This window comes from Chelonia mydas, chromosome 1 (genome assembly GCF_015237465.2).
Source record: "Chelonia mydas isolate rCheMyd1 chromosome 1, rCheMyd1.pri.v2, whole genome shotgun sequence".
Lineage (NCBI taxonomy): Eukaryota > Metazoa > Chordata > Testudines > Cheloniidae > Chelonia > Chelonia mydas.
Window position 1 is genome coordinate 165668367 of NC_057849.1, and position 121896 is coordinate 165790262.

The 121896-nt window shown below is 41.9% G+C and overlaps 1 protein-coding gene across 2 annotated transcripts; it reads left to right on the forward strand.

The window, feature by feature from the left end:
* Positions 1–37640: 37640 nt before the first annotated feature.
* Positions 37641–119740, forward strand: CYYR1 (cysteine and tyrosine rich 1). 2 transcript variants are annotated; one of them, XM_007070723.4, is made up of 4 exons: positions 37641–40212; positions 44451–44553; positions 110316–110473; positions 114403–119740. In XM_007070723.4, exons 1-4 carry the CDS (start codon positions 40143–40145, stop codon positions 114534–114536), a joined length of 465 nt encoding a protein of 154 aa, XP_007070785.1. In that variant the 5' UTR covers positions 37641–40142; the 3' UTR covers positions 114537–119740. The 2 variants fall into 2 exon arrangements, with proteins under 2 accessions (XP_007070785.1, XP_037761512.1); XM_037905584.2 differs by lacking the exons at positions 110316–110473; positions 114403–119740 and adding an exon at positions 57271–57585.
* Positions 119741–121896: the final 2156 nt, after the last annotated feature.

The window sequence follows — 121896 nt, forward strand, 5'->3', positions numbered from 1 at the left end:
TTTAGCAGAATTTCTAAATTCCTTACCTGGAATAAACCCTTTAAAGGATAATGCAGATGCGCTGCAAATGGCAAGATTTTGTTACATATACCCAAGCTTCATTTTTTGATTCCAAACCTCCCATTTTTGTGTCTCTCTCTCCCTTTCTAAGCACAGATACTGTAAGTAACGTACCGATTCTTGATGTTTGAACCGCAAACCATGTTTTGATGATTTCAACACGGGGGTGGCTTTTTGTGTTAGATGATTTGTTTATTTAGCTCTCTCGATAATAAAATACGTAAATCATCCAGCTCAGCACATTTGGGTTTGCAGTCATCAGTGCAAGAGAAGAGAAGGAATTTAGTGTAGCCATGGTAATTAGCATAAGTTAGGTTGTTTTTGTTTTGTAACCCTAACTTCAGTTCCTTTTATGACTATCTACCTTTTTATTGCTGGTTTCAAAACCAGCAGAGGACATCAAAGGCTTTTTTTTTTTAAACAAGAAGAGTCTTTGGAAAGTGCCACAGTGGAAAAACTTGTTTCAAAAGAATCCTCTATTGAAATAGCATCTGAAAAAGAAGAATCACTCAGCAGTTGGAGCCTTCAGAAGGGGATGGGAGGATTAGTTTATTTCTACACCATTTCACTTCTTAACCTTTCTGCTTTTTCCTTTTCTCATTCAACAAAGAGGAAAGAGGGAGATAGAAGAGGGCAGTGAACGAAGATTAGTAACATGTTTATTTTATAGATCTTAAACCAGATAGCAGAAGAGAGGTATTGAGGGAAGAGAGCACAAAGTAGGCTATTTTGGGCTACTAATTTTTAAGAATTTAGTATTGCCAACTCTCACAATTTTATTGTGAGTTACATGATATTTAGTGTTTTTTTTAAAGCCCCAGCTTCTGGAGTCATGTGACTACATAGGATTCTCATCTTTTATTTTGTAGAAAACAAAAATTTTTAGCCCTCATAGCTGCAGAGAAAAGTTGAAATTATGAATCCTAAAAGTTGAAAACCAGCAGGTAAATATAAAGAATTCTAAACTTATTATTTTTTTAAAAAAACACATGATTGTTTGGAGCTTTAGACATGATTTTTGAATATGTAGGGTTGGCAATACTGAGAACTCTTTAATTTTGAATCCTAGCGTGTGACCCTTGGTTTTGACTTCAGTGGCACTGTCTACATGAATAAAGACTGCAGGATTAGACCATCACTGATTTCATTGATGGTATGATATGGCCCTTTTAATTTAAATGTAGGATTGGTAGTGGTTTGGTTTGTTTGTTATTTCCTGTTTCCGTTATAGACAATGTAATAGTTAAAAATCTCCTAAAGGCCAGATTCTGCCTAGTCCCTGTGTGGACTTGCAAGTGGATAGTAGAATGCTTATTGTTCTATAGGAGTGTTCGCTCATGGTTACGGAGCCTTCTCCCCCTGGTCCCTCCAACCTTCCCTTATCCAAGTTTGAGTCCCTGCTTGTATTCCCTCTTCCCTTGGCCTCAATCTCCTCCACCCAGCACCCCTCAGGCTTGGCTCTATGCCCCCTGCATTACTGTCAGGTACCTTCCTTCTCCTCTTTCCTGTCCGGTCATGGTCACCAGCAGCAGAAGCACTGAAAACAGAGGAGAGACAGTCTCCCTGTACTCAGTTCTTGTGCCCAGTGTCACAGGGGTCCTGGCTGCTGAGAAGACCCATTGCAGGGAAAGTCTTGCACAGCCCCTGCAGACCTACACTAAGTATACCCAGTGCAGATGGATTCTTCAGAGACTTAGCTAGTGCTAGTGGTACAGTTTACTCACTATCATTTGCACAAGACTACCAACAAGCACAGGGTATGCCTGCTGTATGATTCCAGAGCACCCTGTCATCATTACTATCCCAAGATGAAGAATTAAAGAACATTAGAATGGCATTTTATCACCATGAACTTATGTCCTATTTGTCAAAAGGTTATTTAGCTTATTTTATATCTTTATCTGCTTTTGATGCTCTAAACACTAGACATTACAAAAGAAAGACAATGAAACCAACTCCAGAATACTTAATATAAATGTAATGTGTGTGTGTGTGTGTGTGTTTTCTATTGAGTGTTGTTCAATCTTATCTCATTATGGCTATAGATAAAGCTTGTCTCAGGCATAGGCCAGATGATTCCAGCATTCCGTGTGTGTGTGTGTGTGTGTGTATACATTTTTTTTTAAAGTTGTGCAGAATGTACAAGAAACTGCATTTTGTTAGCTGATCTTGTCTGATTCCAAATTTGATTGCAGGGGGTATGCACTCGCAGTGGATTTAAGTTGTTTTAATATGACATTGCAATTATTGTGATTACTGAGTTTTGTAACGGATGACCAGAGCTTGAGATAAGTAATTCCAATATCTGTTTTTCTTTTAAAATCTAAATAGATCCAGTATATTATTTAGCAAAGAATCAAAACATTTCACAAAAATTCAGCCCTATGTTTACCCGTGTCACCACGAACACTGACTCAGCTAACATTTAGCACAACAGTTCCATCCTTTAAACTGTCAAAATTGATGAAATTACATGCCACCAACAAACCTATGATTACTCACATGTGACAAGCTGAATGTCTTCATGACATTTGGTGGCAGACAACGATATTCATACAGTAACGCATGATGATACCACCATTATTGTGATATAGTTGACTGCACTGAGCACTTAAGCATCACAGGCTAGAATCAAGGGCACACAGAGTACCATACAGCAAGGTCAATTGTGAATAGCACCTTTCCATAGAGGTCTGAATGTCACACATTGTTCCATAGGGATATTAGGATTTAGATCAGCGGTTATCCTAGGTTTTCATCCTGAACATTGTATTTCAAAAAGGTCCAGAAGCCAAAAACAATACTTTGAGCAGATTCTCTGTCCTGCCCCTTTTGCACCACTGACATAGTTCAACAGATGCAGAAACCATCTTGCTCAGGATTTCTTCAGCATCTGAATTCCCTAACTGGTACAGAGCCAGCGCGGGCAGCACATACAAGTGGTACAGGCAGGGGTGAAAGTCACTTAAAAGTCTTACCGGTTCGGGGGCCTGGCTCTGGGCCTATGGAAGGCGTGGGGCCTCGGGTTTAAGGGGCGGGGCCTCAGGCATGAGGGGCGGGGCTGGGGTCAGCCTCCCCCAGCCAGCCCTTCAGCGCTGCCCAGCCCGCAACGCCCGGGGCTTTGGCAGCAATTTAAAGGGCCTGGGGCTCTCGTTGCTGCTGCAGTAGTGGTGGCAGCGGCCGAGAGCCCTGGGCCCTTTTAAATTGCCGGGCCCCTGGGCAGCTGCCACTTTTGCTCCCCCTCTTGGCAGCCCTTGGTGGAGCAAAAGGGGCAGCAACATTAAAGCGCTGCCATGGCAGCGCTTTAACATCAGCTGTGTATGGGCCCGTACCCATGGCCACTTCTTACCGTTACGCCGTACCAGCCCGTACCGACCCACTTTCACCTCTGGGTACAGGTGCATGTCAGGGGAGAGGACATGGCTGGAGCATGCTACACTCAGACTGTCCCCAGCTGGCATATGGTCTATAGGGGAATGTTGCCAGGTAGCACAATTTAGGGGAGGCCCCAGGCTGCTCTGACCTGCACCAGCTTAGAGAATTAGGGAGCTGTAACTAGTTGTTAGTTCTCAGCTTCTCTTCTCCCTTGCCCGAGCTATCCTGGATGACTGTGTGAAGAAGAGGAAGGAAGCCATCCTTTATTAGGAGCTCTTCTAGACTCAGCAGAGCTAATCAAGCTCCTACCCTGCTCTCCTTGGGGTTCCCAGAGTTTGAAAGGGAAGCAGGCAATGGAGTAGCCAGAACTGCCCTCCTCGCGCTCACGTGATGTAGCCGATGGCCATCAAGCAGTGGCTGAGTAGCTGCAGCAAGGGACAGCAGCTGTTCTGAGCACTCCCAGTTCCCATTTGAAGTCAAATGGGCTCAGCATGGGTGCAGCAGTCTGCCCACACAGTTCTCAGGGCAGGATCAGAGACAAAGGCCTGGTCTACACTGACGCTGTAAGTCGATCTCAGTTACACTAGTTTAGTTACGTAAGTAACTTAATTTAAGTCAACAGACAGCGGGGTCCACACTACGTTATGTCGACGGGAGACACTCTCCCCTCACCATAGCTTCTGCCTCTCGTTGAGGTGGATTACAGATGTCAATGGGAGAGCGCTCTCCCATCAACTTAGTGCGTCTTCACCAGACCCACTAAATCGACACCGCTGCGTCAATCGCAGCAGTGCCGATTTAGCCATATAGTGTAGGCCAGGGTTAGTTTCCTACTCCAACTAGGTTTCTCTTATTTAAAAAATGAAATGGTGTCTTTTAGAATTAAGATCCAACCTAGAGACTCGAGAAAATGTTGCCGTTTTCTTAATACAAGGAATAAAAGCTGTGCAAGCAGATATTTTTGCTAATGAAATGAATCATAAAATTCAGATTGTGGGTTTTGTCAGAGGCTGTGAGAAAGGATGGTCCTTTATAAATTTCTCAGTAATTGGATTACGGACATTTTGGACCAAGAAAATAGTTTTGTTTCTAGACTGGCTTTACACAAGATTAATAGGCCAAAGGAGTATGGAAAATAATTAATCTAGAATTATGCTTCCAACGTACAATTCCTGTAGTTTGAAAAATGAAATGTTCAGATTCGCATGCTCAAGAAGATTTAATACAATGAATTCACAATCTTTTTTTTCTCTCCACATTACAGCTCTGTACTTCAGCTGTTTAAAAAGGAAATATATACCTGACATTCATCTCAAACTATTAAAAATGGATTATAAATTATTATATCCAGCAAGATTTAAGGTTTCACATTTTAATCAGACTTTCATTTTTGTTAAAGAAGGGAATCCATTGCAATTTGCTAAATATCAAGGGATTTGGGATAGTAAGTAGGCAAGTAAGCTTCAGGCTCTTCATCTGTCTTCTTATGGTAATTTAATTTTATTATGGCTTGATTTATATTCCAGGACAGAATTTGATTATCCCAATATATGACTTTTAAAAAAAAAATTAGAAATATCCATAGACCCCCCAAACCTGCAATGGGGTCTGCTAGGGTGGACCTGTGCACCCTTGCAGAGTCCCATTAAGATCAGTAGGATTCCATATGGGCACAAGTTAGTGAATGCCATTGCAGGAACATGGTCCGAATGGTTTCATTTTAATGTACAATTCTATGTAATAAGACCTTCTAGAAATGCAAATGCTATAATGTAGAGAGATTTTAGGCTTTTATAACAAACCAACGTGTATTTTTATATGAACGGCATCGGCACAGAAAGGGAAGTTAGCTGCTAAGTAAACTTCTTTGGTAGAGTGGAGCCCAACTTTGTGATTACCTCATCCCTCGCTCCCTCCCAGACCTTACTTAGAAAGGTATACAGGAAAGCTTCGGGAAGTTGATCACTCTCCCTACTCTAATTCTATTTGTCAGGTTGATGTGGCACAGGTTAAGTCTGTTTACATGGCCTAAGCTGGAGTAGATTTTGCAAAAACCACACCAGACAAGTGTAGGCGTGATTCACATTCATGTCCCTTTTTATTGAACCTAAAAGTATATGGGGAGTGTTTTGATTAAGTGGTTTCAGCGTAGAGAGCATATTTGGAGCTCTGGGTTCTATTTCTAGTTCTGCTGTTGGCTTGCTTATGCCCTTGGGTAAATCACTTTTTGTGCCTCCCTTTCCACATTTTCTGGTTGGAGATATTAATACCTACCTCACAGGGGTGTTGTGAGATCCTTGCGTAGAAGGTTCTATAGAAGTGGAAACTATTATTATGTTCCATTGGCCTGTCTCTAGTTTGCTTTATTATTTAAATGCTATAAGTTGCCATCTGTTCATTGTGATCTAATAACCATTTGTTGTGGCTCATTTTCTTAGTATGAGTGGATGTAATTATTATATTTTTTTAATTTGTTTACCTGCATTTTGTTGTTACTTTGATTTATGTGACTAATTAATAGAGACAGAGGAGGAGACAATGCATATTTCTGCCCTGGTCCTCTCCTTCACTCCTCCTGACCCCCAGATTCATGGGCCTGTAGACAACCCTCCATTTGTCCACAAGTCGGGGGGGGAGGGGCAGGGAGAGGGTGCAAGCTTGTGAGACAACTGGACCTCCCTCCTGCCTGGGTGATTCATGTTTATAGGGGATCTTTTTGTATGTGGATCCTAAAGGGAAGATTAAGTACTGCGTCAAAATAATTGTACTCATATTTTAGTTTGTAGCTACCACCACCTGCTACTCAGTTTCTCCCATGAGCATCTTCATGGATGGGAACAGCTCCTCATGGAAATTCAATGAGCTTCTCCCTTCACACCCAACGCCTGCCTCTTGCACCCCTGCATCCATAATAAATTCATGCCACATCACTCAGTTCCAGCCAGTGAAAGCAGGGCACCTGCTTTGCGCATACATTTAATGCCAGCTGTGCCCCCCCCAAACACTCACACCAGCCTTTGGCTCTCAGATGCGGCTGCTGATGCAGGTCATGGAGTCCTTGCAGGTGCAGCTCTGGGACCCTACCCCTCTTTCCTTCTGGGATCCCAGAGCAGGAGGTGAGGGAAAGATAGAGCTGCTCAGGAGTTTTCAGATGGTGGGGGGAAGAGGGAAGGAGCTGCTGGGCCAATACATTATTCACAGGAGGGAGAAAGGAGAAAGGAATACAGAGTCCAGAAGCTCAGAGCAGAATCTGCTCCTGCCTCCCACTCCCCTCCCATGAATAATGGGTCAGCCTAGCAGCTTCTTTCCTCTTCTACCTAACAAGGTATATCCATAGTTATGAATTTCTTGGGTTTGTAATGCTTGTTTGGAGGATAATTACACCATCTCTGTAATGTTCTTACCTTTTCAGTTACTGATTTATACTTACAACCTTTACTTCATCTTAACATAACTTTTGTCTGAGAATGACAAGGAGATATAACAATTGCTAATAACTTACCTTAATTACAACCTTTTTTCCCCCCCAAAAGTAGTTCATGCACAAGATTTGAAAGCATTTTAACTGTAGGGAAAGTCAGAAGAGTCTTAATTTCATTACGGAGACTATTTGGGAGCGAAAAAAGACCCAACCAAAGATGCTAAATATCGTAACGGAGCTATTCTTAAATTAATTTTAAATTATAAATCAATTAACTGATTTATTTATAAATTCTCAGAAAATGCATTGTAGGTTTAAGGGGTCAGTTATGGTCATTTGAGGGAGGATATGCCGTATTCTTCGTACGTAACAAAAAAGTGGAATCCGGTTTTAGATGCAAAACTCAACTCAACCTTAACTATGGGCTGCAATTGGCATCTTTATCATTTACTTCTGTATTCATTGAGGGAAGGACCCTGCCTATTCCTTTTGTAGGCTCTGTGTGTGTGTGTGTGTGTGTGTGTGGTGGGGGCGGGGGGGCAGAATGAGAGAAGATCCTCTTTCTTTCCCCCTGTGCCCTTGCTACTCCCCTGGGATAGTACAGTACCCCAAAAGAAGTGAGGAGAGCTAGGGAGGAGCAAAGCATAGGTGGAGCTATGGATCTGCCCTCCCATGTGCTGTCCAGCCGAGCTAAGCAGCCATAGGGAGGAAATTAAAATGATGTAGCAGACGGGGCAGCTCTGGGAAGCATTTTGCCTCTCAGAAATAGAATGCATCCGTTGCTCCCCCTGGAGCAGTGCAGCTTCATGCCACCATCAGTGTCAGGCTGCGCCTAACACACAGCGTAGTTTTCAATGATAAAATCCTGTTGTAAGCACTTTAATGAACTGTCACAATTTATAGGAGCAACTTGCATGGACTCCATTGGAATGTGGTGTGTGTGCAATGTTCTCATTTTACTTATATATTTTTCTTATGGTAATTTTGGCTATAATGTTTATAGCTGCATTGCTTTCCCCATCACATGCTCAATCAGATGGCACTGAGCTATTCATCCAGCTGAGACTAGCAAATGGCTGCCTTTACAGTTTTAAGATCCTCATAATGCAAGACCGCCCAACAGTGTGCTATTGATCCTTTTCATTGCCCTTGGCAATGAATGTTTATCTGAGGCATTGCCTGTTGCCTAGACGGCTAATCTATTGTCATCTCATAGTCCCACACTGCACCTCCATGGTTTTCAGTTTAAACCATTTTACACTAATTCAGTTCCTGAAAGGGTTAATAGATAAAGTTAGAAAACGTTGAGCCATTTAAATGACAAAGTGTACCACAAAACACATTAAAGAGAGATACCTCTTCCCCAGGAGGAAGGAAAGGAAGACGTTACCATAAAACTGTGTCTAGCCCTTTGAACGGCTAATACTCTGAGGCCATGTCTACACTAGTGAGCTTACAGTGGCACAGCTGTACCAATGCAGCTGTAAGATCGCTCGTGTAGTTGCTCTATGCTGATGGGAGAAAGCTCTCCCACCAACATAATAAAACCACCTCCAGGAGCGGCGGTACCTATGTCTGCAGGAGAAGCAATCCTGCTGACATAGCACTGTCTACACTGGTGCTTCTGTCAGTGTAACTTATGGTACTTGGTGGGTGTTTTATCACATCCCTGAGTGACATACGTTATACTGACAAAAGTGGTAGTGTAGACAAGCCCTTATAATGAGACATTATTTGTAGAATCACACATTTTCGGTAGGTGATTTTTCCTGTCTGTGGCTTTCTTGTAACTGTTGAAAGTTTTTCATTAGGGAACACTTTTTTGTTATTTTGGTTAGAAAAACATTTTGTTATGTGGATTCATACATACTGCATAACAAATATTAATTCCATGCAAAAAAATTAAAGCTCTAAAGAACATGATCAGGTTCTGTGTGTTTACTTGCTTTGAAAAATGAGAATTTCCCCAAAACACACAAATGCTTTGGTTGCATTATCACCCCATAACTAGAATAATTAGTAAAATATTTGGAGGGGAGGGAGAGTATTCTAACTGTAATTGTCCTAGAGATCATCTGGAACCAGACTATGAGATATAGCCTCTTTCTCTGTGCATTGTTCCAACCACTCAGATCAGGTTTCAGAGTAACAGCCGTCTTAGTCTGTATTCGCAAAAAGAAAAGGAGTACTTGTGGCACCTTAGAGACTAACCAATTTATTTGAGCATAAGCTTTTGTGAGCTACAGCTCACTTCATCGGATGCATACTGTGGAAAGCGTAGAAGATCTTTTTATACACACAAAGCATGAAAAAATACCTCCCCCCACCCCACTCTCCTGCTGGTGATAGCTTATCTAAAGTGATCACTGTCCTTACAATGTGTATGATAATCAAGGTGGGCCATTTCCAGCACAAATCCAGGGTTTAACAAGAACATCTCGGGGGGGGGGGCGGGGGTTAGGAAAAAACAAGGGGAAATAGGTTACCTTGCATAATGACTTAGCCACTCCCAGTCTCTATTCAAGCCTATGTTAATTTTATCCAATTTGCAAATGAATTCCAATTCAGCAGTCTCTCGCTGGAGTCTGGATTTGAAGTTTTTTTGTTGTAATATCGCAACTTTCATGTCTGTAATCGCGTGACCAGAGAGATTGAAGTGTTCTCCGACTGGTTTATGAATGTTATAATTCTTGACATCTGATTTGTGTCCATTTATTCTTTTACGTAGAGACTGTCCAGTTTGACCAATGTACATGGCAGAGGGGCATTGCTGGCACATGATGGCATATATCACATTGGTGGATGTGCAGGAGAACAAGCCTCTGACAGTGTGGCTGATGAACAACGCTTCCTCAGCTCTCGTCCCCTAACGCCCCTACTCTACTTGCGCTATATTGATGACATCTTCATCATCTGGACCCATGGAAAAGAAGCCCTTGAGGAATTCCACCATGTTTTCAACAATTTCCATCCCACCATCAACCTCAGCCTGGTCCAGTACACACAAGAGATCCACTTCCTGGACACTACAGTGCTAATAAACGATGGTCACATAAACACCACCCTATACCGGAAACCTACTGACCGCTATTCCTACCTACATGCCTCCAGCTTTCACCCCGACCACACCACACGATCCATTGGTCACAGGATCAAGCCACGCTCTGCGATACAACCGCATTTGCTACAACCCCTCAGACAAACACCTACAAGATCTCTATCAAGCATTCTTACAACTACAATACCCACCTGCGGAAGTGAAGAAACAGATTGATAGAGCCAGAAGAGTTCTCAGAAGTCACCTACTACAGGACAGGCCTAACAAAGAAAATAACAGAACGCCACTAGCCGTCACCTTCAGCCCCCAACTAAAACCCCTCCAACGCATTATTAAGGATCTACAACCTATCCTGAAGGATGACCCAACACTCTCACAAATCTTGGGAGACAGGCCAGTCCTTGCCTACAGACAGCCCCCCAACCTGAAGCAAATACTCACCAGCAACCACATACCACACAACAGAACCACTAACCCGGGGACCTATCCTTGCAACAAAGCCCGTTTCCAACTGTGCCCACATATCTATTCAAGGGACACCATCACAGGGCCTAATAACATCAGCCACACTATCAGAGGCTTGTTCATCTGCACATCCACCAATGTGATATATGCCATCATGTGCCAGCAATGCCCCTCTGCCATGTACATTGGTCAAACTGGACAGTCTCTACGTAAAAGAATAAATGGACACAAATCAGATGTCAAGAATTATAACATTCATAAACCAGTTGGAGAGCACTTCAATCTCTCTGGTCACGCGATTACAGACATGAAAGTTGCGATATTACAACAAAAAAACTTCAAATCCAGACTCCAGCGAGAGACTGCTGAATTGGAATTCATTTGCAAATTGGATACAATTAACTTAGGCTTGAATAGAGACTGGGAGTGGCTAAGTCATTATGCAAGGTAACCTATTTCCCCTTGTTTTTTCCTAACTCCCCTCCTCCCCCAGACGTTCTTGTTAAACCCTGGATTTGTGCTGGAAATGGCCCACCTTGATTATCATACACATTGTAAGGAGAGTGGTCACTTTAGACAAGCTATTACCAGCAGGAGAGTGAGGTGGAGGGAGGTATTTTTTCATGCTTTGTGTGTATAAAAAGATCTTCTACACTTTCCACAGTATGCATCCGATGAAGTGAGCTGTAGCTCACAAAAGCTTATGCTCAAATAAATTGGTTAGTCTCTAAGATGCCACAAGTACTCCTTTTCTTTTCACTCAGATCAGTTGAGCTTCTCCAGATTTGAACTGTGGGATATTGGCTTCAGGGCTTTCTAGTGGAGTGTCCCTGGTTCAGGAACTTGCTCTTTCTGTCAGTTGACCAAGGCCTACATCTGCTGACCTTCAGGTACAGTGCAAGGCTTATCTGTTTACCCAATAACTTTACTGAGTTTGAGTTAATGTGAGGTGATTAAGTTTTCATTAGGGACTGACAGCAGAATGTGTAGTGATTGCTGCTTACTAGAGTCAACCTCATATTTTTATTATTTTGTAAAGGAGTCCAGCGCCCGTTGTGACAAATCTCTATTCAATAATCATATAAGTAATTAACTGATCATAGCAATACTAAATGTTCCATAAAGTTTACTGCTGTATGGATAATCACAGTCGTGTTCTCTTTCTAATCATTATAGGATGACTCAGTGTTCTGCATTTCATACTCTTTGGCACAGGGAAGAGATTTCAGTCTCGCTAGAAGTAGAATTCTTGTCGTTTCTTAGTATTATTATCTTCTGTATTCTCCCACAATGAAACATGCCAATAATGTGGCTGTTATAAAAGCAATTGTGTGATAAAACAATTTACTTCACTTCACCATCAAAATTACATGCCCCGGGGGGACGTATCAGGCAGCTCAAGTGATCACATTAAACCCTCAGGGACAGATTCTCAGCTGGAGTAAACTGTCATAGCTCTGTTGAATGGCAATTTATATCAGCTGAAGAGCTGCCCCTCAAACTTTAGAAAAATTCCAAGGAAAACAAGTGAAATGAAATCCTCCTCTCTATCTCTCCAACCATTCCAGAACTCTTAACACCTTCCCCAGTGCTGGGTTGTACAATGTGTCTTGGCTCTATCTGAACACAGAATGGATATCCATGTCACCATGAAAGGCTGGAATTGAAAGACTTTCAGAATAATTTGGGAGCCAAACGTTGTGCAGGAAATATCTCCAAAGACCTGTTTGCCGGGGTTTATCATTTCTGTTCCAGTAGTGCAGAGGGGATCCAACTGAGACCAGGCCTCATGGTGCTGGGCACAGTACAGACACATTCAGAAATAGTCTCTGCTCTAAATAGACAAGAAAGACATAGGATTGGGAAAAGAAAGTAGTATTGTCCCCATTGTACAGATGGTGAACCAAGGCACACAGGGATTCAGAGACATGCCCAAAGGCACTCAGAATCTGTAGTAGAGCCAGGTGTTCAATTCAGAACTCCTGAGTCCCACGCCAGTGCCATAACCTCCAGCCCATCCTTCCTCCCTAAATACAATATAGATTTAGTAGCTCTCACTGTTGAGCAAGTCTGCTGGCTTCAGTATTTCATGGCTTCAACAGTGGCAAAAGAATACAGTATCAATCCCAATAAACTAAGTTTTGCTATTTTTCAAACAGAATGTCAATTTATGAAAGGAACAGGTTTAGTAATGTTTGGGATGACTTTTGAATTAAACTAGGCTGCTCAGGGTTGCTGGAACAATTTGTATAGCAGGGGTGCTGAGAGCCATTGAACCAAAATGTAAACCCTGTATATAACGGAAACCACTTCAAGACAGGGGGTGCAACAACACCCTTAGTTCCTGCACCAATGAGGCTGCTTGTTCAGTACAGTTGAATGAAGTAGAAACATTATGGTCGATAGCCTAATTAAGATAGATACAAGGATTTGCTTGTCCTGTAAAGTCAGCATAAGTGAGAGAATTTTCTTACATTCCAGTCTGTGATCTATAAAATACAAAAAATAACTGTCAAGAACAGGATAGCAGCATGTTGTCAGAATTGGACTGACTGTTTAAAATCAAATTTAAGATCGGCTATTTGATAGCAATTTTAAAATAAGCATAGTACAATCTTTGAGATTAACAGAAATAAATGAGGAAAAAGCTGAAAAAGCCTTTTCTTTGTAGACATTAGAAATGCATTTCTAATCTTCCTAGGTTCTGCAGATAAGCTGGAACAGACTTACCAGTATTTAGCAGCGTGCGTTCTCATTGCTTTCCAGCCAATCAAATAAAATGCACTAGAACTCGATTAGTAACATTATCTAGTTATTGCTTTGTCATTATCAGTTAGTGCTTTGCATTATCCAGTCACTGCTCAAAGAACAAACTTCCTTGAGATACTGAAAGAAGAGTCTAGAAGTTCCCCTTTGTCAAGGGACTTGATCCTGCATTCCTTGTGCACTCAAAACTCCTATTGGCATAAAAAAAGTGCAGGACTGGACCCAAGGTGCTGTATAAATTACACATAATCCTGTCACTCTTATTAATATGAGTAATCTTATTCATTTGTGTGGGACTATTCACAAGAGCAACGGTTGTAGGATTGTGGCTTAGCACAATACTGGTGTTCCTTCCCATACCCTTAAATTGCTTGCTCAATGAACAGTCCTATGTGGGTCTATTAAAATAACTAACTCTGGGAATAAAGAAAACAGCTGTTAATGGAGAAGTTCATGGTAAGAAGAATCAAACATCAAGAAGAAAAGTATCACATTTTTCTACTGTGGAAAATCCTCATTTCAAAGCCCAGAAAATAGAGCTTATAGCTTGACAGCAGTATAAAATGCACATTCCCATTGCTTTCTGCTATTGTCAACTACTAAAACTGATTTTTATAATTACCCTTCTGATAATAGTTGTTTTGCCAAGGGACAATAAAACACTATAGTCTTTTGAAAATATACTGATATCCTTAACAAACAAACAAAAAGCAAGTCTACATGATGCATCTTCATTGCGATTACAAAAGTAACATTTTCACTGAAACTAAAGAATCTACGTGTCTAACCTGCGTTAGATAATCTTGGAAATATCCATGAACAGTTCAAACTCTGAGATTTTAGAAAACTTCAAATAAAAGTATATCATTTTTTGAGGAGTTGCCTCATCAAAAATATAAAGCCAAGAATATTTTATGATGGCATTTCCCAGAATATTCATTGCTAATAGTAGGTGGGTAAATAACAAAAATGAGTATGACAGCAACAGTCTACAATTTAGGAAACCACACTTGTATTCACATCCCTCCATTACCTCAGGCATAGTCTTTAACTGGGACTGGTTTCTACTACTGTTACTCACATTGGATAGTGCCTACTCCAGGAGCAGTAACATGAATCAATCAATGAGCTTGCTTGAGGAGTGAGGGTGGCACAATTGGGACCTTATTTATTTAAAAAAACAAACTATAAACAGCCATCTCAAATTTGAGCAGTTGTATATAATGTAAAATTATTTTTGATAAGATTACAAGTTTGATTTGACAAAGATAATAGTGTGGCTACAACAGACTTCTATAAGGCACTTGACTTCGTACTGCATGATGCTTTGATTAAGAAACTGGAATAATACAAAATCAACATTGCTCACATTAAATGGTTAAACTGACAAACTGACAGGCCTCAAAACAAATATAAATGGGGAATCATCGAGTGGGACTCTCAGAGATCTGTTCTTGACCCTACGCTATTAAACATTTTTATCAATGATCTGGAAGAAAACCTAAAATCATTACTGATACAGTTTGCATATGGCACACAGCTTGGGGGAGTGATAAATCATAAAGAGGACAGGTCACTGATACAGAGTGATTTGGATATTCTGGGCACAAGCAAACAAAATGCATTTCAATATGACCAATATGAAGTCATATCTAGGAACAAAGAATGCAGGCCATATGTACAGCAAAAATGACTCTGTTCTGGAAAGCAGTGTCTCTGAAAAAGTCTTTGGAGTGATGGTTGATAATCAGCTGAACATGTGCTCCCAGTGTGATGTTGTGGTCAAAAGGACTAAAGCAATTCTCGGATGTAGGATTATATGGAATATAGAGTAGAAATAGAGAGGTTATACGATTTCTGTATTTTCACTGATGTGATGGATGCTGGAATAGTGTGCCCAGTTCTGGGTCCAAAGATTTTAAAGGGTTGAAAATTAGAGAGGGTTCAGAGAAGAACCATGATAATGATCAGAGGACTGGGATGAGAAATTTGGGGAGCTCAATCTATTTAGTTTATCAGTGAGTTTAAAGTGAGTCTAGACCACAATCTATAAGTATCTACATGGGGGACAAAAATTTGATAATAGAGGGCTGTTCAGTTTAAAGATAATGATTAAATGTAATTCAATGGCGGGAAGTTGAAGGTAGACAAATTCAGATTAGAAATAAGGTGCACATTTTTGACAGCGAGGGTAATTAACCACTGTAACAATTTACCAAGGACTGTGGTGGATTATCCATCACTGGGAAATTTAAAATCAAGATTAGATCTTTTTCTTAAAGACATGGTCTATTACAAACAGAAATTAATTCAGTAAAATCCATTGCCCTGTGCTGTACAGGAGACGAGACTAGATGATCGTAAAGGTGTCTTCTGGCTTTAAAATCTAAAAACAAATATGGAGCATTGCATGGGATTAGATGATGCTAGTTAGGCACAGTCCAGAGTCAGGGACACTGTGGAGTTGCATTGGCTCCTGGGGAGCTCTCACAAGCATTCTCCATGGCCCTGCCCAACCAACTGGGGTGCTTGCCTGCTACTATCCCGTCCCTCCCACATATCCAGGCCCACAATGCAGGCCAGTGAAAATGAGGGCAGAGCACTGGCTCTGCATTCTCTTCACCCATTGGGGGTATTCACCGTGTGCCCCTGGGGGCATTTGAGATGGTTCAGTGTAGGCACTCCCCTGAGCACAAGGACTGCATTGGTCCTTACACCGGGGACTGAGCAGGGCCTAGCTGAAAAGACTCATTGTGCCTTCCTGCAAGTTTGTGCCTGGTCCTTAAAATGGGTGCAATCTGCTCAACAATGAGTTGATTTCAATACACTGCAAGACCTACTCTTATAATTATTATTATATCTACCCACCAGCACACCTAGCAGCACAGCCCTTCATTCCACCCTCTCCCCAAAAGCTGAGCCTCCCAGCATATCTGGAAGGTGACTAAATTGATATCTAGTGAACCCAGAGAAGAAGCACCGCTAAGGGACCTGCAGAAAGACACTTCCCACCCACCATCTGCTCCCTCCTGTTTGTTGAGGGAGCTCTAGTTTGAGCCCTTTTGTTGATTTTGGGAGGGTGGGGGGAAGAGAGATGATCTCTCAGTTAATCTGCACCCAAGCCGTTTAGGATTTCAATGGTTTAAAACAGCACCTTACTCTCTGTCTGTAAACTCACAAGCAACCGGTGCAGATCACAGAGCACCAGTGTTACATGCTGTTTGTAAGAAGATTGTCAGTGAGTCAAGATATAGCCGTATGTAGCTTGCACCACTGTAGTCTAGTCTCAAGGTGACAAAAGCATGGATACGTATAGCAAGGTCAGTATCTCAGTGAAACAGTCATACCTTACCAAGTACAGTTGGGGAAAATACAGCCTGAGTCATCATTACCTATGTATCCAGCAGCAGCCTCAGACCTAATAAACCTCCTAATTTGCTAACATGTCACAAGTGGCAGCTGCTCTTGCTCAATCAGTGGTGCTGATATAAACTCACCAAATCTTCTAGTTGCTTCTCCCAGTCTACCAACATTATTTCAATCTTATTTGGATTGCGTCTCAGTCAGCTAGCTCTTATGCAAGCCGCAGTCTCCAGCAGAAGCTGAGTCATTCATTCCACTGCACCATTAGGCTCAGACTGATAGCAACATAGGCCTGAGTGTACTCTGCATAATGAAAACACTGCAGTCCTCCCGACTGACTTTCCTAGCAGCCTCCTGTATGCACTGAGCAGGAGGAAGGGAAATGGTATTAATAGGCACTGGAATGGCAGTAGGGCTCTGTTTCTACCAAGGCACACAACCTATAACACAACTATACCAGCCACTGACTTGGCCACATCTAACATATACGGCAGGGAGTGGCATCTTCATAGTGGTTGTAAAATCATTATTCATCTTCTTACATGTAAAATAAAGACTGGCTGTTGACACTGGCTACGTTTTCAACCACACCTGTGCTCCTGCTAGAGTAGACTCTATCTATCCAGGTGTCTACATTGCACCCATCACCATAGAATTTGACCACATGTGGTAATATGTATTCCATAAATTGATGGTAAGCACAAGTTTTAGCTTTCCCTTTTATTCAACTTCTGTGAACCAGCAGCCATAGGGAGTGGACTGTGGCATAATAATCACCTAGCCCCAAATCAGGAGTGAAACACACAACATGTAATGTTTGTGCAGCAAAAGCTGATGATAAGCCTTCTGTCCTTCTGCTTACCCCTTTGTCAAAGCAAGTATATGCTTCTACAGTCAACATCTTCTTAAAGTGCAATGAAATCCTAAAGCTCTCATTAGTGAAAATCCCTCCTAAGGTCTCTCCGGTCTTTTATCCCGTATGGGTCATTATAATTGGTCTCTCTAGAAGTACCAGAAGTTCTGCGGCTGACTGATTGTTCATGCCCAAATTTGTAATTTCTCTTTCAAGAGAATCATTTAAATTAAAATACAGGAAACATAGGGCACAATGAAAATATAAGCTGTCTGCATTTCCTACCTGTATTTGGGAAGCTGCCTGCTGAAGACTGAGGACAGGTATCAGAATGCAGATTTTGACATTTTAAAATTTCGCCATCCCTAAATTAGAAGAGTGTCAAGAATTGCTAAGCCATGTATTTAGTGTCAAATTTTGGTGCAGATGAGAGGATGCAGAGAGTCCTTCTCCTTCCTCCCTGCTCCCCCCAGAGGATGACCCATAGTGTAGATACCCAAACCCCTGAACACGCACCCAGAAGGAGAGGGAAGTTGCTAGCATGGCCAGCATTACCCATCGCCCCAGAAGGGGTGTGTTCCTGACCTTTGCACAACTCTATTATTATTTGTATTACAGTAGCACCTTGAGACTCCAACTGAGGTCAGAGGGCCCACTGTACTAGGTAGTAGGACCAACACGCAAAGCCATTTTCAGTAGACAACAAGAAATTTTACAGGCACTACAAAACCCAGGAGTACTACGTACTCTTGAGTGCCATCTACAAGCTGACCTTATCTATTAATTATTAACATATCTGCAGACATCTCTCTTCTCTAGAACAGTGGTTCTCAAAGCCGGTCAGTCGCTTGTTCAGGGAAAGCCCCAGGTGGGCTGGACCGGTTTGTTTACCTGCCGCGTCCACAGGTTCGGCCGATTGCAGCTCCCACTGGCTGCTGTTCGCCGCTCCAGGCCAATGGGGGCTGCGGGAAGCGGTGCTGAACCTGCGGATGCGGCAGGTAAACAAACTGGTCCGGTCCGCTAGGGGCTTTCCCTGAACAAGTGGCAGACCAGCTTTGAGAACCACTGCTCTAGAATACACCTATAACATCTCTGAGTGGGATTTTAGTTAAACTAGCTGTACGAATACATAGTCAGAAATAGTCCTGGCCCTGAAGAGCTTATGATCTAAATAGACGAGATTGACAGTTGTTGGGAGAAAAGAAGTAGTGTCTTCATTTGACAGGTGACGAAATGAGATGCAGAAATTAAGTGATTTGTCCATGGTCACACAAGAAGACTGTGGCAGACCCAGAATCTGAGCCCTTAATCCCTATGTCTCAATCCAGTGACTTAACCACAGGACTTTCCACCCCCCACCCCCCACTGTTCCTCAGAAGTTCCTGTTAACTGCTGGAAATGGCCCACCTTGATTATCACTACAAAAGGTTTTCTCCCCCCCCCGCCCCCCCGGCTGGTAATAGCTCATCTTAAGTGATCACTCTCCTTACAGTGTGTATGGTAACACCCATTGTTTCATGTTCTGTGTGTATATAAATCTCCTCACTTTATTTTCCACTGAATGCATCCAATGAAGTGAGCTGTAGCTCACGAAAGCTTATGCTCAAATAAATTGGTTAGTCTCTAAGGTGCCACAAGTACTTCTTTTCTTTCTCCTATCTAAAGAGCAGCACTAAAAGAAACACATTTTCTCAAGTTGTAAAGCTATCTGTAAGTCAGTGCACCTCCCCCAAACCTTCACACTAGCTCTGGCTCTAAGAACCAGAACGGAGCTCTTATGGTGGAAACAAAACTGTACTATATATTGAAGGGAAAGCTGTGTTTCTTTTCTCATTCAGCCTCACACACATTAAACAACTAGAATAGCATGAAACTATTTATGGGCAAACTACTTGACAGTGGTTATTGGACTGTAGTTGAGTTCACTACACCTGCAAACAGAAGGTCTGTATAGAAATATAAAAAACACTGATTTGTGATTAGTAAAAGCTCTGTTAAATCTTACGCAGATTACCAAAGTACTTGAAAGGTGACCTGCAAAGGATTTTTTTAAAATTTAGACTTGTACTCTGTTTTGCTTCTTTCTGGTGTGTAATGAAGGCCTGAGAAGTTTGTGTTTTGTTTTTGTTTTTTGGGGGGGGGGGGGAGGTTGTTGGCTTTTAAAATTCAACCTGCCTTTTTCCTTAGGCTGTGCCTTCACTAGGATAAAAGGTGTGTTTTAACTTGTGTTAGCTAACGCACGGTAATTAACACAAGATAAAATCCTAGCGAAGACAAGACAGTTTGTAGTTTTTCCACACAAGTTACCGGGTCAAGCTAAAGTCTATGGGAGAGTCAAGAATTTACTTCGACCCACTAACTCAAGTGAACTCTATAGTCTGTCTTGTTTTTGCTACTTAAGAAGATACTTTTTTTTTCCCCAGTGAAGATGAATCCAGAAATAGCACGAGTGTAAATTCTGGTCTTCCTTGTTTTTGATGAAGTAACTCTGCAAGACATAAGAGGTGTTTGTTTTGTGTTCTTAATTGAATAGGTCACTGTATTGAAACTTTAACAGAAGCTTGCTTGAACATACAGATTGTTAGGCACCAAAGTTAATAGGCGTTAACACACTCAAAAAAAAAAAAAAGTTTTAAACAGTGTGATTAAAAATCCTTTCCTCTCTTAATAGCTCATCTTAAATTGTCTTGCCTCTTGTGAAGTCATGTTTCAGAGTAACAGCCGTGTTAGTCTGTATTCGCAAAAAGAAAAGGAGTACTTGTGGCACCTTAGAGACTAACCAATTTATTTGAGCATGAGCTTTCGTGAGCTACAGCTCACTTCATCGGATGCATACTGTGGAAATTGCAGAATATCATTATTATATACACAGACACCATGAAACAATACCTCCTCCCACCCCACTCTCCTGCTGGTATTGTTTCATGGTGTCTGTGTATATAATAATGATATTCTGCAATTTCCACAGTATGCATCCGATGAAGTGAGCTGTAGCTCACGAAAGCTCATGCTCAAATAAATTGGTTAGTCTCTAAGGTGCCACAAGTACTCCTTTTCTTTTTGTGAAGTCATGGCTGCATTAGTTCTCTAGCTGACACAGAGTCTTAAAGCTTCTGACAGAGGCCTGAATTTCTAATGTAAAAACAAACAGGAGAACCATTTCAGGCCACCTTAATGCAACATAAAGAGAGAGAGAGGAAAAAAAGGACAGCACAAGCCCAGTTTTTTTCCCTTGCTTTTTCAGTCACCTTGAATATGAACAAGGAAGCTTTCCCCTGGTTTAGAGCCAATGAAAAAAGCTTTGGTGGTGCTTTGTCTAACAGCGCTACTCTAAATATATAGCTTTAACTTGCTTTTTTTTAAAAGTGCTACGTTGTCTGTAGCAACATGTTGCTTTTGGTTGTCTTATCCAAGTGACACCATATTTATTACTGTAGCATGGAGGAAGTTTTCCAGGTCAGAACTGATATTGCTGTAATCTGAGCAACTATTAAACCACAAAGGAGTCAATTAAATAAACATTTCCCTATTGTTTTGTGCTGAATTTTTATGGCATTACTTGGGAAAGAGGTGTAAGGAAGAAAATGCCTTGTGGTGATTCATCACTCTTCCTTCTTTCCTTCTGCTTCTGATGCGTCCTACTGCAAGTAGCTGCTGTTGTGTTATGGATGCATTCTCTATACAATTTCTACATTCAGTATTTGCTTGCGGAGATCTAGACTGTATTTCCATATTTTCCACAACAATGTGGAGGATGGAGACTGTTTTCAGACGTACATGCCTCGCTCTGTTGCACAAAACGTGTATATTCATTAGAGAAGAAAGTCTACAAAAAAAAAGAGGAGGCAGCCTTATACCTCAGATGCAAATCAAAGGAAATGAATTATTCTACATTAATTATACTCCTATTCAAGAGTGTGGCATCTCCATGGAAACCTCACTGCCATATGGCAGACACATAGTATTAAAAGAAACCAAATATCCTATCAAAATATTATTATTTGTATCTTTAAAGAAATGTTGAAGGACACAGGAAGGTAAATGTTAAGATGCACAGCAGGGAAATGAGAGACACAGCTATCTTTTTACCAATCAGGCCAAATTCGAGGTCCTTACTTAGTTTTTATTCAGTCCTTACTCATGGAAAATTTCCAGTGAAGTCAATGGGAGTTTACACAAAGTAAGGCCTGAGTAAAACCTCCTGGGTTCAATCTGTACCATGATCAGTGGAACTGGAGTCAGAGGGCCCATGTTCCCTGGAAGGGCCTGTTATGGATGGGACACCATGGGAATGGGTGGAGTTAGGCTAGAAACAACTCAGCCACATGGACAGAGCAGTGCACTGGGTTTAAAAAAGTTGTATTTGTTCAAATTAATCTGCATTCAGCTTCACTCTTTGCTAATGAAGCATGGTGGCAGGGTCTGAGCTGTGAGTTCTCTGAGCTGCAGCAGCCAGTAGCGTGAGACATGGAACTAAGTCTGAAGGCCCCTGGAACCCTGGATTTTGCAAACCTAGCCCAGCGATGGACCCGGTGGAAGGAGGAGTTTGAGCTGTACACAGACCTGGCCATGCAGGAGGATGACAATAGCAGGAACATAAAACTGTTGTTTTACCTTTTGGGGAAACAAGGCAGAGAGATTTGCACTACTTTGAAGCTCACCACTGTCTCATGCCTCATAGCAATCTTAGGAGCCCTGGTGACATATTGCTCCCCAAAGCAGAACAAAACTGTGGAGCAACATAAGTTTTTCACTAGAGACCAATCTGAAGGGAAGGGGATGGACCTATATGTCGCTGCTACATGCAATTTTGGGGACTTGATAGACTTCCTGATTCGGGACAGGATAGTCTGCAGCACTTGGGATCATCACTTGTGGGGGAACAGCTGTTCCAGGAAGGTGACCTCACATTAGACAAATGTTCTGACATGGGATGTTCAGTAGAAACGTCAAGAGAGAGGATGAAAGCTCTTGTCAGCACAACACCCACAGAAGTGCATGCAGTGGGACAACAGCAAAGGAGAGCAGGATGGCCAGGATTCCGTACCCATAGTGAGATGCATTTACTGTGGGAGACTGTATGAATGTGTAAAGGAGAAATGTCCCACACTAGGTCAACACTGCAAGGAATGTGGTGAGTTGAACTACTTTAGCAGTGTGTGTAAAAACCAGGGAAGGCCCCAGAAAAATTTAGTCAGACTTGTACAAGAAGGGGATGGCACATCAGACAGCAGTGATGACTTCATGAACCTCCCCTTTAGTCCAAGAGCATTCTGGGTTCAGGCTTTGGGACAATAAAACAATCAGTGACAATACCAACCTCCATGCATGCAACAATGTTAATAGAGAAACACTCTCTGTGGTTTCAGCTGTATGGTAGGGCCTCATGCACTGTGATTCCTCAGGATCATTTGGACTCTTACACACCCATTACAAAGATCAGGGGCACTCTAATAATGTACAGTTAGAGCATTATGTAGCCGATAGGAAAATGTGAGTAACCCGAAAAATAACAGACAGTACCAAATAAAGTATGTGGTGGTGGATAGTAAGCACCACACAGACCCCTATTGGGGAATAGAGGCATGCAAGCCAGGGGTCTGATGAGGGTGCAACATCAGAATTGCATATCTGCAGTGCAAGAAGCAAAAAGGACAGTCCCATGGACAATGAAGAAAGTTTTAAAGGCAGATGGGAATGTTTTCAAAGGTGACAGGTGTCTCGAAGGAAAGCTGTGACTGGAAACTAGACAGTGGAACCTGTGTGCTTGTCTAACCTGTTCTTCTTTGTGATAAAAACCTGTCAGGAATGGTCTCGTTATTACTTAGTCCTGCCTTGAGTGCCAGGGACTGGACTAGGTGACCTATTGAGTTCACTTCTACTCCAGTCTTCTAAGATTCTAGGAAAAATTCTTGGAAAGATTCTAGGAAAATTCCAGCAGCACTAAATAATTCAGTATGCAAGGAGCTCAAAAGTCTGAAGAGCAGCTGAATCATAGCACCTATGGAGGCCAGTACAGCCTGGGTATGCAGCATGGTGGTGATAAAGAAGCCTAAACCAGAGCCATTAAACCAGGCATTGAAAAAAATGCCACTATCCACTGCTCACAACTGATGATATCTTGTCAGAATTTTCCAAAACCAGAATCTTTATGGTCTGAAACATGAGGAATGGGTTTTGGCATATAAGCATGGAGAAAGAGTCCAGAAAGCTGACACCTTACCAATATATTTTGGTCACTACTTATGACTGTGCATGCCAATGGTCATAAGCCCAGCACCAGAGGTGTTCCAGAGAAAACTCACCAACTGCTGGAGGGACTGCCTGAAGTGAAAATAACTGCAGATGTTATCCTCGCTATAGGTGAAGAGAGTAATGATACAGAAACTCAACAAGACAATGACAGAAAATTACTAGCTGTTCTATAGCAATGCAGGGACCAGAACATAAAATGTGATTCAAACTGTGTGAGGTGATATGCATTACACAGCTACTCTCAACAGAGGGGCTGAAAGTAGATCCTAGCAAGATGAAGGAGTCAGAGACATGCCAGAGCCAGTGGATGTGAAAGGAGTAGAGCATGTCATTGGATTGATCAATTTTCTGTCCAAGTTCTGTCCACACCTGGCTGCAGTAGCCAGAACCCATGTGTCAGCTCATAAGGCAGGATGTTAAGTGGGACTGGGCAGGTCCCCAACAGCAAGCATTTGACATGCTGAAACAAATCATAATGGATGTCCCTGGCCTGAAGTGCTGCCATCCAGGAAAGGCACTGACACTCCAGTGTGATGCATTGGAGAATGAATTAGGTGAAGCTCTTTTACAGGAGCAGCCAGTCACTTATGCCAGCAGAGGCCTGTCAGAGACTAAATAGGGGTGCCCTCCCCAAAATAGAAGAAGAGCTTCTGTCTGTGGTATTTGGAGTGGAGCGTGTGACGGACTTTTCCGGGCTACAACCTGGAACTGGGGTACCGCTGAGCCCTCTGGCATACCAACCACACTGTGAGGCTGTGACAAGCTATAGGCTACTTCCTGCCATGCACTCACACAAACATCTACACAGGCAGGGATACCATACAGCTGCAGTTACATGAATGCTTCTCCTCAGCCACTCATGAACTAACAATAGAGAAACTCCAGCCAGCTTCCCCCACAGCTCCACAGCCTAGGTCCCCAGGGCTATACCATCTTGCCCTGGTCAAAAGCCTGACCAGTATAAGTTTATTACCCAGTCCACTCCTCCCTCAATGTGGAGAGGACAATGCACCAGTTTTTGTTCATGAGCATATTCCTCAAGCATTTCTAGCAAAACACATGGTTTTAGGTAAAAAATTTAAAACAGATTTATTAACTACAGAAAGATAGATTTTAGATTATAAGTAAAAGTGTACAGATCAAAGTAGATTATTATAAGAAATAAAACAAAAATGCAATCTACATTCTCTAAACTGGACAGGATTTGAATCAAGCAGTGTCTCACCCTATTAGATAGTACAAGCAGTCCACCAATCTTCCATACACAGGCAGAGCTACCTTCTTTCCCACTTGGGACCCCCTTCCCCAGTTCAGTCTTTGTTCCTTGGGTGTTTTCAGGTGCTGTGTTCTAGGAGGAGTGAGACCAAGCGATGATGTCACTTCCTCTCTTATAGCTTCTTCCAGCTTGCTGTAAAGATCTTTGCTCGTGATGTGGGGGTCCGCCCACCCGGTTAAGCATCCTGTATTGCCTACTGTGCTCCCTTTGGGAAGCATCCATTATAAACAATTCCTGAGATAGTCCCTAGGCATGTGGGTTCCATTTAATGGGGGCCATTAGCACTGTTCTTCTTCTTCTGTATAACTTCTTCATTGTTATACCTGAAAGGCTAGTTTTTGGTGTTTCCAACTTCACAACATATTTCAGTAACACACACATAGCAAAACTTCATAACTTCACATATAATTATAGCACATACAATCCAACAGGATATTAATGTTCAACAGATCAAGACTTTTAGAATGATGCCTCATAAGACATACTTTGTACAAAATATATCATAATTATATGACAGTGGTGAATATGGGGGTGCCAGGGTTTTGCTTTGGGGTGTCACAGAGTGATTCATCAATATACCTATGGCCTACCAGTAATAGTGCAATCAGACCACAAAGCCTCAGAGACAATCATGGCAAAGCCCCATCTTAGTGCTCCAAAGAGATCTGCAGCACATGTTGATGCATCTCCAGAGTACTAGGTAGAGATCAGACATTGTTCAGGATGATTACTGGTGTTTGCTGACACCCTGAGCAGGGCATATATATACCCGGCATCGGTGATTTTGGGGAAGGTGATCAATGCAATATATTAATGGATTTAATGTCCTATCTCCCAGTCCGATGGAAATCAAAGAGGCTAGAGAAAAAGACATCCACCTACAGGCAGTCGAGAGAGTGATACTGGTAAGGTGGCCAGAAGACAAAAGCCACTGGTAGGGGCAGAACGATATTTGCAAATTAAGGATGAGCTGATTGTTCAGGATGGAATCATATTTTGAGGACAGTGAGCTGTTGTCCCTGCCTCATTACATACGGATGTTATGCAAAAAATACATGCCTCAGACTTGGGCATTGACCAGTGTCTTACATGGGCTCAAGAATGTGTTTAATGGCCAGGAATGAATACACAATTCCTTTCCTTGATAGGAAGGTGTGACAGCTGATAGTCATGTAATAACCACCTGCAGAAAAAGACTCTGTTAGCACATGAGCTGCACACTCAAACATGGAAAAGGTGGTTGTGGACTTATTTATATTAAAAAAAAAATCAGTACTTGATTAGAGTGGACTACTACTCAAATTTCTGGGAGGTTGATGCCCTGCCTGATACAAGAAGTAAGATAGTGATTGGCAAACTGTAGACCCATTTTGCGAGATATGGCATTCCAGACACTGTATTCACCTTTGAGTATTTGATGTTCCTTAATTTTCTTCTAATAGTTTTTTTTATGTAGTTTATACAAGTAGATGAGAAAGCCCGGCCTTATTCAACTGAGACATTTCTTGATGAATGTACAAGCTCCAGAACCTTAAAATTCCATTTCATCTGCAGGCATGGAGCTTCTCAATGTTCATTGGAATTCACCCTGCAGAAAGGACCATCTCTGCAAGACAGGTGAAATTTTAAGACTCTGGGAGAACTCCCTGCTTAGTCTGTGGGTGTTATTAGTCTGAAATCTATATTGAATAAGGTGTAGGAGGCTGGAGTGTTGTATTATCATTTCACTGCTCTGTGGGATTTTTTAGTATTATTATTAATAACAGTTAGTTTAGGGGGAACCTTCCTTTGCTTTTATCTTTCAAAATCTTTCATAGTTGGGTAGCAAGTATCCCTGTATCTTTCACCCAAGGTAATGAAAATGCTCCATCTGGGTAAATACATATTTATTCATTCTTAATAAACCAAAATGACTCCCACTGGAGATATTAGTTTACCAGCTAAGCATGTAACTGAGCTTTTTTTAAAGCATATTCTGTATCCAGCAGACCAGAATGGCAATGTAGTTTTTCTATGTAAACATATGTCATTTATTCAACTCACACCTCCCCCCACCCATCTCAGAATTGTACCTTCAATTCAGGTAAGTACATGCCATGCCACATGTGATAAATTTCACAGCTGTGTGAAGATTGCATTTATCATGCATCTTTGAGTGTTTCACCTGCTGTCTGCCCACTAATGCATCTCTCCTGGGACTTCTAATATTCCAAAGCCCTGGGAAACTTCACATGCCCAATTTATTTGTTTGGTATGAAAACAACAACAGAAAAACACTAAAACAGAGAACTATTTCCTCCCAACATTGGTCTGAAGTATCAAATGGACAGTTCTCATCCTGCATCAGTGACTGGTTTAAGATCCAGTATCTCACCAGTCAGAGCTAGAAATGGGAGTTCTATACCATTGGAAAGGAGAGATTCCAAGTTGTCTACTGGGATGCACAGACCCTGTTTTTTAGGCCCTTATTCTGCAAAACATTTAAGCACCTGCTTAAGTCTATCCCTGTTCTCCAAAGTATTTAAATATGTGCTTAAAGTTAGTGCATGTGCTTAAGTGCTTTTGCTGAATTAGGGCCTATGTTCTCTATGGTCCCAAAATATATGAACTTCAAAATCTTATTCTTTGTACACAATCTATTGTAAGTAATTTCTAGAGGCTTTGAAAATGTCTTAGTTATAATACTCCTCTCTGAGTCCTGTACAGTTGGTAAAGGTTTCTGACATTAGGCTAAGAAATAGAAAAACTACCCATTAACTATTAAATCTCTAAAACATTCCTAAGATAGTTTTGTGTTCTGTAAAATGTCTGGCATCTACATTATACACAATGCAGTGGTGCAGGATAAGGCACAGATCCTGCAAAAGACTCTTGTATCTGTTTAACTTTACACACTTAGTAATTTCGCTGTCATTAAAATGAAACGTGTGCATAAGTATTTGCAGAACTGAGGCCTCTGGCCCCACTTCAGGAAAACATTTAAACATGAGCTTAAATCAAATTCTAGTCAAGAAGGCATATGTTAAAGTTTAACTTCAGACATGTAGTTAAGACCCATTGGTTTTAAGCGTGCACTTGAACACTTCTCTGAATCAGGGCCTATAATAGCACTACTTGTAATGATCTCAAAACTCACTTGAGGCTTTGCTGCTCAATAGTTTTGAAAAAGTTTGGCCAGCTCTTCTTTATACTGAACCACACTATCATGTATCCTCTGTAAATAAATAGTTTTGCATGTGTGTGTATATAACGTACATAGCTCTGATCTTGTAATGTGGAGCGTGCAGCAGGGGTGCTGGAACAATCTGTATAGTTTAGGCACATATATATAGTGAGGGTGCTGAGAGCCATCGAACAAAACTATAAACCATGTATACGATGGAAACTACTTCAAGCCTGGGGGTGCGTCAGCGCCCACAGAACCCCTAGTTCCAGCACCTATGGCATGCAGATAGACTGCTACACATATGGAACCACACTGAAATCAGCAGTCTTCCTGAAGGTTCCAGGTCAGTGTCTATGTGTGTGAATAATATGTATGTGAGTATAAATAATATTGCATGTTATTCAATAGACCATAATAGTTTCTTCTCAGCCGGGTTACAGTCCTGTTAAATAAAACATGTGCAGTATTACAACAAGCCATATAACTTTGACATGTAATATTTCTACAGACGTAAGAATTAAAAAAAAAAAAACAATAAAGACATGAAAAAGTTACAGTACTAAGGTCCAAACACAGCAAAGCTCTGAGGCACGTGCTTAACTTTAAGCCTGTGAGTAGTTCCACTGACATTAAAGCTAATGGGACAGTTGCTGATTTTCAAACATTAATAATTAGGCTGTTTTCAGCTTCTTGATTTTACTCCAAAAAGGTGTCATTTTAGTACAAGTTGATAAATGTCCAAATTTGTCATATATGGAAATGCCTGTACATACAAATTGCAAACATATTCATGATTTCCACCTGCACCGGGTGAATATCACAGCGAATATTCAGAGGTTCTCTGCCTGGAGACCTCTTACCTGGATAGATAACTCGGAGACTACATACCTTGCCTTTACTCTTTATAATCCAGAAGTTCAAGCCTGTACTGCCTCTAGTCATTACATTCCAGGAGTTCAAGCCTTCCCGGTTCTTACTCATCCTCCTGACTTTAAGCCTTTGCATTGCTTTTTACAATTCTACAGCTATCCATGTGCAAACAGCAATTAGGTTGGTGTGAGTTAGAGATCTCTAGCTAGCAGTAGCTCTGGGAGCAGCCTGGCAAAATTTTATCTGCTCACTCACTGCGGGTGAGCAATTATTTTTGACAGGCAAGTAAAATAGCATTTTCACTTTTGCATATTATCATCTATTGTCCTGGCAAAAGGTGGGGACATTTTTATGACCATTTTGCAAAGCTGTTTGGAAAGTATAGAATATAGGCAGAGGCATTCCTAAAAACAGGATGGATTTTTTGAATGATAAATAAGGAGCATGAATACCTGGTCTCAGTGTAATTTGTTTCTTTTTTTGCACAATAGGGGAGGATGGCGATAAAGGACGAACTCCAGCTGTAAACAGCCTTTCAAAATCTAAAGCCATTAAAACCTGTATAATGGCCATCAGTCTGGCAAATGACTAGAAGTTCTTAATGTCACTATTTCTGTATGTTTAGGCACATTCTATCCTTGTAAGGTGGATGCCTGCCATGAAACATGCATTCACCAGCACACTCCATATGTACAGACTGCTTTTTATGTTGTTATAATGATGGTGCAAACAACAAGAAATACTTACGAACGACTTTCCCGTTACTGCGTACTGTTCTTGCTGAGGAGACCAAGATCTCTCTTCTCCGTAGTCAGCCATGATGTTTCCTGCTACAGTGCCAATTTGCCAAAGTGCCTTTCATCACTGCCAAAAATCCTGTTTTTCTGCTGTCTTGCTGGTGTCTCTAAAAATGTTTGTGTGTTTAAAATTATTACTTATTATATCTCAAATATGAGTTATAACATATATTTTCTCTTGTATAGCAGCTTTCTTCTATGGCTCTCAAAGCATTTTGCAAACATCTTCTATTAAGCACCTTGGAGAGTTTGATACTATTTGCACTCTTTAATTTACAGGCCAGGACACCAAGTGTACAGAGGTCAGGTAGCTCACAAAGGAAATCCTTGGCAGAGCTGAGAATAGCCCTCGTTTCTGCTGACTGAGTCCTCTGTCCCAATTATTTTTGTCACTTGTCACCATGGCTTCCAAAAAGTGATGAGGGTTTGATACCATGGCACAATCACTTTCTCAATTTGTGGATTTATACCTAAGCTCTGCTGTAGTTTGTACCTTCGTAAGCAATATACAAATATTATCGTCATGAGCCAGATCCTCAGCAGATGCAAATTGGTATAGCTCTATTGACTTCAGTGGAGCTACACCGATTTACATCAGCTGAGGATCTGGCCCTGCCTCCCACCCTTAAGTAGAACTATTCAAATGTTCATATATTTATTAACCTTTTTGGCTCTGAAAGCAAAAGTGAGGATTGGCTACCTAACAAGAATATTTGCTTTGATCAGGGGTATATAGAGGAAGAGGTCACCCTTCATAGTATTTAGTATTATAGGTAGAGATAGTGTTTAACAAGAATTATTGTCACTATGAAGATAAAATATTTCCTTTTTAAAAAGGAGAGTGGTTGTGGACTTGTACATGACACTTTGCTGTACCAATCTGTTCATGGCATATTTTGAAACAAAATAAATATTCTAGTAATTAGCTATTTGTCAAGCATGTATTAACATCAGTATCACACCGTGAACATGATTGAAAATTCAACTCTCTCTTAAAAGTACCTTGGGTATCTTCTGTTCTGAGCATAGAGAAGACTGTGGAATCTAATAATTTGGTAGCAATCGTAGACAAATCCTGATTCTTTAATGGTGACAGTTCTACTGAATATTTAGTAATGGTATTTTAAAAATCTGGATAGGTGATAGGAAATCATTGGGATTATTGGTGTTTATTATTGTTTTTAATATGGTTTTTTCCACTAGTAAACTAGCTGGTTCTTTCTGTCAGTGGAACATTACACTTTTAGGTTTATACAGCTATAAATAAGGGACTTTTGGAGATAATCTTAAGAGGAAAAAGCTGATAAAATGACTTTTTTTGGCTTCAGTCTTCCATCTGGCTCCATTGAAGAAGTCTACCTTTTAATCAACTGATTAGATTACCTTTGATCATCATAAGAAGTTAAGCATAACTGCAAAGAGTTTATCACAGGAATGTATGACAAGAAGGAGATTATTAGTGCGGTACAGAAGGTTAATAGTTTTACCAGACAGGAACACCAGATACAACAAAGGAAACCAATAAGGATATGTTCACTCTGTGTTGTGACTTTTACAAACAGCAGGCCAAATTCTACTCAGTTACAGCTACCTAAATCAGAGTAACTATTGATTTAACTGGAATTACTATGGATTTATATTCATGTAATTGCAAGCAACATTTGGCCAGCTCTCACAAGTTTAGATCAATTATATGACAACATTGACAGTGAAGACAGAAAAAGGGAAAATTTCTAGTACTTACCATTTGTGGCATACAAATAGGCTGGACACCAAAGTAGGGCAAAGATTTTCACTGGAGCTAGATTTTCAAGATATCCACTCCATTGGCCAGAAATCGCAAACCGCAGCCCCTGGGGGCTGCAGGCAGCTGGGCAAATGTAAACAAATGGTCTGGAATACAAAAGAAAAAGTGCCAGGCTGCATTATTTTTTCTGCATAGCCCTGCTCCTGTCTCAGGGAGTCCTAGGGGCTGTGGCAACCAGGTTTCTCCCCTGGTAGCACAGCTTAGATGGAGCTTTGGAGCTACCAAGGAGTCAGGGATGGAGAAAGCCTGCCAGGGCCCAGACACAATGTGGCAGCACAGAGTCTCTGCATGGATTGCCCTGGCCATCCCAAAGTATCCACTAGGCTTGGGGGCAGCCCTGTGGTCTTTTCTGTGGATGCCAGACTCCAATCCCCTGATGGAATAACATGGCAGGGGTGCTGGGGGGGAATCTTCCTTAGGTAATCTTGCAGAGGAGGGGCTTTGATGTGGGAGGGAATGATCTTGGCCTTACACAGAAGCATTAGGTAGGGTCTGGTATACTGAAATTCCACTGTGATGGATTTGTGTTGATGTGCCAAGCGTGGAGAACCAGCACAAGAGAACTGCAAATCCAGAAGAGACCTCTGCATAACTCTGCTCTGCTGTATTTCAGAGATGGTAGAAGTGACCATATTGGGAGTATGTTTAGTGAGTATCTATGATGGAAACCCACAGGGGACAAAACCAATGTAGGAGGGATTATCAGGCTGAGTCCATTACTTTCAACTGTATACCCAACAATACACAACTGCAAATCAGCTATGTGGATGACATGGGCATGAACTATTGTATTGGTGCTGAGGTTTCCTTCCTTGATCACTTTGTGTCAGAGCAAAAGCTTGTAAATCTGAGCAAGGCTTGAATAACAGGACCGGGCCTGTATTTTGCATACAGTCCTATTTATCATTTGGAAAAATAGATTTATGTGGGGTTTTTTTACAAGGAGTTTGTTTTAAACGGTAACAGTATCCTAGTTCTTGTCAATTGTTCTACACTTCTATGGCTGATATTGAGGGGAAAATGTGTGGGTATTTTGCACATACCAGGCTTTGATTTAATGTGACTGTACTGAAGCCCTTTAGAATTTGCAAAGTTGCAATCAGGGACCCGAAGCATACCCTAGCATGGGGCTCCACCTTGTCCCTGCCCCAGGTTGGTGTGTGGAGCCGCTTTGTTGTGTAAGGATGTGAGGTGTGGAGATAGAGGCCAAAAGAATTTAGAAGGTCAGAGCTCTGTAGTGCAGACTGCAGTTAACAGCAGACTCCAGTTTCTGTGTTATGTAATGATTGAGTATTGTTAACTACAAATCTCATTACTTTAATACAATTAACAAATTTTTTTTTCGGGGGGGAGGCGTGTAATGGCAGGGATCATAAACATGATTTGTCTGCTGGGCTTCGGGTCACCATTGCTACTTTTTTGGGTGGACCAAGGCCTCCCACTCCTGGACCAGTGCAGCCTGTTTCAATGCAGGCTGGAATCCATCCTGGAAGAGGAAGGACTAAGCCTTCTTCCACCAGAGCAAAGGACTTGGTGTGGGTGGGAGCCCCTTCTGATACCACCCCAACAGACCCATGACAACCATGAGAGTGGCAAAAAATGTATAAAAACTGAGATTTGTGATATCACATAGCTGCAGGGTTTGGAGCACTAAGGCCCTGTGAACTTGCAGCTGTTCTAAACTGCTCTCCATTGTTTGGTTGAAAACATATATAAGATTTTGAACAAGTGTATTCACTGCTGAATACATGTATATGGCATAACATATATGTGTATTCATCTCATCAGTGATGCACAAATTCCAAAGAACAGTGCATAATTAATAGACTGCTCTTTGTTCACTTGTGGTGAAATATTTTCAGAGATGGACTAAATTAGCAAAGAATAGGACTGGATAGTCAATTTTTTGCAAAGCCCAAATTCTCTGAATGCTGTAATTGCCAAAAACGAATTAGCTCCAATTATGGTCAGACACTGCGCCAGCAGTCTTCAGATTGTACAGTTTCCTTGCTGGATTAAGCAGGAAAAGTGACTTTTGGCTGTCTTCACTGTACAATTCATAAAAAAAATAAATTCCAGTAGAATCACTTTAACATGGTGCCAAAATACAGACTCCCTTCATTATACCAGAATCACCGAGAGCTAAGTAACCAAAACAGTTACAATAGGACTTAATGCACTGGAAAATATACTATACTTCAGGTGGGAGAAAACCATAATGCTATACCAGACAGCTGCCTTGTATACCTTCATGCATCGTTTCCCTCACTGACATTTTTTGGCCAACTGAAATTTTTGTCTGTCCCCACAATATGTTTTTAACTCTCCAACTCAACATTGCATTGTGGGTGCACTGCTCAGAATGATGCATCTGAAATGAAAAAGAACATTTTAGATTGAGCAGAGTGTTGAAATTTGTTGAAATAACAGTTGGCTGCCCTCAAGTGGGTATTCATCTTCTGCTTGTGAACAGCTCCTTAACTTTCGGCTTCTGGCATGTCTCCAAGTTTTTCTTTGCTTTCTTTAAACATTATAGAGGCTGACAATTCCTACAAAGATTATAGCATATTGTATATTTGTAAACAATTAACTTTGTTTGAAAAGGAGATAACTGGACTTCCATGAAACACACTTCCTACCGTATCACACTAAAACCCGATATTACACTTTCTCTACAAAGATTCTAGAAATGCAGGGCCAAACCCTTGGGACTGGCTCTCTTTCTCCTGGTTCAGCACAGAGAGCGCAAAAGTGGCTTTAAGTCACATTTATGTCTACTTGACATTGGGCCCACGGCTTCAGAGCTAGAGGGTTTTGATTTGTTTGTTTGTCTGTCTGTCTGTTAGTTAAAAAGTCTGGATCAATATGTGATGTTCCTTACTGGAGTCCAGACAATTTAGCCATCCCTAATTACAGTGTACATGTTAAGGGAAAGAGTTAAATCAATGTGGAACCTTAACCATTTAATGGCCAAAGTTATCAACCTTAATTTTGCATTATGAAGGTTTTGATGCGGGGGAGGGGTTGTAAGGGAAATATAGCAATGTTAATGCCTATGTCCAAGATCCCTGTGGCTAGTGAATTAGCCCCAGATGTTGTTACCATTTGCTAAGCTTCACTAAGCACTGCTAATTAGTTTGGGTTTATTAAATAAATGTTTCATTAAGGAAAGCAATAAAAACATGAATGCCTGTATTTTTAAATGGTGATTATCAAGGCTGAATGGAATTCAGCCTTTTTCCAGATGCATTCTGTTGGCACAGGTTTATAAATGGACATTTGGTGCTTTAACAGAAAGAATATAGCCTTTTTGAGGAACACCTCACCCTTATTAGAAACAATGCCAGAGGAATTCTATTGTCTATTCTTCCTATAGGTAAATGCTTGGTATGAACAGCAAAATATGTCTGATGAGCAGACAATAAGAAAAACACCCCTCCTCCTTTGGTGCTTTGAGCTTTTGTGCATATTAGGCTGTCTGAGGATTTCTCTAGGTTTTCCATAAATTACAGAAATGAAACCGCTCAGCCAGTTAGGTTCAATAAAAGGGCACAAGGCACATCCAGGACTCATAAGAACATTATATTTGTTACATAACACTCTCTTATGATGTTAATATTCAGCAACAACTAGGGATGTAACAAAGGTGTTATTCTCAGGAGTTCTGGTAATAGACTGTGGTCTGTGTTTCCTGGGTCCAGTCATATGACAATGTCAGGGGTATGAAAGGTACATTACTCCTGTCTTGTGATAGGGTTATAGCCACTGACTTCAGTAGCTAACGTTAAAAAGGAGTGCTGAGCACATTCAGCAGCACTCTTTTAGGGTGATTTATGGAATTGCACTGACAAACTTCATTCCCCGTCCAGTCTTTCTCAGCCTGAGAGACCTTGAAGGAGGCAGCAAGAAGGTTTGTAAAGTAGTAAAAATTGAGAGCTTCCAGTGTAGACACAGAGGACTTTTGTGATGGAAGAAACTAAACACCTACTTCCTGTGTCATAACAATTAATATTTTGATAACTACATAAAACTAGCCCGTTGGAGCCTAAGATCCTTATAATTGGAGTTGAGTAGCCATGACAAAATGTTGTTACTTTAAGAAAAGGATACAGAACAATACAGAAAATATTATCATGCCGTATACATCTTATATATTATGTTCAGGATTCACCTTATGTCAAAAAAGATATATCAGAAATAGACAATATCAAAATAATGGCAGTGAAACTGATTAGAAGCATGAAAGACTAGAGTAGAAAGGAGATAAGTAAAAGTTTATACAATGAATGTATAAGAACTTCTACACTGATCCAGCTAACATGGAAGTCAATTGGAAGACTCTCTTAGTGTGTGTTTGGATCCTGCTCCAAATCAGATGCTCCTATGTGTCCTTTCATGATAAGGGAATGGGGAGACACCAAATGTAAAACTCATAAAAGGAAATACTTTACTGCAAAAAGTATAATTTATCAAATAGACTCCCTGCCAATAGATATTGAAGAAAAGAACTTAGTAGGATACTGTCTAATCCTTTTTTGTAAGAGTAATATCTGTAGTTCCACTACTGACTAAGTAAATACGTATAAGGGGTATCAACCCTCATGTTTCAGGGCACAAGCCAGCCACCCACTAACTGCCTGGGTTTAGGATGAAGCATCCCCTAGGGGCATGTTACTGTGTAATTATCCATTATGGGAGTTTTACAGGTTCTGCTGAATCATCTTGTACAATACTGACCACTTGCAGAGACTGTCCTCATAACCTTTTGTACTGCCTTTTGCTGCCTTTTGTACTCTACCTAAGGTAATTACTATTTCTAAACTGCTGATTCAGCTACAGAGAGTGATACCTGATTAAAGTGAGTTTCAAGACATTAACACAGTGGGAGAGGGAATGTCTCTTCAGAATATCCCTGACGGCTAGCACTAGGGGACTTGTCCTCTTTACAAAATTTCCCCAATCCTGAAATGGTTTTCAAGATCATTTATTGAAAACCACTTCAGGTAACATGATTTTGCTGTCAGGGGATGCTGTCTGCGATTGGGGAAAACTTCTGGAAATGTTTGTTAACAAGCATCTTCATGACTATGAGCCTAATGCTAATCTTGTTTAGGTTATATTTAGGAATTTAGGTTATTCACACTGGTGAATTAATGCATGGACCCACGGGGCCCATGCCCAGGGATCCTGGCCAATTTGGGGACCACCAGCGCCGGAACTGTGCCTCTACCCCCTGTTCCTCCTCTTCCCCCTGCCCCCCGAGGCCGTGTCCCCTGGCTAGGCCAGAAGCCAGGTCATGGTAAGAGCCACCCAGGGAGCATTTCAGTTAGGGTATACTGAAGAGTGATTTAGCACAAGCAGCAATGAGATTAAAGGGAATCAGGAAAGGAGTCAAAAGAAAAAACCTGAGAAGAAGAAAATAAATGCCAGTGAAAGTATTTTGACATTATTGGTGTAGATGCAGATTAATTTAAAAATAACTCTAGAAGAATCAGCAGATTCTCCAGTTTTTTATGTATGAGATCTGAATCTCATCAGTCTGATAGCATAGATAGCAAATGTGAAAGCAATGTATCTGTTGATAAAACTAAATGATTTATTTAATGGATAAAAGATAAACTATCAGATTATTGAGGCATAAATGTTGGCCAGGAGGCCAAATTCAGACATAGTAAACAGGTGCAACCCTACTGAATTTGATGAAGTTGCACCCACTTGGTCTGTAAATCACTATAATTTAAATCACCGTTCAGCTGTTTCCAGCCTTTAACTCAAGTGAGATGCTGCATGGTAATCAAGAACATAAAGGAAAAGAGGGTTGTTTTAATGGTTAATTTCTAACATAAATAAAACACATGCTAATAAATGAATGGTAGACAAAGCCACAGGTTTGCAAAGTGTTTTTGTCGGTGTGTGGGTTGTGTGTTTATTTGCCTTGGGGTGTTAACGTTTTGTGTTTTTTTGAGGAGGGGAAGTAACATATTCCCAAAAAGTCCTTAGATCCCTCTCTCCTCCCCAAGTCCTCCCTCTCCTAGCCACCAATAGATGCATGTACAACAGGCCTTTTATGAACGAAAACACCTGTGGATTGTTCTCATTTTTGTGTGTGCATTCTTTAATATTTCAAAGTGCATTTCTTAGCATATAACTCATTACAAAGACAGATTGGTGGGTGGTTGTTGTTTCTTTGAGATCATAGGCTAAATATTTTGGCCTCCGGGCCCTATCCCCATTAATTCTTGAACAAGGTTAACTGAAATATTTATATATGGTTGTAGGATTCATACTTGACAAATACTTTGAAGATATTGTTTCCAGCTTACATTGTAGAACAATTTTCTTATTCAATATCAACAGCAATTTTTTAAATATCATCTACAATAGGTAAAACCATGCTATAATTTTCCTCAGGTAATATAGTTTTTTAGTTTCTCTTAATATAAATAGGTCCACAAACTGTGTAATAAGTACACAGGCCTGTAATCATGTTTGAAAAGTATTTTAGATGTAGTGAAAAAACATTACAGTGGACATTGTTTTATATTCACTTTTCCATATGTTGATTCTGTCCATGTGGCTGCAAGCAAAATAGGCAGTCTAGTTCCAGTATATCCAGAAAAATCAGATGTGAATACTATGTCTGATTTAAAAAAAATAAATAAAAAGCAGGTACAAATACAACCATTGTCCAAACCCCTACAGTAGAATGCGCACAAGCCATTCACCACTCAAAGGTCTGATCCTGCTTCTACTGACATCAATGGGAGCAGGACTGGTGCCAAAAATTAAACTATGGCTTTTATGGTAGATGATCATAGAATCGTAGGTCTGGAAGGGACTTCAAGAGGTCATTTAGTCCAGTCCCTTGTGTTCATGGAAGGACTTAGTATTATTTAGACCAGAGGTTCACAAACCGTGGTCCGCAAGCTCCATTCAGGTAGTCTACAGATAGTTCCTTCTAAGATACGCGCCTGGGCAGCTGCACATGACAGAATGGAGGGCCACCCACCTAATTAGCAGAGCCATGCAGGCCTGTTGCAACAGTGTTACACTGTTAGCTCATATTTAGCTTGTGATCCACTATGACCCTCAGATCCCTTTCTGCAGTACTCCTTCCTGTGCAGTCATTTCCCATTTTGTATGTGTGCAACTGATTATTTCTTCCTAAGGGGAGTACTTTGCATTGATCCTGATTGAATTTCATCCTATTTACTTCAGACCATTTCTGGACCAGTTTGTCCAGATCATTTTGAATTTTAATCATATCCTCCAAAGCATTTGTAACCCCTCCCAATTTGGTATTGGCTGCAAACTTTATCACTGTACTCTCTATGCCATTATCTAAACAAACAAACAAAAAACAACAACTAACCACAAATTAGGTAATTACATGCCACAGTTGGCTTTGGTTTATCATAGGTATAGCAACAATGTCAGTCAGGAGGGAGGTCTGTATTTGCAAATGCCAAAGGCAACTTCTAAAATCCTCCAGGTAACTCCTGCTTTTCTAAGCTAGTCTGACCTAAAGCCAGAGCAGGGAGGTAAGCAACAAATAACAGGTCAGACACCAGAATACATATCTGATAACAGGCTGCTCCTATATGTTCTAAACAATTAAGTACAGCTGTTTGAGTGTGCATAGAGTAAAAGGGATGGATGGATGTTTTTCTTGTACTTGCTCCATTCAGCAGGTACAAAACAATTAACAAAAAGATATACACACCAGCACCCATCAGTTGTAGGTGCTGGGATTTACAGGATCTACATTTAGTAATTTGTTAGGTTTCAAAAATTGTCCTCAAAATTGATCCAAAGCATCCAGCTTCTGCTGCATGTAGTGAGAGTCTGGGGATAAACTGTTTGGACTTCCTTCAAGTGACAGGTGCATCTGCCGTCATGTAAGGTGTGTGATTTCTATCAAGTCACAGCCTAGCACACTGCTACGTTGGGGTTGTGCTGCGTATTCCATCTAATGTATAACGACTGCTTTCAGAGCGCCCGCTATGAACCCCCCCTTCCCCCCAAGCTATTGTGGCACCAGCTGAACAATTATATGAAAAGCAGCCCAGGACGAAAGGCTCACAGTCATCCAGATGTCTCCCCCCACACCTAGTGAGAGAAAGGGATGCTTCAGCGGAATGCAACCAGCTGGGCTGTTGTGTGCTCTCCGCGGCTCCCCGCCGCCCGTGCAGACACATCAGCAACTACAGCTGCTTGGTATATCGTGCCCGTGCCGTAACTTCGCAGGGCGCTTTGCGAAGCTCGGCTCCTAAAACCATCGGCTCGCTTCTGTGTGTGAACGCCCCCCCCCACTCACAGCCAGGGCGCACGGGCAGACACGCTGCCTCTGTACACACGTCAGTGCCACCCACCGAGCCGAAACGTGAGCCCCGGCCAGGCCCGAGAGGCAGCAGCAAGACGAAGGGGGCGTGAGAGGCCCGGCCGGCGGCGGCAGCGCTCCGCAGTGCAGGGCAGCGCCCCGCTGATGGGCGGGCGCACGCGGCAGCTCAGGCCCCCAGCCCCGGCTGCGCCCTTTGCTTTCCCGCGGGGCCCATCTCTGCCCCGCAGCGGAGGAGGCGCAGTCCCGCTGTCCGTCCGCAGCCCGCTTGCATGGACACGCCGGAGCGGGGCGGCCAAGGAGACTTGCTTCCCAAGCTGGTGCTGCTCTTTGTCCTCGCAGGTCAGTGGGGAAGGCGCGGGGCGGAGGTGCCGCTTGTCGGTGGCTGGGGGGCGGCTGCAGGGGTGCCAGGGAGCCCGGGGCGGGGGCTGGGTGAGCGAGGCAGAGCGGTTCGGAGAAGCGGGCAGGCCAGGGCTGCACCGCGTCCATGCTGCAGCAGCTGTTCTGCTCTCCCCCTGCCCACGTGCCAGGGCTTGCCAGCCTCCGGCAAAAGCCCGCGGAACGCCGCGGTGGCGGGCCACGGGCGAGTTCCCGGCGCCTGGGGCGCTTCAGCGGGATTCCCCTCTTGCAAGTTGGCGCGTGTCCGGCCCCGGCCCCTGAGGGGTTTCGGTGAGCAGGGCTGTCTGCCTCGGACACAGAGCGGCATCCCCCCGCCTGGGACTCGGACCAGCCCCTTTCAGAAGAAGGAAGGGGCTTGTTTGGCAAACGTGCTGCAGTGACTGTGGAATTGCTTAACCCAGTTTTACTAAGCGACTCTGAATCCAGGCAGCTTTTCTTTCGCACCAGGATGAGCAGTTTTCAGTGGATTACCTGCAGAGGAAAACCCTGTGTGTGCGCCACTCCAGGTTTAAAATTGCCGATAAATAGAGCAAATAAAGTAAGGGCACATTTTCCCTAGCTCTGTCATCTGCTCCTGAGAACAATTACATTTGTCTTTACTATGTTGATTTTTAAATTGATAACAATCACATTTAATTATCTTTAAAACTAATTGAACTAAACCAAAATAATAATAATAAAAGCTTCTCCAAACATCCTCCCCTATGCAACATGCTCATGTTGTAGTAATTTAGGACCCTATCCTGCACCTGATGAAGTGAGCTGTAGTTCACGAAAGCTTATGCTCAGATAAATTTGTTAGTCTCTAAGGTGCCACAAGTCCTCCTTTTCTTTTCACTTTATCCTGTTTCTCTCATTTTATTACAGTAGATAATTAGTTTATGAGCTATTTGTAGTGTAGACTGAAGTGGATATGCATTTAACCTTTTAATATTAATTGCAATTAAATAAAACCTGGAACCTCAGGAAATTGTTGTCTGTGTTCAGTCCAAACTCAGACCAGGTGTAAGCATCCGTAGCTCCATGGTTGTATCTGTATGAGTCTCTTTTGCAGTCCTTCGACAGTTGCAGTACCACAAATGGAAGCACATTGGCAGTGCTATTGCAGACAGGTGACAGCATTTTTACCACCTGCCATGTAAATTTACACAGAGGAGGTGTACATGACATGGTAGGTTTTAAAAAAACAAAACACGAAAACGAGTCCCATGTCTGCCATTGCCATACGGCAGTGGTGGGCAACCTGTGGCCCATCAGGGTAATCGGCTGGCAGGCCGCCAGACAGTTTGTTTACATTTGCATGGCTGCCCACAGCTCCCGGTGGCTGCGGTTTGCCATTCCTGGCCAATGGAAGCTGCGGGAAGCGGTGGCCAGAATGTCCCTGCGGCCCGCACCGCTTCCCGCAGCTCCCCTTGGCTGGGAACGGCAAACCGCGGCCACGGGGAGCTGTGGGCAGCTGTACAAATGTAAACAAAATGTCTGACGGCCTGCCAGTGGATTACCCTGACGGGCTGCAGGTTGCCCACCACTGCCATACAGGGAGGAGGCGCTGCAATGGTGGGAGACGTTATTTAAAAAAAAAAAATGCTATACAAATCCCATGATTACAATGGAGTAGCTGCCACTTAAAGTGGGTCTGAATTTAGCCCAAGGGGACTAATTTACCTCATATTGCCCTCATTTGAAAAGTACTGAAGCCTCAGATCAGGAAAGAATCCCTATTCAGGACCGTACTCTTTGGGATTTAAGGATATGGATAAAGTGAAGCACATGCTTAAGTGCTTTCCTGACTCAGTAACTTTAAAATTGACAGTACAATTATCAATCAGAAGCTACCGAGATTCTGTGGTTTGTACAGTTAACAATTAAGCATAGCACTATTCTTTCACATAAGAGTATCTTGTGTGTTGGCTGATAAGTTTTGCCACTTTTGGGGAAGTTTCATTATTGTTGATAATTTAAATTGATAATTTGTTTCATTTGTGTTGCTTGATCAAATAATTGATCATCTACATTCTTTGAATGAGAAGTGTGTGTACAGGACATTTCTATGGGATTCCTCGCTTACAGACAGCCCCCCAACCTGAAGCAAATACTCACCAGTAACTACACCCCACACAACAAAAACACCAACCCAGGAACCAAACTCTGCTACAAACCCCGATGTCAACTCTGTCCACATATCTATTCAAGGGACACCATCATAGGACCTAACCACATCAGCCACTCCACCAGGGGCTCGTTCACCTGTACATCTACCAATGTGATATATGCCATCATGTGCCAGCAGTGCCCTTCTGCCATGTAGGTTGGCCAAACCGGACAGTCTCTATGCAAAACAATAAATGGACACAAATCTGACATCAGGAATCATAACATTCAAAAACCAGTAGGAGAACAATTCAATCTCTCTGGTCACTCAATAACAGACCTAAAAGTGGCAATTCTTCAACAAAAAAACTTCAAAAACAGACTCTAATGTGAAACTGCAGAACTGGAATTAATTTGCAACCTGAATAAAGACTGGAAGTGGTTGAGTCATTACAAAACCTAATTTCCCCCATACTAATTTCTCCTTACTGTTACTCACACCTTCTTGTCAACTGTCTGTAATGGGCCATTCTCTTACCACATCAAAAGTTATTTTTCCTCCCTTGGTATCCTGCTGTTAATTGATTTATCTCGTTAGACTGACCTCACACTTGGTAAAGCAACCCCCCTCCTTTCATGTATTTATACCTGCTCCTGTATTTTCACTCCATGCATCTGATGAAGTGGGTTCTAGCCCATGAAAGCTTATGCCCAAATAAATGTTAGTCTCTAAGGTGCCACAAGGACTCCTCCTTTTTTCTCAAAAAGGAAATCATGCCCATTTTAAGTCTCTCTAATGCTACCAAAAATTAAAGTAGCTTGCTCACTCACTCACTCCCCCTAAATGAGCACTGCAAGATTTTTAAATCCCTCATTATCAGCTAGGTGACCCAGCACCAGTAAAACCAGGAGGCAGTGATTGCTGTAGCCATGTAGATGATTGTTGTAGGATTCTTCCACTTCCTTTGCTATGTTAATTATTGTGAGGAAGCAAGGCTCTGAAGCATATGGGCCTGACCTTACTGACAGGAGAAGCCCCACTGAAAACTAATGCAGAAATGTCAACAAGGGCTTAATTTGTAGTTGCATAGGGGCAAAAGTCTCCAAATAAAACCCTCAATTGCACTTGTGCAAATCCATTGTCTTCCAATTAAGCCCTCAATGGGGCTGCATGTGTTTAGCTAAGGAATTAATTTGGCTTGTTGAATCTTCATTACTGGAGTTAATGACCTACAAGATGGAAAGAACCCAAGTAGACTCCAGAGCCTAGGTTGGGTTTATGACAGTTAGAAAAACATCTTGATGTGTAAACTTAACAAAATTGCACTGGAGATCAGTGAGATGCAATAAACTTGGAACACTGCAATAACAGTTTTACAGAGCTACTTTTTCAGAGGAGAACCTGAACTTTGGATTGTGGCTTTTACTTAGGAGGACTGGTTTGTTTCTTTAAAAACAACAACAAAACCACTGCGAGTGAAAAACTTTTCTCTTTCTTCAATATGTGGACATTTGTTCTTTGTTTGCTAACCTTTTGATTGTATTTCTTTTTACAGTTTGATTATTCTGTCATTCCCAGAAAATGACACATTGAAAGACTGGGAGGGGTGAGGGCAAAAGTGGTTGTATCCTTCTCGTTAGGCGTTCCCTGGGCACAAAGGTGTTCTATGGTGGCATAGCCAGCTCCTACACTACCCTGCTTGCGGCCTCTAATACAGAGGATGATTTGGAGACAGGGTTAGTGGGGGAGGAGTCAAAGTGCACTGTGCTTCAATTGTTCTTAGCTAGCAGATGGTGCCTTAAGACAATGGGTTTCCGCTGTTGGAAATTTGAAATTCTTTTTTAAAAAACAGAGGGAGAGAGCCCATATAGCCAGACTGAAAAATACAGATATACAGTGGCACCTGAAGATGTACTCTTCAAGCCAGTTGGAATTCTGCTGGAGTTCGGATTGCAGAATCAGATCAAACCTCAAGTGAAGTCCTATCAGTGTCTGGTTCAATGCAAAAAGCTGCTACAATGCATCTTCTTTAAAGCTTTGCTGTATAGTTTTTTACTATTGAGAATGCATTGTTGTTTTTATTCTGCAGAAGATTGTCTTGCTCAGTGTGACAATGACTGCAAAGCTTACTGCTGTGATGGGACTACCCCCTACTGCTGCTCGTATTATGCCTATATTGGGAATGTCCTTTCGTAAGTATTGTCACTTTCTTGAGAAAATTGATGCCCTGTATTCGTGGCTTGCTGTAAATTTAGGTTACTGAAAACTGTTTGGCAATAAACATTTCAAGATTGTTTCCTGCTAATAACGTTATAAATATTTCCAGAATAAAAACCCTTAATGGTGCCATGAAATCCAAGTGTTGTATACTTTTAAAATATGTATTCATGTCAATAGATTTGGCTAGATCATCAGCTTGTGTAAATTAATGTAAATTCTTTGTGATCATTGGAGCTACACTGATTTATTCAAGCCAAGGACAGACCAGAACAAAGGCATTTGATAAGTGGGCTAGATTATTGTAAATCTGATCTTCCTGTTTTGCGCATGTGTCATTTGTTCATGCTTTTGAAAACTGGTGTTTTGTCTTTAGTTAGAATTCATTGTAAACATTTCAGATTAGGGTCTGCTGGTCCTTTCACGTTCTAGTGTGTGTTGCACATTGTGGTATGTGTAAAAACAATGGTTGCTGATGGAGCGGAAACAAGGATATACCCATACCAAAAGAAGTGCAAGGGTTAAATTCTCCATTCAACATGCATGTATAGAAACAGATCCCAATCCTGTAATTAAATCCACTAATGCAGATCTTTGTCCCCAAGTGCAGCCCTGTTTGAAATCAGTAAGGTTTCTTGTAGGTGTACAGGTCTGCACTAGCAAGTCTAATTGTAGGCTCAGTGTCTAAATGTAGTGATAGCCAGTAAGTGTTTCACATGTGCATCAGAACAAAGCAAACGTTAAAACATATAATGGTATTCTGTGATAAATTGCACTGCAAATTGTGTTTAGCAATTGCATCAATAGTTTCTATTTAACTTTCAGAATGCAAACCGTGAGAGTTATTTGTTACATATTCTTGATCAAAACCAGACTAGCAAAGAGACGTATATCATGCCTTTAAAAAAAAAAATTTCTTCTGTTTTGGTCCTAGAACATGGGGAGTATATCAGTGTTCCAGTCAGCATACTTCATCATGCTTTGAAGGAGCAGGCATATTGATATTATCTTAATTTGTCCAAGGCCTTTGGACCAAATTAGAAATATTTTAGACAAAAGTACATAATCTAACAATAGAGTGTCAGAATCTTGTATTCCTCTGGAAATAGGAGAGCACGTATTCAAGATTTCCTGGTATTGTCTGAGAATTAAAATAGGTTCTTGCTTCCACCCAGGGGATAAAATGTTCCAATTTAATTTTCTTTTCTATGTAATAAAAACTCATTCTAAGGATATTTCCTCATTTTTTAACAGAGAGAGAGAGGGGTTGTTGTTTCTGAGATCCCTATTCCAGCTCCAGTCTGTATGTCTTGCATAGAGTGGTGGGAATGTTAGCAAAGGATATCAAATCAGAGACAACCATATCGTCGTTGGGTGGGCCTGAAGAACAATTTTAATCTTCCACTGCCCCACAAACCTAACCAATTCTGCCCTTCCTGGTAACAGTGCTCAGCACAGGGATTTGGGGAGGGTCAACAAAATGATTCCTTAGCATCCTGCAAGATTAGACCCATTTTATATAAAGGGCGGGGATAGGAGGAAGACTTCAGGTCACAGCGCCTTCAGCTGCAGGAGGTAGAGCCGACCTGCTTTTCTTAGTGTTTATGCATTGTTTCCAATCTGTGTAATAAACAGTTTTGCAATGGACAGTTATCTAAAATAAGTTTGAGACCTGGGAGTTGCTGGGCCGGTGGAGGATTTTGTGTGCATTTGGATGAATTTTACCGCTTGATAGAACATTGCAAACACTAATTGTCACCTCATTTCTGTGAAGTAGGCATCTACATTATTCCAGTTTTTACAAATGCTAAGATACCAGTACTGATGAGACCACTATAAATGCCAACAGAGAAGGAGAGTTTAAGATAGATTAAGTGACTTGACTGAGCCCACACAGGGAACTAGGTAGTGTCACAGCGAGGGTTAGACTGGTGAAGTTTCTACAGTCCATTACACCAGTCAGTCTCTTATTTTATTGAGCTGCCCCTCTTTGTAGCCAGAGGCCATGCTGGGTGCTTAACAATGGAGCTGTCTCAGTTGCAAGGGACTGTCTGGGGGAGATTGCATTACTAAATCCTGTGCCATCAGTAGCATCTTAGGTAGCACCCTCAGCCTCAGTCGCACCCACAGCTCTCAGTGGGTCTGGCATCTTCCCAGAGCTGGGTGAATAATGGGGCAAAATGTTGAATAACTTAGTCACAAAATGGTGTGAAATAAGCCAAATAATTTTTTGACGACTGTCATTTGACCAGACCTAGGTCCTCCAAAAAACTGAGGGACTTGAGGATGTGGGTTTGTCCCCATACACCGCTCCTGGGTAATGAATTCCTTGGGTATTTAGGAAAGTCACTGGCAAAGGTTTAACCCTCGTGATCAGTTTATATTCTCAGGGATATTTTCGCAAAAGAAAGAAGTGGAAATGTCTACTTAAAAGGTAGACAAGAAAATGAAAGCTGAGATTGTCACTGATGTTCAAGGCTTCAGAATTAGTGAGAAGTGGCACTGCAAGCTTTACAAATCTAAAAGCCAGCTCGGCATAGCCATCAGTCCAGGCTCCTTTGTTTGTCGGGGCAGTTTAAGGGATGTATTTTGTTGCAAAGTTTATGAAGTCCTTTGGTAAAGGACTGATTATTTTGAGTCCTGCTTGGACTGAAAAATACAACACATCACTCCAGTGATACCAAAAACCAAATGGAATGCAGGGCAAATAAAAACCTTAGAAATCTGTGATTTGCAAAAGAGGACGCTGAACAAATCCAAAAGAAATGGTGAGAAAGTAGCAGTCTGATTAGTGAATTGACAGGTATTATGTGAACTTCAGGGGAAAATACTTTTATTACTGTCTGGGGGCTGCGTTTTGTGGCAGGAAGGAAGGAAGAGGGACAGAAAGACTGGAAGGAAAAAAGGCAGATATGGTCAATATAAAATTTTTGTGCATACTCCAAGCTGCAGAACTGGAAAAAAAGAATATGTAATGGCAGAAAGAATGGCATATGCAGTAAGATATGTGATATCAAGCAAAGGGTACTTCTGACTGGAATCAGTATGTAAATGAGGAAGGTGACTGACTGAGTTCAACAAGAGTTGTGATGAACAGGGATTTTGTTCATTTCAGATATCAGTGACCTGGAATAAGAAATGTATATTAAGTTGATTCATGGTTTTGTGTGGACAGTTGATATGAAGGAAAAGTGCATGAACATTCAGAATGTCTTGGATAAACTAGGAGTATGGGCAGAGACCGGGTTTATGTACTTCACAATAAATACAGTGAAATTCAGAATTCATAATAAATTCTAAAATGCTCAGCAACCGTTGGCTAAGAGATACATTTGCATCTATATTGTAAAACTTTTTACAATCTGCTTGAAATACACTGATTAAAAGAGGTTTAATTTCAATATTCAGTGGTTCACATGACTAGAAGCACATTTGATTATAAAATGTCAATTTTCTGGCAATTACAGTTTTGTGCTTGTGACTTTTCAGAAGCATAAGGACCACCCTATTGCAAGCCTAAAGGACTAATTTATAAAACTTTACATCTGAGTTTAATTCTGGTTTCCAATGGGAGGATTCCCCTGTGGGAGTGGATGTAGTGGGGTTTGAACCATGAGGTGAAGGGGGTAGAGTCTGAAGACCCTTGTGTGGAATGTTGGGAGTTAGTATAAAGATGCCAAAAATATGTGGGAAAGGTTTACTCAATGCACTAGAAGTAGTTTTACGTGCTATCATGACAGAGAGAATGAGTATCAAATTCAGCCTTCCACTCCTCAGGCCTCTATCATCTGAAAGCCCTTCAGAGGTAATATATATTGAGTGCTACTCTAATGCAAATAATCTTTCTCAAACCGTCTGACCTGCAAAAGCTGCATTCTTATGAGACAACAGGCTATTTCCATCTGTTCCTATTTATTTAGAGCCCTGTTGAGGGCCAAGACTAAATATTCTTCCTAAATTTCCTTTCCTTTCTTTTCTTTCCTTCTTTCTTCTCCCGCACCATCAGGTGCATAAGTCAGTTTTCACCATTTGTTTTGGTCTTGTGTTGGTCTGTTCTGGCTTCTGAGTGTCGATGGATTTAGTTTCTTTCTCTGTTCTATGTAACCTTTCTCTAGATCATGCTATCTTTCACTTTCCAGAGGGTGTCCATGTTATCACTTGACGTGGAAGTTGTGTTAGGTGTCATCCTTAAAGTGTGCCCTAAATATGACCATGGTCTTTGTCTTGCCATATGATGCTTTAAGTTGGTGTGTTCTACTTAGAATTTCTGATACTATAATGAACTTTTTCCAGTGGACTCTGAAAATTGTCCACAGGCATGTACTTTGGAATAAATCGATCATCTTATCAATTGCTGTTACATGTTCATGGAGCAGAGTCATGGACACAAGGACCAATATGATGCTAGTGTTAAAAATTAGTATTTTTGTATTGGTGCTGATCATTCTACTTTTCCAAATCTTTTAACATTTATTAAAAGAGTTTGCTATTTTGATATTCATTGCATAGTGTCACCATCATGGCACATCTCACCCCCTAGATACGTGAAGTGACTTACTTATTCTTGTGTTTCTCCATTTACTTGCACTGTTGATTTTTGGAACATTGATAGTGATATATTTTGTTTTTCCCTTGTTGATAAACAAACCAACTTGTTTTGCTATTTCTACCAAAGCCAGGGTCTTTTCTTCCATTAGGTGAGGCGTTGAACTGAGCGAGACACTGTCATCAGCAAAAACAAATTCATTCAATTGTACTTTATCATTTGTCCATAAAATACCTCAGTTGCCTTCTGCAGTTACTTTCCTCATGATGCCGTCAAAGACCAATGCAAACAGCCGTGGGGCATAATACACCCTTGCCTTACTCCAGTTGTCTCTGCAAACATTTAGGTGATGTTATCACTATCTGTCTGTGCAGTTAGCATTCTCATATATGTCTTTGATTATTCCAAGTATTTTTGCTAGTGTTCCATAGTAAGCCATAATGTTCCAGAGACTGTCTCTGTGTACACTGTCAAAAGCCTTAATAGCCTTAAAGCCTAAATGTTTCTCCTAAATCGCAATATTCTAGATCAGTGATATGGGAGCTAAATTAGCAATCAACATTACTCCAAAAGAGCCACAGTCATGTGCATTCATTGTTTATAATTTACTATTTTTATACATACAGATATATATATTCTCACAGCAAAATGACTGCCTCCAAGTATTATTATTTTATCAACTACAATTAGTTAATAAGACAGTGAAAGCATCCTGATTGGTTCATAATCACACACTGTTTTAATTTCATGTGATGCAAAGAGCCGCAGAAGAAACATTAAAGAGCTGCTTGTGAGCCTCAATCTGAATATCACTGTGCCAGATTATGCTGTGTAGTCCTAACCTAAGAGGAACTGCAGTGAAACAATCTAATAACATCTCTCATATCTCTGAGCCATTTAATCTTAACCGTATTGTGACTGACCAGAAATAGAAAGCTTCTTGTTAACAATGTGGCTCCTACCCTGTACTTTGTACTAATTCCTAAGACTCATTAACGTAAACTGAAATTCTGAAAGAGGGCTACAGAATCACAATTCAGCTCTCATTTGCTGCTTCTTGCGGCTGCTTATGTATACCATGTGAAATATGTAATTCAAATGGACAGTAGGAGAATAAAATCACAGTCAAAAATGAAAAGTTGTGGCTTTCATTCTCTACAGTTTTATGACAACAATAACACCATATGTTTCTGACACAAGAAGCAGTATTTCACATCCTTACACATTTTTTTGGAGACATCATCTTATTGACTAAAATTTAATCCTTGACTATGCATATTTCCAGGAATGAAATAAAATGTCAGCTTTACAATAGTGCTTTCAAAATTGCTGTATGGTAGGTGTACTGTTAATGCTGTTTCACTTGAGTACAATATGTTTCAAGTAATATAGTGGATATTGACTTCTGTGGAAGGAGAATGGGACCTTTGGCAATTAACATCTGTATCCGGCAGCCACAGAGTTTCATTATCTTCTAATATAGTTTATTTCATGTAAAGAATACCAGAGGGACAGTAATTTTTTTTTAATCCACAAAAAATGTCAGTTAGCCATATAAATCGTGAGCTTTTATAAATGGTCTTTGTTTTAGATTATTTTGGTTTAGCAATTTATAAAGTAGGTTTGATTTGTTTTTGCTAGACTGCTTCTTTCTGTAAGGGAGGTAATTCTGCCCTTTTTCTGCCTCTTTTTCTACCTCCTACAGAGGCCCAGAATCTACTCTATAAAGTAGACATGGGACTTTGGTGGTAGGGTTGTCAGTTTGGGTTGGACATAATCTTTAATTCCTGGAGACTCCAGGACAATTCTGGAGGGTTGGCAACCGTAACTGGGGCACCTATGTATAGGGCCCTACCAAATTCACAGCCATGAAAAACACATCATGGGCCATGAAATCTGGTCTTTTGTGTGCTTTTACCCTATACTATTCAGATTTCACAGGGGAGAGCAGTGTTTCTCAAATTGGGGGTCCTGACCCAAAAGGGAGTTGTGCGAGGGGGGTCGCAAGGTTATTTTAGGGGGGTTGTGGTATTTCCACACTTACTTCTGTGTTGCCTTCAGAGCTGGGCGGCCAGAGAGTGGCTGCGTTGGCCAGGCCCCCGGTTCTGAAGGCAGCGCCCCACCAGCAGCAGCACAGAAGTAAGGGTGACAATACCATACCGTGCCATGCCTTCCCTATTTCTGTGCTGAACTATAAAACCTATATATGATGGAAACCACTTCAAGCCAGAGGGTGCTGCAGCACTCCCCACACCACTAGTTCCAGCACCTGTGGATCCCGGCCAGCAGCCGCCGCTCTCCAGCTGCCCAGCTCTGAAGGCAGCGTCACTGCCAGCAGCAGCGCATAAGTAAGGGTAGCAGTACTGCAACCCCCCCCCCCCCCCCCCCGACACACACAATAACCTTGCGACCCCCCCCCCCACACACACACACACACAACTCCTTTTTGAGTCAGGGCCCCTACAATTACAACACTATGAAATTTCAGATTTAAATAGCTGAAGTCATGACATTTATTATTTTTAAAATCCTATGTCCGTGAAATTGACCAAAATGGACCATGAATTTGGTAGGGCCCTACCTATGTATTGAAAAATTGTGAGTAAGAGACTTTTGTTCTGAGTCTTGGGGTTCTCTTCTAGGTTTGTGTTATAGTGACCCCTTAAGATTGTGTTTGATATTCTGGTGTATCTAGGAAAATAGCATCCGTGTACTCCTGTATGTAATTTGAACTCTGCTTTACAGTCAGTAGTAATGAAGTACTTTTTAGATTGTATCAATTAAATCATCTTATACTCTATAAAACAAAACTAAATTTTGTCCTGTTTGCCTTCCCAAGAATTATTGTCACAACAAACCTACTTATCCTCCCAAATTACTTTAGCGACTGTTAATGACAGTCTCATTAAAGAATGAGCCCTTTCTTTTTGTAATGAATATGAGCCTCAAGGTGGCTTTTAAGCTGCAACCTACATTGTAGGGGTATACAGGGTCTGTGTTGCAGCCCGAGCCCTAGGAAGAATTCGTGCTGGCTCAGGCAGAAATTCACTGGGGCCCTAAGACAGGGTACATTACAATGGCAACTCTGCCATCTTTTCAACAGATACAAGATATACTTCCCTCAGCAATGGACCATGTCCGCAGACTGGTTAGGAAGCGTTCTGAGGAAGGGGAAGCAGCTTTGTTTGGAAGCTTGAAATACATTTTTCCCTAAGTCTTTCATTGTATTTTAAGGTGAAGCAAGGTTTAAATTTAAAGAATCTAGGCCTCAGATGAGGCCTTTCATTTAGGCTTCATTTCATTCAGATAATTTGATATACATTTCAGTTGCTGATATTTCATAATGAGATGTTATTGTCCTTGCCCAGGCATTTGCTACACCTACAAAAATACAGGACATGTGGATTAGGAAAACAAATCAGCAGATTTATTACACTGTTACCTAAACAGTCTTCTGCAACAAATGATTAACAATTAGAACTAACAGCCCACTGGTAACTGCCAGTAGGACAGTCATAGCTGTTGCTGTGTTTATCACCCTATTATTTTTAAATTTAGGCATAAAGTTTGGCCTGTTTCAAGGGATTTAAACCCTAGATTCAGAGAGCCAGGTCCTCAGCTGGTATAAATTAATGTTCATGTCAGTGGAGTTTTGCTAATATACACCAGCTGAAGATCTGGCCCAGTATGGGAGGGACCACCAAACTTCTTTCAAAAGCAAGAAAAGGAAATAGTTTGGAATACCCTTCACTCAAGTGGTCTAGAGACAGCAGAAAGTCTTGCTGGCTTCTGGCCTGTGAAAATGTCTAGGCACTCCCTGACTAAACAACTGTGATAATTGATTTCAAATCTATGGGGTGCTTTTCTGCTTAGAAATGACCACATTATTGTGGTTTTGGCATTATGTGATCAACCAAAACTGTCCCATTCCTCGGGATGCAAGCAGTTTTTGTTCCATAAGACTCCATCACTAACTGAAGTTGCAAGTTTTGCAGGATGCTACCCTCTGAGCTATTTTGAACTCTTCTGAAACTGGACATCAGTCCTTTCTCTCTGTTACAGACAGGTTTTTGCCAGTTCTGTCTCTTCTCCCCCCGCCCCATCTCTGCTGTAATTGTAGTGGTTTTGCTTTTTCTCCTTGGGAAAACCTGCAGGTTGTTTTGCCTCAGATCTCTGTCTCGTCTGTCTGATCTATTGGTAGATTTTGAATGCACGCATTCAGGTATCTAAGTGGCCTGGCAGTTACTACATTGTTTTCCAGAACTCCCTTGACAATAGGTTTAATTCTTTCAGTTTGGCCTCTTAAATTATTAAAATGATAATGTTCAGTCTTCCTGTAATATGACTAATTTTAATTGGCATCTGGGGTTGTTATTTCCCTCCCTTGGGATCTGCTGTGGCAGCCTCTGTCACAATTTCAAAGTTAACTGCACATTTGACGCCTCCTTCTGGTCCTTCTCTTAAGGTTTTAGGTTCCCATCAATCACCCCTCTCAGGCAGAGACACTCCTCTCTCTCCCCACAGACCGGGGCTTAGGCTTGCAGTACCTCTGTGATAGCCATAGCCAACCAGTCTGCCTAATGGCCAGTGTCTGTGCATTGTTCTTCCCCCTCATCCCCCAAGGGCTATGAACAGTGTGTTGCCAGGAGTTACAAGTCACCACACAACTCTTTCTATGCAAGCACATTTATTCTTAAGACAAAAGCATTACAGAGAAAACATATTAAAAACAATAAATAAATTTAAACACACACTAAATGTACAAGGAGTCACCCAACAGTCTTTTGGGGCCCTGGAAAACCCTTCTGCAAGGATTAGGGCCCCTGTTGGACAGAAGGTCCTGTCCTGTCTGTCTGCTGGGTCAGAAAGTAGGCTTTAAGCCAGTTTAAACTCAGCCTTTTTAGATCAAAAGCTCTTTCTTTATCTGTTGGTCTCTGGACAACCCAGTTTGAACCATTAGAGGTAAGTCTCCCCATCTCTCCCTGGAGCTGTTTACAACCTAGGTGATTCACCTTAATCACTCCACGCTGGTTTTGGTTCCTGGAGCAGCTGTGGTAACCCTCCAGTTGCATACCATCTCAGGCCTCATTCTCTCAACAGCCCTTTGCCCTGAAGCTGTGTCCTCCCAGGAGGAGCCACTTCTGAAGGGGTAACTGTAGAATTACTTCTTTCTATTCTGTACCCAAATGCCTTGCAGTGAGATTTAAAGAGCTCAGTCTCTTTAGTTTATTAAAAAGAAGACTGAGAGGTGACTGGATTACAGTGTTTTAAGTACCTTCATGGGGAGAAAATACTAGGAACTAAAGAGTTTTTTAATCTAGTGGAGAAAGACATAACAAGAATCGATGGCTGGAAGCTGAAGACAGAGAAATTCAAATAAGAAATAAGCAGAAATTTTTAACAGGAAGGCTGATTAACCACTGGAACTAACTACCAGGGGAAGTTAACCAAATACAGGGTATTGGTCTCAATACAGGGGTGACTGGGAGAAATGTAATGGCATGTGATTTGCAGGTCAGACACTAGATGATCTATCTAATGGTTGCTTCTGGTCTTAAACTATCAGAATGAATCTGGGAGCTGGCCACCCCAAACTGCTACAGGTGAGGGTCTGTCAAGTTTGGCATTGTCAAGTCAACTGCTGGAGTGGTGGTGATGGATGGTTGCAAGTCAGTTATTAGCGTGGCTCATCCTTGGGTAGTGAAGATGGTTGATCACCCTGAAATAATAACCGGCTTTTAGCAAATGGACTTCCCAAGTTGTCCACTATTGTCTGCGCTCCCTGTGGGCATATGACTTACACCCTTGCTCTTGCAAAAAGTGGAATTTTTAGTGACCATAAATGATCAGAACTATGCATTTAGGTCTCATTATACATAACTGAACTTCCCCAATGTCACTAATATGCCTCTTAATGTCATGTTGGCCCATTAGTTCATTACTGGCTAAAAGAAAAAAAATGCCACCTATTGAATCACCAGTACTCTGCTAGAGAAGCAGGAGCCTTACTTTTCCTTGGGGGTCTTGAATGACTAGTACCCAGCATGACTGACCAGGCCAAACTTGTGAGATTATTATTTAATATTGTGTTAGGGTTCGGAGGCCCTGATCTCTTTACTAGTTACATGAATTAAACATAGTCCCTGCAATGAAGGGTTTGCAATCTATGAAAACAAGCAGCATGTGAAGAAGAGGGGAAACAATCAAATATAAACAATCTTTATATACATACATACACGTGTGTGTGTGTGTGTATGCAATTAATATAATATTACATTTTTAAAATCTCCATTAAAAGAGTGTTAGGGTTACAGAGGCGCCCACTCAGAAGTTAGGAAGTGCCAGATTTAGTTTGCTTGTGCAGCCTTAATTCAGCCCCCTTGTGTGTATGCGTTATGATACATTCTTTAATTACATTATTATTATCTTCTCTGTGTGCAGAGAGTTTTGTGACAATGTTATTTCTGCATATCTACTACAGCAGATTTTTTCAGTATATAAAGGCATGTGCATCTTCATGTGAGGTTAAAATGGAGCCGTAAATGGATATTGCATATAGTACTCCAACAGAGGGCCTTGGTTTTTACTGTGGATATGGATTACATAATATCTAAGTCACCTCTACAAATGTGGACCAAAGTGGCAGTGGCCAGCAAGCACCACCATACGTATTGCCTGCTGTTGACGTTGCTGTATCAGTTGGCTTATGTGAAATATGTTGACTGTCTTATTCCAGCTTTTATTGATATTACAAAAACCCACCACAGCTAGTACCAACTTGACACACTTGTCAGTTGGCTCAGGACAGAGACAGAGGAATGGAGAATGCGTTTCTCTTTCATCTCTAGAGGTGGTACCTCCTTGTCAGAATGAAGGCCTCCAAACAAGACAATGCGGAGAAGCTTGCTATGCTGCTGCCTGTGCAGTACCTGTTTTGGGGATAAATATGAGAGTTCAGTCTCCAAAGACATTAACGCGGCACCTTTTTACAGTTCATACGTTTTTTTAAACTTGAGATGAAAGTTGTTGTTTGTCATGTTCTTTTTGTTCTAGAAAGCTAAGCACAATAAAACCAGAGATTCTAGGTAAGCCTAATGAGTCTAGGAACCTCCGTTTTTGGGTGACAGACTTGAGAAACCTGAATGGAACCTGAGTTCGAGGACGTGTGCTACGCATTCAGAAAATCAGGCCCTCTTCATGGTGTTGCCGATTTGGGCACCTCAAAATGGAGGCATCCAAAATGACCAGTCACTTCTGAAAATCTTGGCTTTTGCCTACTATGGTTGAAATTTCCCCTGGGCAAATCCTAGAAGTGAGGACCACGCTTGGGAGCAAAATCTCTGTGTGTATGTTGATTTTGGTACACTTAGTTCCTGATCTACTTATAGTCTCAGCAACTTGGTTGCTCCCCTCTGCCCCCCTTTCCAAAAACTCCTGTATTTTCTCCTTGGACCATTGCTCTGCTTTTCAATCATTCTACATACACTGTCTACTAAAATAGCTGCATTGTGTCTGTTAACTGTGAATAATAAATGAGCCTCTTAATCAGATGTGATTACATTATCTATTTCTGATAACTGTCCAAAGATGTTAATTAAACACAATATCTTTGTATCCTGTGATCTTTGATAGCTTAATATTGGCAGAAAATTCCTTTGAACTAATGGCACCAGATATAACATGAGACAATGTATCCAGAGCTTCAGGGCATCTTTCCAGTTTGACGTCAAGAATAGAGTAAAAATAAGCCCCATGAAAAAAGTTTTTGAGTAGAAGCATGCAGTGTTGTCTAGCCCCACAGGTATTTCAAATATCTTCTTAGTGACACTTTTAAAGCTGTGAAATATGGTTTGGTTCCCCAGGGAGGGAAGAGGAGTTATGTTTTAAAGAGATGCTACTAAGGCTGTGCCTAAAAATCTTGACCTACCTTAATATGTTTGCTTCATGCCTAAACTATTACCTTCAGGATTATTTTGAAAACAGATTTTTCATGTTACTGAGGGCCTCAATCTGATCTACTGAAGCACTGAGCAGTTAGCAGCTGACAGAAGTCTTTCTGTGGGAGTTCATAAGTAGATGCGTATTTTGGGGGCAAGGGAGTTGATGGTTCCCTCCCTTTCCTGTCTTTTTTTTTTTTTTTCCGTAGGAATAAGATCTTGGAGAAGAAACCAATGATGGCTTATGAGATAGCACTAGAAAGAATGCACATCATTCTTGAATGGGTATCTGATGGAAGCTACTTATCCAGGAAATGTCACTTAGTAGAGCTCGTGGCAGAGAAGATCCAAGGATTGGAGATGCAGCTGGAGACAATGAGGAAATTCAGACAGGGATTTGAAGGTATAATGTAGGAGAAGAGGTGGTAGAGACAACACAAGATTTGCGGATACCTGCCAAATGAAAGGACCTGGAGGATGGACTGCCAGAAAAGGAGGGTGATCCATGGAAGAATGTGACCATGTGGACAAGATGGAGGAAGAGACCAGCTAGTACTGATGAAATCAAGTTGAGTAACCGGTTTGCTGCACTGGTGAATGAGGAAAAGAAACAGGCAGAAGATGGGGTGTGAAAAAGAAGACAAGGGAAGCCAGTACCTGCAGAAGAGATGATGGAGATAGCCAGGGACTGGAGCCTGAGTTAAAATGAGGATGATGTTCAGGATGCTGCAAGAGAGGGCATAAAACAGATTTATACCAACACCAGGAAGAGATGGGTCTATGTGAGCGAGGACTCCATACTCCTGAATCGACAGGCCTGTCACCAAACCAGACCCAGAGAACAGAAGAGTGTGCTGTCTTCCAGGAGCAGGGATGCAAGATGTGGACATGAGGCTTGAGAGAATCCTGATGAGAGTGGGGAAAAATCCATTGTGCTACACGTTGGGACAAATAACACTGCTAGATTCCCAGGTGACTGTATCAAGGACAGTTATAATCAGATAGGTAAGACATTTAAAGAAGTGGAAGCTCAGGTGATTTTCAGCTTCTGGTTCCTAGAGAAGGAGAACAAAGGCATGTCAAGATAATGAAAGTCAACAGATGTGTCAACGGTTGGTGCTATGAGGAAGGTTTTAGGATGATTCACCATTGGGAGGCATTCACAGAAAGAACATTCTTTTTGACTGATGGACTCCACTTGAGTATTTGAGGTATTAATCTTCTGGAATCGAGGCTGGCATGATTGTTAAGAAGGTAGGATATGAGGAGGGAAGGCAGGGAGAGACTCATAAAACCTCCATGCTTGGCTTCAATACACAGGAGCAGGAAAATCTGCTAAATCAAGAGATAGTAAGGAATAATGGAACACCACAAGCTAAAAAACTGGGTGAGGTCCAAAAAAAAACCCAACTGAAATACTTGTACATGAATGCAAGGCATCTAGGCAATAAAATTGAGGAACTGAAACTACTGATGCAGGAGGTCAAACCAGATGATATAGGAATTACAGAAACATGGTGGAATAACATTCATGACAGGAATACAGGTAATGAATAGTATGTGCTGTTTAGGAGAGGTTAGAATAAAAGTAAAGGAGGTGGGGTACCATTGTACATCAAAGATGTACTGTAAAGAAATACACAGTGATAGTATGGACAAAAGAGAATGTATTTGGGTTGAAATCACTTTGGGGGAAGGATTGTGAAAGAGGTTCTTTTGGGATAGTGTTCGGAGTCTGACTTGGATATGGATAGTGATCTTTTTAATCTTATTAGAGAAATACTTTTGGGAATTGTCATAATGGGAGATTTTAACTTCACAGATATAGATCAGAGAATAAATTATATTAATACTGGATGTGATAGTTTTCTTCATGAAATTGTCACTGAAACAACAAGAGGCTATGTAATTTTCGTGAGGACTTCATAAGAAATAGCCTTGGATCAAGTGATCATGAATTTATTCAGTTTAAATTAAATGGAAAGATAAGATGCTCGTCATCTATGATTTCTTGATTTCAAAAGGAAAAACTTTGTGATATTAAGGGAACTAGTTAGAGAAGTCAACTGGACTGAAGAGTTTAAGGACTTAAATGTAGGGGAGGCTTGGAGTTTCTCCATATCAAGTATATGAAAACTTTTTGAAAATTGCAACCCAAGAAAGGAGAAAAAACATGTAGGAAAAGGCTCCAGACGCAACTGAATGAAGAACCACATAAATCAAGTTATTAGGAGTAAGCAGAGATCCTATAGAGAATAGAAAAAGGGAATGATCAGCAAAGAAAGCTACATCCTGGAGATTAGAAAATGTAGGAATAAAGTGAGAATTTCTAAAGGTTCAGCGGAATTAGCTCTTGCCAAGGAAATTAAAATAATAAGAGGCTTTATAAGTGTGTGTGTGTGTGTGTATGTGTGTATATATATATATATATATATATATAGTGACAGGGTCGGGCCAGATAGCTACAAAAGAGTGGTCGAAGGTAGATACATTAGTTCCAGGTTAAGCAGGTCCCTTTTCCTTGGGTAAGATAACTGGGACTATTCCAGAACACTCAGGAACTTTCTAGAACTAATTAAGGCAGGCAGGCTAATTAGGACACCTGTAGCTAACTGGGAAGCTGCTACAATTAATTAAGGCTAATCAGGACATCTGGTTTAAAAAGGCTGTCACTCCAGTTAGTGAGGTGTGCACGTAAGGAGCTGGGAGTGAGAGGACATGCTGCTGGAGGACTGAGGAGTACAAGTGTTAACAGACATCAGGAGGAAGGTCCTGTGGTGAGGACAAAGAAGGTGTTGGGAGGAGGCCAAGGGGAAGTAGCCCAGGGAATTGTAGCTGTCTACAGCTATTCCAGAAGGCACTCTAGACAGCTGCAGTCCACAGGGCCCTGGGCTGGAACCCAGGGTAGAAGGCAGGCCCGGGTTCCCCCCAAACCTCCCAACTCTTGACCCAACACAGGAGCTTCCACCAGAGGTGAGGGTCTCTGAGCTGGTCCCCAACCCACATGGTGGATCAGCTGAAACTGCAAGGATTGTTCTTACTCTTTTTTTTCCCCATGCTGGCCAGTGGTGAGGTTATCTGAGTGAACGGCAGTTTGAGCCATGAAAGTGGCCAAACTAAGGGCTGCCATGAATCTCTGAGGCAAGCAAAATCCGCCAATAAGTGCAGGACCCACCAAAGTAGAGGAGGAACTTTGTCACTACATATAAATATATGAAAAGAGAGACTAAGGAAGGATGAAGCCAGGCTGCTATGGAGGGGGAGGGGATTAAAGATAATCTCGGTATGGCCCAAAAATTAAATAAATACTTTACCTCGGGTTTTCAAGAAGGATGATAAGATGGAGCATGGGCATGAAGGCAATTCACTTGATGGAAATGAATGCCTATACATGGAAATTACCATATCTGATGTAGAAGAAAAACATAGAGCTTAAATCAGGGGGACCGGATGATTTGCAGTCTAGAATATTGAGAGAACTGGCACATGGAATTGCTAGTGCTGTGGCAAGGATTTTTAATAAATCTCTGTATATGGTACTGCCCCATAATGAATGGAAGATAGTTAATGTCATATCTATATTTCAGAAATGAAAAAAATGATCTGGGCAATTACTGATCTGTTAGTCTGATCTCAGCAAAATGCAAGGCTTTGGAACAAATTGTGAAGGAAAGAACAATTTAAATTCACAGAGGTAAATGGTAAAGAGGTTTTAACACAATATGGGTTTATAGGAGACGTACACTGCTGCATGAAGGGGACTCCTGTCCGGGAACATGCAAGCCACTTGCACACTAGCGAGATCAGGAACAGCTGCTGGTGAGCCTGGTGCCTGCCCCCGTGGGCAGGGCTAGGGGCAATACAGCTACACTGGAGGAGCTACCTGGAGCGGTTGCTGGCTCCTGCGAGCGGCAGCCTGATGTGCTGCTGCTTCGCTGCTGCGGTTCCTGGAAGAGCCCTGCAGTTCTGTGGGTGTGCACTTTATATCCATGGATATAAATTTTGTATGCACGCTGGTAGGCAATTCTTCAGTAAAATTAAATGGTTAAAGTAAATCATAGACATTACAGTTGATTTCAGAGTCTGTAGGTCAGGATAATAGCAGTCATGTTAAATCTGCCCGTTTGTAGTCTCTCTGGTACATCTAAAAGATTGGCGCCCTCAGTCCATTGTTCAAAGCTCCCTTTGTTAGAAATCACAGTCCAGAGATGTGGAACAGGAAAGAGGCAACAAGGTGATGTCACAGTCTCAAACATGTCCTCCCAAACCATGTGCATTGAAAAGTACTAGCTCAAACATGGAGTCAAGGATCACATATTCTACAAGCCCTTCTGAGTCATGGGCATCCATTGTCCATATGCTCTCTCAGGCGTCCTTGGGAGGAGCCCACTGGAAGATTCCCCTTAATGGCCCATCAACACATAGCTGGCTAGTCTTGATGTAAATCTGTCTTGTGGGTATTACCCAAGAACAAATGTTTAGTAACAAGCATACAGTAAAATTTCATAACTTCATACACGGTGGTGATATACACATTTCAACAGGATAATAATACTTAGCAGATTATAACTTTTCCAGTGACACTTACATGGCATATTTTGTACAAAATTTAGTGCAATTGTGTGACAGTGCTGACAATACTGGTATAGACTGTCAACTTCCTTTTTATACAGTGGTTAAGTGTATAAACTTGATGGAATGCTTGTAAGATGCTGCATGTATTAATCCTACATATAATATCGGTATCCCATGCTGTAAGGTAATACTTTAGTGTTTGCTCTATAACTGTAAAATGTTTGTTCTCAAACTCTGTAATTCACCAAACAGGAAAAAAAAACTTCACCTAATGCAAAATGCTGGATTCCTACAGAAGGTGTTATCTCCTGTCCATCAGGAAGGACTATCAGATCCAAAAAGAAAAGGATGCATCCGATGAAGTGAGCTGTAGCTCACGAAAGCTTATGCTCAAATAAATTGGTTAGTCTCTAAGGTGCCACAAGTACTCCTTTTCTTTTTGCGAATACAGACTAACACGGATGTTACTCTGAAACCTATCAAATCCAAATGGGCCTTTGTGGAACAAAGACTTGTTGATTGCTCCCCACCCATGAAGAGGTTATGTGCAAAAGTGCTTGTCCCATCATCGTGGACTCTAGGAAGATGGGGATAAAAATCCCTGACCAGAAGGAATTAGGGATTCTTTATGCTGTCTGGACTCCTGACCATAAGCAAAAGTTCCCCAAGCTGCTTGGCTTGGGTTAGCCCAAAAGGACATAAAAGCTTGCTTATTATAGAAGTTCCTGTTACCTTTTGAATTTAAGATTGTACCACATGTGTGTTTGTGTGCTTATCTGTTTTAACCTTGTAAATAACTCGTTTCTTTTTCTTACTTAAATCCTTAATTAGTTTATGATAGGATTGGCTACATGCCTTGTCTTTGGTGTGAGATCTAAGGTGAATATTGACCTTGATAAGTCACTGATCCTTTGGGACTATGAGTAACCTAAATATTTTGTGATCTTTGGTGTTAAGTGACTATTTATCACAGAGTCAAGCTTGCCTGGGTGGCAAAATAGATCGAAATGCCCAAGGGGACTGTCTGTGACTCCATGTTAAGGCTGTATAGTGTCTGAGGAGTTTACCCTTGTTACTTGGTTGGTGAAATCTAAGTATAGAACTCACAACCAGGTTCAGGTATGTGCTCTGCTTCTTAACATTTTGCCCTGAGGTTGGTATTCTTGCTCATGAGCCACTCCAGACAGCATGACGGGGCTTGCTTCCAGTTTGTCATATGTTCCTAACGCTAATGCTTTGGGGTTTCTGCCAGCCAGAAAGGGATTTTTTCCCCCCTCAGTGTATTCTGGAAGGGGTTTTTTATATTCTTCCTTTGAAACGTCTGGGATGGCCGCTGCTGAAGACGGGACATTGGGCTAGGGCTTTGAGGTGGCACTGAGCAGTCTCTCTTTTCGGTGCTTGGCTGGCTGGTTCTTGGTCACATGCTTAGGGTCTAGCTAATGGCCATATGTGCAGTCGGGAAGGAATTTTCCCACTGATCAGATTGGCAGTGACCTTGGGGATTTTTTGCTGCCTTCTGCAACACGAGTGCGGGTCACTTGCAAGGATTATCAAGGATTATCACTTAATCATTTACCTACTATTGTTTGTGCATCAAATACTGGTGCACCTCGGTCCTTTCAATTCTCTGCCTGTGGCACATAATAGTGTAGTCTTCTGTGGTTGTCATACTTCAGTCTAATTTTGGTTGTTCGGTTTAGTGTGTAGTGCTGGATAGTGCTGATGGCCTGTGATATACTGGAGGTGAGACTAGATGATATTTTCCTTTCTGGCCCTATCTCTCTGACTCTAAATCAGTGGCAGTTTTGCTGAGGGGATGGGACTGAGGCAATAATAAAGGAGTCTGGCCTATGTGTTGTTATAACTGATTCATGGTTCATGTGTACCACTTTAAACCAGTGAAACCAATGGATGGAAATTAGTATACATGCCATTGCAGTGCAGAAGTGCAGTATGTTTGTGATGGGCTTCTATCACTTTCCTTAGGACGTTGTTGTACAGGGGTGGCCAACCTGAGCCTGAGAAGGAGCCAGAATTTACCAATGTACATTGCCAAAGAGCCATAGTAATATGTCAGCAGCCCCCCATCAGTTCCTCCACTCCCACTCCCAGACCCTCCCACCCACCAGCAGCCCAGCCAATCAGCGCCTCTCCCTCCCTCCCCGCACCTCCCAATCAGCTGTTTCGTGGCATGCAGGAGGTTCAGAGGGGTAGGGGGAGGAGCGAGGGCATAGCAGGCTCAGGGAAGGAGGCGGGAAGGGGTGGGATGGGGCAGGGTCTGTGGCAGAGCCAGGGGTTGAGCAGTGAGCACCCCACGGCACATTGGAAAGTTGGCGCCTGTTGCTCCAGCCCCGGAGTTGATGCCTATACAAGGAGCCGCATATTAACTTCTGAAGAGCTGCATGTGGCTCCGGAGCCACAGGTTGGCCATCTCTGGTTTACTAAGTCACCCTCAGAAAGTCTTACTTTGAGTCCAATCTGAGATTCATCAACCTGAGAGCTGCAACAAGTTGGCTGTTGGTGTAAATCCTGGCTGATTTGTAGGACTTCAGACCAAAAGGGACCATTATGATCACCTAGTCTGACCTCCTGCGTGACACAAGCCATAGAATTTCATCCAATGATTCCTGCAGTGGAGAGAATTGTCTTTCCCAGCTATGTAAGTGTATGCTATCAAGTCCAGCTGAAATACAGCATATATTTTATCAAGACATACAGTCTCAATTTTGACTTCCAAATGAAGATAAATTTACCGCGTTCCTTGCTAAGCTGTTCCAGTGGTTCCATCCTGTGTCTAATATGAATTTTTCTAATTTAATCCTCCAGCTGTTGAATCTTGTTTGCCTTTCACTGCTATGTTCAAGGCCACCCTAATGTCAGATAGCTTCTCTCTGTGTAGACAGTAGTTAAACCTGTTGTTGTTGATGTTTTTAATTAATGGTATTGCAGTAGATCCTATCGGACCATTCCAGGACAAGGGCCCAGTTGCAGTAGGCATTGTATGAAGAAATACAATAATAAGATGACAGCCTCTGCCCCAGAAAGCTCTCATCACTATGGCAAGATGCAGGAGGTAAATAAGAGAAACAAAGGGGATAGAAAAGGAATGGTGTGATTACCCTAAAGCAAGCATGCCTGCCATCCCCACTAGTGTTTTTGGGGGGGGGGGGGCGGGGTGGAGATCTCCTCATGCAGAAGCCACTGCTGACACAGGTAGAAGAGACAAGTTTCAAGAGTTTCCCCCCTCTGCCATTAGTATAATCTGCCATATGAAATTAGAGAATAATCAACAGGAGGCACAGGATGGGGGATGAAGTCTCCCAAATCCTTTCCTTGCTTCCAGAAGCACTCCTACTACTGTCAGAAATGGGAGGAAATAGCTGAAGATGTTTTGGTGAAGCTGCTTCCTGCCCAGCTCTCTGCCAGCTGTCCCTCAACTCTGTTAACAGCCCTTAAAACAACTGGCCACCTGAATGGCACCTGTAAAAAGGGAGCTAATGCCCACTTTATAAAGAAGTGAAGCAGATCGCCCCAACATCCTCTTGCCAGTAACAAGCATAGGTGGACCAGTATGGGGGAATGAGGCATAGGCAGGTAACAAGAGGTGGTATGGGTTAAAGTGGACATCCTGGGTGGCTGTCACAAGGGACAAGATACGGGAAGTTGTGTTAGTGGGAAAGACCCTCTCTGGTGGGTTTTATGCTCTGGTGCACCTATTTAGTTATTGCTAGCTATGCATTGGTGTTTAAATCAGAACAGGAGTTTGCCAACACTAATACAATTTTCCAAAAGCTTTTGTGTTTTTACTGAGGAAGGATATGTTTAACTAGGATATGTTGTAACATTCATTAACATGCTTGTAAAGGGGCAATGTGTTCTATTGAAATAATGTTTGTTTAAAAAAATACAGGTTGTTGTTACTAAGAATGTATAAATGTACTGCAAGACAGGTAGCTTTTTTGTTTTAAAATTATATTAAAAATTAATACCGTTTTCTGAAAGGTGCATGATTTACTACATGGGGCCTGATTCAATGCCCATTGAAGTCAATGGAAAAACTCCCATTGACTGTCAAGGGAGCTGGATCATGACCCTGAAGAATTCCCACACTATTAGCAAGGACCTTGAGAGCTACTCTCTACAGCAGGGGTCGGCAACCTTCGGCACGCAGCCCATCAGGGTAATCCATTGGCAGGTTGCGAGACAATTTGTGTATGTTGACCGTCCGCAGGCTGCTGTTCCCGTGCCTGTGGACGGTAAATGTAAACAAAATGTCTTGTGGCCTGCCAGCAGAGTACCCTGATGGGCCACGTGCTGAAGGTTGCTGACCCCTGCTGTACAGCCTGAATCATAAACAAAGAAATAACAGTCAGCCTCTAAGGATGAGGGGGCATTCGAGTCTCCAGGCTCATTCAGTCTATGACCTTTCTGCTGAGACTGCCAGGTGCCAACTGGTACCAGGTATGGGGATGGCTTTCATGAAACGGATACCTTTGCACTAGAACTGGGCTGAGGCTACCAATTCATTTCCTATTCAGTAGGTCGTTGAAGAGCAATCGTGCAGCATCCACTTTTCAACTGGTCACCTTGTAGCCTTATCTTTAGTTATGGGTTACTTTAACTAATTACCCATCCCGATGGTGAGGGTTTTACACCTACTTTAATCTGTGAGAGTTCAGACCCCAAGATCGAGTAGAGAGGTTATCAATAGAAGAGGGACCCCTCAGTGTACAAGAGAGACTTCATAGTGCTCTTGCTAAAATCATTACTTTTTATTAACCAATCAATCAGTGCACACACTGCAGTGTGGTAAAGGAGCAAGAGACCAATACAGAATGCATAATATTTACATTACTCATACTGTGCCTTGTGGAAAAACTCGAAATGTTAGTTCTCATCCTCATGGCCATCACCGTTATCACCATATCCTCCTGGTATCTTTTCCCCCCACCCCCCGCCCCATCAAAGCACACAGGTTGTGTGTGATGCAGCTTTTATAGTACATTGGACTGTTGCCTGCTTTGCTTCATACATATTTTTGAAGGTATTAACCTCTCCCTTATTTGAACTTCCACACCCCACTACTTTTGGGGTATGCTGTTTTTCATAGGCTAACTCATTGGTTCCCCTTACACTCATTACCACTTATGTCTCTTTATCGCCATAGTAACAGGCAGGTACCTTAAGGAAGTCTCTAACATTTCACCCTTGCTACCAATAGTCATCTTGCAGTGTCTGCTAATCTCTTGTAGACGTTATTATCCAAACTCAGTAGTTAACTTTCAAAACATCAGCATATCACAAATAAAGACACAAACTCAGCATGATTACTATTAATTTACTTATGCTAATTTGTTCTAAATCCTAATTTTGCTAAACTAAATATTTTACAGGCCTGTAGGCCCAGTAATGCAATATTAATAATCTTTATATCTCATCTCTGTATCCTAAATATACCTAATGCCTTTTATCCTTGGCTACAACCTGGAGGTAAGACACTGTTATTTCATTACAAATCCTCTAAACTATCTCTAGTCTCCCTTAAGCGGTGTGTATTTAAAATCAATACAATCTCCCTGTAGCACCCCTGAAGCAAAGTCACAGAATAAAAACAATGCGGCAGAGTTTGGCTCAAAGGGAGGCATTAGAGATGAAGCTGATGCCAGAGGTCAGGATATTGTACATCCTATATCTCAGAGCTTTTGGTGCTCCAAACAAGAATCAATTCTGCTGCCACAAAGAGGATCACAAGTAGTGAGGAAGACTCCTTCTAAAAGTCTCTATCAAACTGACAGTTTTTGAACTTCACATAAAAGAAAAGGTGGCAATGGAAGCACATGGTGGTGTTTGACTTTCTATTACTAGGATCTATAAATCATTCTCTAACTACTGTGTGATCTGGACATGTGTTTATCAAAACTAGTATGTTTCCATGACAGTAATGTACAGTCAATCCAATCAATAGTATGCTGATTGGAGTGGATACTTTTTTTTTTTTTTGGTAAGCGTATGTCCACTAAGATAGACATATACAAACTTGTGGGATTTTTTCTTTCATTATTATCTGTCATTGCAGTGTCTGCCAGTCAAGCATGTGATGTTTCACTGAGCATTAATAACCAAAGGGATGTTGATGACCCTGGTGAGAAAAGAACTATTAACACCAGCAAGTGCTCAATTCCCTGGAAAATTCCTTGTGGTTGTTGAAAGAGTGGTTGTTACTAGAGTAACCACTTTTTAATGTGAAAAATAGTCCTTGTAGCTACTTTCTTTGGTACTCTTCCATCATCACTAGGTAATAGAATGTAACTCTGTTGTCCTCAGACAAGCATCTGATGACACCAACAGTGAATTTGTCCCAATAAGTTTAAATAGTGCCCTTCCTATGCCAGTAGCCAATCCAAGTTATAATTGTACAGCAGCCAACCCAGATTATAACTGTATTTTTGATAATGGTCTGTCATTAGACCTAAATTTCCTTTATTATCAGTTTAAATCTGGACGCTTAGGAATACCCCCCGCCCTTCATCTGATACTCTTGAGAGAGTTCTGCACCAAAAAATTTAAAATTCTGTGCCCCCAACAAATAAAAATCTGTCCACAATATTTCAAAATTCTGCACATTTTATCAGTCAATAAATAAAATATGGAGGCTCCAGCATGGTAGTGGGGGGCACAGGCCACTGGCTGCACGAAGGTGGGAGATCACCCTGCAGCCCTCCTACCCCCTCCCCACCCTGGGACACAAACTTGACGGTGAGGCTGCACCCAACCCTGACACAGCTTAAGGGCCAAGCCTGCCTCAGAAACATCATGAGGCCCTGCCCCTCCAAGCCAGGTGCACCAATATAGGAAGTGAGAGAGACAGAGTCTCGCACACATGTCCAGCCCTGACCCCAGGGGTGGAGCAGGCAGGCTCAGCCCAGTAGGATCTTATTGTGGGGGTGGGGATCCAGGTGTGGGGTGAGAGGGTTCTGTGGGGGGCTTAGTGGGAGTCCAGGTATGGGGGGGAATCTGGATGCACAAAGGCTTGGTGGTGGTTCCAGGTGCAGGGGGAATGGGACTCTGCAGGGGGGTCCAGGTGAAGGTGGTTGGGAGGGAGGGACTGGGTGTGGGGGGTTGGAGCTTGGCAGGGGAATCTGAGAGTGGGAGGCTCAGCGGGGGGGTCTGGGTGGTGGAGAAGTGGGGTTTGGTGGGGTGGGAGTCTGGGGTGCAGCTCTTTGGGGCTCAGTGGGGTTGGAGTCTGGGTGCAGGGGGTTCATTGGGGTGGTCCAGGTGCAGGGGGGTGGGCTTGTTGGGGTGGGGGTTTGAGTGCAGGGAACTTAGTAGGGGTGGTCTGGGTGCAGGGGTGGGGTCTGGATGAAGGGGGGTCTGGGTGTAAGGGAACTCCAGATGCAGAGGATAAGGCTTGGTGGAGGGTGGTTCTGGGTGCAAGGGCCTCAGTGGGAAAGATCTGGGTGCTGGAGAAATGAGGCTTGGCATGGAGGCGTCTGGTTATGGGGGAGTGCAGGTGGACAGGGAGCAGCTCCCTATACAGTGACCCCGCCACCTGCAGCTGAGGAGTGATGGGGACAGGAGGTGGGGGGCAGTGCAGAGCTTCCTGTAGCCAGGGGTGGGTCTGGCCTGGACCCAACCACTCCTTGCAGCGGAAGGAGAAGTCTCATCCTGACCAGCCAGGACAAGCAGCTGAGCTTGGAGCAGGGTAGGAGCCACCGGCTGGGGCGTCCCCAGCTATTCCCCTCCCCCCCACACAGTGATTTCTCTCTCCGCCGGCTGCTCTGGACACGCAAAACAATGCACTGGCACTGTTGGTGAGGGGTGCATGGCTCATGGCTTCCCTTTGCTTCCCCATCAGAAATCATTTTTCTTTGGGGAAGCAAAGAAATCTGTGGGGAACATGAATTCTGTGCACGCACAGTGGTGCAGAATTCCCTTAGGAGTAATACAAAAACCACATTACCTTTAGCTGAAAGAAGTTGCTTGTCATTTGCTCAGCTTTGCCCATGCCAGTTCATTTTGTAAGAGGAGTTCAGAATGATTCTAGCAGATAGAAGCAGCCCTGCAAAAGTAGCACTTCAATGGTCTATTTATAGAGTGGATTAGGAGAAGATGTGAAGCAAGGATTTCACTTGCAGGTCAGGGATGGAGAGGAATGTTTTAGGACTAAGTTGAAGGTATGTCAATTGGCCCTTGTCTTTCCAAATGTAAAGAGAGTTTTTAATTACCTAAATCTTCTGAGAAAGAAGAGTACCTACCTGTGGCACAGAGCTAATGGCTTCACAAATATCCAGTAATAGTAACAATACAGCTGTATCCTTCTACTCATCAAGAAATTCTTTTTTCCAGTACTTCACAGTAAATGAAATTTGGCTCGTTCTCCTCATAGTCATCTAGTTCACTGTAAGGAAATATTTCTTTCAAAATCTATGGGTAAATACCAAACCCTATGTGTGTGTGTCGTCACGGAAGGAAGGGTCAATTGTATAACTCTAGCTATGTATTTCCAAGCTTCAGAAAACAGAAAAACTCTTCAAAATAGAAGTGAGTAGAGCCATATGGTTAGAATTTACAAGTACATGCACACACTGTAAACTTTGGCCTTGATTCTACAAGCTGTTCCATGTAAGAGGACTTCTGCACCCATGCGGGACCCCATTGTCTTAATGGGTCTATTTTCCTTTGAGATATTATTTCTGGTCTCATTTTTGGGTGGAATTATATTCTGTGGGCCATACGATGCTGTAGCAGGGGAATCTGTCTATGAATGGCATCTCCCCACAGCAGGGCCGGATTAAGGCAGAAGCTTTAGGGGCTGCAGGCCAGGGCCCCGGCTCAAGGGGGGCCCTCCAAAAATAAATCACAGGCAGCAATCTCCGGGCCGCTAAAAGGGGTGCTCAGGCAGGCTGCCTGCATGCACTGGCCCCACGCTGGTCCCAGAAGCCGCCGGCTGCTGGCATGTCTCTGGCACGTTGCTAGCAGTGGGGTGGGGGAGGCAGCTCCGCGCACTGCCTCCCACCCCCAACACCATCCCCACAGCTCCCATCTGCCGGTTCCTGGCCCATGGGAGCTATGGGGGCAGCACTTGCGGGCGCAGACAGCACACAGAGACCTGCTGTCCCTTTCCCCCCAGGGACTGTAGAGATGTGCCAGCAGCCATCCGCTTCCAGGAGTGGCGAGGGGCTATGGCAGGCAGGCAGCCTGAGCACTGCTGCACCGCCAGCTGGGAGCTGCCTGTGGTAAGCGCCTCCTGGCCAGAGCCTGCACCTCGCATCCCCTCCTGCACCCCAACCCCCTGCCCCAGTTTGGAGCCCCCTCCTGCACCCAAACTCCCTCCCAGAAGACTCCATGCCCACTCCTGTACCCAAACTCCCTCCCAGGAAAAAATTTGTATACAGGGACCCCACATAATCTAATAGCCCCGGGTCCACAGGAGAGTTAATCCATCCCAGTCCCGCAGCACCCTTGCATAATAGGAACTGGACTGGCCTTAAGGATATGTCTACACAGCAGAGAAAAACCCACGGCTGGCCTGTGCCAGCTGATTTGGACTTGCGGGGCTTGGGCTGTGGGGCTGTTTCATTGCTATGTAGGCTTCCGGGATTGGTCTTGAGCCCAAGCTCTGGGACCCTCCCACCCTGCAGGGTCCTAGCACATGTGCTCAAGACTGAGCCCAGACAGCTATGTAGCAGTGAAACAGCCCCAAAGCCCGAGCCTCGGGAACCTGAGTCAGCTGGCATGGGCTAGCCATGGGTTTTCTTTGCTGTGTAGACATACCTCAAGTTGCCATGTTTCCACAGTGACCAAACCAGTCATTTCTGGTTTTTTTAAGGCCAGCTTTTCTATTGTGTCTGACTGTAGAAAATATTCACCGTCTTATTTAAATGGTACAAAATGCTGTCAGGAAAAAAAAATACATTTTTCTTTGTTGTCCTGTTCAAAGCTGATAGAGAGACAAGAGGAATTAGTATTTGTTCTGTGTTTGTGTAGAACCTAGCACAATAGTGTCCTGCTTCTTGAATAGAATTCATAGGCACTATAGTAGTACAAATAATAACCAACCATAATGATAGTTTTTAAAAATTCAGATCACCTTACATTTTAGTTTCTTAAGGGAAAGGGGACCCAAGAAGATAAAATCTCAGACATTTTTCTTGCATGAGAATATTGAAGAATGGGGACAAGCATATTAAAACCAATGGTACATAACAAGTTGCAAACTCTTCCAAATCACATTCATACATAATTAAAAAGTAATTAAACTTGTTAAAGAATGAGCATGGTCTTTTTCTCTAATATAAATATTTCATACTTAAATAATTTATGGGGTCACAACACATTGCAAGACTGGAAATCACTCTTTTAAGAGTCTGATTGAGGTGGATCACTGGGGAAATGTGCTTATCTTGAAACCAATATGCCCAGATCTGCTACAATGGAGTATGTGTTTCATTATTATTGTTATTGAACCTAACAGGGTTTTTGTTTGCTCTCCAGGATCTTATACAAGTTTTGATATATAAAGGGAAAAGTTTCTCTGCATAATATTATTTCTCTAGTATATCAGCCTAACTGTTTCTGGTAGGTACTTGAATAAGTAACATTAGGGCATGAATAGCTGAGGAATATGCTTTCCTTTCACATTTCAGAGTACAGGGCTTGAGGCGACTAGCTCTTAAGGATATTTAGAGAAGTAATTCTTAGTGACCCAGAGTCAAATCTTGGCGCTGCTGGTTGGACACAGCTGGAGTTAAGAATTGGGGGCCAGATTATCTCTCTCCTGGAAATATCCACAGCAGGAAGCTGGGGGGAGGCAAACTCAGATCCTTCTCTTGGGATTAAAGAAGAGAGACTTTGCCCTGCCGTCATGTCACAAATGGCCAATGGGCAGGCTATTAAGCCTCCAGAAACTGTGCATGTCTCAAGTTCTACTGAAGTCATTTGCACTGAAGGCGCGCACACACACACACACCATGCCTGCGACTCCTCTCCTCTGATCATCAACATGGCTCCTGTGCAACCTTCCTTCCAGAGCTTTTTTGCCGGGGGCTACTCTGGAAACTCCCAAACAGAGAGGCTGCACGCTGCAAAGGAGGCTCTGAAGAACAGTTAACTTAGCATGTGGGCAAGTAAATACCCCAGATTCTGAAACACATGGATTTCCACTAGAACTAAGAGTTCGTTTTCCCTTGAAACATTGTTTTAGGTGTCTGAGGCATGTTAGGTTTTTAATAACCTGTTGTTGTGATGGGGCCCCCAGGGTACCTGGAACTGTGGGACAGCTGTGCCCCCTTAACTTTCCAGCCTGGATGAACTCTTACTCTGCTTTGCTAGGGACAAGCCGCAGATCTCTCCAGGTGCTGTGATCACTCAGTTAACAATAGGCAGGGGCACACCTAGCTTGAATCAAGGACACACCCAGTGCTCTCTAAGACACTCATGAATCATACACAGGGAAACACCATCAAATCCCTCTAGCCTTGCACCCCAGAAATGTGCTGTCTTACACTGCTCAAGACCTTCTCTTGAACAGTGCAAGCTCATTAGTTAGTTCACCACTTTATCACAGGATAGTGGACATGCACCAGATTTTTGTAATCTGAGCAGATTTCCCAAGCACTTTAGACAAATTCACTGGTAAAACATTAAAATTTATTAACCAAAGAAAGATAGATTTCAGAGTAACAGCCGTGTTAGTCTGTATTCGCAAAAAGAAAAGGAGTACTTGTGGCACTTTAGAAACTAACCAGTTCATTAAATTGGTTAGTTTCTAAGGTCCACAAGTACTCCTTTTCTTTGTGAGAAAGATAGATGTTAAGTGATTATAAGTGGTAGGCATAAAGGTCAGAGAGAGTTACCTAAGAAAATAAAAAGCAAACACACAATCTAAATCCTAAACTTTCAGACGAAGCAGGATTTGAATCATACAGCTTTTCTCACCCGCACTGGACCTTGCCAGGCAGGTTACAGTTCTTAATACACAGGCTGGGACCAATCTGCTCAGTTCAAAATCTTTGTATTCCCCGCGTTCTTGTTTCCTTCAGTGTAGATGGGGGAGGAGAGAGGTGGTCTCAGGATGCCACTGTCCCTTATTTTATACTCTCAATTCATGTCCCAGGCAAGATACTGACCCAGGCATGTCCTTGTGGGCCTTGCTAAGTCACATAGTTGAGCAATGCATAGTTACGCAACTGTCTCTTACAGAACTGTAAATTTCTTGTTTACAATTCCCCTGGTGGTCAATGGCTTGTGATGGTCGCTTAACACCCATTTGGGTGTGTCTCACCACCTTTGTTGTCACTGGAGAGCTAGCAGTGGCGTCTCCCAAACATATTTCAATGACAACCATATAGCAAAATCTCAAAACTTCATACACACTAATGATATATGTATTTTGACAGAACAATGAGTTTCATAATATCATGACCTTTCACATGGTATCTTACATGGCATGCTTTGTATGAAATATCACAATCATATATACATGATAAATATGGGGGTTATAGGTGAAACTTTGAGGTCCAGTGCGTCACAATTGTATAGTACTATTTGTATTCTGGAAGGCAATCGGTTAATTACTTTATTTATGTAAAAATTTAAGTTTTAAGCATAGTACTGGATCTCTCCACAGACTCATTTCTTCCATGAAGCCCACAGAACTTTTGTTATAGAGGTGACATGCTGACAGTCTTTTAAAAAATATATACATGTATTAACTTGTTACATCTTGTCTTAAATTAAGACTGTAAACTTTTGCGGACAGGGACTATCTCTTACTGTATATCCATACAGTGCCTAGCACAATGAAGCCCTGACTCAGTTGGAGCCCTCAAATGATACGTAGCTTATAAGAATCTCAGTTTAAGATCTTTATAACCGCACATCTTAAGACCTGCAACTTAAAATCTTCTGTGAATGTTATGCTGTATAATAGCCACAAGTACAGAATTTGCAACAAATACATTATAAAGTCTGTAATTATAATTTAATTATTATACTCTACTGTATGCTAATGCCTGAGTTTTCAAAGGTACTGTGCAATTCTCGCTTCTGTTGACTTCAATGAAATTTGTGAGTGCTCAGTACTTTCTAAAATCAGGGCACTAATAACAGAGTAATGCAACCTGCTATCATCTTTGATCCTTCCTTATGCATACATTTTGCTGGGTGTTGCTTATTCTGCACATTTGCCAATTCCCTTCTTTTCTGAAGATTTCATACATTTCTAGAGATCTCTGGAAAAACCAGTGTTCTGTGGTATACTCCAAATATAATAGTTGCAGCTAAAATAAACATATAGTGAATTAAAATACAATATATTGCCTTTTCTGAATCATAGTCATTTCCATGAGCGGGTAAGAGCCAGTGGGGTAGAATCCTTGGAGAAATATTACTGATGCCTGGAAGATTTGCATGTTGAAGTGATTTATTCAGCTATCTGTTGAATCTTTCATGACTTGATGAATCAGAAAATGTAAGTCACATAGTAATTTAGTACAAATGTGGTTTCTCCACCAAAAGGTGTAACTGAACTATAAGATTGTGCTGTTCCATTAGAATAAATTGTTTTCTGCTAAACTTTTTATGAAGTTAGCAGTTAATTACTTTACTGTCTGAGACATACCGGGGTACAGTTCAGACCAATGGGGAACTGCATCACTTGCAGTCTTGGGTGCCTTACAATGCCTTGCTTAAATAGCTCTGAGCTGGGCTGCTCACAGACTGCCTTCCAGCATGCAAGCCACACCTGTAGTGTCTGTATGTAACTGCAGCCTGCTAGCCGCACCCTGGCTCTCGACAGCCTTGGTTATACTGCGGGGTGACCCCAATACACACCCAGTCCCAGATTTTCCATCAGAAATGTACATCCTGTACTTCCCAGCCCTCTCATGGACAGTACAACTATATGAACTCCGTTATTCCTTTAAGGGAATAATATGGCAGTTTATTATCTTAAATAATTAACCAGACACTTCAGCTTAAACACACTGGATTAGATAAAACAGTAAAACAAGTTTATTAACTACAAAGAGAGCTTTTAACTGAGTACAAGTAATGAGGCATAAAAGTCACAAATGTTTCCAAGAAAAATAAAGGTAAAACACTTACTAGTGCCTAACTTAACAAACTATATTAGATTCAAGCAAAATGTCTCACTACCTGCTTCCAGCAAGGTTACTGACCAAACTCTTCAGGTCAGGTCCCCCACCCCTTTAGAGCCCAATGACCTTTTCCTTTTGTCTTCTCAGGTGCAGAGAATGTAATGGGAAGGGAGGGGCAGGGGGTATCCTTGGGGGTTTTGTCCCTCCTTTTTATAGTTTCAGTCCTTGTCTTGAAAAACATTTCCAGTTGAAAACCAGGATACAAAAAGTCTATGTGGAAGGATGTTCTCTGCTGGCTTTTTTTCACCTGTTTGAGCTTTCTTTGTTTCCCTTCCTGCTTGATGACTCTTTATTGCTTAAATGCAAATTAAGGCAAGCACACATTCCTTTGTTTAGGGCAGATCTATTTGCCAACTTCTGCTTGGGCAGGGCTGTGGGATTTGGTACATGTGTTAATAAGATCATGCAGGAGATTCTCGTAACTTCACATACAGTGTTGCCAGATGCATTTTATCAGAACCAGCAAATTATGAGTTTTCAATTTACAAAGATTATGACAGTAGTGTGTCAGGCGTGAATACAGGAGTGTATTCCCTCACACTGTTCTTCTTACTGGTTTGCTAGAATTTTATGCAACGTTTCTGATGCATGTGAAAGAACTATCTATTCTGGCAATACGAGGAGTCTCTGATGCCTTGGCATTGTTGTAACTAATGCTGGGTTTTCCTATTCATTTCGTGAAGGTGTTGAAGAGCAGTACGGATGGGGCCTTGTGGTTAACTCACTAGATTTTGGACTCAAGAAAGCTTCATTGAGTGATGTGCTCCATCGCCGACTTCCCATGTAATTTGGGGCAAATCACATACTCCATGTAGATTTCTTTAGTCTGTAAAGCCATTGGGGTGGAGATTATCTCTTCCTAAGTAGCTTTATCTCATCTAGGACAATAGGATCCTGGTCTAAGTCTCAAGGGGGTCTCAAGGTGCTATCATAATACAGGTATGAAAAATAAAGGGAGTAAGTTGGAGGTACTTTGCCTAGGTGAGGGATTTGAAATTAAAAAATTACTTTTATAGTGCCTTCCATCCATCAGTCCCAAAGCTACTGACAGACATTAATACTTGCAACACCCTTGTAAGGTAGGTAAGTATCATTCACATTTCACAGATGGGGAAAATGAGGCACTGTGAGGCAAAGTGATTTACCCAAGATTACACAGTGAGTCAGTGGCAGATTCAGCACCACAACTCAAGCTTCCTGACAGCCGTTTCTTGCTCTAACCACTGGATCTCTAGACAGAGATTTATCTGATGTAAACTGGAATACTCCATTGCAGTTGATGGATCTGACCCTTACAAAATGAAAATCTCCCTTTACAAAATGATCTTATCCTGGAAGAGATAATCAGCACTGAAGTTGGAGCGTTAGTCCTAAGAATCATTTTGATTGTTAGAGAAGACACAGATTACTGCTGAAGCAGTGGAGTTAGAAATTGATTAGCAAGTTTGAATGCAGAGTGCAGGCACTGATTGAAATGCAAGTGTGTATATGGTGCCGGTTGGTTTTTTAACGCTCACTGTAATCAAGTGATTTGTTGTGGCTTAATTACCGTAAGTAATTGGTATTCCATAGCCCTGCATTAGCTGTTTTAAGCCTCAGAAATAGGTTGTTTAGCATGTTCTTCTAATAAGTGTAAACGCATTGTTAAGTAAACAAGGAGAATTACTAAAAGACTCTGCAAAGGAGACAGAATTACAGTACTTGGAAGTGGGAGAATGTCACCATTCCATATATTATCTAAATGTCCTGAATTGTGCCAAATTTCCTTGTGGTTTTATGGTTTGGACAAATTGCCATATGGAGTCGAGTCTCGTATCTAATTTAATTTGTGATTCAAACCAGTCTAGGTCTCCAAAAGAAACCAGGCATTGGGAATTCAAGGTATTTGCCCCATTTCAGAAAAGTTACAATTCCATTGTTCAATAGCTTCTTGACTCAGTGGATAATATATGAGAGGGGAAAACTCTAATCAGAAGTCACCAAATAGAAGAGGTCCTGGAGGAATCCAGCTGGATGCAGGGAATTAATATTTTCAGTGGCAGAATTAGGTCCAATTCCATGTGTCTTCTCAGGAAAAGGGATGTTGCACAAGCAGAAGAGAGAGGTTGAGCAGCACCATGGAACTAGTGCTTCCTTTCTCCAGGATCTGTCCAGTTTGGAAACTGTGCCCCTTGCCTCTTTTGTACACCAAGGGCATATCACTGGACAGAAACAATGGTCAGATGCTTTTCCAAGTGAGCCTCACTGAGTGGCCTGGGCCCCTTCTCCTGTGGGCTCTGGGTTTTATTGTCGGAGAATATGACACAGCTCAAAGTTCTGATTTTGAAATTTAAATTAAATTAATTGGAGTTACCAACAAAAAAATAAAAAATTTAATAAGTCAGAAATTAGATTTATAAATCCTTCCATGCCTTTAAAATACAAATCCTACCAATAAATCCTAAATAAGCTTTGGAATACAAATTCTTTCATTACTCTTCGGATACAAGTGACTGATTTATGAATCAGAACTTTTAAAATCCTGAGGTTAGATGAGTTTTGTAAATCCTAGTGTAATGTTTTCACTGAAGGTTTTGATCTACATTTGGTTTTTCTTTTTTTCATACTTAGAAGAGCAGATTCCTAACAACAGTTTATGCATGGTCCTATGTGTGCATGTGTTGGCGTAGGTCCTGACACTTTACTTCACCTGGGCTGGCATTCAGGCCCATCAGGAAACACATCAGTGGACAATGGAGGAAGGAGATCCCTTTTCCCCCTAGAGATTTTAAACAGTTACAGCTCCAGGGCGGGAGGGATTAGATTCTGAATTATTGATGATTTGTTTGGCAATGACATGACTCTCTTTGGTTTGATGCTTTCTGTGGTCTGCTCCTCTAAGGGTTCACACTGGGCTATGCCATTCTTTTCTCTCTCCAAGCCACTGTGTTGCTCCTGAATTTGTGATCAAAAACAGAAATGCTAGGGCTGCTAGGAAGATCAAAGGAGTAAACAGTTCAACAGCAGTCCTTGGAGGAAGCTCAGACCAGCCAAATGTGGAAACTGACAAACCAAAGGTAATACCATGGGTGGAGGAAGAGCTGCTCAGAAAAACAAAAATTTAGTTTTGGAAAATGAGTATGAGAGAAACTGAAACTGAATCAAAATGACTCCCATTACCAGGATAAAATTGTTTCTGAAAAGGTGAGAGAATAAGTTCATGTCAAGAATTCTTTCCTTCTCCTCTGGGAATCCTGTTTCTGTCTTCCACCTTTTATGTGTTATCCTACTTCCCTTCTTCCTTATCTTACACTCAGTTTTCCTCTACCCTGCACCTTGAGACAGTCATTTTAGATCTGTGCCAAGTGCGTATAAAACACAGATGTTCTGATTTGGTAGAGTTATGTATCCATTTTGCACTGGTGTAACTATGCAAGGTGCAAGCATAACCCACTGGTGAGCATGCATTACATGTCTTGCTCTGTGCCTATCTACAGCACGTATGAATTGTTACAGCTCCCAGCTAGAGAGTGCTTTAGCGTTAGTTCTAGCAGATCATGGAGGTCTGTAGGTCCCCATTTCAGTCCCTGGCATGTTGGGCAAGATGGGAGCCATCACATAAGGCCCCTTGTCGCTCTTCATTATGTGCCCATCACATTTGAGTCTTTTCGCTCATCCCCCTCTATAAAGATTCACATTCATTTTATTTTTCGAAGCTCTCCTGCAGCACCTTAGGTCAGACTTCACTGGCCATATTAAATCTACCTTTCCAGGAGCATGGCTCTGTCTGAATTAATAAACAGGGAATACCTATCTGGCTCAGCATTGGCAGCTGTTCTTGCAGCTGCTCCAAACTTTGAAAAACAAAACCATCTTCTGCAACAGGGCCAAATCCCTCCTCCATACAACTGGCTTGTCAGAGGCATTGGAAAGGTAGCAGAGTCCTGTGTCAGCAGTCGTCCCTACTGCAGTCCTTTTCTATAGGGAGAAGTGGCTAATGGTTCCATTTGGAAGCTGATCCACTCCTCCTCCTGCTTGGCCCTATTCTCCTTAACCCTGCTCCATAGAGATGCAAAGGGAGTCCTCATGACTCTAAGCTCTGGAGCATTCAAGAGTTGCAAACCCACTGCCTGGGCTCACTCTGACCTAATTCCAGATGTTGCCACTTCAGCACAGGTAGGAGCCTCCACAGCTGTGACAGATGGGGCAAGCTTTCCCTCACAGAATGGCTCCTCTGTTCCATCCCCAGCATCACCACCATCACCTTCTTCTAGTTCAATGAGGTTGCTTGTTTGTTCTTCCTCCGGAGAAGAAAGTCAGCACGTGTATACAAGCAGAAAAACTAGGAGGAATGGGATGACATCAAGGAAAGGAAAAATTATGCTGAGCAGCAAGAAAAACGTAATAAAGTCATATCACTTGAGGTAATTAAACTAGACAATGCACTGTAAAGAATAATTATGCACTGCTGCAGGGATGGGCTAGATGAGCTAATACATTCCTCTATCTCAGATTTCTATAAACGCACTGGGTCACTGACAGGAAACGACATAAAAGACATTTTAACTTTAATCCTGTTTCTGAAAGTGTAAAGAATGTGTCACTTCAGAATATATATCACCACCAACTTAGTCATTAATTATTTTATATCTAGCTATCATTTTTACTTCATATAACCGGTGAAAGCCAAGAGATGCATCAGACAGGGACTTGGGTGGCTCAGATGATTAGAAACAGGCTATGGATTCTTTCACCACTAGGTCACTATCTTAAATCATAGAATCATAGAGGATTAGGGTTGGAAGAGACCTAGGAGGTCATCTAGTTCAACCCCCTGCTCAAAGCAGGACCAACACCAACTAAATCATCCCAACCAGGGCTTTGTCAAGCCAGGCCTTAAAAACCTCTAAGGATGGAGATTCCACCACCTCCCTAGGTAACCCATTCTGGTGCTTCACCACCCTCCTAGGAAATAGTGTTTTTTAATATCCAAACTATACCTCCCCCACTGCAACTTGAGACCATTGCTCCTTGTTCCGTCATCTGTCATCACTGAGAACAGCCTAGCTCCATCCTCTTTGGAACCCCCCTTCAGGTCGTTGAAGGCTGCTATCAAATCCCCCCTCACTCTTCTCTTCTGCAGATTAAACAAGCCCAGTTCCCTCAGCCTCTCCTCAGAAGTCATGTGCCCCAGTCCCCTGATCATTTTCTTTGCCCTCCGCTGGACTCTCTCCAATTTGTCCACATCCTTTCTGTCGTGGGGGCCACAAAACTGGACACAATACTCCAGGTGTGGCCTCACCAGTGACAAATCGAGGGGATAATCACTTCCCTCAATCTGCTGGCAATGTTTCTACTAATGCAGCCCAATATGCCGTTAGCCTTCTTGGCAACAAGGGCACACTGCTGACTCATATCCAGCTTCTCATCCACTGTAATCCCCAGGTCCTTTTCTGGAGAACTGCTGCTTAGCCAGTTGGACTTCTGATCCAGACAGGCTATGCACCTTATTTCTGTTAGATTAATCTATCTGTGCATTTCTGTCATACCCAGTAGTTTATTACCAGGCACCAAGTACAAAGTTGAAAATAGTATTAATTGCCTAAAAGGACATCTAGGCCTTGGTGCTGCAAACACTTTAGCACGTGCCAACTTTACTCATGTGAGCAGTCCTACTGAAGTCAGTGGAGTATCCACATGAGTAAAATTACACACATGCTTTTATGTATTTGCATGATTGGGGCTCTCCTTTTCACCACTGCTTTCAGCTGTTATTAGTTACTGGGAATGATTTGAAAATAGTCATCCATGAGAATCATTGTTGGTCCTTCTTCTGTCATTGTTACTGAGGGAAGAGGCAATGGCAGGTGCTGTGTTACGACACCAAGGCTTAGGAGCACCCTGATTTTCTGCTATAAAGAATTCCATAACCGAGGGCTTTCCACTATGTATATGCTACCACTAGTACCTGAAAATGTTACCCTAGGATCTGTCACCCAAGCATCCTTTCTTAATGCACATAGCAGGTTGCAGAGGGAAACACAATCCCCAGTAAGTTGGTTGTTGTGGTCCTGTTCCAAGAGGACACATGACCAACTCCAGGAAACAAAATCACCATCACAATTATTACTGGTTGGTATCATTTTTGGAAGTCTCCACATAGAAGTGATGATGTTAACTGGCATGGAGACTTAATTGTACATCTCGCTTCTAAAGTGGGTCCCTGTATGTTATGTTTGAGGCACAGTAGTGGAAGAGTGTTATGAAGTTTGCACTGCTGCTTCCTATGCTGTATTCCTTTTTTGTAACCAGGTGTCAGTTTCCTGGGCTATCAATCTGGTACTTGTTCACAAGTATGTTCTCTCTCTCTCTCTTTATATATATAGAGAGAGGGACAGAGAGAGCATTATCTAATGGTAGTGACCCACCTGAATAAGTGCTGAAGTTAAGTCTTGCTTAAGAGAGCATTTAGAATCTATTTAGAATCCCTGAATGTTTACCAATGCAAGTAAGGACAGAACTACAGAAAGGCAGCCAGATTTAGATACATTAAAGGATTTATGCAGGTTATTACTTGAAGTTTCAACATTAATCATCATGATGGAATGGAGCATTGCATATGAATATGCATTTTCAGGGCAATGTTTCAGAAATTGTAGACTCATAAAGATGACAAATCAGAGCTCAAGTGGGACACCATGTTGTGTTGAAAGTATGAAAAATACTGAATTAAATACTAGGTAATAAGAAAAGGAGTACTTGTGGCACCTTAGAGACTAACAAATTTATTAGAGCATAAGCTTTCGTGAGCTACAGCTCACTTCATCAGATGCATACAGTGGAAAATATAGTGGGGAGATTTTATATACACAGAGAACATGAAACAATGGGTGTTACCATACAGACCGTAACAAGAGTGACCAGGAAAGGTGAGCTATTACCAGCAGGAGAGCGGGGGTGTGTGTGACCTTTTGTAGTGATAATCAAGGTGGGCCATTTCCAGCACTTTACAAGAACAGTAGGAGGGGAAATAAACAAGGGGAAATAGTTTTACTTTGTGTAATGACACATCCGCTCCCAGTCTTTATTCAAGCCTAAGTTAATTGTATCCAGTTTGCAAATTAATTCCAATTCAACAGTCTCTCATTGGAGTCTGTTTTTGAAGTTTTTTTATTGAAGAATTGCCACTTCCTACCAACACTACAAAAAGAAGGATTCTGGGTGGACTCCTCCTGAAGGTCGAAACAACAGACTGGACTTCTACATAGAGTGCTTCCGCCGATGTGCACGGGCTGAAATTGTGGAAAAGCAACATCACTTGCCCCTTAACCTCAGCCGTGCGGAACACAATGCCATCCACAGCCTCAGAAACAACTCTGACATCATAATCAAAAAGACTGACAAAGGAGGTGCTGTCGTCATCATGAATAGGTCAGAATATGAACAAGAGGCTGCTAGGCAGCTCTCCAGCACCACTTTCTACAAGCCATTACCCTCTGATCCCACTGAGGGTTACCAAAAGAAACTACACCATCTGCTCAAGAAACTCCCTGAAAAAGCACAAGAACAAATCCGCACAGACACACCCCTAGAACCCCGACCAGGGGTATTCTATCTGCTACCCAAGATCCATAAACCTGGAAATCCTGGACACCCCATCATCTCAGGCATTGGCACCCTGACAGCAGGATTGTCTGGCTATGTAGACTCCCTCCTCAGGCCCTACACTACCAGCACTCTCAGCTATCTTCGAGACACCACTGACTTCCTGAGGAAACTACAATCCATCGGTGAACTTCTTGAAAACACCATCCTAGCCACTGTGGATGTAGAAGCCCTCTACACCAACATTCCACAGAAAGATGGACTACAAGCCGTCAGGAACAGTATCCCCAATAATATCACAGCAAATCTGGTAGCTGAACTTTGTGACTTTGTCCTCACCCATAACTGTTTCACATTTGGGGACAATGTATACCTTAAAATCAGTGGCACTGCTATGGGTACCTGCATGGCCCCACAGTATGCCAACATTTTCGTGACTGACTTAGAACAACGCTTCCTCAGCTCTCATCCCCTAATGCCCCTACTCTACTTGTGCTACATTGATGACATCTTCACCATCTGGACCCATGAAAAAGAAGCCCCTGAGGAATTCCACCATGATTTTAACAATTTCCATCCCACCATCAACTTCAGCCTGGACTAGTCCACACAAGAGATCCACTTTCTGGACACTACGGTGCTAATAAGTGATGGTCACATAAACACCACCCTATATCGGAAACCTACTGACCGCTATTCCTACCTACATGCCTCCAGCTTTCACCCTGACCACACCACACGGTCCATTGTCTACAGCCACGCTCTACGATTCAACCGCATTTGCTCCAACCCCTCAGACAGAGACAAACACCTACAAGATCTCTATCAAACGTTCTTACAACTACAATTCCCACCTGCTGAAGTGAAGAAACAGATTGACAGAGCCTAGAAGTTACCTACTACAGGACAGGCCCAACAAAGAAAATAACAGAACGCCATTAGCCATCACCTTCAGCCCCCAACTAAAAGCTCTCCAACGCATCATCAAGGATCTACAACCTGTCCTGAAGGATGACACATCACTCTCACAGATCTTGGGAGACAGGCTGGTCCTTGCTTACAGACAGCCCCAACCTGAAGCAAACACTCACCAGCCACCACACAACAAAAACACTAACCCAGGAACCTATCCTTGCAACAAAGCCCCTTGCCAACTGTGTCCACATATCTACTCAGGGGACACCATCATAGGGCCTAATCACATCAGCCACACTATCAGAGGCTCATTCACCTGCGCATCTACCAATGTGATATATGCCATCATGTGCCAGCAATGCCCCTCTGCCATGTACATTGGCCAAACTGGACAGTCTCTACGTAAAAGAATAATTGCTCACCTTTCCTGGTCACTCTTGTTACAGTCTGTGTGGTAATACCCATTGTTTCATGTTCTCTGTGTATATAAAATCTTCCCACTATATTTTCCACTGTATGCATCCGATGCAGTGAGCTGTAGCTCACGAAAGCTTATGCTCTGATAAATTTGTTAGTCTCTAAGGTGCCACAAGTACTCCTTTTCTTTTTACGGATACAGACTAACACAGCTGCTACTCTGAAACCTGTCATCATACTAGGTAATGTAAAATTATGCCTTTTTATAAGCAAATTACTGTCACAGTGTTTCTTTTAGAAGATATCTTTTTATGGAATGGAATTATCCTTTGGGAGTGACTGACATATATACTCTTCTTATAATGTATGTTTCTCAACTCAGATGATGTTACATTATGAGATGTGCTTGTCTGAAAGTCTGTTCTCTCTTCGGCTATTTTTGAGATTTTATGTCGAATGCAAACTAATACAAAACTTTATGAAAAGGAAAAATAAGATTCTGTCTTGTGCTGATGCCAGACTTTGAATCAGTGTTCTGCTATGGTAAATAAAGACATATTTGAGGGTCGGGGGTTTCTTTATGAAAAATCTAAAACCACTTTTCAATGTTCACCCAGCAATGTAGAGCTTACGTGGCAAATAAGATAGGGGATCGTGAATGTCAACAATGCCTTCTCCAAGTCCAAAATATATTCGGAATGAATATTTTTGCCTGTCAGGCACAATGAGTTTCAAAAGGGTGAGACTAAAACCTCACACTAACACTGAAGAGAGTTGCTTTGGGAAGCCCTGATTGTATTGGCGAATAGTTTGTGTCAAAGCGGACCCAGTACTGAGAGCGAGCAAGAGCTTCCATGTGCTAAGACCTATTGTCGTCTTGTCATCAGGAGCCAAGATCGGAATATTTCCTAAAATAAAACAAAATAAGTTTCTGGCTGTTTTACGTGGACGTGGGGGAGGATGCAAAGATTAAGAGAATTAAATAGCTTTTCTGAGGGTTTTGATTAGACTTGTTCTGCAAGGCTCATTCATGCTTTATCTCATACCTCGTTGGCTTTTCTGCCAAGCTCCAAAGTGGACTGTAATACCACAGGGGTTCCTGTGCATTCTCGTCTTCCCCCATGTGTTATGCTCCTCAGCTGCTGCCACACTTCAACTTTATAGGAATTCCCTAGTGATTATTCTCGGTTCTGAGCATGTAGACACGTAAACATCCATATTTTTGTGCTTGTGAGGGTATCCCGTATTAAATGATAGTAATGGCTTTGTAGAGGGACTAATGCTGTGTACCAATAAATGACAGAAGACTGCATGTCACAGTGCTGCAGGCCACAGCTAGAAGTGTCCAGGATTCGGTATGATTCTTGACATTTTTTGCATTTGGATCTCCTGCAGGCACACACAAACCTGATTGTCCACTGCCTCGTGCGGATGTTTATACCTGTGCAAAGTAAGTGTAAAATGCCACCCTTCTGATTTTCTAGTGTTTTACACCACTCTGCACAGATGTAAACTACCACACGCAGGGGCAAGGCAGTGAAGGATCAAACCCATAATGCTTTCATGAGATCCATAGCCAGACGGCAGGGTTATCCAAGCAGCTATAGAAAGAGGGAGTGCCTCTACCAGGCTTTTTTCTTTCCTCTTCTACATTACTGTCCCCTTTTTCTTCACATTTCCTAGTTGCTGGGAAGATGGGGGCAGTCTACCCTGTTCATCTTCCCCTGCTCCTCTCTGCCAGGTAAAAAAAAGTACTCTGCACTCCCTCCTGGCTCTCAACTAAGCTGGAGGCATTCTCCTTTGTTCCTCACCCTAATGCCAATGGGGGAAGGGGCCTAAAGAATCTTTCCTCCTTCCCCAGTCATAGGGAACACACAGAGCTGTCACAGGTTCTCTGAGCTAAGCTCAGCAGGCAGGAGGCATTGCTTAACATCAGCGTTCTGCATGCCACTTTGAAGTGAATGAAGCACCAACCGGGACCGTGGGCCAGACAGGGCTGCTGAAAAAATTAGAAGCCTACTCTAGGATAGAAACCCATGGGCCAGAATTAAGCTGGCCATGGCCTACCCTAGGTCTGTTAGTCGCCATTTGTACAGGCCTTGTATAGTGTGTTACAGGAGTGGAGGTTATTCGTAACTCTGAAATGTTCATAACTCTGAAGAAAATATTATGGTTATTCTTTCAAAAGTTTGCAACTCAACATTGACTTAATAGAGCTTTGAAAATTTACTGTGCAGAACAGAAATGCCGCTTTCCCTTTATTTTTTGAGTAGTTTACGTTGAACACATAACTGTACTGTATTTGCTTTTTTTCTCTCTCTCTTTGCTGCTACCTGGTTGCGTACTTCTGGTTCTAAATGAGGTGTGTGGTTGACTGGTCAGTTCGTAACTCTGGTGTTCGTAACTCTGAGGTTCTACTGTAATCCACTGACCTGTCACCTCTGGGATTTAGGTTCATATATTGCCTAGGTCTCAGGCTAGTTTAAACTAATTCTTAGTAGAAATTTGTGTGTACCACAAAATCACTGAGCATTTAGGCATGGCTAGCCATCTTCTCAGAGGAAACTAATACTAAAATAGTGAGGTGGCTGCCAGCCCAGATGGGAATGCTGGCCACTGAAGGGCTGTTTTGCTTCACAGCACTGCCATGTTGATTTCCACAGCAGGATCTTAATGACTCCATGGCATTAGACTGCCAGTTCTACATGGAGCCTGCCACTGGCCTCAGCCTCTTCCCACTTGCTTCTTGAATCCTGCTGCCACTAGCAGAGCACAAGGGAGCACAGTGCTAATTCTGCAGCCACCACCAAATTGTGCACTTCCATGGAAACTGCTGTGCCTTGAATCTTATGCGTAGCTTGTACCACTGTTGTCAGCTTCTTCATATCAAATGCAATAAAATATTTTATAACATTTTAAAGCTTAATTTAGCACTAGGGAAACTGATGCCAAAAGGAGTGTGTGGAGCAGCTGGAGCAGGGGACTGATAGTCAGAAATCATAGATTTTTTTCCTAGCCTCTGCCACAGATTTAACATCTGTGCCTCAGTTTCCCCACCTGTAAAATGGGCTGGTCTGTATTTGCTGGATAATGCTATTATGAAGCTTAATTTTTGTCTCTAAACCAGGCTTGTAAAATCTGCTTTCTAGTGTTGGGGCCATAGCCAGCAATTTCAGCAGAATTTAAACTCTTTGCAACAGTAAGGATTAGAAACCACCTTTTCAAAGTAACCATTCTAAATGTGGATGAAATGTAAACAGATGCAATGTAGTCTGACTGAGTCTGCAGACAGTTGAGAAAGAACAGGAACTGAAGGTGAATTCCTCTCCCCCACTATGTAGTTCGTCTAGACAATCTCCATCCACTGAACTTGTCTCAGCTTTGTTTGGTTTCTTCTGCTAAAGTTACTGAGATTATAAACTGGAGAAATCAGCAGGACTTGAGAGGGATAGAATCCTCCCCACCTGGACCCCATGAGCAGCGGTGAATCTAACCTGTAGCAACAACTGCAACTTCAGGGCTACAGTAATCACCAGTGATTGCAGGCTTGCGTGGTCCCTCCCCTGGCACAAAGATGCACAGGAAGTCCTCTCAGAACACAGCTCCATGGTGTAACAGGAAGTGCACACGCTATCCCCACATAGGGTGACCAGATAGCAAGTGTGAAAAATCAGGACAGGGAATGGGACTACTCAAGCTTAAATGCTTTGCTGGACTAGCACCTGCAATACTGTAGTATTCTGCTAGAAGATCTCCATAACACTACCCTTTACAATATTTTTTGTACCATTGCTTTAGAACACTTTCAGAGGAGGGATTTATTTTTGCTTTTTGTTTTTTGTTTGTTTGTTGCTTGCAGTATTTTCTTAGACACAGGGATACTGATTGCTACTTATCTTTGTAAACTTGGGTAAAATTTTCAAAAGCGACTAAATTAATTACGAAACTAAGGGCTTGTCTACATGGCCCTGCAGTGCAGGCTACAGAGGTGTGAACTGCAGTGTACACTGAAATGTTGCCCTGTAACTGCCCCGTGTAGACCCGGCTACTGCAAACTAAAAGATACCTAATTTGTGTTAATGTCATCCTGTTTGAAACTGCAGGGCTATGTAGACAAGCCCTAAATCTCCTTGAAAGTTGATGGGATTTAGGAGCCTAAATGCATAAGACAATTTTGGAAATGGGATTTAGGCCCCATGTCATTTAGTCACTTTTAAACATTTTAACCTATGAACTTTATTCTTCTGTCACTTACACCAGTTTGACACAGTAGAGTTATTCTTGTTTTATACCAATGGAAGTGAATAAAGAATCAAGTCGTAGGTCTGTTAATATACATCTGGATACTAAAGGCAGAATAAACTTATCTTAGCTCCATTAGGAAAAACATTATAAATCCGTCTGGGCTAGTTCCTCAGCTGATGAAAATTGCCATAACCCCATTGACTTTTATGGAGCTACATTGATTTATGTCAGCGGAGGATTTGGCCCTTTGACTCCCACAGTACTATTCTGAAATACTGTATTCTAGAAAGGAACAGGGGGAAGTCTTTCTCTTTATTGCAAGCATTCTTGTACCGACACAGCGTTAATAAATAGAGCTGGGTTGAATTTGCTTTAGAAATCTAAGAAAGCAATTTCTCACTATTTTCTCTCACCCCTAAAATGACCCTTTCACATCTATCCCCCAGGAGCACTAAAACTGAATAGTGGACAGTAAGGTGGAATTGTTAGGCTTTCTAATGTGCAGCCAGGCACAATACAAATGCCCGTTTGGTGGGTGTTCCCTATAAATCCAGGCACAATTGAGGGGTCCCTAGAAGGAAAGTGCTTAATCATGACTTCCTTATTGGAAACACATTTAAATTCTCTGAGTTCAAATCAGAACCAACTGGTCATGGTTTGTGTTAAATGGCATTGACTGAGCCTAATTTGAATTTTTGTTTTCATTGAGTTGAATTCCATAAGGAACCAGATAGGGTAAAGGAAATGATTTCCTCTGGAATTAGTAAATGAGGAAAACACAAAATTAAAACAAGACCATGCCCTTTGAAAACTAGATCGGAACAAAGGAACACTGTGGTTTTAACCATGTGAACACTTCAGTGAAGCCTCTCATTATTAGTGAAATCCCTTTTTTCTGAAATTTCCTGAGTGCTATTAAATCTTTTTTTGGTGGCAAAAAAAAAAAAAAAAAACCAACAACAAAAAACCCCTACCATATTCCTGTATTGAAATAAAAGGCTTTAATTTATCCTTTTTTCCCTCCCCAAGAGTTAACATTCACAACAGACTCCAGACCACCCATAATCTGGTAATGGCCCTCCACAACACTGAGTCTCTAAACAGATGTTTCCAGGAATATTATCTGATTCCTGGGTAGAGGGGAAGGTATGTTCATAATCCCCAAAGCCATTCAAGGAATGAATGGGTTTGTGAAAATATTGTGAGATATATGAAATACCCTTTCAAGATAAACGTCTGGTAAAGGAAAGCAAAAGTGCAGTGGGACTTAAATGATTCTTCTTCTTCTGTGGCAGCCACAGTATTGTATCTGGTGTCCTTTGAGGTATGTACTGTATTATGTGGCCGTGCTTCATGAATACCTCAGATGTTAGAAGCACAAAGGGACTCTATTTTTTTTATTTTACTTTAGTTTGTATTAATTTAGCACATTGCAAATTGCTGTTTAAAAATAATAACGTGCTATAATAACCACACTGCCCTGGATGATGACTGATCTGAACAAATTTTATGTCCTGTCAGTTTTGACGCCATGAGAAAATATGGAGCCATAGAGGCAGGAATAGCAGCAGCTATTGCAAGGGGTGGGGTTTTTTATTATATTCATCCTCAAAAATGATATTTAAAATATTGCTGAGGGCCTAATATACTATACAACATTTACCAGGGTAGGAAATGGAAGGTGAAAATATGGGTTTATGCTCTAGTCTAAGATCATAATCCTGCAAAAATACAAGCAGATGTATAACTTTAATCACATTAGTAGTGACACTGAATTTCAGATCAGAAAAAAATAATCAGTAGGGTTCATCTCACTGATGCTGAGACCATTCCCTGAAATGTTGCGATTGATCAGATTGATCTTTAAATATTGTCACATTACAGACACACAGAGAATGCCACTGAGTTGAGTTTTAAGTCTCACTTCACTCAGCCAAACATGAGTCGATCGATCATGAAATAATGAAACAGAAAAAATGATATATAAATGATCCATTGTAAAGTTTTAAAAATCAGAACCATATTTTTCGTAAATATAAATAGTCATAAATAGCATGTAAAATTGATCCCATGTTCTCCACTTCTCTCAGTTCATTACCCCCACTAACTAGTATTTAGCTTGTCTGCTTTCTTCCAGTTTCTTAAAATTACTCTTTTACCAATTGTGGGTGCTTTGTTCTTGAAGATTAGTCAGACCTCTGAGATGTTGTAAAATGCCCAATCCTGCTCACATAGAAACTTATGAGCTTTGTTATTGACTTCACTAGGATTGGGACTGGGCCTTAGATCTTCCAGAGTGAAGATCCTAGGGTTATCTGAGTTGTCACCATTTAAAGCCATATTAATTTTTCTAATCCCTTCCCAACTTTTTCTGTGTTTTAGATCAATACGATACATTAGGTGCAGTGGATTTCCTTCCTTCCCACAAGTCCAACATATAGCCACTAACCTTTATATTACCTCTTTCCTCGTTCCATTTAAGAAATTGGACCCCAAGTCAATCAAAACACTTAACCACATGTCCAACCTCAAGTACATGCAGAGGTGCTTTGCTGAATCCGGGCTTTAGTCACTCTAAAACACAGCTCATGTGAGGAAAAATTGCATCTATGAGCTTGAAAGGAATAGTAGAGATTTTCAAGGGACAAAGGGGAATTAGGTGCCCAACTCATTTTTTTCTTCTATCACTCTCTACTTTTCTACTTTTTCTTTCTTGTTCTTTCACTTGCTTCTTGATTACCATTCTTTCACTCCGACTCTTCCTTCTGTACCTTCTTGACTTTCTTTTACTCCTCTCCTTTTTTCCTCTGTCACTCATTTGCATTCCCAGGAGTTGGGTACCTGTTTCCCCTTTGTGCCTTTGAACATTTCCCCTGTAGTTAGTTAATTACATTGGAGTGTACTTAAGGCACAGTTCTGGTACTCAACATTTTATCAGTCTCTTCAGGCCAAATTTATCACTGGCATCAGTAGAATTAACTCCACTGGAGGCAATGGAGCTGTACCTGCTCACTTCAGTGATGAATGTGGCCTACAGCCATGAAAATACCAGCTGTTAGAACACAAGTTTGTTCTGTGTGAGTAGTCAGTGTGTTGAATATGGTTATATCCCCTAGAGCTCCAAATACTCAGCTTCCATACAACAATCTGCAGAAAGAGTAGAGGTGACCTATTTTTTGCATCATTCATCCGTTAAAACCTAGATTGTCTTCTCTTCCACTCACCCAACACACTCGCTCCAAAGCTTTGCGGAGTCTGTTTTGGCACAAGGTGTGATTTCTTTTGAAATCTGTGCAGGATCTTTTTACCTGCTGTGTGTAGATTTTGAATTGAGAGTAACCACATACATTTTTGTAAAGTTTGCTCTACCAATAGTGTGCCAGTTTTGGTGAAGCATGTTTGGCCCCTTTCTGTAAATTAGCCCTATATGCCTGTCTAATATAAAATATGCAATAATTGCTTTAGTCTCTTCCTTGGTGACGTAGTCCAGTTGTTTTCAACTAGGGGTACACTTACCCTTGGGGTATGCAGAGGTCTTCCACAGGGTACATCAACTCATATAGATATTTGCATAGTTTTACAATAGGCTACGTAAAAAGCACTTGCAAAGTCAGTACAACTAAAATTTCATACAATCACTTGTTTATACTGCTCTATATACTATACACTGTAATGTAAGTACAATATTTATATTCCAATTCATTTATTGTATAATTGTAAGGTAACAATGAGAAAGTAAGCAATGTTTCGGTAATAGTGTGCTGTGACACTTTTGTATCTTTATGTCGGATTTTGTAAGCAAGTCATTTTTAAGTGACCTGGAATTTGCGAGTACGCAAGACAAATCAGACTCCTGAAAGGGATACGGTAGTCTGAAAAGGTTGAGAGCCACTGATGTAGTGCATGGCAACATACTTCTGCTTATATATTTTTAAACATTCCTTTTGAATATTTTAGTCAATTCTTTGAGAAAAATTCTGCCCCAGAGTGATGTGCAGAACTCCTGTGGGGTAATTGTTCACACACATCGAAGGACAGAATTTGGCCCTTTTTTCATGAGAAATGTTTTCTTTTACAATGATGTGCTATTGTGACACATAACTGACCCAACTGCTCTACCCAGGAGCTATATCATGAGACACTGAGACATATGTCTCAAGTAGCTATCTTGGAGTGTGACATTTAAAATAAAATGGCCCTATGGGGGTACGCCACAGTGAAAACCACATCAATATGTGGTCTTGCAGTTACAGATGGTTTTGCTTTTCAATATTTTGTAAGCCATATTATTATAGTATTCAGTCACTTCCTTCACATTACTATAAAAATCATGAAAAGTGTCCATTAGTAATAGGCTATGAAATAAAGGCAATACTTAAAGCCTCAAGGAGAACTTTTTTAAAAAAATTCTGTTTACAGACCATTCTGGCAATATATCTCAATTTTTCAGTATTTCTGTTTTTTATTACTAGGGACATTTGCATAGAAATGAGCTTTTCTGGCTTGTGGATATCATCATTGTTTTGCAAAGTAGTAATGTTCCAGTACTGTTACAAAAGCCTAATTTAGTAAAGCTTGTAGTATAAGAAGGAACACACCTAAGAGTGAGGAAGATTTTTTGATTCCAGATTGTTTTTAAATGATTGAGTGTGATGGTGAGAGTTTGGGAGCATCTTCTTCCACTGAGAATCTGGGTGTTGTGCATTCTTTTGAGAGGCTATCGCAGAATGTTTTTATAATATAATTTTAAGGCAGCCTAGTAGTGCCAAAGTCCTGCATGATATGGGAACATGAGGCAAAGGAATATTTTAGTTGCATAACATGTAATGGATGAAAACCCAGGCCCTGATTCAGCAAATCACTTAAGCACTTGAGTAGTTCTGTCGACTTCAGTGGGAATACTCATATCCTTAAAGTTAAATATCTGCTAAACACTTCGCTGATTTGGGACCCCACTGAGGTTACATACCTCTTCCCTTATAATCTGTAGGGAAAATCCTTCGCATCTTACATGCATGAGTAAGGTGTGCTGGTTTTATCCCTGCATCTGTGCCTATCAGTGGCAAAGAAAACAAGACTATGATAAGTGTCAAGTGTCAGAGGGGTAGCCGTGTTAGTCTGGATCTGTAAAAGCAGCAAAGAGACTATAGACTAACAGACGTATTGGAGCATAAGCTTTCGTGGGTGAATACCCACTTCGTCCGATGCCGACGAAGACTTTTGAAGTCTATGATAAAAATTGTGGAGAAATGTATCTAGTAGTAATGGGCCAAATTCTGGCCAGCCCCTATGTGGATGTGCAAAGGGGAAGTGGGATACAAGGAGCTCATCCCACACCCTGTATAGGAACTGGCCAGAATTGATAGTGCATAGTACTTCTTCCCTCCTTGCACCCCATTGGACATAGATGCCTGAAAAGGGGAAGGAAGGGGCTGGGTCATGTTTCCACCCTTACTCCATGCTGGCCAGGGTATACTCTGTTATTTATAAGGTGGTGCAGTGGGCACATCAGTGTGTGTTCTCTGGGACTCCTTAAGAGGAATTCTGGCTAATTCATTCATAATTTACCCTTCCTCAGTACCTCAAACATTCCTTCGGGTGAAAGAAGAATCTAGCTCTGTATTATTTAAATTATCTTGTTCACAGGTTTTTACAATTCACTGGCCCCTTCTGCATCCTCAACACCATCCCCTTCTTTAGGTAAAATGACCTTAATTATTGCACTTTCTGGAACATACAAGAGAAACAAAACAAAGTCGTCCCCCTCCCCCCCCGCAAAAAAAAAAACCTTTGCAAACAGAAATTTCCTGTTTAATCCGCCATAATCTATTTCTTTAGAAATGTAAATTGATTCCTATCACCAATCACTTCCATGCTTAATAAATATAATTTACACATCTGATATTACAGCCATGTTTAACCTGTGCTTGTCTAATCACCTTAATCAGAGTTTGCTGGTGATCTCTGCTTATTACATTACACAATAGGGCTCCAATCTTGAGAAGATATATGCACATGGTTAAAGTTATGCATATATATATATAGGTATTTGCAGGATCATGGCCTTGGAAGATAGTCCTGCTTCTCTTGAAGTCATTGGCAGAACTCCCATTGTCTTCAGTGAAACAGAATTGGACCCTGCCCTTCTTGCAACTCACAAAAGGCATGAGAGTTGTCTCCAGGGGGCTCATGCAGCTTCTGGGAGGAGAAAAGGTAAAGAAAGTAAACAATGTTGTAAATTTGACAAGGAAAAGAATGCTGAAGAGATTCACCTTGAAGTTAGCAGCTGAAAGATTCAAAGCCCATTTTATTATTTATTAGTAAGAGGGCTACATTTTAAAGTACATTAGAAAGAAGAGAAGAAAACATTTTTATTTTGTGTTTTTCCCCCACTCTGCTACAGAATTGAATTTTCAGTGTCCTATTTTTATTGGAAGATTTGGAAAAAAGTCTAGGCCAGATCATTCAAAGTCCAAATAGAATTATTCAGACTTACAAAATACGATACCAGATAGTGTTGCCTTTTTAAAAGATATTTCACTGTTGTTTTATTCCTCTGACAATGTTCATAAAGATATAGTTTTCTTTTTAAAAAATTAGGGTGTAAATGATTAATGAAGTTGGGCCTTTAATTTTCCACTATGGGGTCCAGGAGATAATTCTGATCATTTAGTTGCTAAAAAATACATCTGTTTCATTTTTACTTTCTTTTCCAGCTTTCCTAAAGACAATAAAATCTTCCTCTTTGAATTGGAATTTAATAAATTTTAACTGTATTTCTTGGGCATGACTTAAGTTCTGAGAATGAAATGTTACAAAAATAAAGTCTAAAGCTTTTTTTCCTACTCTGTAAAAATAGTGTTGCATCTGTGTTTTAATTTGAGAGATTTCTGTTTGGGTATCACACATTCTTTTATTTTGCCGTTATGTGTGCTTTTTTGCCTCACACAAAAAAAGAATAAAGGAGAGACTTTTCTTAAGGGGTGAAATTCACCCTTCCCTGAATAAAGCAAGGGTTAATCATCCATAGGCCTGGTCCAAAGCCCACTAAAGTCAGTTGAAAGAGTCCCATTGACTTTAGTGGTCTTTGGATTAGATTGTATGTGTGGTGCATTTTGCAGGGATTGGAGGAGGTGGAGTGTACTCCATCAGCTCAGTTGGCCGGCTGTGGGAGCTATAAGCTGGAGTAGTGACCACAGCCTCCATGCAAATGGGTTCAGTCAGAGTCGTTACGGACCTTGTCTATGCTACGGGACTAAGTCGACCTAAATTACACTACTCCAGCTAGGTGAATAATGTAGCTGAAGTCAACATAGTTTAGGTCAACTTACTGCGGTGTCTATACTGTGCTGGGTTGATGGGAGACACTCTCCCGTCGGCTTACCTTACTCTACTCATTCTGGTGGAGTAACGGAGTCGACTGGAGAGCGCTCTGCAGTCAATATAGCAGGTCTTCACTAGACCCGCTAAGTTGGCCCCCACTGCATCGATCGCAGCAGCAGCGATCCCTGGTAAGTGCAGACATGGTCACAGACACAATGGATGTGCCCCTACCTGTTCCAGGATCCTCCTCCTGCAGAGGTACCATGCTGTTGAAGTGGTGCAGTGGGCCTTGCCTAAGTGCTCAGTGTTGGGGGGAATTTCATCCACAGAGCCAGATCCTGCTTCCACTGAAATGAGTGACAATATTACCATTAACTCCAGTGGGTGCAGGTTCGGGACTAAAGTGCCCATCTGTTTATACTATGGTTTTCTAGGAATCTCTATCAAATTCTGATCAGTGATGCTAACATAAAAGCACTCTCAGCAAGAAATATACAGAGAACTAGAATTGATGTCATCAGTCGAACTTTTTTGCTCTTATTATGTCATTGCTGTGCTTTAGGTGGCCACTTGTCCTTGTGGTCCATTGATATGAACAGAATTAAAAGTTATTGTGGCTCTTCCAATGCAATATATCTTTGGTTCTCTATCAAAAGAGGAGAGCTCTTTGTCTATATAATGCTTGTTCCTTGAGCATTTGTTTGAGTAACTCATTCCTTATAAGGCACCTCTCTGCAAATTGGGTTTCTTTCCTCATAGGTCTTATCTGAATTTTTGCATTTGTTGGCTGATATTTTCTTTTGACAGCCATTAGTAGATGGCAATATAGTTCTTTCTAGTGTTTCACTAATGGAGCACTTAGAGACTGTATAATATTCAGTAGAAAAATTCTTGTATTTGAGAACAAGCCTTAGCAATTTTATATAAGCTGTTGTATCTGTTTTTCTAGAGAACTTGTGTTTCCAGACATGGCCACCATGAAGGAAAGAATGTTATTCTGTGGCCTTAGGCTTTCCAGAGCTGTGGGAGATCGTTTGAGTCAGTAGCAGTTTGAATCAATAGCACATGAAGTATGCCACATTTTGGCTTATGACTCTTTTGGTGTATTAGAGATTGCATACATATGCACATACAGCACCACTCAACTGGAGTTGTGTCTTACCGTTTTGAAGAAGTTTGATTTCCACATCTAACTTCTGCTTTTCTAGGTACTTAACTTCTCCAGCTCAGCCAGATAGCTTTGAATCGTTGGGAATCTATTCCTTTTCATTATAATAATCACAAGCACACATTGATTTTGAGTTTTGTTCATTTATTTTGTCCTTTTGTTTTCAGTTTTTAGTTTTAGTAATTCTTTCAACCACTACACTTCTCAAAGAAAAGCGACCGTGTGTTTTGACATTTAAGACTAAACAATAGCTGTTCTATCTCTAATGCACAGGGAGAGGGAGCAGGTAGTCTTCCTCTGTGTGTGTGAGTGGATGCATGTGGCAAAGAGATTTATCTAGTAGTTGCAACAGTTCTCTGCAACACAGAGATTTGTAACGTTCCTGTCTGCCTCAGCACACTAGTGCAGGAGACGGCCATAAACTGGATGTTTGTGTTCCAGGGCTGAGTGAGGCATACCTGTCTATGTAGTCTCAGGCATATACTGCCACAGATGAAGCATATCTGGACCCAGTTCTCACTGTGCATCAGCAACTGCCAGGTCTCTGACCTGAGCATTATGGAAGTTTTATCGATTACACTGATAAAGTGCCACCTTCCAAGTCACTCATCCACTTAATATTCTCCCCGCAAACTCGTGCTCCTCTGCCTCACAGGACAGTAATTAAGAGCCTAGTCTTGCCACCCCTTTAATTAGTGTTTACTCATGTGGGTAACATTGCAGATAATGATCAGAGCTATGTGTGATGTTCTCAGTGAAATCTAAAATCATCTAAAACTTGCCTGATTTAGGGGTTTGTTAGAAACTTGAAACATGGAACAGGTTCATTGAAAGCCTCAGGAGGACCATGAACCTCTCACATGCACCTGACCTGACCTGATTTGATTTGATTTGTTTTGGCATTGAAGCTATGGCACGTCCACTGTGGATGCAAACTTAAGTGAAATTTGGTGGGTTTTGATCTGAGGTTTTGGATTCCTCCAAATACCAAGTTCAAAAGTGTAAATGAAGGTTGCAAATTGAAAGCAAATAAAATGTTCAAACAAACCCTGTGAAGCAAAAACACAGAATCTGACATAGCTCTAGAAATGAGCTGGTGGAAATATGTGAAGCCAAATGTTTTCAGAAGCTGATGTAAATGAAATTGGTGCCAGAAACAGGACTTCAAACGTTTATCAAACAAACACTAGTCAGAACATTCTGGGAGGCACTTAAACCTACTAACCAAGCTGATGTCAAAAGTGGGTTATTACTAGAGTTCTATAGAGTGATAGCAATCTGTCCTCCCCACTTTTCTATGGCTGGGGGTTTGGAAGGAGCTCAGCTCTCTTCCTGGGCTGTTAGAGATGTTGCTCCATTTTTGTTGTGCTCCCATCTCCTTTCTTGGCTTCTGACTCAGAAGGTGCTTTTTAACAGTAGTGTGAGACCAGGAATACCAGGGACCAAAAGCAACAAAAAGAACACCATTTAAATGTCAGGTTTCAGAGTAGCAGCCGTGTTAGTCTATATTTGCAAAAAGAAAAGGAGTACTAGTGGCACCTTAGAGACTAACCAATTTATTTGAGCATAAGCTTTCATGAGCTACAGCTCACTTCATCGGATGCATTCAGTGGAAAATACAGTAGGGATATTTATATACACAGAGAACATGAAACAATGGGTGTTATCATACACACTGTAAGGAGAGTGATCACTTAAGATGAGCTATTTCCAGCAGGAGAGTGGGGAGGAGGGGGGAGAAAACCTTTTGTAGTGATAATCGTTTAAATGTGCGACACTAAGTGCGACACCATCACCCTCCCGGCTATAGATACAGTGTCTGGGTAAGGCCTTTGAGCAAGCACAGCAATGTGGAACATTTCAAAAAGTGGAAATTCCATTACAGATTCTATTTCCTTTCCAGGCAGCCCCTGAAAAACTCTAATTTCATGAGATTGCAACAAGAGGAGTAGGGGGAGGGGAGTAAAGCAACTGATTAGAAAATAGAGAGAGAAAAGCCACATCAAACTAAACTGAGAGGCTGGGATTCAAATACCTTTGTAGTACCTAGCTCAAACAGGTAGGAGGGCAAAGTCAGTAATTGGAAGCCTGGGGCACTGTCCTGATCAAAATATTTTAAGATAAAAAGTAGAAAAGCTATCATTTCTGATATTGCAGTGTTAATAGCATTTTTCTGTGTGTCACTTTTGTTTTAAGTTAAATGTACTGACAGTTTTTCAAATGGCAATAAAAGCATTTAATTTCTCTACTATTGGACTGATTGTCTCAGGGTTTCAATGCCATGATTTGAATCTGTTCACTTTTAAAATTCAAGACTGATCAAAATGTAGTTGCTTAGCCATTATCAAGTTATAGCCTGAAATCATTTCCTATTATGAAAAACATGCTAATTTTACTGTTCTGTTGTCGTCATCGTCCCCCCCGCCCAATTTCTTCCCTCCTCCTTATCTGCTTTATCTGACTTTCATGTGGTGTCATAAACCCACTGATGAGCTCTTCAGGACAGGGACCTTCTTCTTGGGACTTGCTCACTGACGCCCTCATCCTTGACTGGAACACCTATACTGTAATACAAACTGATAATAATGTTATCCTATGTGAAATGATTTAGGGATGTCAGGTGCATTTCTGCACCAGAATTGTCCTTGGTGGGCAGTCAGGACAGAAAGTCCAAGACTGAATGGATGTGGTTTTCAGACAACAATGACCTTTGTACCCTGGAGGTGATCCCATAGCTGAGGCATGATGTTGGGAAGCTGGAGGCATGAATGTGCTGCTGACACTCTCTTGTTCTACTGACAGATGACTTCAGTTCCAAGGTCACTTCAGCAGTTTTCACAAGCACTAAATTCATTTCCTGTTTTGTTACAAGAAATAAAATCAACATAAAGACCTTTTCGTGTGTGTCCTGAATTTGTATATATAGGAGTCTCTTTTCCCCACTGGAACTGGGTAAAAACAGTACACAGGATATATCCCCTGTATAAGAGGGTTCCCCATTCAGCACAGAACTGGTAGAATGGTACTCTGTCCACCCAACCCCAGGTGGGCATTGGACAGCACATTCTGGCTATTCTTCTTGGCTGTCCATGGCTACTAAGGGACTATAGAGTGTATAGGGATAAATGAGAGTACCCCTGAGGCCGCTCTAATTTACTCCAAGTGTCTGGCAGTCCCCCTTGTGGCTCTGAGAATAGAGAGAATGCAAAAATGGCTTAAAGTCACTTTTGCCCCTTCTTCATTTCTGTGCCCAGTACAGAATCAGAGCAACTCAGAATTAGGGCTAGCGCCCAGTCCAGCTGGTACTCTACACATGGAATTCCTTTTTTAAACTAAAATTCCCAAAGCAAGCACCTGAAGGTAATATTATTTTTCAACAAGCAATTACTAATTTAAAGATCTGCACGCTAATCAATCTTTAGTACACCAACAGCTACTTTAGAATTTCAACTGTTACTTCATTAATTCTGTTTTACTGAGATCAGATCGTGTATCTAAATATGTTGCTGATGTTTGATTCCATCCAAATTGATTTTTTCCCTCTTTGATACTCACAAGGAGAGTTACTTTTTTTTAAACAGTTCAGCCCACAAAATGCCTTGAGAGGTATAAGCACTGTGAAAAAGCAAAAGTACAGCCCTTTGGGCATACACTGCAAACCCTAACCTTCATTCCCCCTTCTCTGCTGGCAGCTCAAGACACACATAACACTACATGGGATTAAGAAGAATATCTTTTGTCTTTTAATATTTTCGATGTGTGAACAGTAAGTTACAGCCTACAAGTTTGTTACAAAGTTGCACATCCAGTGAAGTGTAGCCAGGGCATATTTAAAGGACCTGAGAGGAAATAACATACACTGCAACATAAAAGGATACATAATTACAGTCTGTTCTGGTTTCAGTGTAATCCTTGGATGGACTTTTCAGACAAGTTATCTTTCCAGAAACATGTGAACACAGTGTGCTTACTTCCTTTATGCACATCCGCACACTCCTCTCCCTGGCACATAGCCTGAGTAGTTTGTCTGGGCAGTGGAGAACTCCGCCGAGGGTTATAAGAATGGAATGCTACAGAGTGGCAACAGAGTGCTCCAAATAAGCTACACTGGAGAAGTCTGTAAGATACAGGTGCCCACCCCACACAGGGAGAAAGGGCCAAATGATTTGTATAGTTGTGGATCCTCTAGCCTGTTCCAAAGTCCTCTCACCTGACAACAGTGAGCCCCCGGGATGCTTGAAACACACCATGAAGGGGATGTGTGCTCCCTCCCTTCCCCATGCACTGAACAATAGAGAAGCATCTCAGTTCCTCTACAACTCTGCCCTCTGCCCCCACAGAGCATGATGCAGGATGTCCCGCTCAAAATTATGTTTTAAAATATAAAAATAAGGAAGTGAGTAGGAGTTTTGCCTAAGTAAAGACTGCAGAATAAGGCCTTAAAGGCAAAACCAGTCCTACTTCAGTTACTATTCTCTATGCCACTTATTTCATTAAACAGTGGGTACTAGCTAGCCAAAGAATTTCACTGAGTACTAGGTTTGGCAGTTTTCTGACTATATGCAGCCCAGGTTACACAGGCTTCTATTAAGGTGTTCCAGGGTTATGGTCACGTTTTGGTGGAAAGTCTGCCCAAAAGCAACAAGCCCTGGGAAGCCAGAGGATGTACTGAATCAATCAGTCTAGTGTAAGCTTTGCCAATGGAACTCCTATAGTGTCCCAGCCATAAATTAAATCTTCCCTCCCTGGCAAAATCCCTGCAGGAGACTAATAGTAGAGAAGTTTGCCTTCCATGGGGAGGTAAATCCCCTTCAGGTACAGCTTCCCCTGCTAGGATGGAGGGTGGGGGATGCATTTTCAACACCCACAGTCCAGAAGACATGAATCTGCCCTCTGAGTGTGAGGAAAAAGTGTACATGAGCCTGCAGACCTTACATGCATGTTAGTCCCACTAAATTCAGTGGAAGTTCTGCCAGTATAAACACAGCAAAATCAGACCTAATTAAAGGTCCAAAGAGTTCATTTTTCAAACATACCATATGCTGGAACAGAGGCTCAGAATATTATTTTTTATAATAGTATCTCAGAGAATGACTTTTTTTAAACCTGTAGCTTCATTTTTGAACACACTAGGGAAAATCCTTTAAAAGATATATTAGTACTATTACAAAATTTGTGTTACATGTACCATTATTGATGTACAGTATTTACAAAAATTCAAAGCCAGAAAACCACTGGTACCAACAACTGGCAACAAATTAACTGGAGAACTAAAAAAGTACAGAAAATTGAGACTTCATAGATCAGATGCATAAAGTGAGGATTGTGAAAAGAGTACCCCTTATTGTACTGAAACATAGTAAAATACAATGAGGATATGGCCGTCTTATGTCTTTTAAGAACAATATTTCTTGCACCCTGTTAAGCTGGATTTCTGTAAATTTCCCAGAGTACACTACCCCAATATAAGGAGTTTTATGCTGGTATAACTTTGTCCATACTAGAGGCTTGTACTACTTTAACTATATATTGTGTTCTAAACTGATATAACCATGTGTGTCACATAGTGACCTGACCCTTTAAGAGTAGTGGGCTCAGCCCACCTCCACAGGTGAAGGGAATAAGTCCAGGTGGCAAGGGATGAGAGCATGTGAGTCAGAAGCAGGCCTGCTGGGAAATATAAGGGCAGCCTGAGGTCAGGGAAAGATTTAAAGGAGCCAAGATGGCTGAATGAGCAGCTCAACATTGAAAACCCTTTCTTAGCTCTCAGGTAGAGAGACTGGTAAGTGCAATTCTGCAGAGAGCAGCAGCAGCAGCAGCAGCAGCAGCTGGCTAGGAAGGTTAGAGTGCCAGGAGCAAGCCTTCTGGAGCAAAGTCTCAGCAGGGACAGGACTCAGAATTGTGCACTAAGGGCTGTGGGACAGCTGGGAAGACTGGGTGGAATTCCTTGTATTTTCTTTTGAACTTTGCATCAATAAACCAGACCGACAGCTCCACCTCCCTTCCGCCTGCCCCCCGTTGTGGGGGTGGGGTGTTTGATGCATGAAATCCTATATTGAGTCATTGGGGAGTCCAAGAAGCAGAAAGTGAGGCATCAGATAGCTGAAGCCAGCCTGGCTAAGTCCCTGCTGCATAGAGGTAGAAATACTCTTTGTAGATAAGCTCTTTAAATTTCAGGAAAACCTCTACATTGTTTCGTATGTTAAAGTAGGGAGGGGTGTTCAACAGGCACAATTACTCGGAAGCCAATATAAGCAATGGATCATGTGCATTTTATGCTTCAGAGGCACACAAGCCACAGTGCAAAGTAGATGTCACTGGAACTATAGTATATGTTTCATTAATCAAGGTTGAAATTCACTTCATTTGCATAAATCCCAAATTATCAAGTTTTGCAGGGGAAGGAAGTCAAGTAGGTGAAATCTACCCCCATCGATATAGGATTAGGGTGTGGATCTGTAGTACAGTCACTGTCCTGTCCTCAGTAGTCACTACTCTAGCCTATGAGTTAGAGCAGTGGTGCCCAAACTTTTCCAGTCATGCTCCCCTTACCATTCTGAGAATGTGGTGCACCCTCAGTCCAGCCACCCGGTTCTGAAGGCCAGCAGCAGCTGCTGCTCTCCAGCTGCCCAGCAATGAAGGCAGCACCACCGCCAGTAACAGTGTGGTAGTAATGTGGGACAATGCTGTTGGTGGTGGTGGCGCTGCCTTCAGCATTGAGCAGCCAGAGAGTGGTAGCTGCTGGCTGGAACATTCATGTTGTTTGCAATGTGGGAGGACTATTTTTTTTTTAATCCCACTCCTGTTATTTTGCCAGCGGGTCCCAGTTTCTTCATGCCCCTCCCCCGAGAGCCTCTTGTGCCCTTCCCCCCTGTTTGCGCACCAGTGAGTTAGAGTAGTAGCTGCTGCCCCTCTGCCATTTGTGCAGCGCATTAAGGCCATTGCATTCACATAGTAGCCAGTTCTGTGGCCATTCTCCCTCTCATCCACCCATCACCACCCTCTGTGACAGCCTATGTCGGGTGGTTTGAGAGACCTCCTATGTGGTGAATGTGAGATTCAGAGGCTTCTTGGATCACCGTTTACTGGCAGCCTCCCTGTGCAGCCCAGTAGAAGATCTGAAGAGATTCTGTGGGCCTGGCACCAGCAGAAATGTTGACTAGTAAAATAGAAATGTGGTGTTAGTGATGGGGAAGGAAACTTGTCTTTTGAATATTTTATTGTTAACCTGAGGATGTCCCTTAGAATTTCATTTTTTTACAAAAATCTTTTCTTCTCCCCCTTTATATTTCTTTATACTCTTTTTCTGTCACTATTTCTATGGCTATATTTTTTTCCCTCCAGGCACATCTTTTCTATGAAGGACCTTGCATAAGCTTTCCTTTAAACTGTTGTACTTCAAAGTTTTCTCTTTCCTTCAACTCTTCCTAGTTGCTATGTGATTCTGCTGTGCAGTTTCTAGGTCTTCCTTTCCTTGATTGTCCTTTTTCTCTAAAGACACTCCCCCTTGAAGAAACTTGCAGTGGTGATAGCATGAAAAATATTATCTCTATCCTCTTAGGTACTGAGTGAAAGAGAGAGAAAGAGCATGCATTTTATAATATAAAAGGAGATAAATTTCTTTATAGGGTATTTAATTGAACAGGAACATGAAAATAGCATTGAAAAAGATTTGGCCATGTCAGAAGGGTAAATAAGTATATTTATGATTTCGCTTCATACATTCTAGCCATACCAAAGGTTATCCACAAAGTGAACAAGTATTTATTTTCACATCATATCCACAGAACAGTCATTCCAACACTCTAGTCATGTCAGGACTTGATTCTGAGAGTTTTAGCCTTTTGGAGCTTGATTTTCAGAAGTGCAGAGCACTCAGAGCTCCAGCTGAAGTCAGTGGGAGCTGTGGGTGCCCAGCATCTCTTAATGGCATGTTCTTACTGTTCAGCTGATTTGCAGATAGCTGATAGCACTTTAATGCTGTAACACTCTCTTCAAAATCCTCTTAATCTTCTTTTTTTACAAATGAAGTACTTGGCTCACATATCAATGTAAAATGCATGACCCTTGGGTCTGATCCAGCGGGCTTTAGATCAGCCACTACTTGAACAGAGAAGCCATTTGAGGGTAGGCAGCTCTTTCTCCATGTCTCATGTTGTCACTAACAAACTGTCTAAAAGCTAGTCTCTAAACACCACTTTAATGCAAAATGTGACTTCATAAATAGAAACAAAAATGTTTAGCTATCTAGGCAATTTTTTGTGACTCATTACCTTGGTATCTAAGGCTGGGTCTCAGCTTAAAAATTTAGCTGGCAGGGCTATGTTGTTCTTTCAGGTTTTTGATGATTGGTAAAAGTCCTAGTAGTACTAGCAAAGTACTTTTGGTATAGCTTAGCTTTCTCACTGAACCCCAGTGTAACCTATGTTTGCAAAAGCACTTTTTCTTTTTCTTTTTTTTCCCCCAAGTATAACCGTATCTACATTAAGAGGGTTTTCCTGGCATAGCTATACTGGCAAACTTTTAAGTGTAGATAAGGCCTAAGTACCAGTGTAGTATTTGAGCACTAATAGTATTTGCTCCTCATCCAGGTATTTGGACATATTTTGCCTAATTTACATTGAGTAGTACCTTACTCCATGAATAGTCCCATTGATTTCAAGTCTACTCATGTTGTAAAGTATTAACTTGGCATAAGGAGTGCAGAATCTGGCCCCACTGTATTTATATTGTTGCATTTTTAGGTCAGTCACTGTTTCCAGTGAAGTGGATTGCCTGTTTGAGGGGGAGGGAAAGTAGGGTTGGAGGATAGGGTTGGCCTTTATTCTTTTAACTGTGGTTTGGATTCCCCTCAGTTTGTAGGCTGTAATAATGAAAAAATAGCGAATTGTTTTAATCTCAGAGCTTGAGTGAATAAGTGTGGCAGAGCAGATTTGCATATTTGGAACTTTACTGTCGAACAGTTAATGTGGGAGACCTACTTTATGTGTACGAAGGAAAAATAAAACACTAAAATTATAGCCAGCAGTCCAGGGATGTTTGGTTTCAGATTCTGTTTCTTCCACTAAGGAGATAGTTTAAGCACAACAACTTTCTGTATGATTTTCTGATATTGCACTCTAGGGAAAGGTCACAATGATTCATCCATTTAATGGAAGCATTCACAGTACTGAGATGGTTTATAATAAATGGAGCTTTCATTATGCCTTTGGTTTTTGTTTTGTCTTATTTTTTGGTAGTGTCATAAGAAGACTCTCTTTGGAAATGAAAGAATATCTCACTAAAGTCTTTTCAGAATTTTAAATGATTTTTTTTAGTGTGCCCGTTGTTCCAAAAGTGGCTAACCTGGTCCCAGAGAGAACTGGATGAACTTGACAACTGGAGGATCTCAGTCACATAGTCTAATGCTGCAATGTTCTGTTATGTTACAAATAAGGGGCTTCCCATGTCTCACATTTCTAGGCTTGGTTCTAAGTATGGAACACTTAAAGCCTGTTGGTCTAACCCTTAGCGTTCACCAATAAAAGGATTTAAGCACTTTTAGACACCTAAATCAAACATGTAAACCCTCAGAACCCCTGCACGGCTGCTGCATAACCCTGTAGGTGCACAAAGTCCTTAGGAGTCTGTTTCCACCAGTAAAGACCTCTACATTTCTGTTGGTGGGCATGCCCACAGCCATCTAATTCCTGACACCACTGAGCTGCTTAGCACCTAAGCCCTGGCAGGATTCTCAAACTAGGCAATTCCCTGCCTATCTCAGCTGCAGGGCCTGCTCTGACACTAGTTCCTGGGGGCTGTCTACAGGATTGGGCCCCCTACAGAACAAGGAAGAGTTGCCTCTGTGCCCATTATGCCCAGTAGTCCAGTTGTTAGAGCATGAGAGACTGAGGTTCAAATCCCCGTTCTGAGTAATTCAGAACAGGTAATTGAACCCAGGGTCTCCCGCATCCCAGGTGAGTGCCCTTATTTTAGTGTTTTATCAAATACTTCACATATGCATTGGGCTCGTGAGAATGACTGTAGCCCAGGGGTTAGGGCACTGTCCTGGGAGACCATGGTTCTAGTCTCTGCTCTAATAACAATACAAATTGCATAAAAAAGTATAATAGCTTCAACAGGAGAGATTGAGAGAGACCCACCCCAGAATAGCCCATTGTCTGCTAGCTATGGCACACCTGCAATGTGGGAGGCCTGCTTTCAAGCAGCAGAGTGGGGACTTCAATCTGGGTCTCCCACATCCTGAGCAAGCACTCTAAACCAGAGGTGGGCAAACTACAGCCCGTGGGCCACATCCAGCCTGCGGGACCATCCGACCTGACCCTTAAGCTCCCGGCTGGGGAAGCTAGCCCCCGCCTCCTCCCCCGCTGTCCCCCCTTCCCCGCAGGAACGCCACCATGTGGCTAGTACAACTGGCTCTGGCCAGGCAGCAGGGCTGCAAGCTCCTGCTGCTCTGAGCTGCATGGTGTGGGGGTTGGATAAGGGGAAGGAGGGCCCAAGGGGGCAGTTGGGGACAGGGGGCGGTTGGATGGGGCAGAGGTTCTGCGGTGGGGCGGTCAGGGAACGGGGAACAGGGGGCAGTTGGATGGGGCAGACGGCGGACAGGGAACAGGGCAGGTTTGGATAGGGGATGGGGTCCTGGCAGGGCCGGCTCCAGGCACCAGCGAAGGAAGCAGATGCCTTAGGTGGCCCATAGAAAGGGGCGGCACCTGCCCATGATTGGGGCGGCACGTCCACATCTTTGGCGGCGGGTCCTTCACTCCCTCTCTCCCTCTTCGGCGGCGGGTCCTGCTTCTTTTTTTTTTTTCTTTGCCACTTGGGGCGGCAAAAAAGCTGGAGCCGGCCCTGGGTCGCAGGGGACCTGTCAGGGGGCAGGGGTGTGGAGAGGGGTCCAGGCAGTCAGGGGACAGGGAGCGCGGGGGGGTTGAATAGGGGGTGGGATCCTGGGAGGGGGCAGTCTGGGGACAAGGAGCGGGGGGGGGGGGTGTTGGATGGGTCAGGGGTTCTGAGGGGGCAGTCAGGGGGTGGGAAGTGGGGGGGGCAGATGGGGGCAGGGGCCAGGTTGTTTGTAGAGGCACAGCCCTCCCTCCCCAGCCCCCCATACAGTTTCGCAACTCCAATGTGGCCCTCGGGCCAAAAAGTTTGCCCACCCCTGCTCTAAATGCTGGGCTATAAGGAGATACCACCACTGTTTTTTCTGAGAAAGGGCTGGCTTAGGTGCTTACCATCAGGAGAGGGTTCACATCTGTTATTCCTGAGGGGAGTCAGGCATCTAACTCCCTTTGAGGGCATAAGCATTTCCTTCTGGCTAGCCTAGGCTCTTCAGTGTGATGGCCTCTTTGAATCCCATTCTTAGGCACCTGAGTCTCCCCTTTCACTGTATAAAGAGCCTGGATGCCTCACTCGGGGCTGATGATTCCCTTGGGCACAAAACACTGAGCCTAAGTCCCTTTTGTGGATCTAGAGAGGCCCCTGGACCCATATTTAGACACCTGAATAAATGGTCTGATTTTCAGAAGTGTTAGGCTCTTGCAGTTACCATTGACTTCCAGTGAAGCAGCTGGGCACTCACCATTTTAAAATGCATTCCAGGGCTGACACTTGTATATGAAAACCAACACGTTCTAAACCCTGTTTTATTTATAACTTTCAGGTTTTCGCAATGCTTTCTTTATTCTCTACATTGCAAGATATCCTATTTTAGCTTATTTGTTATTGAACAAAGTATCAAATTAGAAGACATAAAATATACGTAACAGTATCTACAAGGTTGCTATCTAGAATCCTGCTTTGAAAGTAAAATGATGCACAGAATACAAATATTCAGTAAACCGTGTTTTCTCTTTATAAAAGTCACGACTATCAATACTATCTCACACACTGTGCATGCTTCACTGACTGCACAGATTTCAGAGTAACAGCCGTGTTAATCTGTATTCGCAAAAAGAAAAGGAGTACTTGTGGCACCTTAGAGACTAACCAATTTATTTGAGCATAAGCTTTCGTGAGCAACAGCTCACTTCATCGGATGCACTGACCGAGCCTAGGGTGTAATAAGGGCTAATTTTGGTCCTCAATATCAGGAGCTCTTTATGTATATCTAAAAGAAAAATTTTGACCCAAAGTGTAAGTGCAACAGGGCTTCCTTCTTCCAAATGGTTTGGAACTACAGTCTGATTAATCGCTTTGGGGGAAAAGGTAACTGGAATAAATTGAGCCCCTATAACTGTTGTGTTTTGTTTTAATCATTGTGCAAGTATACATGCTGGATGCACCAGAAGATGTGGGAAAGAATGACCAAATTGAATTTGCTTCTTATTGTTCACAATAGAGAAGGTTCTCCTAAATATGTGGGCCAAGAGTTGGATAGGTACACAATTCTGCATACTAAAAAAACTTCATGACCCAAAATATAGGAAAGACAAGAACAATGCAAATGGAAACATACCATGCAAGCACCTTGGGATGCCCTTAGAAGTACTATGGGAAACTTTACCTTTTTCTAAAGAGAAAAGAATAGTGATACCTTCTAGGAGGAAAACTGCATAATGGGGAGGAGGAGGAGAAATTGTCCTGCACAATATTTAAAAGTCATTTATGTATGCCCTGGAATGAGACAATTTAACATATAGTAAATCGAAAGAATGACCTGGCTCAATGTTCTAGGTAACTTTGAATGAACTGTCTCATTTTGTGTGTGTCTGGGATCTTCATGTTTGTTTAGATGCTGTGATGGGTTGATTTATGTGGTATTTGCAATAATCAATTACCATTTTTGTTTAAAATGAGGAACACTGAAGAGGAAAGGATTTCTTTTTTTAAACTGCCTTTGACTGAAACTCACTGCATATTTCCTCTTACATTTCAGAGGCACAGCAATAGCAGGGATTGTATTTGGTATCGTATTTATAATGGGAGTGATTGCTGGTGTCGCCATCTGTATCTGCATGTGCATGAAGAACAACCGTGGGACTCGAGTAGGGGTCATCAGAACTACGCACATCAACACCATCAGCACCTATCCAGGTGAGGGTGCTAAGTTACTCCTTCATAAGATTGCCAAAGAATCCCATAGGACATGTTCATAATAGAGTTGTATTCTTTAATCGTTATGATTTCATAGCAGTGGCGATTTTAGTGGGGGTTCATGGAGTCATTTTTACACACAGAAATCATGACACACACACTCCCCCACCCCACTAATGCCGCAAACCTGAGTGGTGCTGAAACCCTGGCCACCCCATTGCAACACCCAGAACAGGGAGCCAAGCCCACCCCCCCCTCCCCCCCCCCAGGATAAGATCTCCCACTACAGGTTGAGTCTGGGCCAGGCTCACTCTCCAACACCTCCCTCCCCATCTTCAGGCCTCCCGTCCAGGCCAGGATTAGGGGTGTCGGGGTTGCAGGTGGTCAGTGCCTCTCCTGACTACAATAAGAAGAGTTTAATTAAGTGCAGCCATTGAATGGGGAGGTTACATCCACTCTTGGTTTATAGTAAGTAAAATAAAGCCATAAAGATGTCAACAAAGGATAGCTGTTCCCAATAACTGAGGGCATGTCTACGCTGCAATTAAAACTGGTCCATGTCAATGGACTCAGGCTCGCAGGGCTGTTTAATTGCCTGCAGCCTGAGCTGTTATACCCTTCCACCTCTCAAGATCCCATGGCCCAGGCTCCAGCCTGAGCCCAAATGTCTACACTACAATTAAACAGCCCCACGAGCCTGAGTCAGTTAGGGTGGGCCAGCCATGGGAGTCCAACTGCAGTGTAGACGTACCTTAAGATACTTCAGAAACTACTCCAGAGCAGTGTAAAGTGCACCCTGCCATTCCATCAAATGTTCAAGAGTTGGGTGGGTGTGGTTTCAGTGCTTGGGGAAGGTCTATACAATGGAAAGGAAGTGTTTATCTAAATAATTTAATAGTATCTGCATCTCAAGCTTCTGGAAACCCAACATATTGCAGATTGGCCAGATTCACAACTGCAAGGGGTTTTGGAAGAGGAAATCTCGATGTGGATCATCTTGCGTAGTTCCATCCAGTTCATATCAGGGGGCAGATTTTGCTGAGCCACATCCCCCTCTGAAGGTTTTGCTGAGCTACACTCCCCACAAAGTTCATTCCCCAGACCTTCTCTTGTAAGCTCCTTGGAGCAGAAATTGTGTCTCCTCTTGCTTCTCTGAAGCATGTAGAACTCTTCTGAATGCTTAGTAAAGAATAATACATTTAATTTCAAACACATGAACATTAATATTAAAATATATACTTCATTTCCAAGTTACAAGCTACATAGTCAATCCCTAAAATACTGTGACGGTTTGCTATGGAAAATACAAATACTACTAAACTAAATATATTCTGGTTTTCCACCATCCAGCCCTTTCTTAATGGCTTTGTGTCACATAAGGAATAATCATGGTGGCAGGGCATGCAAGGCAATCCCTTGTCTATCATGTTGGTTTCATGTCAAAGTGAAGCCAGGGCTTTTGATAACCACCAACCCCATTTATGGGGGTATGTTCCAATATCAGAAATGAATACCTGCGATACAATAAGGCTGAAAAACAGCACAAGAAGTCATAACATAAAGAGAGAGAGAGAGATCTTGTTATATTGTCTCAGGAGGATGTGACAGTACCATGCAGTTGGTTTTCCAGATATCAAATTAGGGAAATTGCTTTGGTGAATAATTTTTTAAGGACAGGTCTTTTTTTAAAAAAAACAAAAAAAAACAAAAAAAAAACACCAAAAACTGAGGTATAAGTAGGAGATTGGCCAGGTCCTGTAAGCAAAATCTTGTGGCATGGAAACAGTAGAATCACATAAAGTACACTGAAGGGCCCATTCCTGGAACATCTTATGTGCCTCCTGCAAATTCCAGGGGTGGGAGGAGAGGGCTCTTAACACTTGGCAGGATTAGGTCCTTAATACTAGGAGCTGTCTGTGAAAATGAATCAGGGCTTATAAAATATTATTAAGTGTTTGTATTCACATGCTAAGAGGCAATCTCTGCACCAAAGAGCTTTACGGCCTAAAAAAAATATCCGTTGTATTTTTATCAGTTGTATGACCTGGGCTTGTGGCCTATTTTATGCTCTAATTTTGGCAACTTTATTGAAATTGCCCTGATAAGGGTTTTGTGTTACACATTTTACAAACAGTAAAATCAGTCGTGCTGCACTACAGGAATTCCCCCTTGCCTTAAAAATGGGATTCCGTACCATACTGGGGTTCAGCAGCAAAGATAATGCCACTCCAGACTATACTATGTTTGCCTGACAATCTCCCCATTTCACTACGGAGTATTTGCGCATGTGTCCGTATTGCAGTCTCCTGTACTCAATGTATCTATCTTCCCCCTCACTCCCATACTTGTCAGCTGCACGAAACTTAGCTATAATCATCCTCCATTATAGCAACATTGCTTTGCATGACATAGAGAGTTCAGTAATAAAGAGCACTATAGGACTCATTAGGATTCTCAATCATGAATTTCGAACAAGCAAAGTTAGTATGCAAAAACAAAATGGACATCTCTAGACATCTCTTCTTGCTGTGTTTCATCCTTATCCATTCATCTCCAGCAGGAGGCATTTTAGCTCTCCATTTTCCCTATCCCTGGTATGAAGATCCTTTCAGCGGGAGGCTCTGTACTTCAGAAGAAGCAGTTTTTGGAGGATGGAGCAGGCTCTGAGAAACTATTTCTCCCACCCTAGCTAGGAGCTGTCTTTGATATAGGTGGCAAGCTATGGAAATTTTTTCCTTCTGCCTCAACCTCAGCTCTGAGTAGATTTTGGGGAAGTGCCATTATCTCTCCTTTACACTAGGATCTGAGTTTTCCCTGCAGGAAGGGGCTTGAGGGGGCTCGGGGCTGGGGCAAAGGGTTGGGGTGCGGGGGTGAGAGCTGCGGGGTGGGACTGGAATTGAGGGGTTCAGGGTATAGGAGGGAGCTCTGGGCTGGGGCAGGGTGTTGCGGTGTGGGAGGGGGTCAGGGCTGAGGCAGGGGATTGGGGCACGGGCTTACCTTGGGCGGCTCCCGGTCAGCGGTGCAGCGGGGGTGCTAAGGCAGGCTTCCTGCCTGTCCTGGCACTGTGGACTGCGCTGCGCCCTGGAAGTGGCCAGCAGCAGGTCCGGCTCCTAGGTGGAGGTGTACAAGTGGCTTCACGTGGCTCTCGCCCACAGGCACCACCACCCCCAGCTCCAATTGGCTGGGAACCAGCCAATGGGAGTGTGGAGCTGGTGCTCGGGGCAGGGACAGTGTGCAGAGCCCTGTGGCCCCCCTGCCTAGGAGCCAGACCTGCTGCTGGCCGCTTCCGGGGCACAGCGCAGTGTCAGAACAGGTAGGGACTAGCCTGCCTTAGCCAGGCATCACCACCTACAGGACTTTTAACGGCCTGATCGCCGGTGCTTACCAGAGCCGTCACAACCCAGTGCCTTACATTCCGCGACCCAGTACTGGGTTGCGACCCGCAGTTTGAAAACCACTGCACTAGGGCATAGACTGTGTCTTTCTGTGTATTTGCATAGCACAATGGGGCCTTGACACCAGGGATTTTGGGATGCTATCATGATATAAATAATAATAAGAGCTTCAGATTTATGCTTGCTGGGTTAGACCCTGTTCTGTAGGATTAACAGCAGATAGAGCTGGTTGGAAGGGACAAAATTGTGAACAATTTTAATAGAATTTTCAAAAACTTCCAGCCAGCAAATCTCTCTTACCATATATTCCCTGTTAGATAGTATTATCACATATAAGACCAAAGCCTAAAGTTCTTACTCAGTTTTCATTCTGTCTTATTCAGCTAAAGTCTTGAGAAACACTTAAGAGAAGACCTCAGGCTTTGTCCCACAATGTGTAGAGCTATTTGCTACTGGAAACCTTCCCCACCTAAATCATATTGATTTGGTTAAATTATACTTTTCAAACTAATTCTTCTTCTCTTTCACTTTCAGTGGCTCCTCCACCTTATAGTTATGAATATGAGATGGAATACCCAGCAGACCTACCTCCACCTTACACTCCAACTCCACAGACTTCAATACAGTATCCGCCACCTCCTCCTTACCCTGGATATTCAGGGAAATAATTAACTGGCTTTAAAGAGATATAAAGTGCCTGTTGAATCAGCCAGCACATTATGGACAGATATTGTTGGCTCAGGAGCAAATAGAATGGGGCCTACATCCACATATACTGCCTGGGGTAGTGTAACGGGGGACAGTTGCTGTGGCTCAGGATGACTTCTAAAGGATGAAGAAAAGTATAGTCCATCCCAGATCACTGTAATTCACAAATAAACTGAAGCACAATAGAAGAAACAGCTATTAGGACTTACAGCCTAGCCAACAGTGATTAGCATCATCCACAATTCTGCTGACTTTCTTTAGCAACTTGTTAAAGTGAACTGGAATATTATTTTTCCAATTAAAGGAATGTATGATAAAAATGGTTAATAAGTTTCCTCTTCAGAGCATGAGATACAGCAGTTGGGGTCTATTCTGGGAGGAAAATTCCAACTGTTGTCTACAAACCTGTATCATATCTTTCCTTGAAGTGGTGTGGATAAGGAAGAACAAGAAAGACGGAAGCTACTTATTAACTTCCATTCCAAATAGGAATACCAGATGATGTGTTCAGCATAGCAGTATTTAGGATCTGATAGGTATACTGCAAACAAGAATTTTATTAGTCATTCAATAGCCAAAATATGACTGATGTAACTACTTTTGACCAAAATGCAGGCTATTTTAAGTGCCTACTTTTAAGGAGATTAAGCCTGGTTTATAGCCTGTAATCTAAGCATACAGAATGTTTTTGTATGTAGATTTCACTATAAATTATAAACATATCTTTTTATATGGATTTAAATACTGTATACAGATTTTTAGGTCACTAGATAATACTTTAATTTTGAAAGTAAATATAGATTCAGCAAAATCCTGAAATAGTTTTGGAGGGAAAAAACCCAAGGTTATTAAGGCTTCATAGATTTTTTTTTTTTTTTCCTGCAGTTTGATTTCTGATTAAACTGTATGAAGATCAGTAGTTATTTTAATTGGACATTTGTTCTCACAAGTTAATAGTCAACATAAAGGAAGATGCATGCAGAGGGACTGTAAACATTGCTGTCAACAGGGAAGATAGGGGAATGAGTCATCTTGGTTATTTAAATGTGATTGGGCTCCATAGATTGAAAGGGAGATCAGAGTTGGATTTACCATCCTGTTTAAGAACTGCACACACAAATAGGGGTATATGCAATTCTGTCCTCTTCTCTTCTCTTTCAGAATCATTTTTCAGGTGTTGTTGGTGAATGTCCTTCATTAGAGAGTTGTTGGAACAAAAACACCAACATGGATTTTTATATTTTAACTTACTATTGTGTAACATTTACAGCTGTTGTATGGGCTTTTTATGGCTTCCTTCCTTATCTGTATGCTCCACAACTTATGTAAAAGGTAGAAGAGGAAAAATGATGTAACATATCAAGAAGTTATGGTGACCAGAATTCACAAAGCTGTGGAAACAGCCTTTTTTATGCATATAAACTCCAGGTTAATCATGATTCTTAAGGCTCAGAATGTGTTTGTTTAAAAACTAGCACATAGCCCTCAGCTGGAAACTTTCATGGGCATTCAATGTATTACAAATTAAAAAGAAAGATGGTTCTCTGAGGACCTGAACCAAAGCCTACTGAAGTCACTAGAAAGACTCCCATGACATTATTGGGCTTTGAATTAGGTCCCAAATGAGGAACACTTGAGGTGTTTAGGCCCTGATTCAGTAAGGTTTTTAGCGCTAGTGTAGTGTTAAGCACATGAATGATCTCATAGACTTCGGTGGGAGTACTCACATGCTTACAGGTATTTGCAAGCTTAAATACCTTGTTGAATCCAGGCCTTAATAACTATCTTTGCTAGTATTTTGGAGTAGCATTTGTCCCTTCCAGTATAGGCAGTTTTACCCTCCTCAAAAGTCCACCTGAAGGCATAAAAAACCTTTATTCTCAACAGAATGTGTTTAAAAGGGCTGTTACGTGGTCTTTGGCCAAACCGAGCATTGTATAAAGAACTCAAACTTCTTAATCTATTCAGAGGCAATTGGACTATCCCACAGAACTTGGTTATAGTGAGTTTCATAGTGCCTTCAACAAAGAATGGAGATTTTATTATTCCTTTTGGTGCTTTGCACTCTAATCCAAAATTATCTGATTTTTAAAATTAATCCAGCTCTCTGCTGGAGTAATAAGGGTGTGTCACATTAGCCATTAATATGGCTGCTCACAAGGGACAGGCAGCTGTTCATAGATAGAGCCTAAAATATACTTGACAGTAGGAGTCCTGATTATAATATTTTGGCTTCCCCTACTCGTGACCATCTGTTAGGATGATGTCATGTCTGCCAATATACCAGTCTCAGCCAGTGGTCAGCCTGCATAACAAGCAAGCACCATATTCTCTGCATGAAGTCCCTCCTCTCCCATAGCCACATTAATAACCCCATGCCTTTTTACAGCTGATCACACCTGATGACGCTTTTTATGCCAAAATAATTACCCTTGGGAGAGGAAGGTACGAATGAAGTGAGTACTTTTCCTTCCCTCGTTTCTGGATTTTCTGCTCTGTAACAATGTACCTGCATACAAAAATACATCTCAGAGAGCAGTTTTGCAGTTCCATTTTTATTTGATGACCTCATGCTACTTTGTACATTTAACCTCTTACAGTTTCCTGAACAGAAAACGGAAATATAAATGTCTCATAGATCATGAATCTTCCCTCATCATGAAGATCTTTCTCATAGTGACATTAGTCAGAACAAGTAAGAAAGCACATCTCTTATGGAAAGAGGCATTTCTGATAATTAGTGAGAAATCATCGGTCAAGAGATCCACAGTTTAACTCGCAGCTTTGAGATTGCACATCGCTGATGGTATCATATTGTAAAGATGGTCCTGGTGGATAAGGTGTCTAGATTACATAAGTAGCTTGTGTATTCAGGAGGACAGTCTTAGAAATTCATTTTAGCATCTCACAGAAATAAACATCCTTTTGTTTGATGGGACCCCAGTAAGAGAGAGCCTTGGGGTGCACACTTGGTACATTAATTTTCTCAAAAAACTTTTGGGCCATATCAGAGGATGATTCAATGTCTCATAACTGATTTACATTCACCCTTGCCCTGGCTGATCGCAGAATGAAGCATAAGACTGTTCCATTCCTGCAAGTCAGCTGGAATTTTGTCACTGAAGGAGTATACATCAAGCCCTATCAAAGTAGATGATGATGTAGCTATTGTGACAGGGTCAGGCCAGATGGCTTCAGGAGAGTGATAGAAGGCAGATATATTAGCCCCAGGTTGAGTAGGTCCCTTTTCCCTGGGTAAGGCAACAGGGAAGGTTCCAGAACAATCAGGAACTTTCTGGAAACAATTAAGGCAGGCAGGCAGATTAGAACACCTGCAGCCAATCAAGAAGCTGCTAGAATCAATTAAGGCTGGCTAATCAGGGCACCTGAGTTTAAAAAGGACCTCACTTCAATTTGTAGCGTGTGTGTGAGGAGCTCGGAGCAAGAGACACTAGGAGCTGAGAGTGAGAATGTGTATTGTTGGAGGACTGAGGAGTACAAGCATTATCAGACACCAGGAGGAAGGTCCTGTGGTGAGGATAAAGAAGGTGTTGGGAGGAGGCCATGGGGAAGTAGCCCAGGGAGTTGTAACTGTCACACGGCTGTTCCAGGAGGCACTCTAGACAGCTGCATTCCACAGGGTCCTGGGCTGGAACCCAGAGTAGAGGGCGGGCCTGGGTTCCTCCCAACTCCTGGTCAGACACAGGAGGAGTTGGCCTGAGCTGTGGGTTCATGAAAACGGCCAAACTGAGGGCTGCCATGAATCTCTGAGGCAAGCAAATCCGCCAATAAGTGCAAGACCCACCAAGGTAGAGGAGGAACTTTGTCACACTATATACAGTTGAGTACTTTCAGAGTGTTTGAGAAGAGTTTAAATGGTAACAGCCTTCTTAAAGCAAACTGAGGTGCATGTACAATACAAGCAGATGAAAGAAAGTTTGGAGGGTTTATTAAATTTAAGCAACATGGCAAAGAAACAGTTGCTGCATAACAAGAAAGAAGAGTTTCACCATCTTAAATAGGCACAGAGTTAAATTTAGTTGAATTCAGAACTTCTGGCTGAGTAGCACTTATTAAAGGTCTTATCAGTTGGATCAGTGCTTCATCTTCATACAGAGTAAGCAACTCACAAACAGGTATCTCTTTAGAGACCATTCTGCTCCCAGAGTATATTCTAGCAATTTCAAGAGAAATCTATTTAAGCATTAATGACCTATTTGGGGGATTTTACAGTTAGGTAATGATCAGTTAGAGGAGTTAAAAGGTCAAGGCAAAGCCATAGGAAGTTAAATGTACTAGACTATCATTACTTAAATAACATACTCCAATGAATAGATCATTAGTGGTAATATAAACTTTTCTTAATGAAAAATTAAAGGATTTACTCTTTTAATGTTGATTAGTTTGAAAGCGTAATAGGGAATGTTTAGCAATTTTAGCAAATCTGGAGGCCAGATTCTCAATAATGCCACAATACAAAGACGATAATGCTTCATAAATCAAGTAAGTCGATAGTAACAGTGTTCTATTGTAAAAATACATCCTTCCAATTTAAAGCTAATATTTCCAAGACCTTTTGTTAAACCACAGCAATATTTTTATGGATTGGGATAGTTCATAAAGGGCTAGTGGTCATGTATTAGAATAATAATAATTAATAGCATTTTACATTTCTATAACAGCTTTCATTCTAAAGGATCCCTGAAAGCTTTACTAATTAGATATGCAGGAATCTTTCAACCACCACTGAAATGTATTCAATCAGGGAATGAAACAGGACAAGTATTTAAGCGCACAGAGTAACAGTACATGACAGTTTGGGACAGGAAGCAAAGAAAAATGCCTTAATCCCTTGAAACTGTACATGGAATTAAAGTAGATGAAATGTATTTATCCAAATAGGAATTTGCCCTGGAAATCCGGGTCTGCACAACAAATCTTGAGAAAAGATTGACTGGAGTCTTTAATGACAGCAAGTGGTCACTATTATTGTGTTATTTTTATTTATCAATGCCTGTATTTGTGTTGCAGTAATGCCTAGAGGCCTCAACCAAGATCAGGGCCCCACTATGATGTACATCCATATTGTAAAACTGCCCATGCCTTTAAGACTTTGCAATGTACATACAAGGGTAAAAGAAATAAAGTATTATTATTATTATTATTTTATTTTACAAATGGGGAACTGAGGCACAGATAAATTAAATGTTCAATACCTTTGTATTAGATATAATCCAAAAGAAAGATTAATATTAACTATAATATTTTAATAAAGGAAAATCAGAAAACTACAGTTATCTATTAAAATATTCACATATAACTGGTACAGTGGCAATAATCCATAGAAGGATTTGGGAAACTCAGATTCAGGAAGGTGATAATATAAGGTATTTGTGTCAATAAATAGATGAATAATAGTTACCTGCCTAATATATCTGTTGTGAGAATTAAATAGTCAATATATATACATTGTCTGAGAATGAAAGTCACTATGTAAATTTTAATTATTATTGTTATGCCACCCATGACTCAAAAATATTATTTTCAATCATAGTGAATGAGGGGGTCCTTTGGGCACTACACAATGCGAATAATAACTAGGAAGGATTAACTAAAACCTACAGAGATGAAAGAAAACCGCGGCTTAGGAGGGTTGGTAAGGACGATGCTTCGCTATTAAGGTAAAATATGGGGCCAGATACTCAGCTGGTGTAATATGGCCTAGCTCAACGAAAGTCAATGGAACTAGGTTTATTTACATCAACCCAAGATACGGTCTCTAGGCTACAATAGAAGGAGAATCCATTGAAAACCAAGTCTCCAATCCTTACAATGAGCTCTTCTCTAAACCCGCATGAAGTTATTGCTGACATCCCTTTTTCCCACACAAGTGGTGACTGGGCCATCTTTACCTTCAGTCATTCCATAACTTTTACAACATTTACAAAGACATATATTCACTTTCTAGAATGTGATTGGAGCAAACACCGCAGGTCCTCTAAAGGTAAGTTCCAGTTTTCTCTCAACAAGTAAACATACCACATTCTTTGAAAGTCCTTATGCGAGAGAAAATAATCTAGAAAACGCATTTTCTTCGGACAGTTTTTCTCAGATCATTTGATCTTTTATCTTGGCCTATGACTTTTGTTACTTCCCCTACCTCCCTATATTTTTCTTTACATCTGGAAATTAGGCAATTCTTCTTTAACTTCTGCCCTCAGATGACAGCAAAGCAAACACAAAATTACAAGAAGCTGGGAAACTGTCTGATGTTGCTTTGTCAATATCATGAACTTTATTTTAGTGCTTGTCAAAGGAGGCAGACTGAGAGTTCTGTAGACCTCTGTTCCTCCATAGAAAAAGTAAAGGCACTAGCTGGACAAATTTCTTGCCATTACTCCACCAGTGTGCTTCCACCTAGACATAAAGAGACCACCTCTGCAGATCTACAAAGAAAAGTACTATATAAATGTTACATATTATTATTAAAGGGTTAGTTGATTTAAGCCCTGATTCAGCAAAGCACTTAAGCACATACTTAAGTGCTTTACTGAATAGGAATGGATTCACCCATGTGTTTAAAGTTAAACATGTACTTAAATGTTCTGCTGAATTAGCACTTTAGACTTCATGCTAAATCAGTCATAGGCATCTCTGTCAAGTCTCAGTAGTAGCAGCCGTGTTAGTCTGTATGCACAAAAAGAACAGGAGGACTTGTGGCACCTTAGAGACTAACAAATTTATTTGAGCATAAGCTTTCGTGGGCTACAGCCCACTTCATCGGATGCATAGAATGGAACATATAGTGAGAAGATATATAGACTGAGAACATGAAAAGGTGGAGTAAGAGGTTAATTAGCCTTATCAAGTGTCTCACTGGGGAACTTGGCTAGCTCTGTGGGCAAAGGGCAGTCTCCCACTCAACCCAGGCCAGGCCAGGCAGAGTTATCTCAGCCCCCTCCCTCAAGCAGGACTGGCCCCATTCCCCATCTCCATGAGGAGAGCAATGCAGAAGGACAGTGCGCCAGATGGAAGATCATACTTGAGTTCCTGTATGATTCCCAGCCAGCCCTATCCAGAGTTAGACCACCTGATTGGTGTACAATTTGGGAGCAAATGTCCACCTAAAGCTTTGGACAAAATGAGGTCATAGAGTTTAAGGCCAGAAGAGACTACCAGATCAACTAGTCTGACCTTCTGTATATCAGAGGCGACCAACAGTTACCCCTGCATCGAGCCCAGTAACCTGGATTAGACTGAAGTATTGCGGCCCAGAGGAGACTAAACTATGGTGTGCGACATGCAGAGAACAGGAAGGAC

What these genes read in the sequence shown, in the direction of transcription:
- CYYR1 (XM_007070723.4), top strand. Translation starts at nt 40,143, where the DNA reads ATGGACACGCCGGAGCGGGGCGGCCAAGGAGACTTGCTTCCCAAGCTG. An exon ending in GCTGCTCTTTGTCCTCGCAG is followed by an intron (nt 40,213 to 44,450) that starts GTCAGTGGGGAA and finishes TTTATTCTGCAG; the next exon opens with AAGATTGTCTTGCTCAGTGT. An exon ending in TATATTGGGAATGTCCTTTC is followed by an intron (nt 44,554 to 110,315) that starts GTAAGTATTGTC and finishes CTTACATTTCAG; the next exon opens with AGGCACAGCAATAGCAGGGA.